Source organism: Somniosus microcephalus, chromosome 31, assembly GCF_052327205.1.
Source record: "Somniosus microcephalus isolate GS21.2 chromosome 31, FLI_Smic_1.0, whole genome shotgun sequence".
Classification (NCBI taxonomy): domain Eukaryota; kingdom Metazoa; phylum Chordata; class Chondrichthyes; order Squaliformes; family Somniosidae; genus Somniosus; species Somniosus microcephalus.
Window position 1 is genome coordinate 36169679 of NC_141017.1, and position 143259 is coordinate 36312937.

Consider the following 143259-nt stretch of genomic DNA (forward strand, 5'->3'; position numbering starts at 1 on the left):
TTCTGGGCTCACACAGTTCAAACTGGACAACTCACAAGTAGGAAAAAAGGCCGAAGGGTGACCTAATAGAGGTCTTTAAAATTATGAAAGGTTTTGATAGAGTGGATACAGAGAGAGTGTTTCCACTTGTGGGGAAGAGCAAAACTAGAGGCCATCAATATAAGATAGTCACCAAGAAATCCAAGCGGGAATTCAGAAGAAACTTCTTTACCCAGAGAGTGGTGAGAATGTGGAACTCGCTGCCACAGGGAGTGGTTGAGGCGAATAGTATAGATGCATTTAAGGGGAGGCTGGACAAACATCTGAGGGAGAAGGGAATAGAGGGTTACGCTGATAGAGTTAGATGAGGAAAGACGGGAGGAGGCGCGAGTGGAGCATAATCGCCGGCATGGACTGGGTGGGCCGAATGGCCTGTTTCTGTGCTGTATATCCTGTGTAATGAAATGCAAGAACAAATAGGAGTGTTGGAGGACCTAGGCTTGGAGAACCTCCTGTTAGTTGGTGTTGTCTAACTCACTTGTTCTTCATTCTCAAGTTGCATCACTGAACAGTTAAATAAAACAAGCGATGGTGTTACGCATCAGCTGATGACGATCTGGGACCAGCTAAGCTTCAAGCGGCGAAGACCCACGGTAAATCGGACTGCTGCCCTTCGATGTCAGGCACGCTGAAGGATATCGGAGTGCACTTGTGGTCTTTTCCTCCCCTCCTCTTAAGGTGAGGAGTCTTGCCAGGATACAGCACCACAGGCACCAACAACCTGCTGGTCATCCTTCACAGGTGAGCCCAATATTGGCAAGCTATTCCTCCGGGCGGGGGGGGGGGCAGGAGGAGAAGAGGTGCCACCTGATGGCCAGGTGCACTTTCCAGCAGGGTTCAAGGGCAGAACCTTAAAATTATGAGCTCGGCCGTTCAGGGGTGATGTCAGGCAGCACTTCAGTAAAGTCGTCTTACTCCAATTATATAGGGCCTTGGTGAGACCACGCCTGGAGTACTGTGTACAATTTTGGTCTCCTCACTTAAGGAAGGATATACTTGCCATAGAGGGAGTGCAACAAAGGTTCACGAGATTGATTCCTGGAATGGCAGGACTGTCGTATGAGAAGAGATTGAGTAAACTAGGCCTGTATTCTCTTGAATTCAGAAGAATGAGAGGGGATCTCATTGAAGTATACAAAATGATTACAGGGCTTGATAGGGTGGATGCTGGGAGAATGTTTCCCTTGGCTGGGGAGTCTAGAACCCGGGGCCACGGCCTCAGGATAAAGGGTCGGCCATTCAAGACTGAGATGAGAAGAAATTTCTTCACACAGGGTGGTGAATCTTTGGAATTCTCTACCCCAGAGGGCTGTGGAGGCTCAGTCATTGGGTATATTCAAAACAGAAGTCGATAGATTTCTGACTAGTAAGGGCATCAATGGATATGGCGATAGGGCCAGTGAATGGAGTTGAGGCAGAAGATCAGCCATGATCTCATTGAATAGTGGAGCAGGCTCGAAGGGCCGAATGGCCGACTGCTGCTCCTATTTCTTATGTTATGTTCACACAAAGGGTTAGTGGAAATCTGGAACTCTCTCCCCCCAAAAAGCTCCTGAGGCTGAAGGGGTGGGGTCAATTGAAAATGGCAAAACTGAGATTGATTGATTTTTGTTAGGGATATGGAACTAGGGCGGGTCGATGGGAGTTAAGATACGGATCAGCCACGATCTAAATGAATTGCGCAACAGGCTCGAGGGGCTGAATGGCCTCCTCCTGTTCCCAAGCAACGCTCCCGCTAAGCTGCGTGACCGCACGGCAGTCTGGCGGTCCCACACAGGCCACTCACCAGCTTTTAAATGGGAAAAACCGCGCATGCGCAGAAATGTGAATGAGCCGCGCGGCCCCCCCCCCCCCCCAAAAAAATTAGAGGGAACGTTACACAGATCCCTGAAGGCAGCAGGACAGGTAGACAAGGTGGTTAAAAAGGCATATGGGATACTTGCCTTCATTAGCCGAGGCATAGAATATAAGAGCAGGGAGGTTATGATGCAGCTGTACAAAACGCGAGTTAGGCCACAGCTGGAATACTGTGTGCAGTTCTGGTCGCCACACTATAGGAAGGATGTGATTGCAATGGAGAGAGTGCAGAGGAGATTCACCAGGATGTTACCTGGGCTGGAGCGTTTCAGCTATGAAGAGAGACTGGACAGGCTGGGGTGGTTTTCCTTAGAGCAGAGAAGGCTGAGGGGGGACCTGATTGAGGTGTACAAAATTATGAGGGGCATAAATAGGGTGGATAGAAAGGAACTTTTCCCCTTAGTAGACGGGTCAATAACCAGGGGGCATAGTTTCAAGGTAAGGGGCAGGAGGTTTAGAGGGGATTTGAGGAAAAACTTTTTCACCCAGAGGGTGGTTGGAATCTGGAACTCACTGCCTGAAAGGGTGGTAGAGGCAGGAACCCTCACAACATTCAAGAAGCATTTACATGAGCACTTGAAAGGCCATAGCATACAAGGCTACAGACCAAGTGCTGGAAAATGGGATTAGGACAGGGCTTGATGGGCGGCGTGGACACGATGGGCCGAAGGGCCTCTTTCTGTGCTGTATAACTCTATGACTAACATTGTTCCCAAGGGTTGCCCTTAGCACACAGACTGGAGATGAACGTTGTACCGTGTCAGGTGCAGTACACACTGAACATCCTGGTAGTTTCATGTGCGCTGACTTGTAACTGTGAAAGCAGGGAGCTTGAGTGAAAGAGTTACGATTACAATATTACTGTAGCGAGAGGGAAGTTATTCACACAGATTCAGCAGATGTTGACTAGAGCCTTCTCTGAAACAAGGAAGCCGTTTTCTTTTTGTTCCCGAGTGCTGACCAGCACTGGACACAATGATTCATCAGCACCCAACAATGAAGAGGATGCCCATTCAAAAAAGAGGCGCTGGTGCAGGCAAAGCCCGTGGATAAGGCCCCTGATAGCAGAGTGGGGAAATGCAACGCCTGCGGTGCTCGAAAGTCAGAGACCAGGAAAGTTTGCAGGTTTGATCTCAGGTCAGTGCACAGGTGGCCAATCTCAGCCAGTGCGGCATTAAGAGCTCTGCAATTGGCTACGGCCACTCTGGGGCTGGGGGGGGGGGGGGGGGGGGTCGGGGGAAAAGAGTCAAAGAAAGGAAGCTTGCATTTTTATACCGCCTTTCACGCCCTCAGGAAAGTGCTTTGTAGCCAAAGTACTTTTGAATGTAGCTGAAGGCACGGCCGCCAACGGTGAAGCGATGAAAATTGGCAAGAATTGGAGGAGCACAGAGATCGGAGGGTTGTGGGGCTGGAGAAAGTTGCAATGATAAGGAGGGGCAAGACCACAAGGATGAGAATTTATTTTTTTAAATATCAAGGCGTTGCTGAACCGGGAGCCAATGTAGGTCAGCGAGCACAGGGGTGATGGGAGAGTTAGGATACAGTGAGGAATATTCACCCCAATTGTCCAGGATGAGAAGATTTAAGCCTAGTTTCTTTATTAGAAAATATTTTTGCTCCCACTATTTTAGGTGGCAACCTGCTTTTACCAGAGCCAATCCTTTAGAGTTATTGAGTTCAGTGGTGAGCAGTACTTAATGTTATGTTTTCATTGACCCAGAGTATTTGTGTATTTGCCACTTCGTTTGCATATAAAAAAATAGGAGCAGGAGGTCGTCATACAGCCCCTCGAGCCTGCTCCGCCATTCAATATCATAAGATCCAGATCAGGGACAGAAGACAGAACACATCCTCCCTAATCAGGAGGGAAAGGAATAGCTGGAAGCCACAAGATAATTGGTGAATGAGGAAGGCCATTCGGCCCATCTTAATTCATTCATCCAGAAACACCCAACAATCCTCCTAACCCACCCTCCTTGCAGCATCGAATTGTTTCTCAGAGGAGTCCAGTTTTTAAGAGCTGTACTACTCCATCTGGCATCCATTCCAAGCATTGGACACTGAAGGAGAACCGCTCCGTATCAATCCATCAAGAAGGTCGTGGGTTCAAGTCCCACTCCACGAACTTGAGCACAAAGTCTAAGCTGACATTCCCAGTGTAGTACTGAGGGAGCGCCGCACTGTCGGAGGGGCAGTACTGAGGGAGCGCCGCACTGTCGGAGGGGCAGTGCTGAGGGAGCGCCGCACTGTCGGAGGGGCCGTCTTTAGGATGAGACGTTAAACCGAGGCCCTGTCTGCTCTCTCAGGTGGACGTAAAAGATCCCATGGCCACTATTTTGAAGAAGAGCAGGGGAGTTCTCCCCGGTGTCCTGGGGCCAATATTTATCCCTCAACCAACATCACTAAAACAGATTATCTGGTTATCACATTGCTGTTTGTGGGAGCTTGCTGTGCGCAAATTGGCTGCCGCATTTCCTACATTACAACAGTGACTACACTCCAAAAGTACTTCATTGGCTGTAAAGCGCTCTGGGACGTCCGGTTGTCCTGAAAGGCGCTATAGAAATGCGAGTCTCTCTTTCTTTAAAAAGGTTGTAGCAATTTCTTTTGTCTGCTATTTTAAGAGGTGTTAACCCATTTATTTTGGGTGGGTTAATGTCTGCACACAAGACCACCTGATACAATGGTATTAAGCACTCAAATATCATACAATATAACTTCCAGGCTAGTCTGTGACATCCAGTAAGTTTTACTTCACGAGAGAGAGAACAGAGCAGATTAAAGTACCAAGATATTTTTTTTAAGAATCAAAAAAGGAGTTAATCTTATTTGGTACCTTCACTAATATTCAGTAAAGTGTTAACATTGGGTGTATTAAATTCATACCGTGTTCACTCAAACTAGATCGAGTTACATTGCGTGTACTCTCCAGAGGCTTAAGCACACAATCCAGGCCGCACTGTCGGAGGGGCAGTGCTGAGGGAGCGCCGCACTGTCGGAGGGGCAGTGCTGAGGGAGCGCCGCACTGTCGGAGGGGCAGTGCTGAGGGAGCGCCGCACTGTCGGAGGAGCAGTGCTGAGGGAGCGCCGCACTGTCGGAGGGGCAGTGCTGAGGGAGCGCCGCACTGTCGGAGGGGCAGTGCTGAGGGAGCGCCGCACTGTCGGAGGGGCAGTGCTGAGGGAGCGCCGCACTGTCGGAGGGGCAGTGCTGAGGGAGCGCCGCACTGTCGGAGGGGCAGTGCTGAGGGAGCGCCGCACTGTCGGAGGGGCAGTGCTGAGGGAGCGCCGCACTGTCGGAGGGGCAGTGCTGAGGGAGCGCCGCACTGTCGGAGGTGCCGTTTTTTGGATGAGACGTTAAACCGAGGCCTCGTCTGCCCGCTGTAAAAGATCTCTTGGCACTATTTTGAAGAATAATGCGCGGCCATTCGGTCCAACTGGTCCCAGCCGGTGTTTCTGCTCCACACGAGCCTCCTCACACCCTATCAGCAGATCCTTCTATTCCTTTCTCCCTCATGTGTTTAAACCGAGCTTCCCCTTAAATGCATCTATACTATTCGCCTCACCACTCCCTGTGGTAGCGAGTTCCACATTCTCACCACTCTCTGGGTGAAGAAGTTTCTCCTGAATTCCCTATTCGGTTTATTAGTGACCGTCTTATATTTATGGCCATTGGTTTTGGAATCCCCCACAAGGTGAAACATCTTCTCCACACCTACCCTATCGAAATCATAATTTTAAAGACCTCGATCAGGTCACCCCTCAACCTTCTCTTTTCGAGAGTAAAGAGCCCCAGCCTGTTCAATCTCTCCTGATAGTTCTAACCTCCCAATTCCTGCACCATCCTTGTGAATCTTTTTTGTATTTTTGCCTCGAAATCCTTTTTAGAACAAACGGTGAAAAGTATCCAGATTCTGTCCTTCCAAACATGGGTCATGTCGAGATTACTTGAGTTGTATAACAATGAGGTGAAGAGCAACTTAGAGAACGAGCGTCCAAGCTTTTTGTTTTCATGGGTCGTATAGGCATGGACTATATAAATCCATTGTCCGATTTAGGATTGATCCGCCAATGAGGGAACACTAAAAACAGCTTCCCGTCCAAGTCTCCAACCAATATGTACATTCTGATGGCTTATTTTATTAGAGGGTAAATCCCCCCCCACTCACCCACCCGAGACTCCAAACACAGCAAATTAAGAACAAACCATTCCCATAAAATTACGGAGTCACAAATAGGTCCAGGCGGAATAGCCGGAGGTCATGATTTGCATATCGCTCCTGGTTCACGGTCGATCACACACGAAGCACGTTAGCTCAACAATGAAGCAAGTACAATATTTCACACAGCGCCAGGATACCAATAGTCGAAACCCGGTGCGGACAAGGAGGTTTCAGGGTGGGATTAAATCCTCCTTTTCTTTCTTACCTTCCTCTCCATATTGGTCGTAAACCTCCCGTTTCTTGGGGTCACTCAGTACATCGTAAGCCTCGGCAATTTCCTTGAACTTCTCCTCTGCGTCCGGAGATTTGTTCTTGTCGGGATGGTACTTCAGGGCGAGCTTTCTATACGCCTTCTTGATTTCATCATCTGCTGTTCCTTTATTAATGCCCAGGATTTTATAATAATCCTTCCCCATTTTAATCCTAAAGGCAGAAAGAGATCATTCAAAAATAGTTCAGCATTCAAAGCCCACTCTCAGGACCTCAGGAATATCCCGTCTCCCCCGCCCCGCCATTTGCTTCTCGGCTCTACCAAGGCAGCCAAACACAATGGGCTACAGTTCCGCCGAGCACCCACTTGCACCTGGTCATTTTCTTCACATGCAAGCCTAGAGAGTGGGTGTTGTTAGGTAGGCGTCAGCCGTGGCTCAGTGGGCAGCACGTCCATCTGAGTCAGAAGGTTGTGGGTTCAAGTCCCACTCCAGAAACTTAAACACATAATCCAGGCCGACACTCCCAGTGCAGTGCTGAGGGAGGGCTGCACTGTCGGAGGTGCCGTCTTTTGGATGAGACGTTACCGAGGCCCCGTCTGCTCTCTGTAAAAGATCCCATGGCACTATCTTGAAGAAGAGCAGGGGAGTTCTCCCCGGTGTCCTACCCAATATTTATCCCTCAACCAACATCACTAAAACAGATTATCTGGTCATTATCACATTGCTGTTTGCGGGAGCTTGCTGTGCGCAAATTGGCTGCCGCGTTTCCAGCATTACTGCAGTAACTACACTTCAAAAAGTATTTCATTGGCTGTGAAGCACTTTGGGACATCCTGAGGTTGTGAAAGGCGCTATAGAAATGCAAGTCTTTTTTATATTTCATCTAATGTGAGGATCTGCCATTTCAGCAAGGGACCAGAACAGGATCAGCGTCTCCCGGCCAATCCCCTCCTTCGGAGAAGGGGGTCACGCGATCGCAGTCAGAATGGGAGAAGCCGGACTGATCGTTCCCCTCCCTAGTCCCGGCGCTCTGAGGCTAACTGGAACACTCTTGCTGCTGTCCTGGCTCAGATCAGCTAACACAGCACAGATCAGGAATCAAACCTGGGACCTTCTGGTGCGAGTGGCTCAGTGCCACTCCAGGTGGAACCTTTACTCAGCAAACTATTGGGAAGGCCCATTCAGCCCAACTGGTCCGTGCCGGTGTTAATGCTCCACACCAGCCTCCTCCCACCCCTCTTCATCTCACCCCTATCAACATATCCTTCTATTCTTTCCTCCCTCATGTGTTTATCGAGCTTCCCCTTAAATGCATCTGTGTTATTCGCCTCAACCACTCCCTGTGGCAGCGAGTTCCACATTCTCACCACTCTCTGGGTAAAGAAGTTTCTTCTGAATTCCTCAGTGACTCTCTTATATTTATGACCCCTATTTGGTCTCCCCCCACAACATCTTCTCTACATCTACCTTATCAAATCCTTTCATAATCTTATAGACCTCGATCAGGTCACCCCTCGGCCTTCTCTTTTCTAGAGACAAGAGCCCCAGCCTGTTCAATCTCTCCTGATAGGTAGAACCTCCCGGTCCTGGCATCATCCTTGTAAATCATCTTTGCACCTTCTCCAGTTTCATTTTTGTTTCTACTACTGCAGTTTCTACCCCCCCCCCCCCCAACCGCCCCCTCCAGTTCTGGGTAGATTAAAAGCACCGGCATATAAAAACGATTCATCCAGTATACTCTTTTGCCTGACCACTACTCTTGTTCCTTTACACCATTCTAGAAATTCCTCTGACAGGCAACCACTTGAACATTGACGATAGCAAAAGCCTGCAGAATAACTGGTTCTGTCACATGTACGACCACTTACACTTTCATTTTACGCCCAGCACTGTACATGGATATAACTGACATTCAAACAGTGATAACTACACCGTGCATGTCTCGCCCCTCTTTTGCAAGCTCCCTGCAATATGGCTCTTAATTATGAGGCAGAGGATTAGCTCAATCATCTCACGGCTGTTTGTGGGTCTAGACTAGGGCAAAAGAACTCAACAGCAAGTCAAGTGGCGTGAGCAGGACGTTAAGATTTTTTCGTAAGATATGGATACTTGCCGATCTCCTGTGGCGCTGCACATGGGAACTCAAGACCAAGTGTGAGCTGAGCTTCGGGGGGGGGGGGGGGGGGGGGGGGCGGGGGTTAGGGAATATTTGGGCCACGGCGTGTGTGTTATTCAGGAAAACCTACGTCAACATTCAAGATTAGGTTGGCTAGGTGGATGAAGGAACAAAGGTTGAAGGGATATGGGAACAGGGTCATTAGGAGTTGTTTGTTCCCAGGGCAGGGTAAAGGCCAACATGGACTTGTTGGGCCGAATGGCCTGTTCCGGAGTGTTGGAAGAGCTAGGTGTCAGCACTCCCAGTATCTGCAACAGTTTTCTTGGGGTCTCGGTTTAACGTCTCGTCCAAAAGACGGCCCCTCCGACAGTGCGGCGCTCCCTCAGCACTGCCCCTCCGACAGTGCGGCGCTCCCTCAGTACTGCCCCTCCGACAGTGCGGCGCTCCCTCAGCACTGCCCCTCCGACAGTGCGGCGCTCCCTCAGTACTGCCCCTCCGACAGTGCGGCGCTCCCTCAGCACTGCACTGGGAGTGTCAGCCTAGATTTTTGTGCTCGAGTCTCTGGAGTGGGACTTGAACCCACAACCTTCTGACTCAGACGAGAGAGCTGCGCACTGAGCCAGGGTAAACTAATAGATTCGGCAACTATAGCACTTTCTCTTCCTCTGGGTTCGTGACAGCCTTCAGGGTGGGAGTGTGCCAATATTTGCAGGGAATATCCACATAGAACATTTGAAAACTATACCCAAATATACTATCTCTAACTGTACCAAGCAACAGATAACAGTCGCTGTGTCAGACTAAGTATAGGGATCTCTCAATTATCCACCAATTTTAATATTCCCCCCCCCCCCCAAAGCCAGGGGCAGTATTGCAGATAACCGAGATTATATTGTACGCGATCCCATCAGGTAGGTACAGTATTTAACAGTGTGCTGCATCTCACTCGCTGCAAAGTAGGGCAGTCCTGTCTGTGCTAACCCCATTATACACAACAGATAACAAGGCCATTGCTTACTTCACATTGCAAAGAGTCTCCCGTGAAAGGAAGAATAGTGCATGCATCACAGAAAGCGGGTTAAACTTTAGGCAGGAGGTTACACAATACCCTCCATACAAGAGCTAGCTGAAAGTTTGACTACATTTTAATGTTTGTGATCAACAAAATTTCAAACTAGCAGCCACCGATTGCTCACCACGCCAGTAACTAATTTATATAGGCCAGAAGAACGCAAGTTCTGGCCTCTTGTGCATCCCCCGGTTTCAATCGCTCTACCATTGACGGCCGTGCCTTCAGCTGTCTGGGCCCCCGAGCTCTGGAATTCCCTCCCTTAACCTCTCCGCCTCTCTCTCCTCCTTTAAGACGCTCCTTAAAACCGACCTCTTTGACCAAGTCTATGTGATTCGGTGTCAAATTTTGTTCGATAACACTCCTGTGAAGCACATTGGGATGTTAAAGGCGCTATAGGAATGCAAGTTATTGTTGTTGAAGCAGAAGAAATAAATATTTTCAGCCTTCGGATTACACACGAACAGGGATGAGAAAAGGGCCATTCAGCCCACCAACTTCCATTGCTCTAGTACCCAAACTCTCCCATTATAGTATCTACTTGTATTCCCAGCATCCCCAATACTTTTACCTCGACTGCCCAATTAGGCAAACTATTGAAGAAGGGTTCGACCCGAAACATCAACTCAAATTTCTCTCCACGGATGTTGCCTGACCTGCTGAGTTTTTCCAGCATTTTCTGTTGTTATTGCAGCCATTTAATCACTGACGAGTAAAAATTTTCTTCAAATTTACATTACCTGGTCGCTTCCCGGCTCCACTCCTGCCTCTCCAGCACTTGTTCCGAGACCCTCTGATCCAGTCCTGACCCGGCCATAGCATCGAGACCGCCGCTACCCTGTGTTACTGAGGATCATTGACACTTCCTGCCCTCCACAACCTCCCCTGCCCTACCACACGCTTCCAATCTGTTCCACTGCCCCCACCCCACTCTCTAGACTACAGACCTCGTGTTCCCCTCTTTCTGCAGAGCTCAGCCCTTCTATCCCTCCTTTCACACGAGTCAAGAGAGCCCCATGAAACATTAATGGCACAAATTGTACGGTTGGAGTCACGACACCTCCTTGCAGGTGGTGAATGCTCCAAATACAAACCTGCAATGGGAGTGGAGAGACTGGTTCACTGTACTTGGCAGGAAGCACTCTGCAACCTTCTGTTGCTGGTGTGATAGACCCAGTGAAAGTACAGACGAGGAGGGCAAAACACCACCTTGCATTTTCATAGCACATTTAACGTAGTAAAACGTCCAAAGGCCCTTCACAGGAGCGTTATCGAACAAACTTTGACACCGAGCCACAGAAAGAGATAACAGGACAGAGGACCAAAAGCTTAATCAAAGAAGTAGGTTTTAAGGAGCATCTTAAAGTGGGAGGGGGGGGGCGGAGGGGTTTAGGGAGGGAATTCCAGAGTTTAGGGCCTCGGTAGCTGAAGGCACGGCCGCCAATGGTGGAGTGATTATAATCAGGGATGCTCAAGAGGCCAGAATTGGAGGAGCGCAGATATCTCAGAGGATTGTAGGGCTGGAGGAGGTTAAAGAGATAGGGAGGTGGCGAGGGCCATGGAGGGATTTGAAAACAAGGATGACGATTTTAGAATTGAATAGTTGTCAGGCTGGGAGCCAGCAAAGGCGAGCAGGAAAAGGGGTGATATGGGTGAACGAGATTTGGAGCGAGTTGAGATATGGGGACATCAGAGTTTTGGGACGAGCACAATCTTATGTAGGGTGGAAGACAGGAGGTTGCATAGGAGAGCGTTGGAATGGTCAAGTCTGGAGGTAACAAAGGGATGGATGAGGGTTTCCGCAGCAGATGAGCAGAGGCAGTTTAACCTTCACCCCCACAAAATTGGCTTGGAAACTCAGTTGAGCCGCAACTGGCAACATTTAGATGGGAAAAATGTCCCCCCCAAGCACGTCTTCACATGAAAATGTGGAGGGATTTTTTTTTTGGCGGGGGGGGGGGGGTGTGTGGTGGGGAATACAAATAAATACTTTCATTTCGACGGCGCCTTTCACGACCACCGGACCTCCCAAAGCGCTTTACAGCCAATGAAGTCATTCTGAAGTGTGGTCACTGTTGTAATGCAGAAATCTCACAGCTGATTCAGTACCAGGTCCCTCCACTACCTGGGGGGATGGTGCCCAGATCCCACCCACCAAAGGGGTGGGAGATCTTTTAACCCAGCCCCAAAGACCTGGGAGCTCCTGCTAAAAAAAATGCAAAATATATATTTTTTTAAATACCTGTTCTCAGCAGATTTGTATGGGACTCACCTTTTGCTTATGGTCTGCTTCCTTGACCCCTCCCTCCCCATCCCTTATTTCCCTCTGCACCCTTTTCAAAACATAATATTAATAAAACACACACACATTATATATATAAATAAATATTGCCCTCCAAGTGTGCCTCACAGGGCCCTGTCACAATGGGGGAGCCAGTGAAACACACAGCAGCCCATCTCCACACTAACAGGCTGGGTGGACACACCTCGCCCCCCTTCAAGCCACACCAGGGGAAATGTATCCAAATGACACCTTCAGAAGGTGCAACCCCCCCAAAAAACAGATACAAGCGGATTGTATCGAATTGCCGGGGATCTCCCTCCCGGGGACACACTGTGTCCGCCTCACACCGCAAGCTCGTCAATGTATTCATTACCGGCCCACGATCGCTCTCTCCTCTCCTCTCCTCTCCTCTCCTCTTCTCTCTCTCTCTCCGGCTCTCCCGCAACACTTTCAACAAATTGCTCGAACTTTCAGGAACATTCCATCCCTCGTCACTTCCCTCCTCCCTCCAGGCCCCGCCCCCCAAGGGGCGCGGCTAAATGTGACAGCTCGTCGCCTAGCAACCCATTCAGCTGCCTCTGATCAAGCGAATGAAAGTCTCGCATTTCTATAGAATGAGAGTCTTAATAAATTTCTATAGAATGAAAGTCTTACATTTCTATAGAATGAAAGTCTCGCATTTCTATAGAATGAAAGTCTTAAATTTCTATAGAATGAAAGTCTTAATAAATTTCTATAGAATGAAAGTCTTGCATTTCTATAGAATGAAAGTCTTAAATTTATATAGAATGAAAGTCTCGCATTTCTATAGAATGAAAGTCTCGCATTTCTATAGAATGAAAGTCTTAAATTTCTATAGAATGAAAGTCTTAATAAATTTATATAGAATGAAAGTCTTGCATTTCTATAGAATGAAAGTCTTAAATTTATATAGAATGAAAGTCTCGCATTTCTATAGAATGAAAGTCTTACATTTCTATAGAATGAGAGTCTCGCATTTCTATAGAATGAAAGTCTTACATTTCTATAGAATGAAAGTCTCGCATTTCTATAGAATGAAAGTCTCGCATTTCTATAGAATGAAAGTCTTAAATTTCTATAGAATGAAAGTCTTGCATTTCTATAGAATGAAAGTCTCGCATTTCTATAGAATGAAAGTCTTACATTTCTATAGAATGAAAGTCTCGCATTGCTATAGAATGAAAGTCTCGCATTTCTATAGAATGAAAGTCTTAAATTTCTATAGAATGAAAGTCTTGCATTTCTATAGAATGAAAGTCTCGCATTTCTATAGAATGAAAGTCTCGCATTTCTATAGCGCCTTGCTTCACCTCAGGACGTTCCAAAGTGCTGTGCAGCCAATTGAGTACTTTTTTTGGAAGTGTCGTCACTGTTGTCTCTTCTTAGGCAGTCTCTCGGAACCGAGGATGACTTGCTTCCACATTAAAAATGAGTTCTCAGGTGACTGATGAGTCCAGTGCGGGACCTACAGTCTCTGTCACAGGTGGGGCAGACGGCGGGTGGGTGGGGTGCTTGGGGTGACGTGTGCTCCTTGGAGAAAGGAGAAACTGTTTCCAGTGGCAGGAGGGTCGGTAACCAGAGGACACAGATTGAAGGTCACTGGCGAAAGTACCAGAGGGGAGATGAGGAGTTTTTTTTTACGCAGCGAGTTGTTGTGATCTGGAACGCGCTGCCTGAAAGGGCGGTGGAAGCAGATTCAATAGTAACTTTCAAAAGGGAATTGGATAAATAATTGAAAAGGGAAAATTTGCAGGGCTCCGGGGAAAGAGCAGGGGGGCAGTGGGACTAATGGGAGAGCTCTTTCAAAGAGCCGGCACAGGCACGATGGGCCGAATGGCCTCCTCCTGTGCTGTACGATTCTATGGTTTCATTGAAGTGGCTTGGTCTAACTCAGCATTAAACATTCCAGAGCTGGGTTCATCTGGACAGGAAATACTGGAAATACACAGCTGGTCTGTCAGCCAGAGAAACAGAAACAGAACTTTCTGGAAATACAAAATGGCTCAGCATTTGAAAGGACATCCTTTTTGATTTGTGTCCCTTTCAAATCTGCTTCTCCACTCCCCCCCCTTCCCCCACACCCCACTTGCTGTGCATTTCTAGCAGCTTGTATTATTGTTGCAAAATTTCCATCAATCCCAGTTAATTTATTTTTAAATCTCTGACTAGTGGGTGTCCCGGGATCTTGCTCACAGGTAGTGTGGGCTCCGGAGAGCGTTCATGACATCGAGACATTATTGCAGTTTGCCGCCTGTTAATTAACAGGAAATCCAGATAATTGAACCGACTGGGGTTAATCTGCAGGCAGCTTAACTGCTTGTAAACTTCAGGCTCCAGATCAATGACTGGCTTTCTTTGTTTCAAAGACTTTCTTGCAGAGGTTGAGCGATTGGAATCTGAGGACGCGCAAGAGGCCAGCGTTGGAGGAGCGCAGAGATCTCGGAGGGTTGTAGGGGCTGAAGGAGGTGACAGAGATAGGGAGGGGTTGGGGGGCGTTGGCCAGTTAGCCCTCGGGCTCAGCCCTGTGACAATCTGGTCAGTAGCAGACACTGTGCCATCTGACTAGAAGCAACCAGTGATCCTCGCTCTTCTGGAAGATGTGCTTGTGTGTACCCGAGCCAAGAAAGAAAGAAAGGCTTGTATTTATGCAGCGCCTTTCACGACCACCAGTCGTCACAAAGCACTTTACAGCCAATGAAGTACCTTTTGAAGTGCAGTCACTGTTGTAATGTAGGAAACGCGTCAGCCAGTTTGCACACAGCAAGATCCCACAAACAGCACTGTGATAATGACCAGATTTTGTTATGTTGATTGAGGGATAACTGTTGGCCAGGGCACCGGGGAGAACTCCCCTGCTCTTCTTCGAAATAGTGACCGTGCGATCTTTTACGTCCACCTGAGAGAGCAGACGGGGCCTCAGTTTAATGTCTCATCCGAAAGACGGCAGCTCCGATAGTGCAGCGCTCCCTCAGTACTGCCTCTCCAACAGTGCGGCGCTCCCTCAGTATTGATCCTCCGACAGTGCGGTATTCCCTCAGTACTGCCCCTCCGACAGTGCGGCGCTCCCTCAGTACTGCCCCTCCGACAGTGCGGTACTCCCTCAGTACTGCCCCTCCGACAGTGCAGCGCTCCCTCAGTACTGCCCCTCCGACAGTGCGGTACTCCCTCAGTACTGCCCCTCCGACAGTGCGGTACTCCCTCAGTGCTGCCCCTCCGACAGTGCAGCGCTCCCTCAGTACTGCCCCTCCGACAGTGCGGCGCTCCCTCAGTATTGACCCTCAGACAGTGCGGCGCTCCCTCAGTACTGTCCCTCCGACAGTGCAGCGCTCCCTCAGTACTGCCCCTCCGACAGTGCAGCGCTCCCTCAGTACTGCCCCTCCGACAGTGCAGCGCTCCCTCAGTATTGACCCTCCGACAGTACGGCGCTCCCTCAGTACTGCCCCTCCGACAGTGCGGCGCTCCCTCAGTACTGCCCCTCCGACAGTGCAGCACTCCCTCAGTACTGCCCCTCTGACAGTGCGGCGCTCCCTCAGCTCTGCCCCTCTGACAGTGCAGCACTCCCTCAGTACCGCACTGGAGTATCAGCCTAGATTTTTATGCCCCAGTCTCTGGAGTGGGACTTGAACCCACAACCTTCTGACTCAGAGGCGAGAATGCTGCCCACTGAGCCATGGCTGACACCACGGGTACTTTTAGAGAGACTACATTTTATTCCTAGGAAGAATAAATCACTCGGGATTGGTTTTGGAATCAGAAGTTCGGTTGCATTGGGCATGTAAGGAATACGATGATATACAACTGGGCAGCAAAGGACTTATGCAGGAAACCTGTTATTCAAGAAAGGCTGCAGGATTCTGGTAAAGGTTTAGACTTGTTCTGGGCTGATTCAGAAGAAATCCACTGAGGCGACACTCTCAGAATCAATATACTTTCTCTTGCAGTATATTTGTCAATCTTAGAAAACGAATGTTCCCTCTGGGGATTGCTCCCCGTGTCCTGGGGTCAACAGTCAACCTTCAACCAACACCACCAAGACAGATTAACCGGTCATTTATCTCATTGCTGGTTGTGGGATCTTGCTGCACCAATCAGCTGTCGTGTTGGTCTACATTACAACAGTGGCTACACCTCCAAAGTGAGTCATTGGCTGTGAAGCACCTTGGGGTGTCCTGAATATTAATTTGAATTTTAATCCAAAATATTAAACAATTTTGTAAGTACTGTTTCTTCGCTTATCCGCTACAACCGTCAATCACTTCTGGACATAAGATCGTCCGAAGATATAGGACCTACCCCCGATTTTTCGAACTGGGATTCTGCTGCTACTACCATCTACCCTCCCACCTGCTTACCTGACTTCATTCCTGTGATCAGGAAGCGACGACGGCGCAAGCGGGGCAGACGAGCAGGTGCATTAGTGAAGCTGAGGCGACGTGAACACCACCCCCCCCCTTCCGAGTATTCTCCTGGCGAATGTGCAGTCACTGGACAATAAGCTGGACGAACTCAGGGGGAGGCTCACCTTCCAGCGAGACATTAAGAACTGCAACGTCTTGATTTTCACTGAGACTTGGCTTGATCCATCGATACCGGCTTCGGCCATTCAACCAGAGGGATTCAACATTCACCGGCTAGACCGAACAAAGGACTCAGGGAAGAATAGAGGGGGTGGAGTATGCTTTATGATCAACAATTCTTGGTGTTCTGACGTGGAACTACTTACATCTTCTTGTTCACCCGATCTTGAACACCTGATGATCAAATGCCGACCCTTCTACCTCCCGAGAGAGTTCTCACCCGTGATCATTACAGCGGTGTATATTCCACCACAGGCCAACGCAAATAGGGCACTAAACGAGCTGTATGGGACCATTAGCAGGCTTGAAACTTCCCATCCAGAGGCTGCATTCATCGTGGCTGGCGATTTCAACAAAGCCAATCTGAAGAAAGTACTGCCTAAGTACCATCAGCATATCACCTGCTCAACGCGAGCCAAGAACACACTAGATCACGTTTACACTCCATTCCGGGATGGATACAAGGCCCTCCCCCGCCCTCCCTTCGGCAAATCAGATCACGACTCCATCCTGCTGCTACCCACCTATAGGCAGAAACTGAAACAGGAAAAGCCTGTGATGAGATCTCTACAACGCTGGTCGGATCAATCAGACGTTATGTTACAAGACTGTTTTGATTCCACTGACTGGGATATGTTCCGGAATGCCTCGGACAATGACATCAACACATATACAGATTCAGTCATTAGTTTCATAAACAAGTGCATAGATGACGTTGTTCCGAGGATTGTTATACGAACATTTCTCAACCAGAAACCATGGGTAAATGGCGATATCCGTGCTATGCTAAAAACACGGTCCATCGCATTCAACTCTGGGGACATGGATGAGTACAAGAAATCAAAGTACGAGCTAAGAAAAACCATCAAAAATGCAAAAAAACAATACACGGATAAAGTGGAGTCACACTATCATAGCTCAGATTCGCGAAGGATGTGGAGTGGACTACAATCTATTACGGACTACAAAGGGAAACCCAGCTGTGTCATGCCCAGCAATGCCTCTCTCCCGGACGAGCTTAACACTTTTTACGCCCGGTTTGAGGCCAACAACAACTGGCCTGTTACAAGGGTGCCCGCGGCTCAGGACGACCGGGTCTTCTCAATCTCCGTGGCTGACGTGAGCAAGACTTTTAAGAGAGTGAACACCCACAAAGCACCCGGTCCAGATGGAATCCCTGGGCGTGTCCTTAGAGCATGTGCTGACCAGCTGGCAGCTGTGTTTACGGATATATTCAACCGTTCACTGTACCAGTCTGTAGTCCCCACCCACTTCAAGATGACATCGGTTATTCCAGTCCCCAAAAAAACAAAAGTAACCTGTTTAAACGACTACCGCCCCATAGCACTCACTTCTGTCATCATAAAGTGCTTTGAGAGGCTGGTCAAAACCCACATCAACTCCTTACTAACTGACACACTGGACCCACTCCAATTTGCTTACCGCCCAAAAAGATCTAGGGATGATGCCATCGCCACTGTACTGCACATTGCCTTATCACACCTGGATAAGAGGAACACCTATGTGAGAATGTTGTTCATTGATTATAGTTCAGCATTCAATACCATTATCCCCTCCAAGCTTGTCAACAAGCTCAGTGAGCTAGGACTTAACACCTCCCTGTGCAACTGGATCCTGGACTTCCTGACGGGAAGACCCCAGGTGGTGAAAATAGGCAGAAACACCTCCTCCACACTGATCCTGAACACGGGAGCTCCCCAGGATTGTGTGCTCAGCCCCCTTCTGTACTCCCTGTTTACTCACGATTGTGTGGCCACGCACAACTTCAACTCCATCATCAAGTTTGCTGATGACACTACCGTTGTAGGCCTGATCACAGATGGCGACGAGACAGGCTACAGGGAGGAGGTAAGAGCCCTAGGAGAATGGTGCAAGTACAACAACCTCTCCCTCAGCATCAGCAAAACAAAGGAGATGATCATGGACTACAGGAAGCAGCAGGGGGAGGGATACACCCCAATCTACATCGAAGGGGCTGAGGTGGAGAGGGTCAGCAGCTTCAAATTCCTGGGTGTATTCATTACGGAGGACTTAACGTGGTCCAATCACATCGACGTCGTAACGAAGAAGGCATGCCAACGCCTGTTCTTCCTCAGGAGACTGAAGAAATTTGGAATGGCCCCCCAGATTCTCACCAACTTCTACCGGTGCACCATCGAGAGTATCCTGTCTGGCTGCATCACTACCTGGTATGGCAACTGCACCGCCACAGACCGCAAGGCTCTACAGATGGTGGTGAAAGCTGCACAACATACTATAGGAATTAAACTACCTGCTGTGCAGGATATCTACCCCGAGAGGTGCCGGGGGAAGGCCCTGAGAATCATTAAAGACGCGAGCCACCCCAGCCACAACCTCTTCGCCCTGCTCCCGTCCGGTAAGAGATACCAAAGCATACGGTCTCGTACCAGCAGGTTTCGAAACAGCTTCTACCCCCAGGCCATAAAACTCATGAACGTATAATTTATTATTATTTATTACTGTTGTTTTATTTATTATTACTGTATTTCTATTAGTATTTTTATCATTGTTATGCCATATTTATTCCAATGTTGGGAGGACTCGTAAAAATCAACATTTCATTGTGCAGTACACACGTCTGCTGCATATATGACAAATAAAATTGAATTGAATTGAATTGAATTGAGGGAGTGAATGGCGCTATTAAGAACATAACAACATAAGAAATAGGAGCAGGAGTCAGCCCAACAGCCCCTTGAGCCTGCTCCGCCATTCAATAAGGTCATGGCTGATCTTCTACCTCATCTCCACTTTCCTGCACTATCCCCATATCCCTTGATTCCCTTAATATTCAAAAATCTATCGATCTCTGTCTTGAATACACTCAACGACTGAGCCTCCACAGCCCTCTGGGGTAGAGAATTCCAAAGATTCACCACCCTCTGAGTGAAGAAATTCCTCCTCATCTCAGTCCTAAATGGCCGACCCCTTATTCTGAGGCTGTGACCCCTGGTTCTAGACTCTCCAGCCAGGGGAAACATCCTCCCTGCATCTACCCTGTCAAGCCCTGTAAGAATTTTGTATGTTTCAATGAGATCACCTCTCATTCTTCTAAACTCTAGGGAATATAGGCCTAGTCTACTCAATCTCTCCTCATAGGACAATCCCCCCATCCCAGGAATCAGTCTGGTGAACCTTCGTGGCACTCCCTCTATGGCAAGTATATCCTTCCTTAGGTAAGGAGACCAAAACTGTACACAATACTCCAGGTGTGATCTCACCAGGGCCCTATATAATTGCAGTAAGATGTCTTTACTCTTATACTCAATGTAAGTCTTCCTTCTGTTGCTCTGCAGGCTAACCCCAAATAGAGAACTCACGCTTTGAAGTTTAAAGGATATATTCATTCAAACCGCTAGGAAAAGCAATAAGAATAAAACCGGACAGACAACCCGGCATCGACCTAGGCACCGGATTCGGACTCCCTCCCTAACAGCGCTGTGGGAGTACCTTCACCTCACGGACTGCAGCGGTTCAAGAAGGCGGCTCACCACCACCTTCTCGAGGGCAATTAGGGATGGGCAATAAATGCCGGCCTTGCCAGCGACGCCCACATCCCGAGAATGAATAAAAAAATAAGGAGTACTTTACATGACCCTAATAAAGTTGCCTCACAATACCAGAGTACAACTACAGTCTCCTGACTGGGACTAATCTGACTAGTCATAACTGACAATGTGATTAGAACAAGCCAGGACTGGCGCTACCAAAGTACACAGATATCGACATATTTCTCAGAATGTGGATCACACGGGAAAGACTAGACAATTTGAATGAAACTAAATTCGAACAGCCATGTACAAGAACAAGGTTTAATATTCCACGCACAGTTTTATTTTGTAACGTAACTAGCATTCTCAGATTGCCTGTCTCTGACTTGACACCAAAGCCGGGGAGGAAGAGTAAAGAACAAGGCACAGAAACAGGCCCAATTGGTCCATGTCGGTGTTTATGGTCCACACGAGCCTCCTCCCAGCCTACTTCGTCTCATCCTAGCTTTAGATCAATCTTTTAAGATTTTTTAAATTCCCTTTTCAGGACAGCAGTCGAATAAACCTCAAGGCTACTTGGTACGGTGTGTTTTGTTTCTATGTGGGTCAAGCGAGTACTCTCATGTTTGAACAGTGAGGCGAACACTCTGTTGGTGCCGGAAATAGCATTGGTGCCAACTCGATAAGGGAATGCCCAAGAGCCCAGGATTTGGGACAGGGTCAGGGGCACATCCGCGCGGGGCAAGGTCGGCTCCCGTGGAGTTTCTGGAGCTGTGTACGGATTCATCAAAAGTGCCAAATGGAAGTAGATGTGACAATTATGTATTTTAACAGAAAACTGACTGAAGTAAAATGTAGTCAGTTACCAGTGCAATTATATATTTATTTTATAAATCACTTCCCTTCTACTAATATAGGAAGCTGTTTAATAGCTGGTGTCAGGGAGCTAACACCCTCCACCTGCATTAATCACCGTCAGCACCTTTCTCCAGTGACCCAATGAAATGCCCCACATTTATTAAAGGGTAAACCTTCTGTGGCTCTGGGAGAGTTTGGTTTGCGAGAGTGCTGTGTTTCCCGGAAATGTTGTTAAAAATTTGATGCTGTCCCATTCGCTCAGTTGTTCAATATCCTGAACAGTGACTGAAAGCGATGAGACTTGATCCTTGTGTTCAAAACCCTCCGTGGCCTCGCGCCCCCCGCCCCCCTCACCTCTGTAACCTCCGCCAGCCCTACAAACCTCCGAGAACTCTGCGCTCCTCCAATTCTGGCCTCTTGAGCATCCCCGATTTCCTTCGCTCCACCATTGGCGGCCGTGCCTTCAGCCACCTGGGTCCTAAACTCTGAAATTCCCAATTCCCTCTCCGCCTCTCGACCTCTCGCTTACCTCTTTAACCAAGCTTTAGGTCATCTGTCCTAATATCTCTTTATGTGGCTCGATGTGAAACTATGTCTGATTACTTTCCCGTGGAGCGCCTTGGGACGTTTTACTACATTAAAGGCGCTACATAAATACAAGTTGTTGTTGACTTGGCAATGCTTGCTGCAGATATTTGCACATCTGGTCGGATGCCTGCTGTTCCGCCCCATCATGCCTTCTTTCGTGTAGCACTTCAACCATGAAATACTGGATTTGAGATATTTTAAAAATAAAAATTTTCCAAACACATCTCATCCTTACATAATATCAAAATCCCAAACCTAATTCCAGCTCTAACCTCACCTTCACCTAATATAAAAATCTTAGTCACAATCCCAACTCCAATCTCATCCTAATTCTCAAATATCAGTCTTAATCCTAAACCCAATCCCATTCCGCATCCAACAATCTAAAATCCCAATCCTAAACCCAATCCCATTCTGCATCCAACAATCTAAAATCCCAATCCTAAACCCAATCCCATTCCCCATCTAACAACCTAAAATCCCAATCCTAAACCCAATCCCATTCCGCATCCAACAATCTAAAATCACAATCCTAAACCCAATCCCATTCTCCATCTAACAATCTAAAATCCCAATCCTAACCCCAATCCCATTTCCATCCAACAATCTAAAATCCCAATCCTAACCCCAATCCCATTCCCCATCCAACAATCTAAAATCCCAATCCTAACCCCAATCCCATTCCCCATCCAACAATCTAAAATCCCAATCCTAACCCCAATCCCATTCTCCATCTAACAACCTAAAATCCCAATCCTAACCCCAATCCCATTCCCCATCTAACAATCTAAAATCCCAATCCTAACCCCAATCCCATTCCCCATCTAACAATCTAAAATCCCAATCCTAACCCAATCCCATTCCCCATCTAACAATCTAAAATCCCAATCCTAACCCCAATCCCATTCCCCATCCAACAATCTAAAATCCCAATCCTAACCCCAATCCCATTCCCCATCCAACAATCTAAAATCCCAATCCTAACCCCAATCCCATTCCCCATCCAACAATCTAAAATCCCAATCTAAGCCCAAACCCATTCCCCATCTAACAATCTAAAATCCCAATCCTAAACCTAATCCCATTCCCCATCCAACAATCTAAAATCCCAATCCTAACCCAATCCCATTCTCCAGACTCTGCTCTCTACACTAACTAGCTCTATTTGGGGGGGACGGGGCTGGGGCGCGTGCACTGTTCCCCGGGTAACGCGCGCGCATTTTCCGAATGGCTAGCCTCCGGGGCGCGTGCCCGCCGGCCTGCGCGGGGACGCGCCCTGTGTTGATATTTGAACAGGAGCCGGGCAGCAGGAGGCTGGAGCCAGGCAGCAGCAGGTTTGTACAATAAGGCAGAAAGATCAACTCTTAAAACATTATCTCCAACATTAAACAGGTGGGGTGCGTTTGCAGAAGTGCAAAATATTAATGTTTACTTTGTTTAAAAAAAAGTTATAGGCATCATAACATTTTTGTTACAAATGTAATGCTCTTTATTTAAGATTTTTTTTAATTTCTCGACACCAGAATAGAAAGACTCTTTTTTTAGTCAGTTATTCCCACTTGTCCTAAAGTTTCCTCAAGTCCTGATAACTTTTTTTAAAAGCAGAAATAAATGGCTTCTTGCTTCCTAGAAAGGAACCTGTACAAAGCAAATCGAAACTGCAAATTTAAATTTTTTTTAAATCACAGGGAATGTTGAAAATACACAGCAGCAACTGAAATGAGGTGACTATTTCTGGATGGGGTCTAAGTTCTGAAGAAGGTTCTGTCTCTGAAACATTCATTTGCATTTTCTCCTTTAGATTTGAATGGACCTGTTGTTTATTTGCAGTATTTGCTGTTCTTACTTTTTACATAACTTTAAAATTTCACAGAGCTCAGTTTTTTCCTAAAATTTATGCCGCTTTCTAAATTTTCTTTCTTTCCTTTAAATTCATTTGTATACTATTTCTCCAGTAATTTGAAGCTTTGTTTTTCTAATTAAATGGCCCCTTGTCTCTCGTGGAATTAAGAAGCCAGACATTGATATCCGACATTAAAACAGAAAAGGCTGGAAACACTCAGCAGGTCAGGCAGCATCTGTGGAGAGAGAAAGAGAGTTAACGTTTCAGGTCTGTTTCTCTCTCCACGGATGCTGCCTGACCTGCTGAGTATCTCCAGCATTTTCTGTTTTTATGTCAGATTTCCAGCCTCCGCAGTATTTTGCTTTTGTATTGTTGTCTGGCAACTGCTTCAAGCCAATTTATTGAAACAACTTTTGTTTTTAAGAATGACAACACCACTGTGAAAAGTTAACTTAATTTCAGTATCACAGGAATATAGGAATCGCTAGACGAGGACAGGGCAAGGTCCTTCTAGTTCACCTTCTCCCATTCCGTTAGTCGCCTGATCCAATGCTAATGGAGTTGTTGACCAATCACAGCGATCAATCTCGATCAATGAGTCAAAACAGACCCAGACACGAGGCGAGGAAAACCCCCAGCGGTGGAGAGCGTTGGGAACCATAGAAAGAAAGGAAAACTTGCATTTCTATAGCGCCTTTCACGACCACCGGACGTCTCAAAGCGCTTTACAGCCAATGAAGTACTTTTTGAAGTGTAGTCACTGTTGTAATGTGGGAAACGCAGCAGCCAATTTGCGCACAGCAAGCTCCCACAAACAGCAACGTGATAATGACAAGATCATCTGCTTTTAGTGATGTTGATTGAGGGATAAATATTGGCCCAGGACACCGGGGATAACTCCCCTGCTCTTCTTCGAAATAGTGCCATGGGATCTTTTATGTCCACCTGATAGAGCAGACAGGGTCTCAGTTTAACGTCTCATCCGAAAGACGGCACCTCCGACAGTGCGGCGCTCCCTCAGTACTGCCCCTCCGACAGTGCGGCGCTCCCTCCATACTGCCTCTCCGACAGTGCGACGCTCCCTCAGTACTGCCCCTCCGACAGTGCAGCACTCCCTCAGTACTGCCCCTCCGACAGTGCGGCGTTCCCTCAGTACTGCCCCTCCGACAGTGCGGCGTTCCCTCAGTACTGCCCCTCCGACAATGCGGCGTTCCCTCAGTACTCCCCTCCGACAGTGCGGCACTTCCTCAGTACTGCCCCTCCAACAGTGCAGCACTCCCTCAGTACTGCCTCTCTGACAGTGCAGCACTCCCTCAGTACTGCCCCTCCGACAGTACAGCACTCCCTCAGTACTGCCCCTCCGACAGTGCGGCACTCCCTCAGTACTGCCCCTCCGACAGTGCGGCGCTCCCTCAGTACTGCCCCTCCGACAGTGCAGCGCTCCCTCCGTACTGCCTCTCCGACAGTGCGACGCTCCCTCAGTACTGCCCCTCCAACAGTGCAGCACTCCCTCAGTACTGCCCCTCCGACAGTGCGGCGCTCCCTCAGTACTGCCCCTCCAACAGTGCAGCGCTCCCTCAGTACTGCCCCTCCAACAGTGCGGCACTCCCTCAGTACTGCCCCTCCAACAGTGTGGCGCTCCCTCAGTACTGCCCCTCCAACAGTGCAGCGCTCCTCAGTACTGCCCCTCTGACAGTGCGGCGCTGCCTCAGTACTGCCCCTCTGACAGTGCGGCCCTCCCTCAGTACTGCCCCTCTGACAGTGCGGCGCCCCCTCAGTACCGCCCCTCCGACAGTGCAGCGCTCCCTCAGCACTGCCCCTCCGACAGTGCGGCGCTCCCTCAGTACTGCCCCTCTGACAGTGCGGCGGAGCAGTACTGCCCCTCCGACAGTGCGGCGCTCCCTCAGTACTGCCCCTCCGACAGTGCAGCACTCCCTCAGTACTGCCCCTCCGACAGTGCAGCACTCCCTCAGTACTGCCCCTCCGACAGTGCAGCACTCCCTCAGTACTGCCCCTCCGACAATGCGGCGCCCCCTCAGTACTGCCCCTCCGACAGTGCGGCGCCCCCTCAGTACTGCCCCTCCGACAGTGCAGCGCTCCCTCAGCACTGCCCCTCCGACAGTGCGGCGCTCCCTCAGTACTGCCCCTCCGACAGTGCGGCGGAGCAGTACTGCCCCTCCGACAGTGCGGCGCTCCCTCAGTACTGCCCCTCCGACAGTGCAGCACTCCCTCAGTACTGCCCCTCCGACAGTGCAGCACTCCCTCAGTACTGCCCCTCCGACAATGCGGCGCCCCCTCAGTACTGCCCCTCCGACAGTGCGGCGCCCCCTCAGTACTGCCCCTCCGACAGTGCAGCGCTCCCTCAGCACTGCCCCTCCGACAGTGCGGCGCTCCCTCAGTACTGCCCCTCCGACAGTGCAGCACTCCCTCAGTACTGCCCCTCCGACAATGCGGCGTTCCCTCAGTACTGCCCCTCCGACAGTACAGCACTCCCTCAGTACTGCCCCTCCGACAGTGCGGCACTCCCTCAGTACTGCCCCTCCGACAGTGCGGCGCTCCCTCAGTACTGCCCCTCCGACAGTGCGGCGCTCCCTCCGTACTGCCTCTCCGACAGTGCGACGCTCCCTCAGTACTGCCCCTCCAACAGTGCAGCACTCCCTCAGTACTGCCCCTCCGACAGTGCGGCGCTCCCTCAGTACTGCCCCTCCAACAGTGCAGCGCTCCCTCAGTACTGCCCCTCCAACAGTGCGGCACTCCCTCAGTACTGCCCCTCCAACAGTGTGGCGCTCCCTCAGTACTGCCCCTCCAACAGTGCAGCGCTCCTCAGTACTGCCCCTCTGACAGTGCGGCGCTCCCTCAGTACTGCCCCTCTGACAGTGCGGCCCTCCCTCAGTACTGCCCCTCTGACAGTGCGGCGCCCCCTCAGTACCGCCCCTCCGACAGTGCAGCGCTCCCTCAGCACTGCCCCTCCAACAGTGCGGCGCTCCCTCAGTACTGCCCCTCCGACAGTGCAGCACTCCCTCAGTACTGCCCCTCCGACAATGCGGCGCTCCCTCAGTACTGCCCCTCCGACAGTGCGGCGCTCCCTCAGTACTGCCCCTCCGACAGTGCGGCGGAGCAGTACTGCCCCTCCGACAGTGCGGCGCTCCCTCAGTACTGCCCCTCCGACAGTGCAGCACTCCCTCAGTACTGCCCCTCCGACAGTGCAGCACTGCCTCAGTACTGCCCCTCCGACAGTGCAGCACTCCCTCAGTACTGCCCCTCCGACAATGCGGTGCTCCCTCAGTACTGCCCCTCCGACAGTGCGGCGCCCCCTCAGTACTGCCCCTCCGACAGTGCAGCGCTCCCTCAGTACTGCCCCTCCGACAATGCGGCGCTCCCTCAGTACTGCCCCTCCGACAGTGCGGCGCTCCCTCAGTACTGCCCCTCCGACAGTGTGGCGGAGCAGTACTGCCCCTCCGACAGTGCGGCGCTCCCTGAGTACTGCCCCTCCGACAGTGCGGCGCTCCCTCAGTATTGACCCTCCAACATTGCAGCACTCCCTCAGTACTGCCCCTCCGACAGTGCAGCACTCCCTCAGTACTGCCCCTCCGACAGTGTGGCGGAGCAGTACTGCCCCTCCGACAGTGCGGCGCTCCCTGAGTACTGCCCCTCCGACAGTGCGGCGCTCCCTCAGTATTGACCCTCCAACATTGCAGCACTCCCTCAGTACTGCCCCTCCGACAGTGCAGCACTCCCTCAGTACTGCCCCTCCGACAGTGCAGCACTCCCTCAGTACTGCCCCTCCGACAATGCGGCGCTCCCTCAGTACTGCCCCTCCGACAGTGCGGCGCTCCCTCAGTATTGACCCTCCAACATTGCAGCACTCCCTCAGTACTGCCCCTCCGACAGTGCGGCGCTCCCTCAGTACTGCCCCTCCGACAGTGCAGCACTCCCTCAGTACTGCCCCTCCGACAATGCGGCGCTCCCTCAGTACTGCCCCTCCGACAGTGCAGCACTCCCTCAGTATTGACCCTCCAACATTGCAGCACTCCCTCAGTACTGCCCCTCCGACAGTGCAGCACTCCCTCCATACTGCCTCTCCGACAGTGCGGTGCTCCCTCAGTACTGCACTGGAGCGTCAGCCTAGATTTTTGTGCTCAAGTCCCTGGAGTGGGGACTTGAACCTTCTGACTCAGAGGCATGCGTGCTACCCACTGAGCCACAGCTAATACTGTATAGGTCCAAAGTCACCTGTTCTCCGGAGCACGCTACACTTACCACACGTCATGTCTCAAATTACTCAGATACTGGATCCCAAATAGTTGGTTCCGCATCCCTTCAAGCCAGCTGCAGTGATTGGCTGACTGGGAAACCAGGCCTGGTGCATATTTCCAGGTGAAGCCTGATCAACACGGCCAGGTCTTGCACTCTGCACGTTGGAGCTGCCCATGTTCCTAGCAACAATGTCGTTCTGACCCCCCTCCCCTTACTATAAATTGACTTGGAATGTTCCACATTGGCTCGCTAACATGGAGTTATTGGGTGACGGTTTCAGAATTAAATCCCTGTCCATTAATTTATGCACACTCTGTGCTTGTTCCTTCATTCCTTTAGCTCTCACTTGGAAATTAACTGCACACTTATCGGGGCAGGGTTTAGTCGATGAGTATTTCCCCCCTGTGGTGTAGTACTAAGCCATACTGATCAGGAAGGTCCGTGCCCGAGTTCCAGTCTGTCTTGAGCTGGCCGTTGTCAGTTGGAGGGCTGCAATTGACTTCACTTCCCCAGCCTAAGGAAAGGAAAATTCAGCCAGGGTTCCCCGCTCCTGATTGCTATCGAGTGAGTGCATGCTGAAACGTGCATGAACAGAGGACGACATGTGTGAACCCAGCAGTGATGTCCCATGAATAGTTCATCGAATCTTACAGCACAGCAGGAGGCCATTCGGCCCATCGTGCCTGTGCCGGCTCTTTGAAAGAGCTCTCCAATTAGTCCCACTCCCCCTGCTCTTTCCCCAGAGCCCTGCAAATTTTTTCTTTTCAAGTATTTATCCAATTCCCTTTTGAAAGTTACTATTGAATCTGCTTCCGCCGCCCTTTCAGGCAGCGCGTTCCAGATCACAACAACTCGCTGCGTAAAAAAAAAAAAAAAATCTCCTCCTCTCCCCTCTGGTTCCTTTACCAATTGTCTTTTGACCCTATACTCAAATACCCCGCTGGCATTCACTCTCCAGGCTCAATTTAGAAATAGCAAGTTGGACCAAGTATCAGAGGACCGCAGGTACTGAGAAACCGTTCTCTCAGTATGAGGCTTTGTAAAAGTAAGGGGGAAATAAACCTGTGGGTGAGGGTGGGGGAGCTTAACCCTTATTATTAATAATAAAAACAGAAAATGCTGGAGAAACTCAGCAGGTCAGGCAGCATCTGTGAAGAGAGAAACAGAGTTAACGCTTCAGGTCGATGACCTTTCGTCAGAACTGGAAAAAAGCAGACCTGCTTTTTTCTCAGTTCTGACGAAGGGTCTTCGACCTGAAATGTTAACTCTGTTTCTCTCTCCACGGATGCTGCCTGACCTGCTGAGTTTCTCCAGCATTTTCTGTTTGACGTAATAAAACTCACTACGCACTTGCTTTGAGTATAAAGCAAGGCTTCAATCAACTTGTTTCAGAACATGGAGGTCTAGTTGTACTTCACTAGTTCCTTGTCTTACAAAATGTCCCTGGACAAGCTGGGCCCACGCCCGAGTATTTATACTCCTTGGACGGCGCCACCAGCTGGCCGTCCAGCGTTATTTCATGAATAGTTTCTTTATGAGGATGAGATTTATGACACTTATTATTTCAAATTTCCAGCATCCGCAGTACAGGAAACTCTTTATTATCCAGCACCAACGGGACCGGCGTGGTGCCGGTTTATCAAAAAGTCCGGATTACAGAGGTATAGTTAAAAGGTACGAGAGCTCCGTACACAGCAACAAATCCAGGCTTCCCTGTTGCTTAGCAACATGTGCAGGAACTCCAGCCACAGACCAAGCATCCCTGTTGCTTAGCAACAAGTGCACGAACCCCAGTTACACAGCCACAGCTCCAGGAACTGCCATTAATATGAAGTAAAACTTACCTGAACCTACTCCTGAATTTTGCCGGTTAACAGAGATTTCCGGTTATTTAGGTGCCGGTTAAAAGAGAGTTTCCTGTATTTTGCTTTTGTATTAACCCTTATTGTCAGGTTCTCCTCCCCTTGCTGAAGCCCTATAGCATTCGCTAGCTGATTGCCGAGCAGGATGTTCCCCAGTCCTACACTCTTTGTTTAGCTGCTAGGCGGTATGGTGAGGCTGCTTGATCGGCAAAACAATCCCAACTTGGCTAAGAGGTTGTTGGCGCAGGGAACCAGGCCATGTCAGCGGACAATTATTATTCAGCGTTTCTTCATTGCTTGCAGAAATGGAGGAAAATGTTATCAGTGGACACGATGTGGTGTCGTATAAAAGGAAGGATAAGCCCAAATGTGTCTGCTCAATGGAGGTGGTCAACACGGAGCCAAAGGGGGCCCACTGGACCGAGAGCGAGCTGCACCAGTTAATGGGGCAGCCCCCGCATGAGAAGCAGAGGAAGGAGAACCAGCTCTTCCTCCCTGCCTCGGCCTACTCCGGCTCTTCGACTGTCCAGGCATCGCAGGTCTCCGCTGTGCCGCCCCCGAGCAGCAGCATGTTCCCGCCGCTGCACCAGGGGAAGCTGGAGCAGTCACACGGGGCGGAGGATGAGCTGCCCCAGTACGATGTCACACTGATGGAAGAGAAGCTTCAACCAATAGAACAGCAGCTTCAATACCTGCTGAAGAAGGCGGAGGAGTTCCAGACACACCTGGTCTACAGGTATTTGCCCAGCTCACTTTTATCTTTGTTCTCTTCTCACAGAGGTAAAGTTTCATTCAATTTTGTTTTCTCCCTGGGTTTTTTTTTTGCCCAATTCCTCGTCCAGTGGACTTTCTGTTTCTGCAGCTGTCCATGACCATTGGATGTGTTCTGCCTCTCCCAAGAGGCGGGGGAGAGGAAGGAAGAAGCCTTTAGTCATGAAGCTCCAGTCATCATGGTGTGGGGCTGGCTTGATGGAGCAGCTGGTCTTTCCCTGCCCGTTAATTTTAATGTCGGTGACATGAATCTTGCCATTCATGTCAAAATGACTTATGAAATGATACTGGGTGGCCTGCTGGTGGTGCTGTCCAGGGACAGTATAAACACTTGGGCATGAGCCCAGCTTGCTCAGGACATTCTTTTACAGGAACTAATGAAGGACACACTGTTGTAAAACAGTTGATTAAAGCTTTGTTTAACGCTTAGATCAAGTGCCTAGTAGTTTTCTTATGTCAGTCGGTACACCTGTAGTTAGCTACTCGCGAGCACCAGGATCTGCCGAGGTACCAAATCTCCCCTGTTGGGAGATGCCACATTATCTGCCCATCTCCGCCCCGTCTCAACTCATCTGCTGCTGAAACCCTCATCCATGCCTTTGTTGCCTCTAGACTTGACTATTCCAACACACTCCTGGACGGCCTCCAATCTTCCACCCTCCATAAACTTGAACGCATTTAAAAGTTCTAAAAGTTACCTGATTTACAAAAATGTGTCACCTGATGGACCCTCTCTCTGTAACCACAAACGCTCTCTTTGGGTAATAGGAACACAGGAACAGGAGGAGGCCATTCGGCCCCTCAAGCCTGTTCCACCATTCAGTGAGCTCATGGCTGATCTGTGTCTTCACTCCATCCACCTGCCTTGGCTCCATATCCTTTTATACTTTTGGCTAGGTATCGACCTCAGATTTAAAATTATTAATTGAGATCTAACCTACTGCTTTTTGTGGGAGAGAGTTCCACACTTCTACCACCCTTTGTAGAAACCTAGAAACATAGAAGATAGGAGCAGGAGCAGGCCGTTCGGCCCCTTGAGCCTGCTCCGCCATTCAATGCGATCATGGCTGATCATCCAAACTCAGTACCCGGTCCCTGCCTTCTCCCCATATCCCTTGATCCCTTTAGCCTTAAGAAATATATCCAACTCCTTCTTGAATATATTTAATGAATTGGCCTCAACTGCCTTCTGTGGTAGAGAATTCCACAGGTTCACCACTCTCTGGGTGAAGAAATTCCTCCTCATCCTGTCCTAAATGGCTTACCCCTTATCCTTAGACTGTGACCCCTGGTTCTGGACTCCCCGACCATCGGGAACAGCCTTCCTGCATCTAGTCTGTCTAGCCTGTTAGAATTTTATAAGTTTCAATGAGATGAAGAAGTGTTTCCTAACTTCTCTCCTGAATGGCCTGGCTCTGATTTTAAGGTGATGCCCCCCTTGTCCGAGACGCCCCCACCAGCAGAAAAAGGTATCTCTCCATCTACCCTATCAATTCCTTTCAAAACCTAAAAACCTCAATTAAATCACCCCTTAACCTTCTATATTCCAGGGAACACAAGCCTAGTTTATGTAATCTCTCCTCAGAATCTAAGCCTTGGAGCCCTGGGAATGTTCTGGTGAATCTGCGCTGCCCTCCTTCCAAGGTCAAGATCACAACCTGTCGTCCCTTGCTTCCCCTAGCTGCGAATATTTTGTCCTGCAGACTCCGGCACAGGCACGATGGGCCGAATGGCCTCCTTCTGTGCAGTATCATTCTATCGCTCTTTCCTCCAACGTGTTTAAATCAAGACTCGTTGCCTGAGATGCATTCAAAACTCATTCTCCTCAGCCCCTTCTTTCTTCAGTCTTTCATCTCCCCCACACCCTCCGAGCTTTTAATGAACCAAAGTGGTGCCACGCTACCGCTAAGTCTGGTCTTTTCTCCTATCTTGTTGATGTCCCGCCCTTCAGCAAGATTTCTCAAATTAAAAAAAAAATTACTACATAGAATTTATAGCACAGAAACAGGCCATTCGACCCAATAAGGGTTGTTCTCCTTGGAGGTTGAGAGGAGATTTGATAGAGGTGTTCAAAATCATGAGGGGTCTGGACAGAGTAGATAGAGAGAAACTGTTCCCATTGGCGGAAGGGCCGAGGACCAGAGGACACAGATTCAAGGTGATTGGCAGAAGGTCCAAAGGTGACATGAGGAAAAACTTTTTTAAGCAGCGAGTGGTGAGGATCTGGAATGCACTGCCTGAATGGGTGGTGGAGGCAGACTCAATCGTGGCTTTCAAAAGGGAGTTGGATAAATACTTGAAGGAAAATAAATTTGCAGGGCTACGGGGAAAGGGTGGGGGAGTGCTAGCTGAAGTGCCCTTGCAGAGAGCTGGCACGGGCTTGACGGGCCAAATGGCCTCCTTCTGTGCTGTGCCCATTCCGTGATTCTAATAGGTCTGTGCCGGTGTTTATGCTCCACACGAGCTTCCTCCCACCTCGCTTCATCTCACCCTACCAACATATCCTTCTATTCCGTTCTCCCTCACGTGCTTATCCAGCTGCCCCTTATAGTTACAGCGGTTCTGGTGCAGCATTGCCTTTTGTGGAGAGTTCCCGGGGCAGAATGGCTGCTGGGTCTGCTGGCAGCAGTCAGTGCACTCCAGGGGTAATTGATTGTGTGAAGCAGCCTCAGATGTTTCGCCGCACTAACCGTGTTCCCGTTAAGCTGCGGGGCCACGCGGCGGTCTGGCGCTCCCGCACAGGCTGACTGCCGGCCTTACAATTGAAAGGCCATGCGTGCACGCAAGTTTGAGTGGGCCACGGGGCCCGTTAAAGGGACCGCGCACCCGAAAAAAAACTATGGGGTACACTGCGCACTAAGGTGCTATATAAATGCATGGGGCTTTTAGAAACATAGAAAAATAGGAGCAGGAGTCGGCCCTTCGGCTCTTCGAGCCTGCTCCACCATTCACTATGATCATGGCTGATCCTCTATCTCAGTACCATATTCCCGCTCTCTCCCCATACCCCTTGATGCCTTTTGTGTCTAGAAATCTATCTATCTCCTTCTTAAATATATTCAGTGACTTGACCTCCACAGCCTTCTGTGGTAGAGAATTCCACAGGTTCACCACCCTCTGAGTGAAGAAATTTCTCCTCATCTCAGTCCTAAATGTCCTACCCCGTATCCTGAGACTGTGACCCCTCGTTCTAGACACCCCCCAGCCAGGGGAAACATCCTCCCTGCATCCAGTCTGTCCAGTCCTGTCAGAATTTTATACGTTTCAATGAGATCCCCTCTCATTCTTCTAAACTCTAGTGAATACAGGCCTAGTCGACCCAATCTCTCCTCATACGACAGTCCTGCCATCCCAGGAATCAGTCTGGTGAACCTTCGCTGCACTCCCTCTATGGCAAGTATATCCTTTCTTAGGTAAGGAGACCAAAACTGCACACAGTACTCCAGGTGTGGTCTCACCAAGGCCCTGTATAACTGTAGTAAGACATCCTTGCTCCTGTACTCAAACCCTCTTGCAATGAAGGCCAACATACCATTTGCCTTCCTAACTGCTTGCTGTACCTGCGTGTTTGAGCTGAAAATGGTTTACCAGCCCCAAAGACATAAAATGTACGTTTATAAACAATGAGATGTTATACAGCATCGATGCCTTACACACCCATAGTATGTAAACAAGGGCGTGACTGCTGCCAGCGCAGTTGAAGTTGTTGCGCACGCACAATTTCGGTGTTTTTTCGGTCGTTCGCTAACTGAAAAAAAATCTTGTCACCGTTACAGAGAAAACACTTCTCGAGAGAAAGGAGGGGCAGGGGCAGGGGGGTGGGGGGGTGGCGAAAAGAGATCACGACAGCCGAACAGAGCCGCGTCAGGAACAGCAACAACAACTTGTATTTATATAGCGCCTCTAATGTAGTAAAACGTCCCAAGGTGCTGCACAGGAGTATTATAAGACATAAAATTGACTCCGAGCCACATAAGGAGATATTAGGGCAGGTGACCAAAAGCTTGGTCAAAGAGGTAGGTTTTAAGGAGCGTCTTAAAGGAGGAGAGTGAGGCGGAGCAGTTTAGGGAGGGAATTCCAGAGCTTAGGGCCCAGGCAACAGAAGGCACGGCCGCCAATGGTGGAGTGATTATAATCAGGGATGCTCAAGAGGGCAGAATTAGAGGAGTGCAGATATCTCGGGGGGGGGGGCGGGGTTGTGAGGCTGAAGGAGATTACAGAGATAGGGAGGGGCGAGGCCATGGGGGGAATTGAAAACAAGGATGAGAATTTTGAAATCGAGGCGCTGCTTAACCGGGAGCCAATGTAGGTCAGCGAGCAACAGGGGGTGATGGGTGAACGGGACTTGGTGCGAGTTAGGACACGGGCAGCCGAGTTTTGGATGACCTCAAGTTTTGGTAGGGTGGAATGTGGGAGGCTAGCCAGGAGTGTGTTGGAATAGTCAAGTCTGGAGGCAACAAAGGCATGGATGAGGGTTTCAGCAGCAGATGATCTGAGGCAGGGGGGGAGACGGGCGATGTTACGGAGCTGGAAGTAGGCGGTCTTTGTTATGCTGCGGATATGTGGTCGGAAACTCATTTCAGAGTCAAATATGACACCAAGGTTGCGAACAGTGTGGTTCAGCCTCAGACAGATGTTAGGGGGAGGGATGAGTCAGTGGCTAGAGAATGGAGTTTGTGGCAGGGACTGAAAACAGGAAATGAAAACCTGCACCAGCAAAACACAGTAAACGTCCATTTTTATTCATTTTCTTCTCCTTTCCCATCACCGCGCACCATACAAATAAATCCCCGCAACCCTCCCCCCGCGAGAATATCATCCAACCCGCAATATTATTATACATTATTAAACCAACCCATAGCTCCATAGATTCTGTAGATTTAGGCCTGCGATATGACCATATCATTGTTGTGTCAGTCATGGCTCAGTGGGCGGCACTCTCTAGGTGGGAGGGGCTAGGAGTGAGCCAGGTGTGACTGGTTGCCTAATTGCAGCTGGGTGTCGGAGGAAGTTTTGTAAAAAGTTGGTGGAGGGTTTTGGGGTGTTGTTTTCAGGTTTTAGGGCCTTTTTGGCCCACAAAAACAGCCAGATGGCTGCTGAGGGGTCCGGAGTGCCGGGCCCCTCAGAGGACAATATTCCCGAGAAGAATTTTATTAGGGAAGAAACTGTGGTGAGAAGGGGGGAAAAAAAGGCCCAAAGATTTGGGCCGGGACCTCAGGAGGTTTGGTAAAGAAAATACAGTGGTGGTGCAATGTGAAGATAAGAAGATTCGAGCCTGGGATATAATCCAGGCGGTTCATGAGGACTGTGGTGAGGGAAGCTGTTTTGCCTGCCGACCAAAACCAAATGTGGGATTTGAGGTGACGGTCAGTGGCTGTGAGGAGGTGGAAAAACTGCTGCTCAGTCTGAAAGTTGGGGAGAAATTTTTGGAGGTGACTCTGCTATATTCAGAGGAGGTGGTGGTTTCATTTTTGAACTTGCCTGTGTACATCGAGGAGGAAGTGCTGAGCAAAAAGTTGGAGTCGTGGGACATTAAAATCTGTTCCGAAATAAAGAGGAGGTACTATCCGGGAACACGGGTAGCAGACGGAACCCGGTATGTAAAGGTGCAGTTCCCAGAGGGGGTGAGGTCTTTGCCTTACAGTATGAAGTTCAAGACACTGGAAGGAGTACAGTACTTTCGTGTGCTGCACGATAACCAAGTAAAGGTGTGTTACTATTGTCTGGGACATGACCATCTCGTAAGAAACTGTCCTGATACGTATTGTTACAATTGCGGTGAGTCGGGACATATCGCGCGGAGCTGCAAGGCGGAGAGCTGTGGGGTGTGTCGTAAAGGCCCCGCCCGCTGTGAGTGTGTGGCAGAAGGGAGCGAAATGAGTGAAGAGGAGATGGGAGAAGGAGCCGGAGAGGAGTGTGGAACGGCCGGAGGTGCGGTGCAGTCGGAGGATACAGCCGGTAAAATGAAGGAAAAAGGAGCACAGGAAGAGGCAGAGGTTGGCGGAGCGGAGATCGAGATGGAGATGGCGGAAAACACGGCGAGTGCTATGGAGGGGAACAAAGACAGCAGCGGGCAGCATGGGTCGAGTGCAGACTCGAGCCTTAGTACAGTTCGGCTCCCCCTGGGGAGTCTGGTGTCTGCGGGGGGAGAGGAGGCAGGAGCGGGGTGTGTGGTGGAAGTGAGTGCTCCGAGGAGAGGCGGGGAGTCGGATATTTTGGTGAGCGGGAGGGGGCAGGGCGGGGAGAGGGTGCAAGAGGCAGGAGCCTTAAAGGGACAGCAGAATGGGATCGGCGAGATAGAGACGTCAGAAGGGAACAATTTAGGTGCGCCATTGTCCCATGGAGTGAGGGAACAAGGTGCAAGGGTCGGAGGTAGAGATGTGGTCGAAGGGGGCGGCACAGTGGGAGAAACTGCGATAGCAGGAAGACTCTCTATGGGAGATGAAGTAACTGACGGGGAGCAGGATTATGTATCTGACGGGGAGCAGGCACAGGGGGTTGCAGAAGAGCTTGAGTGTGAGGAATTAGCGGGGGACAGAGACATGGAAGTCGGGGATGGGGTGGCATCATGTGGAAATGGAAAGGTTAGTGAGGGGCAGAAGGAGGGAGAAAGGGCAGCTCCTGGGTCCAAACTTAAGGCAAGGAAGAGGCTGGAACAGCAGGGAGGGGTCAAACAGGAGGGGAAAGGAGCCGGAGGCTGCAGGAAAAAGCAACAGCTGCCCGAAAAGTTGAGAAGGAGCATGAGAGGAGGGAAGAGCCAGAGATTAAATGATGGGGAGATTATTGGGCATACTTCCCTTCTTTGGAGCCATGATTACATTGGTCTCGATCAATGTGAACGGACTGAGGGGTGAGAAGAAATTGCAGCAGTTGTTGCAGGGTTTTAAAGGCACGGACTTGTTGTGTCTGCAAGAAACCTTTTGGGATGAGGATATTCTAGAAAGAGTTCAGAAGGTTTGGAAGGGAGAGGTGTTTGCAAGTTGTGCAAACAATAACCGTAGAGGGGTGGCTGTTTTGGTGAGTCTGTCCATAGAAGAGAACGTTGCCTTGGTGGACAAGGACACTGAGGGGAGATTTTTATGGCTAAGGGTAAAATTGGAGGGATTTAATTGTGATCTTTTTAATATCTATGCACCGAACGACCATTGCAAGCGTCGCGAGTTTTTTCGGGGGTTATTCACTGAAGTGGCAGAGGTGGAAAATCCTTGTATAGTGGGGGATTTTAATGTATTTTTATCTTGGATGGACATTTCAGCCCAGATGACCTTTAAAGAGGATAACTCCAGAGGGATGATTATAAAAATGATGGCAAATTTAAATTTGAGAGACTTATGGAGGGACCGGAACCCCATAAAAAGGGAGTTCTCCAGAGCAGGTTGGGTGGGTGATGTTTTAAAACAGAGCCGAATAGATTTTGTGTTAATGCGGGAAGGGTTAAGTTCGGAGGTGATGGAGCTTTATTATAAAAAAGTATTTTTTAGTGATCACTCGGCTTTGGTTCTTAGAATTAGGAACAGCAGAGTTAAGATCGGTTCAGGGGTGTGGATTTTAAACAATCAATACCTGAAGGAAAGTGCTTATAAAGAAGGGATTATAAATATAATAAAGAATGCTCGGAAGGAACTTTTGTTCTTGAAAGAAAGAAGAGTTTGGTGGGACAATTTCAAATATGAGGTAAAAGTTTTTTCGGTACTTTATGGGAAAAAGAGGGCGGCAGCTAACTGGCGTCGAGAAGAGAATATAAACAAAAGGTTTACGGATGTCTGTAAAGCAGTTGACGGAGGGGATAAGGGAGCTGAGACTAAGTTCCGGGTGCTAAAGGAAGAGTGGGAATTATTGCAAGCTGAAAAATGCAAGGGGGCCATTCTCCTTGCAAAGGCTAGAGATGCATTGGAGGGCGAAAGAGGCACTAGATATTTTCTAGAGCAAGAGAAGCTGCGACAGAGATTATCGTTAATTGAGGAGTTGAAGGTTGGGGAGAAGATTATTCATGAAAGTGAGGAGATTTTGGAGGCGGCTAGCAGCTTTTATCAAGAGCTATATACAAAAGAAGACATTTCCAATTTGGAGATGGAGAAGGTTACTGCTTTTATTGAAAAGGGTTTAAAGGAGGATGAGAGAAGCATGTGTGATAAAGAAGTAGGATTAGCGGAAATAAAAATAGCAATAAGTGGAATGAAGGGGGGAAAAGCCCAGGGTCCGATGGACTAAGTGCAGAATTTTATATGGAATTTTTTGAGATTTTAAGTCCATTGCTCTTAGAAGTTTTTAAGGAAATTAAAATTGTGGGAAGCCTGGCCCCATCTATGAGGAGAGGTATCATAAACTTAGCTTATAAAAATAAAGGGGATAGACGGGATCTGAAGAATTGGAGGCCCATCACACTATTAAATGTGGATTATAAGATCAAATCAAATCAAATCAAATCAACTTTTATTGTCATTGTTAGTGCACAAGTGCAGTACAACGAAATGTAGGCTTGCGGCTCCCGAGAGTGTACAATTTGGATTAGGACACTTAAACATTTCAACATACATTTGTACATATACATTAGCATAAATATGACCATAATAAAGTGCATCGGCAGATGTGCAGGCTTTAGTGTTTATTTGTGGAGTTCAGTAGGATGACAGCCCTGGGAAAGAAGCTGTTCCTAAATCTGGTCGTACGGGTGCGAATGCATCTGTAGCGTCTTCCAGATGGTAGGAGGGCGAACAGACTGTGGCTGGGGTGGGTTATTCTTGGCGAGGGTTATGGCAAATCGTTTGAAGGAGGTGTTACCGGAGATAGTTTGGCCCTCTCAGTCCTATGGAGTCATAGGCCGGGACATCACAAACTCTGTGGTCTCAATCCGAGATGCGATAGAGCTCATGGAAGAGAGTGGGAGGGAGGCTTATGTATTAAAGATAGATCAAGAGAAAGCCTTTGATAGGGTCTCTCATGAGTTTTTATTGAAGGTTTTGGAAGCATTTGGTTTCAAGGAAAATTTCATTCAGTGGATAAGGATTTTTTATTCAAACATATTTAGCTGTGTTAAATGTAATGGTTTTTTATCCAAGTATTTTCCGATACAGAGATCAGTGAGACAGGGTTGTCCCCTGTCCCCACTGCTGTACACATTGGTAGCAGAACCATTAGGTTACATGATGCGAAAGAAACAAGGTGTAGTTGGGATTGTGGTACCCAGTTCTGGGCTGGTGTCGGTGATACACCAATATGCAGATGACACAACCTTAACATTGAGAAATGGGAAGTCAGTGAGGAAAGCTATGGAGATAGTGGAGGAATATTGTAGAGCTTCAGGTGCCAGAGTGAATTATAGTAAGTCCCAATGCCTGGTTGCAGGGAGGGGTAGGGGGGAATGGTTGGGGGAATGTCCCTTTAAGGTGGTGGAGGTTTTGGAAGTTCTGGGGGTGCATATGGGGTGCAAAAAAGACAGGGAAGAAGTGGATCAATTAAATTGGGAACCGAAGGTTATGAAAATTAAAAAGATTTTGGGAAGATGGGAAAGAAGGTGGTTGAAAGTGCAAGGAAGAGCGACAGTGGTGTCTGCTCTCCTGCTATCTAAGCTATGGTACTTATTGACGGTGAAGGATATTCCTGAGTGGGCAGAAAAGTCCATCCGAGAGGCTTGTGTGAGGTTTTTATGGGAAGGGAAACCAGCCTTGGTGGCTTACAATACCATCATTGGACGGAGAAATCAGGGAGGACTCAACTTCCCAGATATTGATTTGAAGAAAAAGGCCTAGAAATTCACTTGGGCGCGGGCAGCTCGCTCGCGCCCAAAAGTTAGCGCTGGGCGGGGAGGCATTAGCGCACGCCGTATATTCGTCTTCTGCGCCCCAATTCGGAAGCGGGCGCTATACCAGGGTGTGCCCGCCTCCGTTTGGGGCGCTGCAACTGAATATCGGCGCGCTAGTTGCCGCAGCGCCACCCGATGCGGTGCGGCAGGCTGCGGTACTGCAGGCCTCCTCCTTCTCTTAAGGGGGAGGTGCCTGCAACGGCCGGAGCCCCGATCGCGAGTGCCGGCAAAAGAGCCCGGCACAATGGAGAAGTGCCGGGCTCCACGGAAACCAGCCGGCAATGCCGCGGGGGGGGGTGGAGGAGGCCGGGGAAGGAGGTGCGAGCAGGCGGCCGCCGAAAAAGCGGCCGGCCGCACCTTCAGCTTTAAAGCGCCCCACTATGGCAGCAGGACGGCCCCGTTTTCTGTTCGCTGTTTGCGCCCGCTTCGGAGGAGGCGGGCGCAAATAAATATGGGGATCGGCGCGGTTTCGGGGCGTTACGGGCCACCGCGCACACCAATGACGTCATCGGTCCCGGCGCAGCGCTAACGGCTACCGCCGCCAATACCGCTGCACTCAATTTCCGCGCTACCACCCCGCCGGCGCAAAAGACCTCTTTAGGCGCTGGGCGCAAGGCCCACTGAATTTCTAGGCCAAAATCCTTTAGAATCAAATGGGTGAAGAGATTTCTTCAGAAGTCAAATTCAAGTTTTTGGAAGAGTTGTTTTGAGCATTTTTTTAAACGAAGTGGGATAGGAGGGCAGGGGATATTGTATATGGAATACAATAATATGTTTTTGAAATTGATTAAGCTTCTCCCTAGGTTTTATAAGGGGGTTGTAGAGACTTGGGCTCAATTTTTAGAAAGTGTGCAGTTTATGCCCAAGGGGGCTGAGGAATTTTTAGAACAGCCCTTATTTTTGAACAGGTGGGTCAACATCGAAGGAGAGGTTTTATTTAATCAAGCTTTTATAAAAGCTGGGATTATATCGGTGAAAGATGTATTATACGAGGTGATTCCAGGTTGGTTGCCGGAAGCGATAGTGAGGGACATGTTGTGGGAGGAGGATCAGGAGGTAGAAGGAAAAGCAATAGGAATCATGTATGAGAAGATTGTGAGGGCAATGCCACAGGATTGGATGGAAGAAATAAATGTGGAAATCTCCAAAGGAAGTAAAATGCGTCCTGATTTTCCAAGCTTTGTACTGGAGAAATGGGGAGAGTTAGTCCAATTTGACATCTGTAATACTCGAGATTTCTATGAGGTATTCAGAGAATGGAGATTCAAGACACCTGCTGGTCAGGAGATTTGGCAGAGTATATACCCACAGCTGGACTTCAACAGGATTTGGAAGGGAGTGTGGGCGAATTTTAAATGCCCAGAATGGATTGAACTGGATTTCAAATTGGCTCATAACCGGATTTTTACCATGACGGTCTTGTGCAAGATTGGACGAGTGGAGGCGGCAACTTGCCCAATGTGTGGGACACAGGATGAGTCTCTGTCCCATTTACTGGTGTTATGTCCACAGTTAAATGACTTTAAGTACTATGTTCGACAGTTGTGTGAAGCTTTTTTGCTGGGTGGGGACCGAACAGCGAGAATGGGAATCCCGTGGGACTCAATTTTGAGATGGGGATTGCAGGAAAGTCTGCCCGAGTCTAGCGGAGCGGCAATTAATTTAATGTTCAGTTTGGCTAGATTCGTGATTGTGCAAAGAAGGAATGCTCTGTTTTTTAAGGGGAGGAGAATCAATCTAAAAGAGTATTTTAAATATAAGCTAAAAGACCATTATAAGGCTCTGTGGATGTTTTATTCAGAAAGGAATTTAAGGATAGTATTTTACAACCAATTTTTAAAGTACAATCGATTAGTATATGTTACAGGTGATAAATTAAACTTCAGGTTTTGATGTTAAAATGTGGTGGCAGAATGGCTGTGCAGGGCGGTGGAATTGATTTGTATCATACAATGTAATGATCACGATGTTGTAAATGTTCTTAATGTTCAATAAAGTATAATAAAAAAATAAAAAATAAAAAGTTGGTAGCACTCTCACCTCTGAGTCAGAAGGTTGTGGGTTCAAGTCCCACTTCAGAGACTTGAGCACAAAAATCTAGGCTGACACTCCAGTGCAGTGCTGAGGGAGTGCCGCACTGTCGGAGGGGCGGTACTGAGGGAGCGCCGCACTGTCGGAGGGGCAGTACTGAGGGAGTGCTGCACTGTCGGAGGGGCGGTACTGAGGGAGCGCCGCACTGTCGGAGGGGCAGTACTGAGGGAGTGCCGCACTGTCGGAGGGGCAGTACTGAGGGAGTGCCGCACTGTCGGAGGGGCAGTACTGAGGGAGTGCTGCACTGTCGGAGGGGCAGTACTGAGGGAGTGCTGCACTGTCGGAGGGGCAGTACTGAGGGAGTGCTGCACTGTCGGAGGGGCAGTACTGAGGGAGTGCTGCACTGTCGGAGGGGCAGTACTGAGGGAGTGCTGCACTGTCGGAGGGGCAGTACTGAGGGAGTGCCGCACTGTCGCAGGGGCAGTACTGAGGGAGTGCTGCACTGTCGGAGGGGCAGTACTGAGGGAGTGCTGCACTGTCGGAGGGGCAGTACTGAGGGAGTGCCGCACTGTCGCAGGGGCAGTACTGAGGGAGTGCTGCACTGTCGGAGGGGCAGTACTGAGGGAGTGCTGCACTGTCGGAGGGGCAGTACTGAGGGAGTGCTGCACTGTCGCAGGGGCAGTACTGAGGGAGTGCTGCACTGTCGCAGGGGCAGTACTGAGGGAGTGCTGCACTGTCGCAGGGGCAGTACTGAGGGAGTGCCGCACTGTCGCAGGGGCAGTACTGAGGGAGAGCTGCATTGTTGGAGGGGCAGTACTGAGGGAACGCCGCACTGTCGGAGGAGCAGTACTGAGGGAGCGCTGCACTGTCGGAGGGGCAGTACTGAGGGAGAGCTGCACTGTCGGAGGGGCAGTACTGAGTGAGCGCCGCACTGTCGGAGGGGCAGTACTGAGGGAGCACCGCACTGTCGGAGGGGCAGTACTGAGGGAGTGCTGCACTGTCGGAGGTGCCGTCTTTCAGATGAGACGTTAAACCGAGGCCCCGTCTGCTCTCTCAGGTGGACGTAAAAGATCCCATGGCCAAATCTAGTGGGAGGATAGAGGATTGGGAAAACTTTAAAAGACAGCAAAAAATAACAAAAAGATTGATTAAGAAAGGGAAGATAGATTATGAAAGTAAATTAGCAAGAAATATAAAAACAGATAGTAAGAGTTTTTATAGTTATATAAAAAGAAAAAGGGTGGCTAAAGTAAATGTTGGTCCCTTAGAGGATGAGACTGGGAAATTAATGGTGAGAAATATGGAGATGGCAAAAACACTGAATGAATATTTTGTATCAGTCTTTACAGTAGAGGACACTAAGAATATCCCAACACTGGACAAACAGGGGGCTATAGGGGGGGAGGAGCTAAACACGATCAAAATCACTAAGGAAGTGGTACTCGGTAAAATAATGGGACTCAAGGCGGATAAATCACCTGGACCTGATGGCTTACATCCTAGGGTCTTGAGGGAAGTGGCGGTAGGGATTGTGGATGCATTAGTAATAATTTTCCAAAACTCCCTGGACTCGGCAAAGGTCCCGGCAGACTGGAAAACTGCTAATGTAACACCCTTATTTAAAAAGGGCAGTAGACAGAAGGCTGGAAACTATAGACAGGTTAGCCTAACATCTGTGGTAGGTATAATTTTGGAGTCCATTATTAAGGAGACAGTAACAGGACATTTGGATAATCATAATTTAATAGGACAAAGTCAGCATGGTTTTATGAAGGGGAAGTCATGTTTGACAAATTTGCTGGAGTTCTTTGAGGAAGTAACATATAGGGTGGATAAAGGGGAACCAGTGGACGTAGTGTATTTAGACTTCCAAAAGGCATTTGACAAGGTGCCACACAAAAGATTATTGCTTAAGATAAAAAATCACGGGATTGGGGGTAATATTCTGGCATGGATAGAGGATTGGCTATCTAACAGAAGGCAGAGAGTTGGGATAAATGGTTCATTCTCAGACTGGCAATCAGTAACTAGTGGTGTTCCGCAGGGGTCAGTGCTGGGTCCCCAACTCTTTACAATCCATATTAACGATTTGGAGGAGGGGACCGAGTGTAACATATCAAAGTTTGCAGATGATACTAAGATGGGAGGGAAAGTAGTGAGTGAGGAGGACATAAAAAACCTGCAACGGGACATAGACAGGCTAAGTAAGTGGGCAGAGATTTGGCAGATGGAATACAATACTGGAAAGTGTGAGGTTATGCACTTTGGCAGGAAAAATCGTAGAGCAAGTTATTATCTTAATGGCAAGAAACTGGAAAGTACTGAAGTACAAAGGGATCTGGGGGTCCTGGTGCACGAAACTCAAAAGGTTAGTATGCAGGTGCAGCAAATGATTAAGAAGGCCAATGGAATGTTGGCTTTCATTGCTAGGGGGATAGAATATAAAAATAGGGAGGTATTGCTTCAGTTGTGCAAGGTATTGGTGAGACCGCACCTGGAATACTGCATACAGTTTTGGTGTCCATACTTAAGAAAAGACATACTTGCTCTCGAGTCAGTACAAAGAAGGTTCACTCGGTTAATCCCGGGGATGAGGGGATGGACATATGAGGAGAGGTTGAGTAGATTGGGACTCTACTCATTGGAGTTCAGAAGAATGAGAGGCGATCTTATTGAAACATATAAGATTGTGAAGGGGTTGGATCGGGTGGATGCGGGGAGGATGTTCCCGATGATGGGTGAAACTAGAACTAGGGGGCATAGTCTTAGAATAAGGGGCTGCTCTTTCAAAACTGAGATGAGGAGGAACTACTTCACTCAGAGGGTGGTAGGTCCATGGAATATGCTGCCCCAAAAAGCTGTAGAAGCTACATCATTACATAAATTTAAAACAGAAATAGACAGTTTCCTAGAAGTAAAGGGAATTAAGGGTTACGGGGAGCGGGCAGGAATTTGGACATGAGTCTACGTTCGGATCGGACATGGCCCTGTGGGTAGTGGAGCGGGCCCAGGGGCCATGTAGCCTGATCCTGCTCCTATTTCGTGTGTCTAATTCTGTTAGATTCAGGAGATGGTTCTGTGATAGTAGATTGGCGGTTAGGATCAGATCAGCCATGATCTTATTGAATGGCGGAGCAGGCTCGAGGGGCCGATTGGCCTACTCCTGCTCCTACTTCTTATGTTTTTATATTCTTATTTGGAAGAAGAGCAGGGGAGTTCTCCCTCGTGTCCCGGGGCCAATATTTATCCCACAACCAACATCACTAAAACAGATTATCTGGTCATTATCACATTGCTGTTTGTGGGAGCTTGCTGTGCGCAAATTGGCTGCCGCGTTTCCCACATTACAACAGTGACCACACTTAAAAAAGTACTTCATTGGCTGTAAAGCGCGTTGGGCGTCCTGAGGTCGTGAAAGGGGCTATAGAAATGCAAATCTTTCTTTTTATACATTCAGGCTTAAACCACCACAGATTTACGCACGGAACTCCTCTGCGCAGCTTCCGCTCATTGGCAGCAGTCACTCTGTTTAAACAGTATGAAGCTGTGAAATCCCTTCCCTTCTTCCCACAGTCCACGAGCTTTTGAAGTCCAAACTTGGTGGCATGCAGCCAGTGCTTCATCTGCCTCCTCGCTATCTGTCCTCGAACCTGGCCGTGTCCTGAACAATGGGTTTTGGATCCTCACTAAAGCTTCATATAAAAAAATCTCAGATCTAATAATCCTTTATGAAGCTGTTGCTTCTTAAGTTGAAAGCCCCAGCTGGTTCAATAATAAATGAGTGCCTAATGTTTAGTGCTGAATTAACCATCAGAATCAGTAGCTCCTACCTGGTGTTAATCACTAGTGATCTTAGTTCGTGACACCGGTGCCTGATTTACGTTCCAGTAGTTTCAGTAACTAGTGTCACTAAGGTTAGTAGATAATGTGACGGGCAAGTTTAACGGCGGGTTTAACGGCGCTCGCCGTTATCAATGAGCGAACCATCCCGCAACTTGTGGCGAGGGAGAGTCACCCCGGTGAGTGGCGAATCGCCACGAGTCGCTGGACGATTTGCGCCGCTCCGCCGTCAGCCTCGCGGAAACGGCAGCTCGCCCTCAACCTCCCCGCGAGTTTCAGGAAATTGCTGCCGTCGCGCATTAATTACCCGTTAAACTCGCCGCAGAAAGTTAGGGCTGGAATCTAACAGCCTAAGTACCTTTGTAATGAGGAGATATATGTTCCTGCAATGCCACTCAAATGCTCCTGCCCAGAAAGGGAACAATTTAAACTGTGGAGTCTCATTCCAACAGGTAGTAAATTGTTGTTAGAGATTTTAAAAATATTTTCTTGCTTTTCCTTTATGTCTCTTTCTCTCTCTCGCTCTTAATCCGATCTTTATTTCCCTCTCTTTATTTCTCTTTCTGTAGCTGATTTGACTCTAATTCACCCGACTTCCTTCTCCGTCGGCCCTCTGTTTCTTTCTCAATCCTTAAATCTCACTGGTTAAGGAGATAGACTGTTGCCCTGTTGTGGAGTATTTTAAACCAACACTCGACACAAGGTTTTAGATCGTTATTCGAATGGTCTTTATTACACCAGTGGGGAGACAATCTCTACTACCGCACCAGGAGACTTCTCCAAATTGATACAGTAAGCGTTACATATTTATGCATTCAAAAGTCGTGGTAGCCTCGTGCACAATCCCGTTACATTGTTTTAATTGGCCTAAGGCCCGTGTGCACAGTTGCTGATTGGCTAATTCCCTATCTCGCGTCACACAACCTTTCGCCTCTACTTATTGTCACATGATCTTTATGATCTCACCTGTTATAATTTTGTAACCTTTCGTAAAACCACATGTCTGCATTTCTGTCTCGCTGTGCCCCGTGTGGTTTTACTTATCTCTAGGTTCCATAGCTTGTGGTTAATCATAGATGGTGCTTCTGAGCTAATTTCATCTAATCTTGCAAAAGCACCGAGACCTTGTGGTCAGCTTGTCTGAGCTGTCTCCGCCGGTCTCTGTCTCAACCGTTGTTAGTGTGCAAGCTGCATTGTTAACCCCTTAATTCCTGAAGGGCGCCAATGTCCCACTTCAGGCCCGTCGTTCACTGAGGTCCCAGATGCCCCAGTGCCCTCGCCGCACCATTATCAGCTCGCGCTCTGGGCAAGAGACAGGGCAAAAGAATTTGGGAGCTGAAGGGTGAGGGTAAAAGCCTAAGCTAACGATGGGATGCCCCGAGATGTCCTGCTCCAGCAACATTCGGAGCCATTATTGTAACGGGCTGAACAACATCTTTGGTGTCTGACTCCTGATGGTCTTGGGTCTGCTCCCTCCCTGCAGCAGGGACCGAATCCACAATGAGGAGTTTGCCAGGGCCGTGCCGATCTTTGTGAAAACCTGCCAGCCGTACTTTGCCTACCTGGAGTCCACAGCCCGCAGCATCCATTCCGACAGGAAGCCTCTTCCCGAGTATATCCAGAAACGGGTAATGCTTTTAGGAGTAAGATTGTAAATCGCTTTAACAAAGGATGCAGAGCTGGTCCTGCCCACTCTGTATTCAGGAAAGTTTTAACAGGGCAATGTAATCCAGGCCAACACTCCCAGTGCCAGTACTGAGGGAGCGCCGCACTGTCGGAGGGGCTGTACTGAGGGAGCGCCGCACTGTCAGAGGGGCAGTACTGAGGGAGCGCCGCACTGTCGGAGGGGCAGTACTGAGGGAGCGCCGCACTGTCGGAGGGGCAGTACTGAGGGAGCGCCACACTGTCGGAGGGGCAGTACTGAGGGAGCGCCACACTGTCGGAGGGGCAGTACTGAGGGAGCGCTGCACTGTCGGAGGGGCAGTACTGAGGGAGCGCGACACTGTCAGAGGGGCAGTACTGAGGGAGCGCTGCACTGTCGGAGGGGCAGTACTGAGGGAGCGCGACACTGTCAGAGGGGCAGTACTGAGGAAGCGCCGCACTGTCGGAGGGGCAGTACTGAGGGAGCGCCGCACTGTCGGAGGGGCAGTACTGAGGGAGCGCCGCACTGTCGGAGGGGCAGTACTGAGGGAGCGCTGCACTGTCGGAGGGGCAGTACTGAGGGAGCGCTGCACTGTCGGAGGGGCAGTACTGAGGGAGCGCTGCACTGTCGGTGAGGCAGTACTGAGGGAGCGCTGCACTGTCGGAGGGGCAGTACTGAGGGAGTGCTGCACTGTCGGAGGGGCAGTACTGAGGGAGCGCCGCACTGTCGGAGGGGCAGTACTGATGGAGCACCACACTGTCGGAGGGGCAGTACTGATGGAGCACCACACTGTCGGAGGGGCAGTACTGAGGGAGCGCCGCACTGTCGGAGGGGCAGTACTGATGGAGCACCACACTGTCGGAGGGGCAGTACTGAGGGAGTGACGCACTGTTGGAGGGGCAGTACTGATGGAGCACCACACTGTCGGAGGGGCAGTACTGAGGGAGCGCCGCACTGCCGGAGGGGCAGTACTGAGGGAGCGACGCACTGTTGGAGGGGCAGTACTGAGGGAGCGCCGCACTGTTGGAGGGGCAGTACTGAGGGAGCGACGCACTGTTGGAGGGGCAGTACTGAGGGAGCGACGCACTGTCGGAGGGGCAGTACTGAGGGAGCACCGCACTGTTGGAGGGGCAGTACTGAGGGAGCGCCGCACTGTCGGAGGGGCAGTACTGAGGGAGCGCCACACTGTCGGAGGGGCAGTACTGAGGGAGCGCTGCACTGTCGGAGGGGCAGTACTGAGGGAGCGCCGCACTGTCGGAGGGGCAGTACTGAGGGAGCGCTGCACTGTCGGAGCGGCAGTACTGAGGGAGCGCCACACTGTCGGAGGGGCAGTACTGAGGGAGCGCTGCACTGTCGGAGGGGCAGTACTGAGGGAGCGCCTCACTGTCGGAGGGGCAGTACTGAGGGAGCGCTGCACTGTCGGAGGGGCAGTACTGAGGGAGCGCTGCACTGTCGGAGGGGCAGTACTGAGGGAGCGACGCACTGTTGGAGGGGCAGTACTGAGGGAGCGCTGCACTGTCGGAGGGGCAGTACTGAGGGAGCGCCGCACTGTCGGAGGGGCAGTACTGAGGGAGCGCCGCACTGTTGGAGGGGCAGTACTGAGGGAGCGACGCACTGTTGGAGGGGCAGTACTGAGGGAGCGACGCACTGTCGGAGGGGCAGTACTGAGGGAGCGACGCACTGTCGGAGGGGCAGTACTGAGGGAGCGACGCACTGTTGGAGGGGCAGTACTGAGGGAGCGCTGCACTGTCGGAGGGGCAGTACTGAGGGAGCGCCGCACTGTTGGAGGGGCAGTACTGAGGGAGCGCCGCACTGTCGGAGGTGCAGTACTGAGGGAGCGCCGCACTGTCGGAGGGGCAGTACTGAGGGAGCGCCGCACTGTCAGAGGGGCAGTACTGAGGGAGCACTGCACTGTCGGAGGGGCAGTACTGAGGGAGCGCCACACTGTCGGAGGGGCAGTACTGAGGGAGCGCCGCACTGTTGGAGGGGCAGTACTGAGGGAGCGCCGCACTGTCGGAGGGGCAGTACTGAGGGAGCGCCGCACTGTCAGAGAGGCAGTACTGAGGGAGCACCGCACTGTCGGAGGGGCAGTACTGAGGGAGCGCCGCACTGTCGGAGGGGCCGTCTCTCGGATGAAACGTTAAACCAAGGCCCCGTCTGTTCTCTCGGCACTGTTGCAATGAAGAGCAGGGGGAGTTCTCCCCAGTGTCCTGGGGCCAATATTTATCCCTCAACCAACATCACTCAGAAACAGATTATTTGGTCATTATATCTCATTGCTGTTTGTGGGATCTTGCTGTGCGCGAATTGGCTGCCACTGTTTCCTACATTACTAGTGACAGTGACGACACTTCAAAAGTACTTCATTGACTGTAAAAAGTGCTTTGGGACGTCCTGAGGTTGTGAAAGGTGCTGTAGAAATGCAAGTTGTCTCTTATGCTCGCCCCAGTCTGCTCGCTGGGACAGCATAAAGTGCTACAATTGTGCCTGAAAATTAACAGGGTCTTCATTACTATACAGTGGCCCCTGCCGGCAGTGTGTTTGCATGTGCTGAGTCGGGTGAGGACAGCAACAACAACTTGTGCCATGAATCTTACCATTCATGAAGAGATGACTCATGAAGTAACACTGGGCGGCCAGCTGGTGGCGCCGTCCAAGGAGTATAAATACTCGGGCGTGGGCCCAGCTTGCTCAGGATGTTTTTGTAACCAGGAACTAGTGATGTAACTAGAATCTCATGGTTGTGAAACAGTTGATTAAAACCTTGTTTTATACTCCAACCAAGTGCTCAGTAGTCTTTTTACATCAACTTGTATTTATATAGCGCCTTTAATGTAGTAAAACGTCCCAAGGCGCTGCACAGGAGAGTAATCAGAAAAAATTTGACACCGAGCCACATAAGGAGATATTAGGACAGGTGAGAGGTAGGTTTTAAGGAATGTCTCAAAAGAGGAGATGGAGGTAGAGAAGCGGAGAGGTTCAGGGAGGGAATTCCAGAGCTTAGGCCCCAGGCAGCTGAAGGCACGGCCGCCAATGGTGGAGCGATGGAAATCGGAGATGCTCAAGAGGCCAGAATTAGAGGAGCGCAGAGATCTCGGTGGGGTTGTGGGGCTGGAGGAGGTTACAGAGATAGGGAGGGGGCGAGGCCACAGAGGGATTCGAAAACAAGGATGAGAATTTTAAAATAACCATATTTTAGAAAACAAAGTTCAGGTGTAAAATTTAAATCGCTATTGAGAAGTTTAAAATTCGGCACCTGCACCAGGGGCGGACTGGACGAGTGAGAAACCGGGAGATTTCCTGGAAGCCCCCGTGAATGGTTCCATAGCGCTGTGCTATTAGCTTCTCCATTTTTCTGTGAGACCTGTCCAGGGGAAGCCAGTCCTTTCCTGACCTGTACCCTATTATTTGGTCAATATTTTTGCCCATCAAGCCTTGGACCTTTGACACAGGCAGTGACCTTTGACACAGGCAGTGACACCAGGCAAATGCAAACCCCTGTGAAGTTTTGTTTCTGTTGCTGGTTTAACTCTGTATTTGCGCTGTCTTCTGCCCTCCCTGTGTCTATCGTTGCCCTTGCCTTGCACTGCAGCACGTTACTTGCTATCTCTGTGTCCACCTGTTACTTATTGTGTTTTCCCAGCTTTTGCAGTTCTCCCAGCAGCTGGCTTCGAGTCTGGAACAGCTGGTTCTAATGTACGCGTCCTTTGGTTTCATCTCGCTGGAGGAGACGGACCCCTGCAGGTAATGGGGACCCCAAGCCCCCCTCGCCCTCACTGTCCGAGGGAAAATGAAATCGCAATGCAAGAAAACATCTGACTGGATAAAATCAGCTATCTCAAACACCCAATTAACTCAAGTAGAACAGACTGTCTGGACTGGTACTGATCTGGTCTGGTTCTGATCCGGTCTGGTTCTGATCTGGTCTGGTTCTGATCTGACCTGGTTCTGATCTGATTGAGTTCTGATCTGGTCTGGTTCTGATCTGGTCTGGTTCTGATCTGGTCCGGTTCTGATCTGGTCTGGTTCTGATCTGGTCTGGTTCTGATCTGGTCTGGTTCTGATCTGATTGAGTTCTGATCTGGTCTGGTTCTGATCTGGTCCAGTTCTGATCTGGTCTGGTTCTGATCTGATTGAGTTCTGATCTGGTCTGGTTCTGATCTGGTCTGGTTCTGATCTGATTCGGTTCTGATCTGGCCTGGTTCTGATCTGGTCTGGTTCTGATCTGATTCGGTTCTGATCTGGCCTGGTTCTGATCTGGTCTGGTTCTGATCTGATTCGGTTCTGATCTGGCCTGGTTCTGATCTGGTCTGGTTCTGATCTGTCCTGGTTCTGATCTGATTCGGTTCTGATCTGGCCTGGTTCTGATCTGGCCTGGTTCTGATCTGGTCCGGTTCTGATCTGGTCTGGTTCTGATCTGGTCTGGTTCTGATCTGGTCTGGTTCTGATCTGATTCGGTTCTGATCTGGTCCGGTTCTGATCTGGCCTGGTTCTGATCTGGCCTGGTTCTGATCTGGTCTGGTTCTGATCTGGTCTGGTTCTGATCTGATTCGGTTCTGATCTGGCCTGGTTCTGATCTGATTCGGTTCTGATCTGGCCTGGTTCTGATCTGGCCTGGTTCTGATCTGGCCTGGTTCTGATCTGATTCGGTTCTGATCTGGCCTGGTTCTGATCTGGCCTGGTTCTGATCTGGTCTGGTTCTGATCTGGTCCGGTTCTGATCTGGCCTGGTTCTGATCTGGCCTGGTTCTGATCTGGTCCGGTTCTGATCTGGTCCGGTTCTGATCTGGCCTGGTTCTGATCTGGTCCGGTTCTGATCTGATTCGGTTCTGATCTGGTCCGGTTCTGATCTGGTCCGGTTCTGATCTGGTCTGGTTCTGATCTGATTCGGTTCTGATCTGATTCGGTTCTGATCTGGCCTGGTTCTGATCTGATTCGGTTCTGATCTGGCCTGGTTCTGATCTGGCCTGGTTCTGATCTGATTCGGTTCTGATCTGGCCTGGTTCTGATCTGGCCTGGTTCTGATCTGGTCCGGTTCTGATCTGGCCCGGTTCTGATCTGGCCTGGTTCTGATCTGGTCCGGTTCTGATCTGGTCTGGTTCTGATCTGGCCTGGTTCTGATCTGGTCTGGTTCTGATCTGATTCGGTTCTGATCTGGCCTGGTTCTGATCTGGCCTGGTTCTGATCTGATTCGGTTCTGATCTGGCCTGGTTCTGATCTGGCCTGGTTCTGATCTGATTCGGTTCTGATCTGGCCTGGTTCTGATCTGGCCTGGTTCTGATCTGATTCGGTTCTGATCTGGCCTGGTTCTGATCTGGCCTGGTTCTGATCTGGTCTGGTTCTGATCTGGTCCGGTTCTGATCTGATTCGGTTCTGATCTGGTCCGGTTCTGATCTGGTCCGGTTCTGATCTGGTCTGGTTCTGATCTGATTCGGTTCTGATCTGATTCGGTTCTGATCTGGCCTGGTTCTGATCTGATTCAGTTCTGATCTGGCCTGGTTCTGATCTGGCCTGGTTCTGATCTGATTCGGTTCTGATCTGGCCTGGTTCTGATCTGGCCTGGTTCTGATCTGGTCTGGTTCTGATCTGGTCCGGTTCTGATCTGGCCTGGTTCTGATCTGGCCTGGTTCTGATCTGATTCGGTTCTGATCTGGCCTGGTTCTGATCTGGCCTGGTTCTGATCTGGCCTGGTTCTGATCTGATTCGGTTCTGATCTGGCCTGGTTCTGATCTGGCCTGGTTCTGATCTGATTCGGTTCTGATCTGGCCTGGTTCTGATCTGGCCTGGTTCTGATCTGGTCTGGTTCTGATCTGGTCCGGTTCTGATCTGGCCCGGTTCTGATCTGGTCCGGTTCTGATCTGGTCTGGTTCTGATCTGGCCTGGTTCTGATCTGGTCCGGTTCTGATCTGATTCGGTTCTGATCTGGCCTGGGTCTGATCTGGTCCGGTACTGAGCCACACAGACCAGGACAGGTGGTGGGAGCACTCTATTTGGCCTCAGCACCTCCTAAGCTTGCAAGGGGAAAATGATCCAAACTCTTGCGGAAGAAATGTCTGATGAGGACACGATCAGGTTTGGGTGCGAGGCCACCCTCTGGTCAAATAGCCGGTTGTCTCGGCTCAAAGATGAAGAAAGGCCATTTGGACTGGGCATCGCGGGAGCAGCCAGTGCCTGTGGAATCACCCCCAGCGTAAATCAGTGCCTTCGAGAGAAGGGGACCCTTGGCGGGTCAGAGCGAGCGCACTAATTACATTATATAATCAGCTGTTTGGTGTGTTTGTAGGTCTCTCTCTCCCTGTGCCACTGAGAGCGACAAGACAGAGGAAAGGTAACTGGGGAGAGGCTAAGAGGAATGCCACATAAAACAGAAAGAAAGGCAAATACTACCTTTGAGAGATAGAACCATAAAATCTTACAGCACAGAAGGAGGCCATTCGGCCCGTCGTGCCTGTGCCGGCTCTTTGAAAGAGCTCTCCAATTAATCCCACTGCCCCGCTCTTTCCTCATAGCCCTACAAATGTTTCCTGTTTTAAGTATTTATCCAATTCCCTTTTGAAAGTTACTCTTGAATCTGCTTCCAGCGCATTCCAGATCTCAACAACTCGCTGCGTAAAAAAAATTCTCCTCATCTCCCCCCTCTGGTACTTTTGCAAATCACCTTAAATCTGCGTCCTCTGGTTACCGACCCTCCTGCCACTGGAAACAATTTCTCCCCGTCTACTCTATCAAAACCTTTCATGATATTCAAGACCTCTATCAAATCTCCCCTTAATCGTCTCTGCTCTAAGGAGAACAACCCCAGCTTCTCCAGTCTCTCCACATTGGAAGCCCCTCATCCCTGGAACCATTCTGGTCAATCTCCTCTGCACCCTCTCCAAGGCCTTGAGATCCTTCCTACAGTGTGTGGTAAACCACGTTCACTATCGTTAGCACTGTTCACCACTGTTCGTTATAACTGTATCACTGACCACTATTGTATCACGGTACGAGGTCGCCTCTTGCCACACTGCTATACCTGGGATGACCACTGCCGACTCCGCCTTGGCTCCACCCACCAGGCCAGGTATAAAGGTGAGCGACTGGCTGGTATTCCTCCTGCTTGGATCGGATCACCCACGAGAGTGGGCTGTTATTTAGTCAATAAAAACCTTTAGTCACCTTCGTAACTCTTCGCCTTTTATTGGAGGAATTGATAGGTATATCAATTTTATTGACTAAATTTAATGATGTCCGACAACGAGTCACAACCGGCGGAGGAGCCACCAGCGCAGCTCCCAGGAGCACAGCCACACCAGCCAGCTTGGCTGCGAGCCCTCAGACCGCCGTACCTGGACCTGAACCCACGAGCAGCAAACTCAGCCGCAGACTTTAAACACTGGCTGGTCTGCTTCGAATCATACCTGAGAGAATCCAGCGTCCCTCAGGCATCCAAACTAAGTGTCCTGCAGGCACAACTGAGCCCGAGAGTATACACTCTCATCGAGGACATGACTACCTACGAGACCGCCATCAACCTGCTGAAACAGAAGTACCGGACCCCGGTAAACTACATGTACGCTAGGCACCTCCTAAGATCACGGCCGCAACAGCCAGGAGAATCAGTAGCCGAATTCTCACAGGCGCTATATGCACTCGCCAGGAACTGTGACTTTAAATCGGTGTCGGCAGCCGAAAATACTGAAGATAATATCCGCGACGCATTCCTGAAAGGCCTACGGTCCGAGTACTCACGGCAAAGACTGCTGGAAGCTAAAGACCTCAGCATGGAAAAAGCTGAAGCCCTCGCTATCTCCCTGGAAGTGGCCCACCAAGATCAGGAAGCATTCACCAGGTACTGCTCGCGACCCTGGGACTCGGGCCCGACCCCTACCACAGCACCCTTCCCAGCGCCGCCCCCGGGACCTACCTCTGCGTCGGCGTCCCGGACCCGACCGGCCCCGCCACCCCCGGCACCGGCCCCGACATCGGGCATCCGCGATCGGGCCGCCGGCTGTTTTTTTTGTGGCCAGGAGAAGCACCCGAGGTCGCGCTGCCCAGCCAAGAACTCCATATGTAGAACCTGCCTGAAGAAAGGCCACTTCTCCAAGGCCTGCAGGAGCGGATCCTCAGAGGCCAGCAGTGCCGCATGCGAACTATGGGGGCGGCCATCTTCGTTTAGGGCAACTGAGGCCAGCATCCCCACACATGAGTCATGGGGGCGGCCATCTTTGTTTAGGGCAACTGAGGCCAGCATCCCCACACATGAGTCATGGGGGCGGCCATCTTTGATTAAGGCAACCGACCCCAATAGTGCCTCATGGGGCCCTACCTCGTGGGAGACGCCATTTTACTCACCACGCCCGACCGCCTCGCCCGCAGATGACAACGACTCGCTCAGCTACACACTAGCTTCCGTCACCCTGGACCAAGCCCGCCCGCACCATCTGTCCAAGTCAATGATGGACATCAAAGTGAACGGCCACGCCACGACCTGCCTGTTCGACAGCGGAAGCACGGAGAGCTTCATCCACCCAGACACGGTGAGCCACTACTCCCTCTCTGTCCTACCAACGCGCAGCCGAATCTCGATGGCATCGAGGTCCCACGCCACGGACATCAGCGGCTACTGTGTCGTGACCCTGTCGGTTAAGGGCACGGAGTATAAAAACTTTAAACTCCTCGTCCTCCCCCATCTCTGCGCTGCCGTCCTACTAGGGCTGGACTTCCAATCCCACCTCCAAAGCGTAACCCTAGCATACGGTGGACCCCTCCCCCCACTCACAGTCAACAACCAGCAAACGTTAAACCGCCCACCGCGTAACACCTGCAGCCTCTCCACCCTCAAGGTCCCGCCACCCTCTCTGTTTGCTAACCTTACCCCTGACTGCAAACCCGTCGCTACCAAAAGCAGGCGGTATAGCGCCGGGGACAGAGCCTTCATTAGCTCTGAGGTGCGGCGCCTCCTGAAAGAGGGCATTATCGAGGGGAGCAGCAGCCCCTGGCGTGCCCAGGTCGTAGTCGTAAAGACCGGCGATAAAAACCGCCTGGTCATCGACTACAGCCAGACCATAAACAGATATACCCAGCTGGACGCATACCCCCTCCCCCGCATATCTGACATGGTCAATCAGATTGCACAGTATAAAGTATTCTCGACCATCGACCTGAAGTCGGCCTACCACCAACTCCCTATCCACCCTGAGGACCGCCAGTATACCGCCTTCGAGGCGAATGGGCGCCTATACCACTTCCTTAGGGTCCCCTTCGGTGTCACTAATGGGGTCTCGGTCTTCCAAAGGGAGATGGACCAGATGGTTGACCAGAACGAACTGCAGGCTACATTCCCCTACCTAGATAACGTCACTATCTGCGGCCGCGACCAGCAGGAACATGACGCGAATCTGGAGAAATTCCTCCGTACGGCCCAACGGCTGAACCTCACCTACAATAAGGAGAAATGCGTGTTTAACACCACGCGCCTTGCCATCCTCGGCTGCGTAGTGGAGAACGGAATCATCGGCCCCGACCCAGAAAGAATGCGCCCCCTCATGGAGCTACCCCTCCCCCACTGCCCTAAAGCACTTAGGAGAACCCTGGGGCTTTTCGCCTACTATGCCCAATGGGTACCCAATTACGCGGACAAAGCCAGACCCCTCCTGAAAGCCACTTCCTTCCCCCTCACGGAGGAGGCGTGCGCGGCCTTCTCCCTCATTAAGGGAGACATAGCCAAGGCCACGATGCACGCAGTGGACGAGTCCATCCCCTTTCAGGTGGAGAGCGACGCCTCCGACTTCGCCTTAGCCGCCACCCTAAACCAGGAGGGGAGGCCAGTGGCCTTCTTCTCAAGGACCCTACAGGGCCCCGAGATCCGACATTCGTCGGTCGAGAAAGAGGCCCAGGCGATCGTGGAGGCAGTACGGCGCTGGAGGCACTACCTGGCAGGCAAACGATTTACCCTCCTCACCGACCAGCGTTCGGTGGCTTTCATGTTTAATAACAAGCTGAAGGGCAAAATCAAGAATGACAAGATTTTGAGATGGAGAATCGAGCTCTCCACCTACGATTATGAGATCTTGTACCGGCCAGGCAAGCTGAACGAATCCCCTGATGCCCTTTCACGAATGACATGCGCCAGCGCGCATATCGATAGGCTTCAGACCCTCCACGACCAGCTCTGCCACCCCGGAGTCACCAGACTCTACCATTTCATTAAGGCCCGCAACCTGACCTACTCCATCGAGGAGGTCAGGACCATGACCAGGAACTGCCAGACCTGTGCGGAGTGCAAACCGCACTTCTATAGGCCGGACCGAGCAAGCCTGATCAAGGCCACCCGCCCCTTCGAGCGCCTGAGCATCGACTTTAAGGGGCCCCTCCCGTCCTCTGACCGTAATGTGTACTTCCTCAACATCGTTGATGAGTACTCCCGCTTCCCCTTTGCCTTCCCCTGCCCCGACATGACCAGTAGCACGGTCATTAAGTGCCTGAATGCCCTCTTCGCCTTGTTCGGGTTCCCGAACTATATACACAGCGACCGGGGCTCCTCCTTCATGAGCGAGGAACTCCGGCAATTCCTCCTAGAGAGAGGTATTGCAGCAAGCAGGACCACCAGCTACAACCCCAGAGGTAACGGTCAGGTGGAAAGAGAGAACGCGACGGTATGGAAGGCCGTCCTCTTAGCCTTAAAGTCTAAGGGCCTCCCAACCTCCCGCTGGCAAGAAGTCCTCCCGACAGCGCTGCACTCCATCCGGTCATTACTTTGCACGGCCACTAACACCACCCCCCATGAACGAATGTTCGTTTTCCCCAGGAAGTCGACTACGGGAACCACTCTACCAACCTGGCTGACCGCCCCGGGGCCGGTCTGGCTGCGGAAACACGTGAGGACCCATAAAACGGACCCCCTGGTCGAGAGGGTGAACCTCCTGCACGCCAACCCCCAGTACGCCTACGTGGCGTACCCAGACGGGCGGGAGGACACTGTCTCCCTACGAGACCTCGCACCCTCAGCCGATCCGGAAACACCGCCACCACCCCCCCCAACCTCAGTCCAGGTAGACGGCATGCCGGAACCCCACGAGCCCTCGCCGACCACGCAAACACCAGCATCAACACCGGATAAGGCACCAGCACCGGATAAGGCAACACCACCGCTGCGGCGATCGGAGAGGCTTACGAAGCCTCCGGACAGACTGACCTACCAGAATTGGTAGTACACTTCACCCCGCCGGACTTAATTCTAAACAAGGGGTGAATGTGGTAAACCACGTTCACTATCGTTAGCACTGTTCACCACTGTTCGTTATAACTGTATCACTGACCACTATTGTATCACGGTACGAGGTCGCCTCTTGCCACACTGCTATACCTGGGATGACCACTGCCGACTCCGCCTTGGCTCCACCCACCAGGCCAGGTATAAAGGTGAGCGACTGGCTGGTATTCCTCCTGCTTGGATCGGATCACCCACGAGAGTGGGCTGTTATTTAGTCAATAAAAACCTTTAGTCACCTTCGTAACTCTTCGCCTTTTATTGGAGGAATTGATAGGTATATCACAGTGCGGTGCCCAGAATTGGACACAATACTGTGAAGAGAAACCTTTGTCAATATGGAATGGGTGGAGACGATAAGCAATGTACTTTTTTTTGGAGGGGAGGAGAGATGTTTAAATAAATCAGAGGATTCTAATCATTCTCCCCCCGCCTCACCCACCGTGTTTCTCCTTTACTTAATTCTGTCGTTCCAGTATCTGCTACTTCTACAGAGGAGAGTTCCGCCTCGGGCACTGGTTTCGAGTTTCCATCTTCCGCTACTGTATGCCCGTACCTTACACAGCGGCAAAGGAGCCAACCCTGCTATTCAAGAAAATCCGCTGGAACGTGGATATCAGTGAAGGAACTTCCTTCGGGGATGCAGTGGAACCATGTACAGAATAGTAAGTATGGCTATACAGGGTAAAAGGCAGCCCATAGTATCCCAACCACCGGCCTCTGTGCTGTAAGAGTCTATGGGTTAGAAATTCGGCTCCTTTGCGCCTGCTGTTAGCGCCTCCAGAGGGCGCTAACGGGTTATTGCCCAGGGGGAAGGGCAATAAAAGCGCCTCCCGTGAAATTCGGCGGGGCGTTGCTGAGGCGCTACCTGATAGCACCGCGCCCCCTACGGTAGCGCCCCGGGCCGCTGCACCACCGGCGATGACATCGCCGTGTGCGTCGACACCTTAGCGCCCCAGCAAGGCTGCCACAGGTGGTGTCAGCGCCAGCCTCGTGGGTCGCGAGCCCAGCCGCCCTCCGCTCGCGGGCCGGTAGTTAAAGGGGAGGTGCGGCCGCGGCACCAAGCCGCCCTGGTGGCCTAGTGTGAGCCATCGGCGGCCCTGCAGGGTGGGCAGCGGCCCCTCCCCCTTTAACTGAAGGGGAGGGGCGTTGGAACGCGGCAGCGCTCCGCGGAGCCTCGGCTAAGCGCTGCCGATCGCGCCCCGACATCGCCTCGGTTACAGCCCCACCAGGAAGTGGTGCGCCCGACATCACTCTGCTCGAGTGCCGGGCTGATCGCGCGGGATCGCGGCTGCCTTGGTGGTTCCAGGTCGGTACTTTTTCTATTGCAGAGCCTGCAGTGATGGGCCTTCCCTTTAAGGGACGGACGGAGCCTTTGACCGCGGCGGCGATGCTCGGCCCAGTGGGCAGCACTGCTGAAGTCTCCGCCCCACCTGCTCCACCTCCTTCTTGGAGCGCAAAACTGATTTTTTTTAAAGTTTAGAAACGTTAGCCCTTGCACTAATTTTCCAAACTTTTAAAATTTAGTGCCCCAAACGGGGCTATAACGAATTTCTCCCCCTATGATTCTAGTGGGTTGCACCCTGAGGAAACAAAGTGAGGGATTTGACAGAAAGACTTGTATTTCTACAGCGCCTCGTAATGTCCCACAGTGCTTCACAGCCAATGAAGTACTTTTTTTGAAGTGTAGTCACTGTTGTAATGTGGGAAACGCAGCAGCCAATTTACACACAGCAAGCTCCCACAGACAGCAATGCGATAATGACCCAGATGGTTTAGTGATGTTGATTGAGGGATAAATATTGGCCCAGGACACCGGGGAGAACTCCCCTGCTCTTCTTCGAAATAGTGCCACGGGATATTTTACGACCACCTGAGAGAGCAGACGGGGCCTCGGTTTCACGTCTCATCCGAAAGACGGCACCTCCGACAGTGCAGCGCTCCCTCAGTACCGCCCCTCCGACAGTGCAGCGCTCCCTCAGTACCGCCCCTCCGACAGTGCGGCGCTCCCTCAGTACTGCCCCTCCGACAGTGCGGCGCTCCCTCAGTACTGCCCCTCCGACAGTGCGGCGCTCCCTCAGTACTGCCCCTCCGACAGTGCGGCGCTCCCTCAGTACTGCCCCTCCGACAGTGCAGCGCTCCCTTAGTACTGCCCCTCCGACAGTGCGGCGCTCCCTCAGTACTGCCCCTCCGACAGTGCAGCGCTCCCTCAGTACCGCCCCTCCGACAGTGCGGCGCTCCCTCAGTACTGCCCCTCCCACAGTGCAGCGCTCCCTCAGTACTGCCCCTCCGACAGTGCGGTGCTCCCTCAGTACTGCCCCTCCGACAGTGCGACGCTCGCTCAGTACTGCCCCTCCGACAGTGCGGTGCTCCCTCAGTACTGCCCCTCCGACAGTGCGACGCTCGCTCAGTACTGCCCCTCCGACAGTGCGGCGCTCCCTCAGTACTGCCCCTCCGACAGTGCGGCGCTCCCTCAGTACTGCCCCTCCGACAGTGCGGCGCTCCCTCAGTACTGCCCCTCCGACAGTGCGGCGCTCCCTCAGTACTGCCCCTCCGACAGTGCGGCGCTCCCTCAGTACTGCCCCTCCGACAGTGCGGCGCTCCCTCAGTACTGCCCCTCCGACAGTGCGACGCTCGCTCAGTACTGCCCCTCCGACAGTGCGGCGCTCCCTCAGTACTGCCCCTCCGACAGTGCGACGCTCGCTCAGTACTGCCCCTCCGACAGTGCGGTGCTCCCTCAGTACTGCCCTGGAGTGTCAGCCTGGGTTTTGTGCTCAAGTCTCGGGAGTGGGACTTGAACCCACAACCTTCTGACTCAGAGGCTGAAAGCGCTGCCCACTGTGCCACGGCTGACACTTAATGTTAGATGAATGTTGTGGAGTTTAACTTGTGTTACATGGGAGGAAGGGGGTGGTGGAGGGAGGGTGAAGAGAGAGAGACGCTTTTTGCAGCAGATCAGGCAGATGTGGGGCAGAATCCAAGACTGAGTAGATTGTACATGGTCTGTGGAAATAGGATAATAGGCGAGTGACAGTCATTTACCAATCGTATAACTTCCAGCTTACTGCACCATATTGAGGCCTCCAAATTTATGTAATTTGACAAGGTCCTCCTAACCCCAAGATGAGTTCCCATCTTCTTGTCTCCCACAGGTTGCATTATTCTGTATAATACTGAACATAAAAATATAGCGGGCCAGGCAGCATCCGTGGAAAGAGAAACAGAGTTAACGTTTCAGGTCTGTGACCCTCGGTGTTTCTCTCTCCACGGATGCTGCCTGGCCTGCTGAGTGTTTCCAGCATTTTCTGTTGTTATTTCAGATTTCCAGCATCCGCAGTATTTTGACATTGGCCCAGTAATTCCGGGCACAACGCGTGAGTATGGACGGGGTACTCACACGTGTGCCCGGAGGAATTGCCGGTTTTCAGCATGCACAGCGCATGCGCTGAAAACCGGCATTTCCTGTCCTCTGACCCAAGGGGTTAAGAGGCAGAACGCGCGCGACTGCACAGGCAGCGCGTGCGCAGTGAAATTCCTTTTTTTTTCCAGAGTTGCGCGCGTGCAAAGGCCTCCGGTCTTTATTCGTGGAAAAAGCAGACGTAAGTATTTAGTTTTTCAGGTAAGTGGGCTTTTAGTACAATGTAGAAATTTTTTTTCCACAGGTTTGTTATTTTTAAAGAATTTACAGTAAGGTAAGTTTAGTTTTAGATCCTATTTTTAAAAAATTATTTTTTACAAAAAATTGATTAATTGTTTAAAACATTTTTAAAAAACTTATTTATAGTTATTATAATCAGTGGGATGTTTTTAAAAATTTTATTTAAAGTTAAAGTAGTGTTTTGGCAGCCCATACTTTTCATGAGTTTGACAGCTCTTACTGTCAAACTCATGAATGAGTTTCCCCTCCCCTGATTGGCTGCACAGTGCTCACCTGATCCCAGCCGGCACATCGCACTAACTACGCCGCTGGATCAGGTAAGCACAGCGCGCCGACAGCTGAACCGGGCCAGTGACAGGAAATGCAAGCAGGCCCGAGCTTCAGATGTCGGCGCGCAGGGTGAGTGCACATCGGGGGCTTGCACGCGCGGCAAGCACCCGATCCTAATTTCAGGGCCATTATAAAAATATAGCCATTTGATAGAATCACAGAAGCACAGAAACAGGCCATTCGGCCCAACTGGTCCGTGACGGTGTTTCTGCTCCACACCAGCCTCCTCCCACCCTATTTCATCTCAATCTATCAGCATATCCTTCGATTCCTTTCTCCCTCATGTGTTTATCCAGCTTCCCCTTAAATGCATCCATACTATTCGCCTCAACCACTCCCTGTGGTAGCGAGTTCCACATTCTCACCACTCTCTGGGTAAAGAAGTTTCTCCTGAATTCCCTATTGGCTATTTTAGTGACTATCTTATGTTTATGGCCTCTAGTTTTGGACTCTCCCAAAAATAGATGATATCTGGGTGTGTGTTACAAGGCAGTGGCACAGTTGAGCCAGTAGATGATGTGTCATCAAGAAACCTAACCTCAAGTAACACCCAGGATAACATATATTAGGTCACAGGTCAGCCATGACCTCATTGAATGGTGGAACAGGCTCGAGGGGCAAAATGGTCAACTCCTGTTCCTATGTTCCAGTTAGAGCCATGAATGCATAGCTATTGTATCTTTTAATGTATAGAATCATATGGTTTACCCGTTCTACGGGTTGCTGGTTGAGTTAGGTCACTGGGAGCTGTATTGTCTATGTCGGTTGCATTTTCTGTATGGGTTCCTCTGTCCTTCAGACTTGCTCCTTTACGGTCCTGTTCTATTATTTGCTGCAGTTACTTCCTGTGCTACAAGGAGGCGAGTCAAGTGATGGACAACAGCCAACCGGGCTCGAAGAATACAACTGCCACTGCCAAGAGCAGGCGGCTGTGGTCCATTGGTCGCTGGATTCAGGTAGAACCGGCGCCAGGAGAGCCAGATATCCTTTGCTGGTAACTGCCCCAGATATTGAGCTTTAGATTACATAGAATTACATAGCAGGTACAGCACGGAAACAGGCCGGCAGTTATACTCCACACGAACCTCCTCCCGCCCCTATCAGCGTATCCTTCTGTGCCTTTCTCCCTCATGCAATTATCTTCCCCTAAATGCACCTGTCTTGAGCTTGCACTTTTCAGCAGCACAGCCCTGGCTCGCGATCAGGAGCAGGAATCCCGGCCTGTTTACCTCTCCCTTGCGGAGGGCAGTTGTAGCATTCCTGGCGCTAACCTAACGGCACTGGCTCCAAACTGGCAGCCTTAGCCGGGGGCTTCTGGTCTGTATGTACGTACGTATGTAAACACTCCTGCGAAGCGCCTTGTGACGCTTTACCACATTAAAAGGCGCTATATAAATGCAGGGTGTTGTAGTGCTGCAACGTTGGGGCGGGAGAGATTGGCTCCAAACTCTAGTGAGCAAAGCTACAGCAGAGTAGAGCTATAACCATAAGTAGATGTTTGTTGGAGTGTGCTGTGATTGTAATAATAATCATAAATCAGGCTGAGGAGTTAAGAGGAGCAATATAGACAAGATATTTATAACCGCCATGTGTCGTATCCAATCCCATTCATCAGACTTGCCCTAGGGCTTCCTAAAGAAAAGTACTTTAATGTACATCAATGTTTCTCAGGCTAAAATAAATCAGTTCCCAGAGTGCTAGTACAAGGCACTTGGGTTATGCTGCTATACCAGTGGAAATGTGATTGTATCCTGTGGTGTAATGGATTTTTATTGGGTAAGGAAATGCTGTTCGACAAGCACAGGAGCTGGAGACACTCCAACACAAACCCTTGCTGCTGCCTGGCTTATCACCAGCAGCCCAGACATCAGCTGTGTGCACCTTTCCATCACTGAAATCTTAAATTAACTTCGACACACATTTTTACTCAGCATGAGGGGCACTAGTGAAGATCAGCAGAGTATCCATAGATAGAGAGCGGCACACAAGTGGGGGGTTGGGCAAGGGTGGGGGAAAGAGAGGGATATTGACATATAGCAGTTGAACAAACTTTGTTTTAGAATCACGTTGTGGTGATAAAAAAAGACTTGCATTTCTACAGCGCCTTTCACGACCTCAGGCCATCCCAAAGCGCTTTACAGCCAATGAATTACTTTTTGAAGTGCAGTCACTGTTGTAATGTGGGAAACGCCAATTTGCGCACAGCAAGCTCCCACAAGCAGCAATATAATAATGACCCAGATAATCTGTTTTTAATGATGTTGATTGAGGGATAAATATTGGCCAAGACACCGGGGAGAACTCCCCTGCTCTTCTTCGAAATAGTGCCATGGAATCTTTTACGTCCACCCGAGAGAGCCGACGGGGCCTGGGTTTAACGTCTCATCCGAAAGACGGCACCTCTGACAGTGCGGCACTCCCTCAGTACTGGCCCTCCGACAGTGCAGCGCTCCCTCAGTACTGCCCCTCCGACAGTCCCTCAGCACTGACCCTCCGACAGTGCGGCGCTCCCTCAGTACTGCCCCTCCGACAGTGCGGCGCTCCCTCAGTACTGTCCCTCCGACAGTGCGGCGCTCCCTCAGTACTGCCCCTCCGACAGTGCGGCGCTCCCTCAGTACTGCCCCTCCGACAGTGCGGCGCTCCCTCAGTACTGCCCCTCCGACACTGCGGCGCTCCCTCAGTACTGCCCCGACAGTGCGGCGCTCCCCCAGTACTGCCCCTCCGACAGTGCGGCGCTCCCTCAGTACTGCCCCTCCGACAGTGCGGCGCTCCCTCAGTACTGCCCCTCCGACAGTGCGGCGCTCCCTCAGTACTGCCCCTCCGACAGTGCGGCGCTCCCTCAGTACTGCCCCTCCGACAGTGCGGCGCTCCCTCAGTACCGCACTGGGAGTGTCAGCCTGGACTTTTGTGCTCAAGTCTCTGGAGTGGGACTTGAACCCACAACCTTCTGACTCCGAGAGTGCTGCCCACTGAGCCACAGCTAACATGTGTACCATACTGGCACAGAGTATATTAGCACAGGACGTCTATCCAGCCACAGCTTTCCCTTCTCTTCTTTCCTCCCAAAAATCAAGCCTACCTGGGTATTTAATGTAACAGTTGCATTACAGAACTGGATTGTTTTTTTAAGGCTGCTGGTTGGAATGAGGGAGGGAGTGAGAAGGAACAATTCATAACAGCAACACTAGAGTAACATCATGCAAGAATTGTTCAAAACTGCAATGGCAACTTAAATTACTAACCGCACACTGGGAGCTGAAGGGGCTGCTCCTCAACCTCCGGCTCCACTTCAGTCCCCAAACCCCCGATCTTTGGCCGTCAGGTGCGGAGGGATGCGGGGGAGGTGGTGGGGGATGCAAGTCAGAGGACTTCCTGGTGGGTGTGGCCTTGGGCTTTGGCCAAGGTGGACATCCACAGGTCCAGGTAGGATGCGGACCATTGTTTGAGGGCGGGGGGGGGTGGGTGGTCGCTCTGGCTGCCTGTCTCTTCCGCGGTTCTTGTGTTTTCCCGGGTGGTCCTGGAGAAGGAGCACGCGCTGTCCACCAGTACGTTCGCAACCCTTCGCGACTGGTGGGCACCACAGGGACTGGATACGGAAAAAGGGACTGGATACGGAAAAAGATATTTAAGTTATAAGTTTCCTTTGTTCCTGTTGTATGTTTATTAGTTGCATCCTTCTAAAAAGGGGGGCATTTTGTTTGGTTTTTTAGTTTGATGACAATGAGGAAACCTAGTGTCTCTATCATTTTAATTAACAGCACACTAGTGCTGCAACTGAGGGGAGAACTTGTTTATAATACAGCACCTCCGAAACCCACGACCTCTTCCACCTAGAAGGACAAGGGCAGCAGGCGCATGGGAACACCACCACCTCCAAGTTCCCCTCCCAGTCACACACCATCCTGACTTGGAAATATATCGACCGTTCCTTAGTCGTCGCTGGGTCAAAATCCTGGAACTCCCTCCCTAACAGCACTGTGGGAGCACCTTCACCACACGGACTGCAGCGGTTCAAGGCGGCGGCTTACCACCACCTTCTCAAGGGCAATTAGGGACGCCCATAGCCCAGGAACAAATTTTTTTTTTTTTTTTATATAAATGCTTGTGTTCTCTGCTGTCAGGATAAGTTGTTGCTGCATGGGATTAGTATTTCCCTACAGAACCCACACGTTCTCTCAATCACCCATTTTTATGGTTTTAGGTTTTTATACAAGCAACCCCGGGGTGATTACGAGCTCCTGATCACCATTGGCTTTGAGGAACCGACGCAGATTGCCGCCACGGACCTCTTGGTGGACATTCTAATGAGCCAGAGATCTGCCGACCTCTCTGGGTCCAGCTTCCCCCCATTGAAAGAGTGCTCTTACCTGCCGGTCCAGAATCATCCCGACCTGCCCGCGTCTACCCGTCAGCTAGACTTTGTGCAGAGGGAGGCCTTTGCAACTTGATCCATTCTCACAGCAGAGGTTACAGTCCAAATATGTCCACAGCCATTGACTCTCCTCCCTCCAGGCCAAGGAAAGAAAGAGAATGTGGGGGCACCCTAATACCAACTCCAAGGCCAGAGTAAAGTTAAGTTTATGCACTTTGTCACAAGGTCAAGTTTCAAAAAAATTAAATTGTTTGTTATGACCAATTTGTAGTGTAGTGAAATTAATGATATGCTGCATGCAAAGTGGGGGTGTGGGGGGGGGGCAGAAAGACACACATTTTTAAAATGCATAGCCCGTGCTGGGCCGGGGGCAGAGTGGTTTTTGCTGAGGCTGCTGGCTGACCACAGTGGTTTCTGTGCATTGTAGTAAACACTTTGCATCTAATCAGAGTTTTTGAAATACTGCTATGTTATCCCCAGGTTGCAGAAGAGCGCAGGTATCCCCAGGTTGCAGACGAGCGCAGGTAGAGAGTGGGGTCGGAAACCTGTGCAACCATAACACTGCTCATGGCAGATATCTGTTTCGTTGAGGCTTTGATATTTGGAAAAACTTAGTGGATAAAGGATTTGACTGCAGCCAGCCACACCTAGCCATGAGGCAGTTTACCCCTGTATCCCATCCCATAGTATTAAAAGGTAACTGTTATATGGCATAGGGCTAATGAATTTGTACAAAAATTAGCACAGTTTTAAAACAAATAGGTATAAACATTGTCCAGTAGCTGTATTAGATTGGGGTACAAGAGCACAGTCCGACTCACTCTGCCCCCGATGTAAATAATTTGACTCAACCCTTTGACAAAAATCATTTATTTTTAACCTTCACAAAGTCATGCAAGGGAAGCCCCATATCATTTGCAAAGATGTATAGAGACAGACATTGGAGACAGTTCAAAGGCTATTTGTAAAAGATCTAGGAGGAAGTCAGCTACTAGGAAAAAATGTAAAGCATTTCCTCTCACTATTCTTCACCCTTCTTGCAACAAGCTCACTTCAGGTAGGACTCACTTTCTGGGCTTCACAGGTTAAAGCCTAAAGTCAACAGAGTTATTGGTCAATGTACTTCATCCATCGACCTTTGTCTCAACTTAAGATGTGCAGTCTGGACTTTGAAAACAGCTGCTTCCATGCAAATAGAAACACAAAACATTTTCCACAGTAGTGGAAAAAGGTAGCTTGGTTGGAAGGACATTGTTACACTCGAGAGCGACAGCATGCTGCAAGAATGGCAATAGGAACTAGGCTTTCACTTCTACCAACCTATTCTCTGAGAAACCAGACTAACACAATCTAGGCTTCTTGCCCCTTTTAGGGAGCTGTTAGATGAGGCCCTTCTACATTCGAGGCCCCATAACATACAATTTAATTCATTCTTGGCATTAGAGGCAACACTTGGTTGGAGGGGGTGGGTGGGGAAAAAAAAACTTCAGGAAGTTGTGTCCAGGTTTTTTTTTGGGGGGGGGGGGGGGGGGGTAAACTAAGTACTCTTGAAGTTTGATCTCAACTATCGTTGCCACCTAATGCAGGCAAATGTTAGGTTAGGTTATACAAAAAAGGCAGATGCGCTGGGGGGACTCAACTGGTTCTCTATCCCATCACCCCCCCCAATGCAAAATTGTTAACCTGTTATTTAAACATGCAATACCCAAGCTCTCCTCACTGTTTGGAAGGAGATGCACAAAAGTCACCAGCAGAGTCATGTTACCAACTCGGGCAACTCGAGAATCTTCCATTTGGCTTTCACCATCCGAGCACAATGCAATGATTTCCCCCACAGCAACATTTGGTTTATTAATCCCACAGCAAGTTAAGGGGGTCAAATACTTGGCAATTTGATACTTGAAACTAGAACATAAAAAGATTTAAGTTTATAGAATGAAGAACCACAATCACAATTGTAACCACTTCACCCCACAAGTAAAAAAAAAACCAAAATATTTGTGGCCAAGACAATGTTCTAGTAAAGACCAAACCATTCTGTGGCAGAGACAATTACTGATCAGAGATGTCATGATAAACCAAAAAAGAGAATCACATGATAACATTGTTCAAGATGTCTTGGGTCATGCAGTTCTCATCTTCAGTTCAACCTGGGGTTGAAGAGTCCCATAGTCCAGAATAAGGTGGAGGGGTTTTAAAATTAGAGCCAAACCATTCAGGGGTGATGTCAGAAAGCTCCTCTTCACACAAGGGCTATTAGAAATCTGGAACCCTCACCAAGCGGTTTGTTGAGGCTGGGAAGGTCAGTTGAAAATTAAACAGATTTCTGTTAGACAAGGTTAATTAAGGGATTATAGAACCAAGGCAGGTAAAATGAAGTAAAGATACAGAGCAACCGTGATCTAATTGACAGAACGGCCTCCTCCTGTTCTTACCCATGTTCCAACTGCCAATGCAGCGGAGTCACGTCATCCAGCACTTCTTCCAGCCCCAGTTGAAGGCAGAACTCGGGAGGCAAGAAAAAGTGTAGCATTGGACTGCAGGAATTAGTGTGCAGTATTGGTTTGTGTGGCTATCACTAATGTTTTTGTATTATGTTTGATGCTCAACTGTGTTAAAGTTATTTGCTGGACTCCCCACTGCCTGATGGCAAGATTGTGACCATCATACACTGAAACACACCACAAGCAAAGTTTGAGTTCTTTATAAATCAGCCAAGCCATGCACTAGCAGCTTTCTTTAAAAATAAGGTATTCATACATAGCTAATGGATTAGCTGTGATGTATGAAAGTCTATGAAACTGAATTTGATTCCAAAACATTTGGAAAAAAACCATTAAGAGTCTTAGAATCACTCATGCAAACATTAATTCAGTAATATCTTGATAAACTGGCTTAAGTTAAAAAAGGTGTCAAATTCTTCGATGAACCAATGTCTGCTTGACAACCAGGGCAGACAACAGATCAAGCTGATGTATCCCAGCAGTTTCAGTTCTCAAACAGGCAATAGGGCTCGTTAAATATTTTTTAAAAAGTCAAGTTTGTGAAATTGGCAATATACTTGGCCAAAAATAAAAGCAGCCAGATTGAAATAAGTTTAAAAACTCAACTAACCAGCTCCATTTCTTATGTAAACAAATCCATCTCCAAAAATCAAGGTAGTGAGTTACATCGTCTGATGTCCTGTACAGCAAGATCCAAATTTCTGTAAAGCTTTTCTACATCAAATACTGTGACTTTCAAAATATCCCATAAGAATGTATGTAAACATCTGCCAGAAAAATTAAAAACTAAACCTGCTTCAGTCTTCATGCAACATTAGAAATCAGCTCCGTGCAGCAATACTTCAGTCAAGAACAGTCAGTGTGCCATCATCTTCAGACAGCTACAGTCATGTAGCAGTGCAGGCAGTATACACTAGTCCAGTAGAGTGCCCCATGAAATTCTTCTGCGATTACCCAATTCAATGCACAATGGTCAAGAATGAACACCAGCGGTTAGTTAGTTAGTGGGAATTCTAGGATTTTGAACCTCAACTCTAGTAAATGGCCTCACACTTCTGGAAAGCACACTTTCAATACTGCACACTTGACATTGGACACTAGTTTGGACTCCTTGATCTAACAGTAAATCAAGATTTGTGGAAAGCCAGGATATGCAAGCCAAGAGTGTGGACACTCTGTAAAAGCATCAATTGGCAAATTATTCATTCACACTCAGTATGTGGACATCACTAGCAAAAAACAGCATTTATTGCCCATCCTTAGTTACCGATACTAATGTGGCAGTGACCTTCTTGAATTCAAAGTTAACTGAAGGATGTTGGATTGGGTGCTACACTGCCTCATAACAGCGGAGAAAACTTAGTTAATCTGCTGATTCATGGCTACAGGTGCACGAGGACAGTTTTGAAGAACGTACAGCACATCCAACATGGAGTTGGTGAAAGATTTGTGGAGCAACAGATTATATTGGAAGTGCCTACATACCGTTAGAGCCAAAAGTCCAGGAGTGTCCAATTTTTATTTTGGAGTAACAGTATTGGATCTGTCTTTTTTTAAGCAAACTTTACAAGTGTACTACCATTTAATAGTGTTCGGACATCTGGTGGTCATTGCATCCACAAATTGGGGGTTCTGAACAAGTTGGCATCCAATTCGGAGTTACCTGTACAAAATATGGTGCATCCAACACCTCAACTCTTAAGATTTAAATTTGAAATAGCTGCCAGTGGCAGGTGAAGGGACATGCCACAGCAGTTATTGTCTTGTTGATCCTAGCAACTGTAGACTAAAATCAAGGATTGATAATTTGAACAGTCTGGCAAAAAAGGACTTTCCTGCAGTACTCATTTACTTGCAAATATGAGGCTGTTTAAAAGGTTGATTTACAAAATATCGTTCTCTACATACTTTTATAGCTCAGTACAAAAAGGACACTTGGAATTTACTTCATCCACACTGGCATCTCCTTTGGGGAAAAAAATACTGCTAACTTCTGTGCCAAGTTATTTTGGAGATGCACACTCAACACACCTTCCCAATGTACCTCCAGACAAACAGCCTTCATTTGTGAAAACCTTATTAGGCTAAATCATGGAGATTTATAGGCAGGTCCAAGTAAAGGTCATGGCTTCTAAAACATTCCAATGTAAAACGATTACAGCACCGACCTACTCAAACTTTGAAGTTTGCACTTGTAGCCAAAGCAGATACAATTCCACCTTTTCTTCAAATAACTAGACATCTCTGCTCCCTTTTAAACTTCTGTCGAGCTTTCAACCATAACAGAGCTCCATTTAGAATAGGCAGATGCATTTATATTCAAGTACGCTGGCAAGCTAGGTACACTGCCAAAAGCCAAGACAACTCTTAAATAGCTAGATGATCCTAAATATTAAAGACCAATTATGTACATGTTCTTGGATCTCTCTCATTGGTAGACTTAGTCCTTGTTCAAAATCGCCTGTCAGAGGTTCCGTTTAAAAAAAATTGTATACTTTTAACCGGCATTTAGAAGCATCCAAATGATTGTGGCCTGAATCTTGGGTTGGGTGTCAAACAGCCCACCCGAACTAGGACATTGGAGAAGTAGTTACTGGAGGGCAACTTTCAATGAAAAACCCATATGTTTGTAGGCAACCTCTGGCCAGTTTTAAAATTTAAAACTAAGGGGCAGATATTGTGTAGAACATTTCAAATTCAGGAAATATATGAAGTTATTGGCAGATTTAGTATCCAGATACTAAAGTTTGACAGCTCGTTAAGCTACTTGAATGCATTTAATACAAACTGATCAATCAGACTTTAAAAAATGCAGTATTGAAATGCAACAAATTGCATCAAGGCCAGCTCCCATCCTAATAATGAAGCAGATTTGCCATTATCTAGTCATCTTGGACCTGGAAGTTAGAAGTTATGACAACACATTGGGGAGGAATAGAAAGTATCCTCTTCACAGCTCAGTCTTTGAAGGCTCATCATTGACCAGTGATTTGGATAGCATGACCATCTTAGTAAAAGTTTGCAAGTCTGTGCATAAACCACCACAAAATGGTGTGGCATCACATCTTGAGGACTTCAATATTAAATTTGGCCATCGGATCTCAAACTGGTGCCGTTTCAGGCAAGAGTGCACAAGCCAGGAAATGTTTAGTTAATGATGCGTCTCTAACTCCACTACTGTCCATTCCCCTTGTGAGGAGGAGATATCTTCAGGAGAGAAGCTGGTTACAGAGGTGATACTGGCTGTGGAGTCATCTAATGGAGATATAAGATCTGTCCATTTGCTCAACTCTGCTTTGTCAACCATTACCTTGCTTTGTAATTTGACCCCGTCTCCAGAAAGAAGCAACGTCTGGTTGATCAACTGCTGCACAACTTCCACCGGCTCGATCTGCAGGGTCAAGACCTTCTCGTTGGGATCTTCAATGAGTTCAAGACATCGCCAATCTGGTTTCTGAAGTTCCTCCTCTTTTTCAAAGTCATCTTCCAGCCTAGTCTCCTCACCAGTCTCTGCCGTTTCTACTTCATAGATTGTCGAAAGGATAGGAGGTAGCAGTGGCGTCATCCATGGCACACAAGCATGTGTCTGTAGTGTTTTATCGCCCTCACTCAAGATGCCTGCAACAGTTGACAGCACTTGAAGATTTTGAAAAAAAGTTCAAGAAGCAAAACCCCCTTTTGCATGCAAATCTACAACTAATATTGATGGAACAGTTCGGAGTAAAACGTGAACACTAGATTGAGCACAAGCACGTTTCTAACAAACTAGATGATTTACATATGCTGCACAACACTTGTCTATTGGAGATACATTAGGATCAATTTATATGCACTATAGAGCAGACCCAAACTACACAGGCACAAAAGGGAAAGATATTTAGCTACAGGTCACATTTCATCCAATATTTTAAAATTTCAGGCCATTTCATGCGATAGCAAGTTGGCAGACAAACTACAAACAGTAATTAGAGTGTGTCCATACTGCATCTTCACGGGTCAGTTAACAGCGTACCGTGAAGGCTTGCAGGCCACAAAGATTCAATGGTCTCTAATTTGCATACATTCTAGTTCCGATGCATGCAGCAATAAGACAGGAGTGTGAAAAATAGCCCCAGGCAGACAACATTGAACAGGGCAAGCTACAAACACAAGTGAAACCAGAACAGAGTTGCCTGGGCTGGATGGCCAGAGGTTTGGACACTCCTGCACGTTCACCTGTCGTCATTTTGGCCAACCGCCAGTGGCATTGTTCACTGGCAGCTTCCAATCTGGAGCCGGTGTGCGATGTTTAGCAGTTAAATGTCACGGCTCCAAATGAGCTGCTGAGATCAGTGATTTATTGGTTAAAAAAACACTACTTCAGGCACCCGGTCAATACAATGTGATGTGACATTTGGTGTGTAACAGACATGCTAGACAGACAGATCTCTCCCAGATGAAATGCTATAACATACGAGGCCAGACCACTACCACACATGACAAGAGTCATTGGCAGACATAACGGCAAGAGTGTGTATTCCATTTGACCACTTCTATCATTTAGTTTACACTCCAGTGCACTTGACTTCCTAGAGACACAGGCTACTGCCACACACCAGCTGCAGAGACTGGCTCTTCAAGCTCTCAGTACAGCTCTACAGCTGGCCAATAATTGGAGAGAGTTACCAGGCATTTGCTTCACAAAGTGGTACCTCTCCTCATGCTGTGGAAGGGAAGGAAGAAAGCACTTTGCTGTTGCATGGCACAGTTGCAAACTGGGAGCTCAAGTGCAACCCTCACGCTGCCACTTCCCAGTACCCCATAAGCTCTACTACTGGTTATACCGAGCATTTGAGAAGAGGAATGACCCAATGAAGGTCTTTAAAATTACGGGTAGATGTGGAGAAGATGTTTTCATGTGGCCGGGGGGGGGGGGGGGGGGGGGGGAAAAGAAAGGGGAAGTCCAAAAGTAGGGGTCATAATTTTTTTTTAAAAAGGTAGTCAGTCACTGAGGGAATTCAAGAGAAACTTCTTTACCCCAAGTAAAAAGAATGTGGAACACTACCACAAGGAGGAGTAGTCAAGGCAAATAGCAGAGATGCTTTTAAGTGGAAGCTGGATAAACACGAGGGAAGGAATAGAAGGTTATGCTGCTAGAGAGAGAGATGAAGTAGGGTGGGAGGAGGCACATGGAGCAACACCAGCTTAGACCAGTTGGGCTCCATGGCCAGTTTCTGTGCTGTAAATTCTATGTCATTTTATGTAAAAAAAAAACATCTCCTGTCCCATGTTAAAAATTGGACTAGGTACTGGAGATGAACATTTTTGTACCTTTTGGGGGAGATTGCGGGAAGAGTTCTCAAAACAGCTACCAAGCCGATTATAAAAACCCCCAACAATTGTACGGAGGATTTGTGTGTTTGCAACATCTGCTGCCTCTGACAAAACTGGCTCGCTCTTTGTATTAAAAAAAAAATACATCTGCTGCCCCAGTTTCAAAGGAGAGAATCATTTTAGAATGCATCATCCCTAGATGTCTTAGGGCAACATGTTAGATCAGCACTGCAGGGAAGAATAGTAGCTAATCTGTTGCATGCAACACATTTAACATTACTGTTCCTGGACACCAATCCCATGTACACTCATGGCCAGCTGTACCAGATCAACTCACGGCATGCAATTTAAAAAAGGGGACATCAGGATGAAATGCCCCAAATCCTGTCCAGTATGGTCTATTTATAAAGATGATGAACATACCAATGAACAGCAGCTGCTGCTGCAGTTGCTTACCAGAGGAGGTCAATGCAGCTATATTTTCAGAATAGTCTCTCCTTCCCAGAAAAATTTGTAGAAAAGGGGATAACTGGCTCAAATGCCTGGTCCACCCCCCTTGGAAAAGCTGCATTTACCCGTACTACATTCACAACAATAAAAAAAAAAGGGCCAGGTCTTTGATTCTTCAGTTCAAAAGCCAATTTATTACCCAAGTGACAGTTCAGATCTGCAGCTAGCATTCCACATTTAGAAAAACATTCTAACCAGTATTTCAGCAACAAGTTTCACTTCCGCATGTACATCAGGGTTGACTTGGGGGGGGGGGGGGGGGGGGGGGAGGGGGAAAAAAAGGGGCTCAAGAAAGGCACTAAACCACACCCACCCACCACCATGCAGTGATCTGAAGAAAAACCCTGCATGAAAATGGCCAGTTCCAAAATGTTATACATAACTTTATTAGTCAATGTTAAACAAAAAAAGAGGGAAGGTTTACACATATTCTAGTGGTTCTCTGCAAGTTCATTACTAAGAATCCAGTGGCACAAATACAAAAAAAAATTCATCGAATTAGGGTAAAAGTAAAGAATTCACAGACATGTGATCCAAGTCATCAGTGTGGAATATTTTTGCTACACACAGTCAAAGTCTCAAGCTTATGTATCCAGTACTAATATCTATTGCACTTACAGGCTTCAACCTTAAGACTTGCTGGCGTTTCTCTTAAAAATTAGCATTAACCAAGCTCTATACATTACCTGTCAACACGCTATCATTCTTTTCACAAACAGAGTAGTACTGCTGCTGCACGTGACCTCCATTTGCATCAGTGACAGGATCGCTCAACATCTGGAGATCATTAGTCAAGTCCCCACCGAGGCAGTCTCTAGCATAATCCGCAACAGGCCGCTCCACATTGCGAGACTTCTGTTGATCGGCAGACTCACGGGAGTCGTCTTCTGCCAGGTCATGCTCACGGTGTGCCAGGAAAGCCACTTCGGGGACAACTTCTTTCGAGCGCTCATTTTGAGGAGGAGGGCAGTGGTCCCCAACAGAAAGGCTCACTTCAGGTCCACAGGACTGATGGCCGATCGCGGCAGAAAAGTTCTCAATCTGGTTGCGAGTAGGATCTTCCAGTGAAGATGCAGCACCCGACAGCAAGCAGTTCGGAGGAGCAAGGGAGTCAGAAGTAGTGCCGTCAAGTTGGCCAAATCCGAGGGAACGAGGGGTCTCGGCAGTTGCAAGTTCTTCCCTCTCGTCCACAGCATGCAGAGTCAAGGGTTTGAAGTGGGGAGAACATAAAGCAAGGGGCTGCGCTTCAGATTTTGGTTCAGTTGTGGCTTTGTCCTCGAACACTGGGTTGTCAATCCCTTCCAGTCCACATTGGATAGGCTCTCCAGTCATCACACTTTCAAGGTCAGCCTCAGAGTGATCTTCATCCTCTGAAGACATAATGGGCTCGGTTGGAGGATCACCGTGTAGGTCATCTGCCGCGAGCGTCTCCGGTTCTTCGTCGCCCCTTTCCAAGTGAATCCCTAAATCCTGATCCAGGAGATCATCCAGTGGGCTCAGTTCATCAGTCTGAGGAACACAAAGATCTGCAGGTTCTAGTTTCTCATCAGACTTGGATTCTACTCCTGAGCTGCTGTCATAGTCCTTCAATTCTTCAGGAGTGCTAGTGGTGCTGCTGCTTTTCCCGGCCAAATCAGGACCACTAAGTGTACTCGACTTGGACACACCCTGGTCTTCGTGCGAATCTTCAGGTGAAATTCCAAGTTTCTCCCCAGAGGGCCAGTTTCCATTTTCAACAGGACATTCTGGCTTGCAAGATACCCGCACAGTTTCCACCAGTAGGTTTTGAGGCTTGAAGACAAGATCTTGGTCATCTTGACTTTGAAGTGTTTCTGGGCAAAGCTCATCAGGAGGAGATTCTTCAGTATCTGCCTCTTCAGAATACTCATACATGGTTAGCTTAACTTTCTCAACATTAGATACATGACTGTTTGTCTCTGAAGAACTCTCATCTTCGAAACAACCTCCCAAAGTAGGCCCTCTGGGATCTACCAGATCCTCCAACGTTGGTACAAGGACAACATTGTCCTCTTTGATTGCAGATACATATTCTACAGGTGGACCATCCATGGCAGGATTCAGAGACCCAAAATCCAGATTTGACTCATTCTCTTTAGAGCTTGGCAAAGTAGATTCCTGAAGTAGATGTTGGCTCTGTAAGCCTTTTGTTTCCAGATTGTCACGGTTAAAGTCCATCGTTCCATTAATACCAGCAACTTGGTCGTCCATATTAATTGGTTCAGGTTCGATTTGGTTTAAATCCACGGCGTTGATGGCTTTTGCAGAATCCTGCTCATTGCCATCAAGAGCTCTTGTATTTTCTATTTTCACCTCAACTTCTTCACTGTCGTTTGAACCCAAGCAAACATCCAACTTCTGGCCATAATTCAGCACCCCTTCATTTTCTTCATCTAATTGGCCAGATGGTTCAACAGACCCTTCATTCACCAGTGCTTTGAGTTCTCCCATGCTGGCATTTGCTTCAACCCCTCTATTCTCCACCTTCTCCAATGAGGCAGAGTCCTTCATTTCATCAACGTTGCCAAGGCACAGGACAGTCTGCACTCCCTGTGGCGACAGCAAGCTTGTGATAGTCAGGTAACTCTGGGGATTCACAGCCACAGCAGCAGAGACATCTTCATTGGACAATGCTGTATTCGAAGCCGTAGTTTCCTCTTTCGCTACTACGGTCTGTGCTGCGGCAGACTTCACCGGCTCAGCTTTAAGCCGAATCTGCTCTACAGCGTCAGCTTTCCCAATGTCATTTCCTGAAAGAGATTTCCTGGAAGAAGTAGATGACCTTCTACTTGGCAGGGGTGGCTTCTCAGCAGTTCCTTTAGAAGGTTTCGGCGATTGCTGGAGAACAGTGCCCATCGAAGCCTTGGAAGTGGAGGTGCCTGGCTGCACCCTCACTTTGAATTTGACAGGCGCTTTGGGCATTTGAGGCTTCAGCTTTGCATCCAGATTCTTCTGCTCTGCAGAACTAGCTGCTGAAGGTTTCACCAGCTTTGGTTTGGTGGACCTTGCAGTATTGGTGGCCTTACTCACATCGGAACCTGAATACTTCTTTGGCTGTGAAGAACTTGGAGTCAAGTCTGGAAGAGATGGAGACAACAAAACAAACCGATTAACACTTCATCTAGTTTAGGCAATTTATCCAGAACATAGTGAGTGCCTGCCTTTAAAACATTGTATAGCTAATAAAAAAAAGAACATGAATTTACACATTGCTAGTGTGAAGGCATCATTCCTAAATGACTTGCTGCAGGGACTTCAGTCCCCACCAGTTGTAGGAACAGGAGGCCATTCAGTCCCTTGAGCCTATTCCACCATTCAATTAGATCATGGCTGATCTGTATCAGAACAGGTTCAGAATACCAGTCCCAGAATATTCCAAATACTTTGGCCACTAAAATCTACCCCCTTGGTTCTATAACCCTTAGTATCCTTGCCCAACATAAATCTAGTTTTGAAATTTTCAATTGACCTCCAGCCTCAGATTGAGAGAGTGTTCCAGATTTCCACTGCCCTTTGTGCAAAGTGCTTCCTGATATCACCCCTGAACAGCCTAGCTCCAATTTTAAGGTTATGCCCCTCCCCCCTTGTTCTAGACTCCCCCACCAGAACTTTCCATCAACTCCTTTAATCATCTTAAACCCCTCAATTAGATCACCCCTTAATCTTCTATACTCAAGGAAATACATAAGAAATAGTAGCAGGAGTTGGCCATTCAGCCCCGAGAGCCTGCTCCACCATTCAATAAGATCATGGCTGATCTACCTCAACTCCACCTTCCCACACTATTTCCCATACCCCTGGATTCCCTTAATATCCAAAAATCTATCGATCTCTGTCTTGAATACACTCAATGACTGAGCATCCACGGCCCTCTGGGGTAGAGAATGCCAAAGATTCACAACCCTGAGTGAGGAAATTTCAGTCCTAAATGGCCGACCCCTTATTCTGAGACCGTGACCCCCTAGTTCTGGACTAGCCATCCCAGGGAGGGGGGGGGGGGGGCACCATCCTCCCAGCATCTACCCAGCCAAGCCCTGTAAAAAATTAAAAAATAAAAAATTTAAATGTCAGTGAGATCACCTCATTCTTCTAAACTCTAGGGAATATAGGCCTCGTCTACTGTCTCCTCATAGGACAATCCCTTCATCCCAGGAACCATAGTAAACCTCAGTTGCACAAGCCTAGTCTATGCAACCAGTCCTCAATTTAACACTTATAGCCCAGGTATCATTTGGGTAAATTTGTGCTGCACACCCCCCTCCCCTAGTCTGTTCATGTATTGTGTACAATTGAAATCTAGATTTCAAGTTTGTAGAAACTTAGTACATCGCAACAGGTTCCGAATACCAGTCCCAGGATATTCCGAATGCTTTGGCCACTAAAATGCTATACACCGAGTTGTGCCTGTTGGATTTCAAGATGGCAGAAAAACCTAGTGTCTTATCCACCTTAACCTTGGTTTCCACCACTTCCACCAGGTGTTACGCGGCTGAAGCCATGAGGGAAGCTTACAACTTTTGACTGTCTTCCCAGAAAAGGGCTCGTACCCAAGCATCACGTCTACACGAGAGCCAACAGGGCTGAGGTAGGAGTCTCCCCCAACCTCCAAAAGTCAAGTTGAACAACCGGTGCCCAGGCATCTACCAATGGCATGTGAACTTGCCCTGACGTTGAACCCTTCACTGGAGAGAAGTACTTGGTCTTTAGGCAGCTTGGCAAAGATTTCAACTTCAGAACCTGCAATATAGACCTTAAAGTAACAGTGGATCACCGCCACCACAGCTAAAGTCTCAAAAACAATCTGTAGACCACCTTTATAAGTCTGCTTTCCCCCACCTTTCTTGCTGGAGGCGGCAGAGAGTTTTTCGGGTTGGGCTCCTGTAGACAGGACCCCAGGTTTGGCAGGTCGAGCTGGAGCTGGTCGTTCACTGGTAGCTCGAGGCGCTGGTGCCTTCCTCACTGCACCCTGTGCTGATCTGCTCGAAGCAAGAGCGGTATCTGGTCTTTTATATAAAAAAAAAAAAAAAAATTTTAATGGTCATCGATGGGAGTTACCACAGACATTCCCACATGCCCCTTTCAATGGTCTGCTTTGCAGAGGGAACCAGGCTGCATAAACACATTCTGCCTGTACGGAGCAAAAACTGCCCAAACATTACAGGACAAAAATTAACACGAATTACTAGAGTGAAAGGCAGCACTTAAACTGTAGCTCTAGTAGAACACTATGGCCATTAATGGCTAGGCCGACAAGAGTGAAAACTACTCGCATTGCTAATTTCAGTAGATATTGCAGTTTTATCTAAAATTCAACAGAAAGAAAAAAAAACACTTGTCTAACAGATTCTCACAGCACAGGAGGCCACCGATCAGCCCATTGTGTCTGTTCCAGCTCACTGAAAGAGCTCTCCAATTAATCCCACTCCCCTGCTCTTGCCCGTAGCCCTGCAAATTTCCCAGTTAAATATATATCCAATTCTCTTTTGAAAGGGACTGTTCAACCTGCTTTCAGGCAGTGCATTCCAGATCACAGCAACTAAGGCTACAACATACTACTTGACAATGTATGGTGTATAAATGCTCATCTGGAAAAAGCATATGAAATTGATGAAAGGTAAAAGCCTTAAAATATTTAAAAATCAGGGCTGCAATGCAGCCTGCCAGCATTAGACTTGCACCCCAAGAGCAAGTGTAGCCATGGAAATCACCATCAATAAATGGAGGCTGAACAATTGTAAAATGCTCAAGTGGTACCCAGGAGGAGATTTAACCCACTCCAGAAACTTGCACAAAAAATCCAGGCGGACATTCCAGGGCAGTACTGAGGGAGCGCCGCACTGTCAGAGGGGCAGTACTGAGGGAGCGCCGCACTGTCGGAGGGGCCATCTTTCAGCCAAGACGTTAAACCAAGGTCTGCCCTCCCAGGCGGATGCAAATGATCCTATGGCACTAAAAGTAGGGGAGTTCTCCCAGTAACCTAGCCAATATTTAATCCCTCAACTAACGACACTGAAAAATAGATTATCCGGGTCATCACATTGCTGTTTGTGGGAGCTTGATGTGTGCAAATTGGCTGCTGTGTTTCCCACATTACAACAGTGACCACACTTCAAAAAGTACTTCATTGGCTGTGAAGCACTTTGGGGCGTCCAGTGGTCTTGAAAGGCGCTATAGAAATGCAAGTCTTTTTCCTCATGGGTAAATCTTGCTTGGGAGGTAGAGTGACAGACAATACACTAATTGGCTAAATTACCTAGTCTGCTCATAACCTGCGACCCCAATAATGCTGCAACTACCCTGGAAGGACGAGTCATTGTTGAACAGAATTGTAGAAACCAGTGAAGGAATGTCACCAACTGGCTAACCCGAAAGGCATCCATTGCCACTTCATGCTAGATCGTGTCTGCGAGAGAATGTAGGGGCCCTACCCTTAAGATTCCAGAATCTGCCGAGCCTGAACGCCAGGAGTTTGAGGTCCTACGGATGTTTGCCCTATTGGGAGTGGAGTGATGGCCTCTGGTTGCCTTTGTAATGTCATTTCCCCCCCAACTCAAACCACACCACAAAGCCCGGAGCATCCCCAAGTTTCCCATTCTCCAATAGTACACACACCAGAGCCAGGCCTGGCCAACTGGACCTCTGCCCAGTATACAGACAGCTTTAAACTGCTGAGCAGAAGAGTTCCCTGCTGATATTTCACACTGGGCCCTGCAGATGGTGCCATTTCCCTTCTCTGCTCATAAGTAACTTCTAAGAGAGAGAGAGAGAGAGAGAGAGAGAGAGAGGCCATTTGGCCCCTCAAGCCTGTTCCACCATTCAATGCAATCATGGCTGATCATCCAAATCATGTCCCTGCTTTCCCATAGCCTTAAGAAATATATCTAACTCCTTCTTGAATATATTTAATGAATTGGCCTCAACTGCCTTGTGTGGTAGAGAATTCCACAGGTTCACCACTCTCTGGGTGAAGAAATTCCTCATCTGTCCTAAATGGCTTACCCCTTACTAGTCCTGTTAGAATTTTATAAGTTTCAATGAGATCCCAGAGAGAGAGAGAGAGAGAGAGAGAGAGATGCAGTACCCAGAGGCTACAGTAGTTTCACATCTGATCCTCAGACTATCCTGGAATATAAACAGTATAACACGATGGAGGCGTTTCAACCCCCTCATCCACTCCAAATTCAGGCCACCAACCCTCCAAGAATTAAAGGTTAATCTCCTGGACGCGGCTGTGAGCAAACTGGGAGAAAAATCATCAGGAGATACTGGAAGTGGTGAAGCGGCTGTTTGACTGCGAGGGGCAGCAGGAGCCATGTGATGATACCGCCCGGGAAGCCAGCCAACCAGAGTTGACAAACCTCCCCCCAATACTCAAACCTCCCGGGGTATTTACTCCAACTCTAAACAAGCCTCTCCGAGTGTTCCCTGCAGCTGCAATGATGGGCGGTCTTGGTAGCGCAGGCCATACCCAGCTCTTTCGATCCCTGTTCACCTCAAAAAGCAACCCAGCCGCAGCACCTGCCAGTCAAAGAATCCCACCAGCATGACTCCGCCCCAACATCAGGTCAGGAGGTCAGCGGAGAGATGCCTGGCTCATGATGCAGTAGCTGGTTTCTCAAGGCTGCTTCTTTACAGAGTGATACAGCACAGAAGGTGGCCACCATTTGGCCCATCGTGCCTGTGCTAGCTCTTTGTAGGAGCTATCCACTTAATCCCATTCCCCTGCTCTTGCCCCATAACCCCAAATTCTTTTCCCCCTTTCAAGTATTTATCCGATTCGCTTTTGAAAGTTATTATTGAATCTGTTTCCACCGCCCTCGGGCAGTACATTCAAAATCAAACTTCTCCCTCAATACCACCGAGGCTGAAACAGGCAGTTACTCATTCCTCCCCAATATTTCTATTTACCTGGATTGATTTACTATTCCCCCTCCCCCAGCACTACTTTCCAACCCTGGTGATGCCATGTATTGGGGAGTTTAGTCTCATTAGATAAAGTAACATTGGGGGAAAAATACAAGTTGTTACAGGGAGGCTAGATTACATTGTACACGCCGGGGGGGGGGGGGGGGGGGGGGGGAAGGGAGGGAAAGAGGTCGACACCATTGCACAGGACACCAGCTCAAGTGTTACACCTCCACCGCAATATACATCGGAGTAAATCAAGAGTTGGATGCAGAGGGTCCCCTGTATACAACAAGCTTTGGGTGGGGGAGAGTTTTAAGTTTGGATCCAACAGGATATCTAAAACCAGTACTCCCATTTCAAAAAAGGGTACTTAAAAATGCCAGAAAGGCACTGAGAAAGCATTTCCCACAACCCTGAAGGGTTAACCTCCCCCTCAAAATGGTTGGCAGTTGGACGATTTGAAATACATAGGTATTCCATTATTATATTCAGACAGTTGTAGCAAATCTTCCTGCGGGATGTAGTTCCAAACAAGACAAGTTTGCAGAGTTACTGTAAAACATTTACATTGATGGACGAGCTCCAGAAGCAAGACTCCCAAGCCAAGCCACTACCCCGGTGGGAGGACCACTCGCCCCATCTTACTGTCTGCACGCCACCGACAGCCCCCCCTCCCCAGCACAGAGTGGCTCAGTGCGTCCCTCGAGCCCCCTCTCTCTCTCCCCTTCTCCCTAAAAAAAAAACCCAGGGGACCAGAGTCAGGCAGAATGCTCACCTCGTTTATTAGAGTGCGCAGTCAGCAGCAAGAATGCGAGATTGATCACAAACAGCACATCAATTTAGAACGAATCTCAGCAGTCTACACAGAGGCAGAATTTATGGGCAGCTGTACTGCCATCAAGACGGTTCATGTGAAATGCAGTCCTAATTGCTCAGTTGACAAGGAGGGGGGCAGGGGGAAACCAGACAAGCAAGGAAGATGGTGCAATGAACATTATGCATACTGAGCTGGTCATTAGTTATTCAGTACAGGGCAGCAAGCAACATGGGACAATTCCAAGTGAGTTACGTGTTTAGACTCCCATCACCAGGTCACCAGGTTGTCAGACAGCCTCCTCTTCCGCCCCCCCCCCCCCGTTGGAAGAAGAAATGCTTAGTCATTTCAAAAATCAAAGTACGCAAGTCTCAGGCTATAAACGTAGGGTACAGCAGACCACAAATCCTACATGGGTTTAAGATCCTGGTTTGAATAAGGGGGGCCTGTCCCTCTTTACAGCCATCAGCCTGCTTATTAATACAACAGAAAGCACAGGAGTCGATTGGAATATTCCCACCCAAACATTTAACTTTCTGAAGAGGCAGATCTGTCCATTTATAGCATTCTTTAAGCACTACAGGAAACTCTCAATTTACCAGCACCTAAATAACTGGAAGTCTGTTAACCGGCAAAATTCAGGAGTAGGTTCAGGTAAGTTTTACTTCATATTAGTGGCAGTTCCTGGATCTGTGGCTGTGTAACTGGGGTTCCTGCACTTGTTGCTAAGCAACAGGGACGCAGTCTGTGGCCGGGGTTCCTGCACCTGTTGCTAAGCAACAGGGAAGCCTGGATTTGTTACTGTGTACGGAGCTCTCGTACCTTTTACTATACCTCTCTAATCCGAACTTTGATAAACTGGCCTCTCCAGTTGGTGCCGGATAAAAAATAAAAAATAAAGTTTCCTGTACTTAACTTTGGCCTGCAACACAAAATAAAGTATGCATGCTCAATAAAAGGGCCACTCACCCATCAACACCAGATAGCTGGGCAGTGGATCAATTCCCATTGTCTTTGGCAAGCTCAATTATTGGGCTGGACAGACAGCACAACACTGGAATGCTGAGCCTCAGACAATAAAAGATTAATAAAATTCCTGTATCCAACTCGGGACAAGTTAGGTTACTTTGCAGCTGTAGAAAAATACCCATTAAAAAAAAAACTACAGAATTCCTGGAGATTCCTCCAAGACACAGCTGTGAGCAACCCGAGAGAAAAAAAATAAATTGGGCCAATAAAATAATTGGGTGCTCATTTCAATTTTTACACCACCTCATTTTAGTTCTAAAAATATTGGACAAGATGGCAAAAGGCTGTTTGGGTGATTCTTGTCTGTCAATCAGGTAATGAACAGTCTGTTAACTTTCCAATTGGCCATGGGAAGGTGGGACACCGCGAGAATGGACGTGGTGGGCGACCAATGGCGGGTGTGTGGGGTGGTCATGTGATGACACCTCCAGGAAGATGTCCAACCAGGGTAAGGTACGGTTAAGGTCCGATTGGATTCGGGAGGTCTACAATAGCTCAATATTACAAGTCACCACAATAAAGAACATTGCTTAAAAAAAGAGCCACCTTAGAGCAGATCCCAAACTTACCACTTTTGCTGCATCTTTGCTTAAAGAGGCAAGTAACCAATGAACTGAACACGTCCAGCATTGTACCCCTAACCCATCGGAGCTAATTCTTCTCCCATTAATTGATCGAGTATCACTGGGAGCTACCCTCATCTGGTTCACCATAGGTGGAGGGGCAGGAACTGCTCCGTTGGCACATTCGGGACTAATCAAGTTTCCTCAAGATGTAATGCCGATTTGTTCAGCATTTCATGGATCCAACAATCAGCATTCAGAAGCAAGTGGTGTCAAGAGTGGAAAAAGGATAATACACTAGTTGGGCAAGGGCATCAAGGTACATGGAGCGAAGACAGGTAGATAGAGTTACAGATCAGCAATGATGTAACTCAGAACAAGCTCAGGTTCTTGGCCAAGATTGGTTTCTCCCCAGCGAACTCACCACCACAAACTGAAGCTAGTAATGTATCCAAGGCACATCTGGGTAGTCCTTACCTGCTCGATTTGCTCTGCGAGGGCTTCTCTTGTGGTCTTGCAGCAGGCAACTTAGCCGTTGCGACAGCAGCTGGTTTCTTGGAAGCTGTGGAGACAATTAAAATGAGAGAGTCAGTTATTTGGAAACCACTATCCATGGTTAAAGCCAAGCCCATTTCAGTTAGACAAGATTTTTTTTTTTTTTTTTTTTTTTTTTTTTTTTTTAATTCTCATGAAAGCACCAGATGTCAAATTTTCAAGTGTTCAAGTTAGACAATTGCTCGTGCCAAGAACTATTCCAAAAATGGGCAAGAATTTTAAATACAGCCAAGAGTTACTGTCTGAAAGTCAAGTTTCATAATTTCTTTAGCTCTTTTGTACATTTATTTACACCAGAAAGTCTCAAAGTTGCACTCATTAGTGTAGTGTCGGAGGATCAATAATACTCAGACTGCAGGAGAACAGGTATTTACTGAAGAGTGTAATTCAAGACTGAAATACAGAAGCCTGCTATGGCTTTATATACAGGGGTGGTCACTGCCGGTACTGCAGTATAGAATCAGTTCTTCTCTTAAAAGGCACATACACAACAATTAGGATTTTAAGTGTTCCAACAAGACCAAGACTAAATGTTAACAGAAAAAAAAGCAGCTAGATTCAACAGCTGGGTCTTCAGACCATTCTAAAGCCTGAATTCAGACATTAAAAGGGTGTGTTATTTGGGGACAGATTAGTCAAGTGTTGTCATGAACAAATGGAGGAATAATTTCAACACAATTTAAGCCCAGTCATGCATTTACAAAAGTATAGGGCCAATATTCACAAACCAGAGTCCCTTTAAAATTAATGCATATAAAAAACAGCAAGCAGCACAAAGATTAAAACAGAACATTGTTCAGGTGGGAATGGACAAGGCAGAGATTCTCTGAGCAACTATCATGAATCTTAATAGAAAAAGACATGGATTTTTAAAGATTTATGTAGCGTGTAAAAATTTCTTTGCATCTTTCACTTGACAACTGAGAAATAAAATGTTTCAAGATATGGTTATTTGATTGGAGACCAGAAAATTCAGACTTGGGTGTGGTGAAAGCCTAGCATTGTGCGCTGCACCATCCTTGCATACACAAATAGGAGAGCAATGATTCAATTTGTGGGCTTTTACACTGTGGGTTGCATGTTTGTGTAATGCAATTAACGGTGGATTGAATCGACAGCTCAGACAGTGCTCCAATACAAAGTTGGAAAGGTCACGAATGGGCACTAACCAAACAGCTCGCCGTAAATGTCAGTGAATCACATGCCCACATTTCAAATATGAAGGAGACACACACCAGGAATCCAGTTTAATAGAAATTCAGGTAGCATCCTGGAGGACAAATAGCGATGAATCATATGAAGGTTGGCGGAGCTTGCGTCAGTGATGTTTGAAGGGTAGCAGCTCCAATGCACTGATTTATGGCGCTATAAAATGGTGGAGATGCACTGGGGAATAGGAAAGGTCAACATTTTACAGATAGAGGTAGAGTCAGTGCATCTGAACACCAGGTACTCCAACTGGATCTTCTCACCCCCAGTCATGTCCAGTGCCAAGCAGATGTGGTTAACGGGTAAATTGCTGAATTTGCTTAATGTGGATTAAGCACAGGCAAAAAGTGTATTCAGCAACACCAGCTGGTGAAGACTTTCTGGCGAGTGTTGTGGTCAGCAAGCTTTAGCATTACCAGTAAAGGGAATGAGTCTCTCTCGTTCACCTAGTGGCAGGAAGATCGAAGGAAAGGAAAAGCCACGGTACCCAGTCCCCTTCACAATGCAGCTTGTCCACTGCTTTCCTTCATTTACAGAGACAGACAGACTCATGGTCATTTTTACTGATACAAGTGAAATTACCTTGTGGTGTTCAAGGATTCCAGAACCCCAGATTGAACAGCATAAAATACCAAAAGCCAACTCGGACTCTAGGACCCATACAAATAGAAAAAGCACTCCTTCAAAGTGCTGCTGTCTATCCCCACCCCTGTAGTGTGGTTTTCTAGTGTTGGGTGGTTGAGTACAGCCCTCCGATTCTAGAGTTTACCCCACCCCCAACCTCAGCTCTTTGCAACATTTTCTCCTCTACACTGCCTTCACCTACAGAATGGTGGAACATTTTGGGAGAAAACCCTTAACCGTTGGCAGCCAAGTGTGCTAGAGCCAACATGAACACTTCACACCCATGAATCCACCCCATCAGACCAACGCTGGAGGGGATGAGTGGCACATTACTTCATAACAAGGTAGAGGGCTGAACACACTGCTCCAGATTAACACTGTTCCATATTAAAGTCAGACAGCTAGAGTTGTAACTGGATACAAACTGTTGGGTTGCCAACCCTCCTGGATTGCCCTGGAGTCAAGGATTGCGAAACTAAGCTCCAAGACACTGCAGCGAGCAACACCCAGGAGATAAATCATTGGAGCATTTAAAAAAGGTATAAAAAAAGTAAATCAACACTTTTCCATACTAGTTATAAAAATTAGATGTGGGGGTGGGGTGGGAAGGAAAAGGCTATTTGACCAAATCATCCAATCAGCTAAGAGTCTGTTCACTTTGATTGGCTGTGGGGATCAGTGAGGACAGAGGTGTTGGGTGACCAATGGCAGGAGGTGGTAGGAAGTCATGTGATGAAGCCTCCAGGAATAGGTCCAGAGTTGGCAATCAAAGAAAAGTCATCCAAAACTTCATTACAAAATGTGTATAAGAAATAGGAGCAGGAATAGGCCACTTGGCCCCTCAAGCCTGCTCCACCATTCACTAAGATCATGGCTGATCTTGGGCTCAGCCACTTCCCTGCCCACTCCCCATAACCCTTCACTCCCTTATCTTGCAAAAATTTGTCTATCTCCACCTTAAATGTATTTAATGACCCAGCCTCCACAGCTATCTGGGGCAGAGAATTCCACAGATTTATGACCCTCAGGAAATTCCTCCTCATCAGTTCTAAAAGGGCGACCCTTTATTCTGAAACTATGCCCTCGAGTTCTAGATTCCTCCACGAGGGGAACATCCTCTGCATCTACCCTGTCGAGCCCCCTCAGTATCTTATATGTTTCAATAAGATCACCTCTCATTCTTCTAAACTCCAATGAGTATAGGCCCAACCTGCTCAACCTTTCTTCACAAGTCAACCCCCTCATCTCAGGAATTAACCTAGGTGAATCGTCTCTGAACAGTCCCATTTGTTTGGAGCAATAAAAGTTAGGGCAAAGATTGAATCACCTGCCCTCTAATGTAGAGTGGGGAGGAAGCCAGGTGTAGAGCTACCAATTATTATTTTTAGAAAGCCCACCTTGCAATGATTCAACAACATGCTGATCTCGCCATACCATGAGTCATAGTCACAGCAAGTGCAGTCAGCTCTCGCTAATCCAATTGTGCTCCAGTCTCTGCTGTCCATGTCCATCACAAAGCAGTCTGGAGCCCAATTGCAAATCCCCTGCACGAAAGCCAAACTAAAAATTGACTCTTCATTTTGTAAGTGAAATTTAAAAAGTAATTAGGTCTTCAATGTTACTCATCCATTTCACATAACTCCAGCATACTGAAGATATTCTGCAGTGATGTCTTTTGTGCCAATCGATAGACACACTTGAAATCAAATCACAACTTCATATTTTGACATACTACAGTATAGAATTTCCCACACAAGAATATTCTCCTTTAACAAAACCAGTTCCTTTAGTGGAAAGCTCAGTGCACTATAGACCATTCCTCACCAGGGAGCAGAGGTGGGGGAGACATCCTCTAAATGTCAGAGAATGAATGAATGAATAAATAATTGAAATGTCTACCAACCCATCAGGCTAAGTGAACGGAATGGGCCAAACAGTCCACATCTCCTGCAGGGCAAACCATGGCCCACAAGGTGACTGCAGTTACAAGCTTCAGGTTCTGCCAATAGCACATCGAGTGTGTGTGGGGGGGGGGGGAAAAGAGATGCCCGCATCTGACATTTGAGATTTTAAAATGGGATGATTAGAGGCATCAGAAAAATCGAGGAGTTACCTTCCTCTTTACACCTGCCACCATCTCAGAGGAAAGGAGAGACCTTAGCCACAACGCAAGTGTTACACTTCATTTACCACATTTTCGCCTCTTTCTCTCTTCCCCTTTATTCCCCCCACCCCACAATATTCCTTTAACCAGCAAGCCATCTTGGAGAAGTTAATGGAGCAGATTCGCAACATGGAGATGCCAGTTAACTCACTTAAACCTGCATCATTCCAGATTGCATGCTGCTGGGCTCAATCAACTCTGTTCCCAATGTTAATCTGGTTTAAACCAAGTTTGTGTAGGCAGTAATAGTCACAGACCACTACCGCCCCAGATTTGATCATTACCCTCTCACAGGCCAAACTAACAGCCAGCTACAATTCTAGCCTCAAGGCCTCAACCTGAATCAGCAGTGTGGACCCTGGGTTTGAAGGCGATGGACAAACTCTAGACTGTCCAAAAGACTGCACAAGTTTACATGGGAATGTCAAGGTGAATCAAGCCCTCATCCACATAACCAACCGACTGAAAGTCTACACTCAGATGATTAATAACCATTTGAGGAAAGAGACTCAAGGGAATGCAAGCCAAACTATATAAAAACTCAGGGGGGGGGGGGGGGGGGGGGGGAAAGGGAGAAGAGGGAAGATAGACAAGAGGGCAAGTACACAGTTTAATGCTGGTCTTCAAAGAAATAGCAGAAACTTTGATACAAAACTTGTTGGTTGGATAATGTCCCATTAAGTAGTGAGTAAAACCAGTAGTTAGGTTAGAATGCAGTTCGGCTAAGAGATCAGATAGTTTGACACCTAGGAGAGCTGGATCAGGGATGGGAAGTGGCCGATTGAGCGCGTCTGCCTTGGCTCAGTGGGCAGCACTCTCGCCTTGGCAGTCAGAAGGTTGTGGGTCCAAGTCCCGAGGGACTGCTGCACTGTTGGAGGTGCTGCTAATTGAGACCCATCTGTGGGAGCTTGCTGTGCACAAATTGGCTACCATGTTTCCTACATTACAACAGTGGCTACACTTCAACAAAAAGAAAAAGTACTTCATCGGCTGTAAAGTGCTTGGAGAAGTCAGGAGGTTGCGAAAGGCGCTATATAAATGCAAGTTCTTTATAAATGTAACTTGCCTGATGTTCTCCTCCCCCACAGGAGATGTTTGGCAAACGTAGGTCCAGGATTTATAAACTTCCAGTGGCACAACTCACCATTTTGTAAAGGACATTTCACACAAATAGTTTGCAATTTTGGGCAGTGCTCCCAGCATTGCTGCAAGTCATTCCATTGGCTGCAGCTGTCAGTCGGTTTGATGGCCTCACGATGTGGAGCCGTATGTTAACGCTACCCGACCACATGCTGTGCCATCAGCTGTTCAGAGACAGCCGCCTGCCATGAAATTGAAAGTGGTGCCTCTGCTTAAATAAACCAAGAACTTAGCAACCAAAATTTTATACAGCGTGACCCTGGCACATGTAGTTTATACAAATTGCCATAGAAAGTGAATATAAGCAAAGGATTAACCCAACTTCAGAAAGCTACTGCGTTAACCAAATCGGGGTTACAATAGCAATTGTACAGCCTTGATGGAATATGCCGCTTGAGGACAGCTTTATTTCACAAAGAAAATTAAAGAAACCATTTAAACCCTCATTCAGGAGGGGGAAGTTTCACTTGGATATTACACAACTCTTATCCGGCACCTAACCAGAAATCTCAGTTAACCGGCAAAATTCAGGAGTAGGTTCAGGTAAGTTTTACTTCATATTAATGGCAGTTCCTGGATCTGTGGCTGTGTAACTGGGGTTCCTGCACTTGTTGCTAAGCAACAGGGACGCTTGGTCTGTGGCCAGAGTTCCTGCACATGTTGCTAAGCAACAGGGAAGCCTGGATTTGTTGCTGTGTACGGAGCTCTCGTACCTTTTAACTATACCTCTGTAATCCGGACTTTGATAAACCGGCACCACACTGGTGCCGGATAAAAAAGAGTTTCCTGGTATCCATAACAGGAACAAGAAGCAGACTCGTGCAGGGCACTGATCAGGGATGACTGGAAAAATTGTTGAAGCTCGTATTCCAACTAAAGTCTGCAATGGAATTGGCAAATTAGCTACAGGGCTGAGTTAGCAGAGGGATATGTACTAGTTAGGGAGCAACATTCCTATCCAAGTGAGCCCCCATCTGGAGAAGATGATGGGTGGTGCAATGATGCCACCAACATAGGATGGGGTGTTACTACCTGAAACCTATGCTATTTAGGAAATCGGTGCAGGAGACCGCAGGGTGGGACAGTGGCAGAGTGAGGCCCCGGCCAGTTTACCATCACCCAGAGGAATGTCCTGCCTGATCCTGGTGGGAGTCAGTACCAGGCCATCTGGAGTGGGATTTCAGCTGTCAGGAGGCACTGAACCATGGGAACAGTCCTCGGCACCAAAGGCAATCGTGTTCAGGGAGGAGGCGGAGGCGAAGAGAAGGGAGAAGGCCCAAGTCTTCCTCATGGGGCCCAGATGAGCACTTTCCTTCCAGCCTGCTTCTGCTCACCCCCCAGTTTAAAAAAAAAAAAAAAAAAAAAAAAAATTGCATTGGGGCTCCCATTTGCACGTCATAGGATTCTGGCTTCTGCAGGTCCTCGTCTGGCTTGGAAACACTGTGAATTCCCCCCAAGACCACGTGTTAAATTGGCTGTGGACAGGACAGAGGAGCAGACCCAGAGGAAAGGACACTGCCTTGATTTAACCCATGCTCATGCCCCATTGTCATGGGGCAGAGTTAAAAATCAAGCCCTAGATCTCAGGAAGTTGGGCTAATTGAAGGGGTGTTGGTCACTTTCAAGATTGAAGTGGATACAAGACAAATCATTCACAAATCAGCAAAGCTAGGGCGTGGAAGGAATAAGCATGCTACACAGTTGGAGGAAAATATATAACCACAGGTGGCTTTACTCCAGCTCCTTGAACATCTTTCCTCAGCCTGCTCCACCTTCACTGCCAAGTGTGACCATCTTGGTACCAAGCTCGAGCCTGTCCAACTGCCTCTGCTGCTTCTCTCCCTACACAAATACTGTAGTAAATATATTTCTACAGAACAGATTGATAGATATTGTAGGAAGGTGGGGAGGAGATCAACAAAGGACACCTTGAGCCAATTAGTCTTCTGTTCCTAGATGCAGTGTGTGTGTTCAATAGCACTTAGAAATGGCTTGTAGCTAACCCCCTAACACTCAGGAAAGCTGCTCAGAATAATCTAGAGACAAATTCAACATTTCTACAACTCAAGCCAATTAGAAGACATTTACAGTTGACAGAATGAAGCCTTTCCTATTTTGTAAAACCCCTTCAGTGGACTTTCCAAAGAACAGGACTAAACCAGGTGAAATATTGCCAGAGAGAACAAATGCACTGTAGTCCCGTCTTTCGCCCACGGGACCTGGCTTTGAATTCAACTGCAGATGGGTGACGGCCTGAACAGACGCCTCAACACCCTCACCGAAATGAGTACGGACAGTTCCAAAAGATCAGAATCCACAGCATTTTACCTTCAATTGCCAAGGCTTCAGGTTCAACAACTAGAGAATGTGGTTGCATTGTGCCAGTCCAGGATAGCGACCAAGCTACATGGGCCATTCCAACAAAAAAAAAAAAACAAAAAAAAAAAAAAAAACCACTGCTCGAGATAACCCAGAGTACAAGAATACGGCTACTTTGGAAAGCAGGATATAACTCCAGTCTATTGGGTGACTTGAAAGTAATTGCACCTTGGGCTCCTGTAATGCAACATGTTGAGGGAATTTTTTGAACCAATGGATATTTAACAGTGTGCAAACAACATTTTATTAAATTCATCTCAGCTAGATAAATGGAAACATGTAGACTGTGCACCAACATTTCAGGTCAACATTCAGAGGGTGCCCTCTGCTGGAGATGGACTTGAGGGAAATCTGAGTCAGTGCAACGCAAGTGGAACTTGGTTTCCTCCCCTTCATTAGCATACAAAACCCACCCCCACAAAACAGTCGAGCGCAAGAGACGAACCTGCGGAGTGGGGCCGGGGCAGAGCTGGATTTCTCACTTTGGGAACAGTCCTGCTGGTGGGCAGCACCTTGGCAACTCGAGCCAGGGCCTTGGGCGATCCTCCGCTTTTCTCCGCTTTTGGGGATTGGTTTCCACTCACACCACATGCCCCATTCACACTTTCCTTCATGGCCTTGGTAGCTGATTTCTTCTCCATTATTTTGGCATGCGAAGACATGCCAGGTCTTGGCATAGTTTTGGACAAAAAGGCTTTTTGGTCTTGCTCGTTACTCTTCTTGCTGGCATTGGTGGCGCTGCTTTGCTGCGTGGCTGCTGGTCGATTGGGTATTGGTTGTCTACCTGCGGTCCCCACCTTCACTTGGCTTCCAGTGGTGGTTTTCACGCTCTGTTTAACCTGGAGTGCCCCATCATTCCGTTGCTTGCTCGCATCAGGCCCTTTAACGGCTGCTGCCCCGTCCTCTTTCACGGCTTCGTTGGAAGCATCCGCCCCCGCTGGCATCTCGTCAAACCCCTCAGAATTCATGGTGGATCGCAGGCGAGGGCAGAAGCAATGCTGCGATCAGACTGGCTTATCAGGACCAGAAACAGACGCTGTTTAAAGGGGGAAAAAAGGAAAAATGTTAATTCAAGAGCAATACACCAAGCCCCTCGGGGCAAAAATAACTAATGAAACCTCAAAAGCTACCATTGCAATTTCCTTTAACTAGATTAAATTCTGACTGAGGGTTACTGTAACCAGTGAAAAAGCTTTCAAGGCAGAATAGCCGAGATACATCAATCTGATCAGAATTAGGAAACTGCATTAAGAAACTGATATACCTATCAATTCATCCAATGAAAAGCGACGAGTTAAGTAACTATAGGTTTTTATTGGCTAAATAACAGAGCCCACCCTCGTGGGTGATCGGATCCAACAAGGAGGAATACCAGCCAGTCGACCACCTTTATACCTGGGCAGGTAGGTGGAGCCATGGGCGGAGTCAGCAGTGGTCAGCCCAGGTATAACAGCGTGACAAGAGGCGACCTCATGTAGTGATATCACTGTTACAACGATATAACAGTGGAAAACAGTGTAACGATAGTGAACGATAAAAGTGGTTTACCACAGAAACCCAACAGTCAGCTTGCTTAAAATGGTTACACAGCAATTCAGCTGCATGGATTCATGTTGCTTGGTTGAAACAGTCAAGACTGGCCAAAAGAAAACAGATTTTACACTGTACATAGCAGATTCATTGGTACATTTGGCGCACAGTCACTTGGGAGTCTGAACATGCATCACAGGCCAGGTTTCCTGGGTTACACCGAGCATCGCCAACTCTGATTGGACGATTCCTGGAGGTTACATCACCATGACCTCCTGCCCCTGGTCACCCACCATGTCCATCCTCACGGTACCCCACCTTGCTGCACCAGCTGGATGATTCTTGACCCTCAACCACCCCCCACCGGCCACACCTCCAATAATTCTGTAACTAGCGTTCAAAGAAAAAAACCTTAATGTTTTTTCTCCCGGGTTGCTTGCAGTCGTGGCCGAGATTAATCTTCCAATTCCTGAAGACTTGGGTCAATCATGAGGTCAGTGTCACAATTGTAGCCAACGACCAAAGCTCATGTTCTTCCAGTCAGTAAAAGGGGCCACTCAGCTATTTTTCCTACCGATAGATGATCGGAACGACACAGCTCAAGGGGGGGAAAATCATACAGCACAGAAAGGAGCCTATTCGGCCCATCGAGTCTGTACTAGCTCTCGAACAATGCAGTTAGTCTCACTCTCCTGCTCTACAATTCCTTTCCCTCCAAGTATTTATCCAATTCCCTTTTGACAGCGACTATCCACCACCCCATCAGGCAGTGCATTCCAAATCCTAACCACTCGCTGCGTAAAAGAGTTTTTCCCCCTCATGTTGCCTCTGGTTCTTCTGCCAATCACCTGAAATCTGTGCCTTCTGGTTACAGACGCTTCAGCCACAGGAAACAGTTTCTCTTCTAAACTCTCAAGCCAAATCTTCTCGCAGGAGAACAATCCCAGCTTCTTTCAGTCTCTCCTCATTCCTGGAACCATGGCCCTGGCTGGAAGGGCAGTGTATGTTTTAAGGGGCCCCCCCGAGATCCCACCCTATAACCTGGCAGAAGGGAGACAATGACATCAGCTCAACCCAACACACACACACTCCTTCCAGGCAGGGCCATACCAGCAAAAACCAAAGCATCAAAATATTAATAGAGAACCAGACAAACAGATCACACAAGATATATCCAGTTCTGATCAGGGGCTGCTGCAGGGATACTTCTGAGCAGGTAGGCGTCCACGATAAAGCCAGGTGGGAAGGGAGCCGCTTCTTGCACAGCTGGTGCAACCCAGGGACACAGAACACAAGAAATAGGAGCAGGAGCTTCGGCCCCTCGAGTCTGCTCCGCCATTCAAGTCATGGCTGGTCGGATTTTGGCCTCAACTCCACTTTCCTTGCCCGCTCCCCATAACGCTCAAAAATCTGTCTATCTCCGCCTTCAATATATTCAATGACTCCGCCTCCACAGCTCTCTGGGGCAGGGAATTCCAGATTCACCACCCTCTGAAGAAATTCCTCCTCATCTCCGTCTTAAACGGGCAACCTCTTATTCAGAGACTACACCCCCTCGTTCTAGATTCCCCCACGAGGGGAAACATCCTCAGCATCGACCCTGGCCAACCCCCTCAGAATCTTGTATGTTTCAGAGGGTGGAAGATGCAGTGAAGCAGCTGCTCAACTCACTGAAGGCCAGTAATTCACAGCAGAGTTCACTCGGGGGAGGGGGAGGAAGAGGGGGAGGGGAGGGTACAAGTTGTAAATCTGCTGCCAGTTAGATAGCAAAATAGATTGGGTGTACATTGGAGAATTTACACGTTGCTAAAAAAATTAAAAATTTGATTTTAAGTTAAATTCCAACCAACCTTCAATACCACAAACATTACAAATTCTGCTCTCAGGGGGACACCTGCCACCATTTCATTACTGCTGCCCATCGAAACAGCTTTAGGAACTCTGCACCTGACTCGCATACCAACTCCCGCCAACAGATGCTGCCTGCCCACCAACATATTCTACTTGTGCATTAGAGCGAGAGGAGAATCAGTCACAAAACAGGCGCCAAGTGCTGCTGTCTGCAGTTTTTCCTGTTTTCACAAAAAAAAGGTCTTCCATTTGCCCTCGGGTGTAGAGACAGCCGCCACCTTGCGCTCAATCCCCTGCTGGCTCTCCGATCGTCTGAACAAAGGCGGTTCTGGATATTGGCACACTAATACAACACTTGTATTAGGACCTTTAAACACTTTACATAGAGGACAGGAAGGGGGGGGGGGGGGGGTGGGTAAGGGGAAAATGAGAAAATAAAAATTGGAGCACGTGTTAAGCCATGATACAGGAGTAAGGGGAGATGACCAAGAATTTGGGTCTAAAGGATAGACAGGAGGAGGTTGGTGTGGGGGAAAAAAATAAGAGGCTTAAGGAGGGATTTCCAACAAGTGTAGGGTGAAGGTAGCTGAGAATGCTTCCAAAATTTGTGGGTGGAAGATTAAGGAAACGCACAAGAATCAGAGTCAGGAGGACTGGGAAGGGAAGGGATGCAAAGCCGGAGGAGGATGCAGAGATACCTTGGGAGTTATTGCAACCATTGAGCAAGGAGCTATTGCACTCTGCTCTGCCCCAAACCAGGCTCAAATTCAAAGTTCATTTTGGTAAGTGAACAAAGCCCACTGGTACTGTGCCCACTAATCTGGGGCGATGCCCTTGGTAGGTTTACATCTGCAGTTCCCCCCCTCAGTTTGCAAGATCCCAGAGTGGCCCCCAGCAGAGGCCCACTTTAAATGACAGCGACACAATGAGATCGGCTGCTGAACAACTACAGGGAATGTCTTCCTGCAATAGGGTAAAAACCTTCAGGGGGAAAAAGCGCTTTCAAATCAGAAGGGAGGTTTGCATGCTATTCCTTAACACACACCGCCGCCCCCCCCCCCCCCCCCCCGGGTCTACAGCTAAATAAAGATGTATTTGGCTGGAGGTGCAAATTTCTTTGATGCTCTTATTCCATGGTCACTACTGTAGATAGATTTACCACCTTTTGCAGCAAGATGTAAATGTACTTCAACATGCTTCTTACGCAAGAAGTGTCTTCATTCGTAACCAAGCTATCAACACTTCCCTCTAGTGTTCTACAGCTCAAAATGCTGTCTCCAGATACAGGAAACTCTCGTTTGAACGGCATCTAAATATCCGGAATTCTCTATTAACTGGAAAAATTCTCATGCCGAAAACAACCTCAATAACCGGCAATGTTATCAAGTCCAAGTCTCCCATGGTGGCAGTTCTCCAAATTGCCACTACCCCGTAACAGGAGTCTGATTCTCCCGCGCTGCCGGTAGTCTCTTCTGATCTGCCATTTTACAGGGGTACTGTGTGTCTCCCACACTGCTGGTAGTCATTGCATTGCATTACCCTCAACTGGCAGTGCTGTACTTAAATCAAGCATCTTCCACCATCCATTTAACAACATTCTGTAGGCGAGTACCCAATTACTGTATACTGCACATTTCTTGATTTTTTAATGTGTTAAAAATAGTCTTGGTAGATAACCCTCTCCGTCATCCAGAATTTTTGATCAACCGGCAACACGCCAGTCCCATCGGTGCCGGATACCAAAGAGTTTCCTGTACCAAGTTGGGAAGGAAGTCTATAGGTTGCCACCCTCGCCAGTCACAATGTTTAGACCATTAATCGAAGCAAGGCAGTAACACTTTTGCCCCGTGTGCAGTAGCCATGATTCCTTCTCTGGTCAACAGCTGAATGGGACTTGGCGAGAGTTAGGCTACGGGCAGCAGAGTTTTGGATGAGCTCAAGTTTAGGAGGTTGGAAGACGGGAGGCCAGCCCGAGAGCATTGGAACAATCGAGTCTGGAAGTAAAGGCATGGATGAGGGTTTCAGCAGCAGATGGGCTGAGGCCGGGCGTTATTATGGAGGTGGAAGTGGGCAGGCATGGTAGCTCAGCTCAGCGTCAAATAGGACACCAAGGTTGAGAACAGTCTGGTTCAGCCTCAGTGGCCAGAGAACAGAGTTTGTGGCAGGGGCCGAAGACAGTGGCTTCGGTCTTCCCAATATTTAATGGGAGGAAACTGCAGCTCATGCAATACTGCATCTCTCCCCATCTAGTTTCTAGGATTGCTTTGCCAACACACCCTCCAACTTACACCAGAGTTGGAGATGGTTAGGCTAGGGATAGATTCCCAGTTCTTTAAAACAAAATACCTTTTTTGAAACAATGATAATTACACTTTTGGAGATCAGATTAATTGAAACAAACCCCAGTTCGACAGTACCAAACAAACTCTTATATGCTGATCGAGTTAGATGAAGAGGTGTGGGTGGAGGCTCATGTGGAGCACAAATACCAGTTGGGCTGAATGGAATGTACAGCAACAGACCATCACATCCCATTGACAGATTCACAAAAACACCCCCAAAAACCCACATACAAAATAGCTGCCCTGGGTGGCACAGAGAAGGACGGCGATGGAATGCGCGTCAAAGTCAATCCAAGTTAAAGCCCAGTGGATTTATCATCCACACATCACTTCAGCTGCAGATAAAAGAGTTTGAAGCTGAAAAACCTTTGGGTCTCATTGATCGAGAAGAGGAAAGCTAAAGATTTGTTCAGCAAGAGTGGTCAGGCCTGGCAAGGGAACAGGTGCAAGAACAGACAAACAAAATACCAGACTTCTGAAGCCAAGCACATGGACCCCAGTCACTCAATCCCACAGACCCAGGATCAAGGACTAAACTCTAGGATGGGGAAAGAGTGTTGCGCGTTTTATATTCTGATGCAGCGATACAGGAACCCCACCCCCACTACACTGCACCTCACAACCTGCTGTTACCACACTAACTGCCCATCTGTTTCCATCCATTTTTCATTATTGGCCATAAAGATCAGGGCCAAGGTCAATTTAAAATCAAACAGCCACCTGTTACGTGCAAGAAAATACTAAAAACACGAGAGCCATTACCGCAGAGCTCAGACTCCGAATGGCGTTCTCCTGAACCACCACAATGTTGTCAATCTGTTGCTGCAACTGAAGCAGGAATTCACTGGCACTAATGCCCTAAAGCCCAATAGTTTGGTTCAAATCGCACACAAACAATATGCTTTAATGTGCAAATATTCCAAGTCAAATAGATTCCAGCACAAACAGACCTATAATCACCAGTACTTCACCCTAGCATTACACAGCCCAAAGCTGTCTGGACAACTTTTGGTTGGAAGGGAAATCCTAGCTGTACAACTGGGTGTTGTGACAGTTTGAGGGGACATAGTAGATATCTCATACACCAACCACGGTGTCTCAAGCATTCTAGTGACATTACAACAACTGCACATTAATTGCATAAACAGTACTACCACACAACACATTTCCACCAACATATTTAGAGGCAAATTCCCCACCCATGCAATAAAAAAAGCATAGAAACATAGAAGATAGGAGCAGGAGTCGGCCATTCGACCCCTCGAGCCTGTTCCGCCATTTAATGAGATCATGGCTGATCATCCAAATTCAGTACCCTGTCCCTGCTTTCTCCCCATACCCCTTGATCCCTTTAGCCTTAAGAAATATATCTAACTCCTTCTTGAATATATTTAATAAATTGGCCTCCACTGCCTTCTGTGGTAGAGAATTCCACAGGTTCACCACTCTCTGGGTGAAGAAATTCCTCCTCATCTCTGTCCTAAATGGCCTACCCCTTATCCTTAGACTGTGACCCCTGGTTCTGGACTCCCCCGCCATCGGGAACAGCCTTCCTGCATCTAGTCCGGTTAGAATTTTAATGCATGGCACACATTCAAAGCAGGCAAGACACTCGCACTGAAACACATCACTTCTGTTGTGTCCTTTGCTTGAGGGAAGAAAAAAGGTGAATAAATCCTCTGCAAAAAAAAAAAATCCCTGAATCTAACATAGCTCAGGAGCTCGGTGTGTCAAACCTGGTCAAGTCAGTGTGTTGAGGGGAGAAACGGTCATGTGGATTGTTAGTCCCAGGGGAAGGGGGGGTGTGGACAGGAGGAACAAGAGAAATTGTGCGTAAGCCCTTATGTTGGTGAGGAGAAATTCTACAATGTGCTATTGTGTTGGCAAGCGGTCAAATCAAGCCAGAAGCTGATCCCTCTTGGCATTTTGCCAGGTGGCAGTGGTCCAGATCACAGCTCAGTTATCCCAATCTGCCTTTTTGAACAAGCCTATTGAAGACAGACAAGCCACTGGCAAAATGGGGTCACACACAGATGGACACTGAACCGAATCCAGATAAGACGAGTGGTAACTCTGCCATTATACCACTTCAAGTCTAAACTAGACCCCTTGGCAACTAGAAATACCAAAACGAAAAGGGGTTTTAAATTGCAGAGTCTGGAATGACATGCAAGTGCATCGAGTGACTTGCACCCGATCAGACCTCAAAACATCCCAAAGTGCGTCAGTGAAATACTTTAAGGTGCAGTGACTTATGTAGGTAAAGTGTGTCGAGCTATTTTGCACACAGCAATGTCCCACATTTGTAGGCAGGACCTTGTCCAGAACCCAGAACTCTTACCTTCAAAACACCATGGTCTATGAATATAAACAAAGTATTTGGGAATGTATTGAGGCAGAAGGCAATTGGTTTATCAAGCCTGTCTGTCACATTATCCTCAGGCAAGATCTCTTTTTTAATTTGAAAGTCACAAATCCCTGCTGACATCAGGAAGCTAGGAAGAAGCCATTCAGCCCCTGGAGCTGTTGCACCATTCAATTAGATCACGGCTGAGCTGTGTCTTAACCCCATCTACCCGCTGCGGTTCCGTAACCCTTAATACCCTTACCCAACAACAATTTATCGATCTCAGTTTTGAAATTTTCAAATTGACCCCCAGCCTCAGCTTTGAGGGGGTTTGACTGCCACAACCCTTTGTGTGAAGTGCTTCCTGACATCACCCCTGAATGACCTAGCTCTAATTGTAAGACTATGTCCCCTTTGTTCTGGACTCCCACCAGTTTATCTGCCTGATCAAGTCCTTTAATCATCTTAAGCAACTCAATTAGATCACCTTTTAATCTTCCAAAGGAAATTTAAGCCTAGTCTGTGTAATCTGTCCTCAATTTAACCCTTTTAGCCCCAGTATTCTGGTGAATCTGCACTGTTCCCCCTCCAAGGCTGATATATCCTCACTGAGGTGCGGGGCCCAGAATTCAACTCAGTACTCCAGATGTAGTCTAACCAGAGCTTTATACAACTGTAGCCCAACTTCCACCTCTTTGTATTACAGTCCTTACCACATTATTTTTTTTTAATTTTTTTTTTAATTTTTTTTAAGGGATTTCAAAAATAGAGGGATCTGTTGGCTCACCAGCACTGGGAAATTTGCTACATGTGAGAATCAACCTTTTGCTGAAGTTATCCGAATGGTCTGTTTACGTCCCCCTATCCAGTATCGAGACCCCTGGGCTTTTGGTGGTATCGGTAATGGTCAGGACGACAGAATTGTTCTCCTGAGAGTTCTAGGGAACTTGTGGGCTCCCTCAACCAGTCGGTCAACATCGCTCCTTGTAACAGGAAGGTCACAATACAAGGGCAGAAATGGGAATGTCCGCTGCCGACACCATTCGCAACTCCTCAGATAATGAAGCAGTCCATGCCCACATACAACAAGGCCTGGACGACGACGTTCAGGCTTGGGCTGTGTGGTACGAATGTTACTTGCCACTTAAGTGCCAGGCAATGACTATCTTCAACAAGCAAGAGTCTAATCCGCTGCCCCTTGACATTCAACAGCATTACCATTGCTGAATCCCCCACCATCAACTTCCTGCGGGTCACCATTGACCAAAAACTTAACTGGACCAGCCACATAAATACTGTGGCAACAAGAGCAGGTCACAGGCTGGGTATTCTGTGGCAAGTGTCTCACCTCCTGACTCCCCAAAGCCTTCCCACCATCTACAAGGCACAAGTCAGGAGTGTGCTAGAATACGCTCCACTTGCCTGGATGAGTGCAGCTCCAACACTCAAGAAGCTCGACACCATCCAGGACAAAGCAGCCCGTTTGATTGGCACCCCATCCACCACCTTAAACATTCACTCCCTCCACCACCGGCGCACCGTGGCTGCAGTGTGTACCATCTACAAGATGCACTGCAGCAACTCGCCAAGGCTTCTTCGGCAGCACCTCCCAAACCCGCGACCTCTTCCACCTAGAAGGACAAGGGCAGCAGGCGCATGGGAACACCACCACCTCCAAGTTCCCCTCCAAGTCACACACCATCCTAACTTGGAAATATATCGGCCATTCCTTCATCGTTGCTGGATCAAAATCCTGGAACTCCCTCCCTAACAGCACTGTGGGAGCACCTTCACCGCACGGACTGCAGCGGTTCAAGGCGGCGGCTCACCACCACCTTCGAGGGCAACTAGGGATGGGCAATAAATGCTGGCCTTGCCAGCGACGCCCACATCCCATAAATGAATTTTTTTTAAATGGAGCAAGTGTGTTGCAATGTCAGGATCGGTGCTCAAATGGGGTTGGAACTCAACCTTCCTACTCAGATACAAGTGTTACCAAGTCAGCTAAATGGAACATGCAAGAGTAAAGCTCTAATGCATCAACTCAACTCAGCAGCCCAACTGCACTTTTAGAGTTTTTTTTTATTTTTTTTAAAGCAACCATTATTTCAAGCAAATTTTCTGCAATTTATAGCAATTAGCATCTTTACTTCAATGGCTTTCACAGCCGAGGGTAGTTAGAGGGATCCTCCCAGGGCCACTGCAAATGCTACAATACAAGCACAGTTGGGTAAAAACCGAGATGGAATCTTTGAGGTCAGGACTTCCTAGATGGAGATCATGGGCAAATAATCGACGCTTTCTGGTAGAAGACAATGCTGCACAAATATCCTCTCAAACCAGTGTTCCAATTAAAGTCAAAATTGGAATAGAAAACAGAAAATGCTGGAAACACTCAGCAGGTCAGGCAGCATCTGTGAAGAGAGAAACAGAGTTAACGTTTCAGGTCGGTGACCTTTTCATCAGAACTAGAAAATGTTGGGAGAAGTAGAGGCAGGGGTTGGGGGGGGGGGGGGGCGGGGCACGCGAGGGGAGGAAAGAACAAAAAGGTCCGAGATAGAGTGGGTGGAGGAGGACAGCCACGAGTGATTAAATGAACTGAACCATTACCAGCACTTGCTGTGCAAAACAAAATGGGAGCATTGGTTAGGATTTAATTAGGAGTCCATGAAGAGCCAAATTGAAAGAGGAGGTGCTGCTCAGAGCTTCACTGGCAGTGTAGGAGGCAGAGGACGAGAAGTCAGTGGGATTGGGATGTAGAATTAAAATGACAAGCGACCGGAAGCTCAGGGTCATGCTTGCAGACTGAACGGAGGCGTTCCGCAAAGCAATCGCCCAATCTGGTGGGTTTTTTTTAATATAAATTTGGCTGGAGTTGTCTCTTAGGATTAGAAACATAGAAGATAGGAGCAGGAGTAGGTCATTCAGCCCCTCGAGCCTGCTCCGCCATTCAATGAGATCATGGCTGATCAACCAAACTCAGTACCCTGTCCCTGCCTTCTCCCCATATCCCTTGATCCCTTTAGCCTTAAGAAATATATCTAACTCCTTCTTGAATATATTTAATGAATTGGCCTCAACTGCCTTCTGTGGTAGAGAATTCCACAGGTTCACCACTCTCTGGGTGAAGAAATTCCTCCTCATCTCTGTCCTAAATGGCTTACCCCTTATCCTTAGACTGTGACCCCTGGTTCTGGACTCCCCGACCATCGGGAACATCCTTCCTGCATCTAGTCTGTCTAGTCCTGTTAGAATTTTATAAGTTTCGATGAGATCCCCTCTCATTCTTCTAAACTCCAGCGAGTACAAGTCCAATCGACTCAATCTCTCCTCGTACGTCATTCCTGCCATCCCAGGTATCAGCCTGGTGAATCTTCGCTGCACTCCTTCCATGGTTAAGAACATCCTTCCTCAGATAAGGTGACCAAAACTGCACACAATACTCGAGGTGTGGTCTCACCAAGGCCCGGTACAACTGCAGCGAGACATCCTTGTTCCTGTGCTCCAAATAAATCCAATTGTGAATTCAGGAGAAGCTTCTTTTACCCAGAGAGTGATTTAGCATGTGGAATTTACCACAAGGAGGGGTTGAGGCAAATAGCAGAGATGTATTCATCAAGCTTCCCCTTGAATACGAGGGAGAAAGGAATAGAAGGCAATGTTGACAGGGTGAGATAGAGAGGAGTGGGAGGAGGCTCGTGTGGAGCACAAACACCGGCACGGACCAGCTTCTTGCAATACAGAGTAGATTGATTTCAGTCCCAAGGCATTTTAAATATTCATCACTGCAAGACCGCCCTGGACAGGAGTTGAAAACACCCCTCACTCAGCCTGTAGAGTTTTATCATCTGAATTATGGCCAGTTAACCTTTGACAACCAGAAACATTTAATCTACATTGCCTGCAATGAGCATTATTGTCAAGCCAAGAACAATTCTGCCCCTATACTCTCCCACAGCAGTGCCAATATTTTAAAAAAATCAGTGCAATTTGAAGTAGCAATCAGCCAGCATCAACACTCATTGCAACAACAACCTGCATTTAAAAAGAGCCCATTAGCATAGCAAAATGTCCCAAGGCACGACACAAATAATCAGACGAGATTTGACACCGTGCCACACCAGTCATTAGGGCAGGTGACCAAAAGCTTGGTCAAAGAGGCAGGTGGTGAGCGAGCCAGAGCGATTTAGGGAGGGAATTCTCAAGCTTAGGGCACAGGCCACCAATGGTGGAGCGATCAAAGTCAGGCAAAGCACTGGTGGTAGCAAACAGAAAGGCGATCCTCTTAATTCACACAAGTAGTGCGACGGCAGTTCCACGACTCCCATGCGGAGATACGGCAGATTATTTTCTGGTACTCATCACCATGTACGTTTGCAGTATAATTAGGCTTCAGGCTCTGGAGCAGTTCATGTTTCTATTCATAAAATGGAACAGACTGCAACTGATTAGGAAACAGAACACAGGCAAAAATTACTTGGGACAACTAATTGAGATGATTCATACTAATTTGAGAACTTTAGTCTCAAGACAGGGGAACACTCAACTATATTGCTGCAGAAATCACAATGGGGTCAAACTGCAAACAAAAATGTAATATAAATTCAGAGAGCTATGGGGCCCCTCCATTAACTGTAGTTAATTAAACCCATAAAAAAACCAGGTCACTACAAACCAGCTCTAGTTATCGCACTTTCTCCCCCTCCCAGCTCCTATCACATGCACCAACACCTGAACACATGGCCTACCCACCAACTTCTATATTTAAATATTAACCTGTTCATTTCCCTGCCCTTTCAACACCATCAACATGCAGTTAGTTTGGCTCTCTCAAGATGACCACTTCTCCACGTGGACTGGCAGAGGGAGTCACCTCGGCCTCAGTTCCCGGCCCTTGCTTCAGGACGGAACAATGGCCCGGCACCAATGCCAAGATGTTGAAATCTTTTTTTTTACATCAACATTTTGTACAAATTTAAAGCACTGATCATTGTAGAATGAACTACAGGATATTTTATGGACACAAGTGACAATTACTACTTACAAGGAACTAGTGCTGCCAACTCTGGTTGGCTGTATTCCGAGATGGGTCATCACATGACCTCCTGCCTCCAAGCTCCATTGGTCACCCAACATGTCCATCTTGCGGCCAATTGGAAAGCAAATAGGCTCATTGCCCGATTGGATGACATTTTATTGTCAAACAGCCTCTCTCCCTCATCCCATGCCCAATACTGTTAAGTAAGCAAGGTAAGAAGAAAATTAACAATTTTTTAATGCCCTAATTTTTCCTCCTGGGTTGCTCCCAGCAGTGTCCTGGAGAATAGTCTTTTAATTCCTGGAGATTCCAGAGCAATCCTGGAGGGTTGGCAGGAGCTGCATAAAAGGAACTCCTCCAGAATTTCTTGCCCTGGATTTGAAGGAGTCGACCCTGGCTGGGATTTGGTTCAGGGAAGTGCCGCCTCACCCTCGTGGTCAGGCCCAACAGAAGGTGGCTGGCAGTGGGGGGGGGGGGGGGGGGTAAAAAAGAGGCCAAGCCCCATCTGAATCTTTCAAGATGACAATTTGACATCTCCGATCTCATTAGTTTCTACGTTAGGTCGCGAGAGAGGTCGAGAGAGCATTTCCCCCCTGGTCGCTGTTCCCCATTGGGTTGGCATTGAGGAGGAAAGATATTTCATACTGGGGGGGTGGGGGAACAATCTCTCACTTAAGTGGCCATTAACGCTGTAGCTTTCCTGCTGCCAAGCTCAGATCCTATGGGAACAAAAAGCAAAATACTGCAGATGCTCGAACTTTGAATCAACAGAAACTGCTGCAAACATCAAGCAGCATTGGTTCTCTGCCCCCACAGCTCAGTCCTTGAGCTCCCTCCAGTTCTGGAGAGGTCATCCACCTGTGTTTCTCTCCACAGATGCTGCCTGACCTACTGAGCATTTAACAGTTTCTGTTTTTAGTTCAGATCCTATGGGTTTGGTTCCGAGCTGTGACCCTGTTGACATCTGCAACCAGCAACGAGAGAGAGAGAGAGAGAGAGCGAGCAGTGACAGGAACATTCCAGAATTCTTCCTCCTCTTTCACCCAAATTCGGAAATGGTCCAAAATCAGGACTATCACTCATTGATGGGATCAAATTAAAGGCAAACTTTAAAACCACAGCAATCTCAGTGCATCGGGGGGGGGGGGGGAGGAGCCTTGGCCCACTCGCAGTTATTAGGCTGCTCACAGGGCATTAATCAGGAGACCAACATTATTCAGATGTCACATTCAGTATGCTTCAGATAAGTGTGCAATTATGTTGCGTCCTACAGAATTTTAATGAAACACACTCATTTTAGGGACAAGGCAGGACTAGAAGTGTTCACAGTACCGATTGGCTTGTTCCACCTCCTGCCGGCTCATTAAAATCACCAGCTCGCCACGACAGAATGGCTCGTCACCTGCTGAACGATAGCTGCGTAGTCTCATTGGCCAAAGAGCTATTTGCCCAAACCCATCCCCGTGCGTTTAGAATGCAAACTGAAGGGAAAGGTGGGAACCCTCAGGTTTGGGCAGTTAACCCTTTGCTCAGAAATAAAAGCAATGAATTGAAAGTTTGAGTCTAAAAGCAGTCTCTCTCTCTAGCCATCCCAAAAGGTTTGAACACCGGAAAACCATGTCTAAATATACTTTGTGCTTTCCCTTGGATCTTGTTTTGTGGAGGTGTGGGTCTGGAAGGGAATTATAAACAGCGACCCCCATTGAACAGAGCAGTTAACATAGAAACATAGAAGATAGGAGCAGGCCATTCGGCCCCTCGAGCCTGCTCCGCCATTCAATGCGCTCATGGCTGATCATCCAAACTCGAGTACCCTGTCCCTGCCTTCTCCCCATATCCCTTGATCCCTCTAGCCTTAAGAAATATATCTAACTCCTTCTTGAATATATTTAATGAATTGGCCTCAACTGCCTTCTGTGGTAGAGAATTCCACAGGTTCACCACTCTCTGGGTGAAGAAATTCCTCCTCATCTCTGTCCTAAATGGCTTACCCCTTATCCTTAGACTGTGACCCCTGGTTCTGGACTCGCCCGCCATCGGGAACATCCTTCCTGCATCCTATTAAAGATTAGGAGATTAAATGACAGCCCAGGCTCCTTTAGAACATCCACTGCACTCAATTATTAATATTCGAATGAGACCAAAGCTCAAATTACATCTAAAATTCAATTCCTTGCCTCCCTCAATCACACCACCCAACGTGACGTCACAACAGGTTAGACACCTAGTTTTTCAAATGCTGCTGAACCCTATATAGCTAGATTCATCGAGAAGCCTTCTCAAGAGATCAATGACTGGCTCAATACATCTGCATTTGACACCGCACTCAATGCACCACAACCCCATAGGCAGGAAGCTGTTGGCTTTATTTTTTTTTAAATCAGGGACGCAGCGAGATGCAGCTCATCTCCAGCCCTGCTGATGCATCAAAAGCAACACTTCACATGAATGCAGGACCTTCCACCCCTCACTGCTGCCTCCTCCTCAGTTGCACTGGATTCGTGAAGGTCAGATCCTAGTGCTGGTCAATTTTCTGTTGCTGGATTAGAGGGAGCGATCACCATCTGTTCAACTTCAATCGGGCTGGGGCTAGGAATCCTGAAGCCAAGAGGGGCAGAACACGGCCTACTCCCATTCTAAATCAACTACTAGAAGATGCAAGTGAGGTTACAGGCAACACTACAAACTTCACTCAACGTGGATTTAAATAGCACCTTTTAACATAGTAAGATGTCCCAAGGCGTCACAGGAGCGTTAGACAAAAATTTGACACCGAGCCACCAAAGGCAATATTACAAGTGACTAAACGTTTGGTCAAAAACCCAAGTTTTAAGGAGCGACGGCAGTAGAGAAGCAGAGAGGGAATTGCAGAGTTTAGGGCCCAGGCAGCTGAAGGCACAGCCGCCAATGGTGGAGCGATTAAAATCAGGGGATGCTCAAGAGACCAGGATCGGAGGAAGCGCAGGTCTGAGGGTTGTAGGGCTGGAGGAGGTTACAGAGATTTGGGGGGGTGGGGGGGGGGGGGGGGGGGGGGTGGTGGTGAGGCCATGGAGGATTTGGAAACCAGGATGAGAATTTCAAAGCGAGGTGTTGCCAGACTTTGAGAAAGTTAATATAACTTAACAGAAAAGTCCCAGTGTGCTGGGTCTCCTTTGTTTGGGGGGAGGGAGGAAGAGTTGAAAATGGAAAGTGAATCAGAAGGCTCTTCACTGTCACAGACTGCACAGGGCAAAAATCAGAACAAGGCAGCATCGCAACAATGCAAAGGATCTCAGCTGGTAGAGTTACTAAATAAGCTCGATATTAATTAGATTTCCTAACAAATCAATATTTCAATGCAGCAAAAATAGCCAGCATTTATTGAGTGGACAGTCAGCCAATGGAGCTGTTCCACCATTTGGTTAACCATGGCAGATCTCAATTTAAGGGTTAACATTTCCACTGTGCCATATCAGATATTCTAAAATAACACTCTCCCAGGCAGTGAGACACACACACAGGCAGCAAGTGTGCAATAAAGAGCCCACTGAGGAATGACGCATCGGAATTTTTAGCTCAATTCCTTGCCCCGTCACCATATCCCTTACTTTCCAAATATTTAATCTCCCTTTCAAACACCTCAGTCTCTTCATTAATCCTTCAAGTGCAAAGAATGTTCCTGGATTTGCTTGCGACTCCCTCAGTTCTATTGCAAAGATTATGCCCGCTTGCTCTGGATTTCCTCCCCATTAGATGGAAGTGTCAATCCCCAATCTATCCTGTTAACCCTCAGTAAACACCTCAGGAAGACATCGTATCCAGAAAACAACCAGTCTCACCACCAAGTCCTGTATCCCAGGTAACTTTCAGAATATTTTCAGGCATTTACAAACTCCGGCAAGGGGGGGGGGGGGGGGGGGGGGGGAAAGGAAAAGAGGATACAACACCAACCATGGAAGTTCCAAAGTCACCCTCTAGATTAAAGTCACCAGCCTTAACTAGGGTAATTAAATTGGTGATCTTAGCTTCAGCATCACGAGGGACTCTCACCTGCATCCAATGTATAGAGCAGCAATTCTTTTAATTAGAAGGGTTGCATCAATCACTAACCATGCACTTTGATGGGCTGACATCATTTAACTCTATAGTAAGATCACAAATAGTTGACAGCATAGGTCACACATTGTCCCACTGGTGCAGGAGTGCGCCTCAATTCCACATACACTGGATACCTGAACTCAGAACTGAGACAAGACTGTTCCCACCAGAGCACTACTGCACTCCAGGGAGGGACTAAATAGATTCAGCACAGCCAACCAGTTCAAGGAGAAGCAAAAATGCAATTAGTGGAGTCAGGGGAAAAAAATCACTATCCTTCCTACACTTTGAAAGGAAAAACAAAAATCTATATTTCATCAGCAGTAAGATTTACTTATCAGCTGCCACAATAAAAGGGACAATTGACCAGGGCACTTGCAAAGTTTGTATCTGGTACTAAACAGAGCAGAGTGGATACACGGCAGCATGTTCAGGTAGTGTTAGCAACCCTCCCAGATAGCCCTGGAGCCTCCAGGAACTGAAGACCAATCTCCTGGACAGTGGCGAGCAACACCCAGGAAAAAACAAAATCATAATAGGCAATAAAAAAAGTTCTCACCACCCCCATCCCACAAATCCAACTTCTTTGAATGCATTTATGATAATTGGAGAGAAGGAGAAGGCAGCTGTTTAACTGTGTGGGGCAGAGAGAGAGAAGTCAAGTGATAAAACCGCCAGGGACTACAGCCAACCAGAGTTGGTAACCCTACTAGCATCCCTGACCAAACATCCTCCCCTCGCATCAAGCTCAGCGTCACAACAAGCAGCCACCACTTTGTCCCTGGTTCAAGAGCAGACACTGCCTTCGCTGGTTTTAAACTTGCTTGGAGAGGCTGTGCAGTTAAGGGTCACATTCATGTCTGAGAGATTTGCTTTGGCAGGATTGCAACATTTACCAGACATTTCTCCCCTTCTCTTCTCCCCACAGACAAGTGTCTCCAAAGCAAAAGAAACACACCCAAGTATTCAATAGTAAACTCACACCATAAACTCCAAACTCTCCTCCCCTTTTCAGCCCCAGCATCACAGATGGTTTGCACGGTTCATCCCTTAACCAGCAGCCAGACACTGAAGTACAGGCTCCTAAAAGCTTCTATTCAGCCGACAGATAATTCACCAATTACATAAACGCAGCTCCCCAATTATTAGACATCGAATGTCACAGACCAGACACAACCACTTCAGTTGGGAGGCACCCTCCAGGTTTTTAACTATTCCAGTCCCAGAAAATATTCATTATTCACTGAATCAATTCAGTTGCTTACAAAAAGTGTCAAGCAAAATTCAATAGCACGTCATTTAACCACAACCGGATCCAGTAACTGCAGTAGCTGCGTACCAGGTTACAGAATTGAAAGGCACACATTGGGTTCGGTCTTGCCTTCACCAAAGGGGTTTAATTTAAAAGCAATTGAATCAAAAGTCACAATGAAATAATGGGGGAAAATTAAGGGACAATTCCCCAAACCCCTGTAGAATTAAGAGTTTCCAAATGAAGTCTGGCTTAATTATAAAAAACAGCTCCAGGAGAGTGAGAGAGAGAGCGCACGCAACAACTGCTTAACTCAACACCCAACATCTAGCCTGAAGCCAAGGGCTTTAAAAACAAAATGCAAACAACTTAAAAAAAAATATAAACACAAAAGGCTCCATTTCAGAACCACTTAACAGGACAACCCCAGCACACTCAAAAACAGCCAGACCCACACAAGGATGGCCCAAAGCTGGGTGGCAATAGGTGGATTACAAACCCTTTATATTATTAGCAAATGGTGGAAGAAATTCTTACAGCAGAGAGAATAGTTACAAGATGGGTGTGTGTGTACAATACAAGAGCATTTTTAGCCTCCTCCCTCCAAAAAGTCATGTACCAAAAGGTACTGCAGTGTAATGAGGCTTTTTTTTAAATATAAAGATAAACACACACAAACCACTTGGAGTGTGTTTACTGCATTGACACAAAACACCAATTTCTGGGGTGCACTAAAAGCTAGAATTAAAATCACATCTTACAGTTCAGTACACTTCACAAGTGGGCTCCTTTCAGAACCTTTCCCACACAGCAGGATTACACACCCTGCCAGTCCCTTACAAGGGTAAAAGCAGCTAAACAGGAACAAACTTACCTGCCCCTCTCTGTCTACTTCACAAAAGCTAGGCAACCTCAAAATACACCAGCAAAAGGGGAGGAGACACAATGAAAAACACACACAGCAGAGCACCTAACACACTTGCTGCTGCTGGTTATGTGTGTGCAGCACTGAACAAATCAGCAGCCTCGCAAAACCGACTGCTACCAAAGCCAATCGGATTGCACCTCAAATCTTAACCAATGAGGTCATCTTTTGATATGGACAATACTCTGGATTAGAGTGGCCAATGGGATAGGATCCGAAGAGCCCATGAATGCCTTCTCCTCCCCCCACTTCAACCTAAACGATATGCTCGGCCCATCTGCTGTTTCCCACCGCTTCAGTTTCAGTCATTTAGAAGCAGCTGTTCTATACATCACCCCCTCCAGCTCTCTGTCGAAGCTGCCTTGCTCTTCTGTGGCCTGGCTGCCAGACTTAACTCATCCGTGGCCCAGCAGGTAGCACTCGCGCTTCTGAGACAGACGGTTGTGGCACGCCCGGGACTTGAGCACAAAATCCAGGCTGACACTCCCAGTGCAGTACTGAGGGAGCACCGCACTGTCGGAGGGGCAGTACTGAGGGAGCGCCGCACTGTCGGAGGGGCAGTACTGAGGGAGCGCCGCACTGTCGGAGGGGCAGTACTGAGGGAGCGCCGCACTGTCGGAGGGGCAGTACTGAGGGAGCGCCGCACTGTCGGAGGGGCAGTACTGAGGGAGCGCCGCACTGTCGGAGGGGCAGTACTGAGGGAGCGCCGCACTGTCGGAGGGGCAGTACTGAGGGAGCGCCGCACTGTCGGAGGGGCAGTACTGAGGGAGCGCCGCACTGTCGGAGGGGCAGTACTGAGGGAGCGCCGCACTGTCGGAGGGGCAGTACTGAGGGAGCGCCGCACTGTCGGAGGGGCAGTACTGAGGGAGCGCCGCACTGTCGGAGGGACAGTACTGAGGGAGCGCCGCACTGTCGGAGGGGCAGTACTGAGGGAGCGCCGCACTGTCGGAGGGGCACTACTGAGGGAGCGCCGCACTGTCGGAGGGGCAGTACTGAGGGAGCGCCGCACTGTCGGAGGGGCAGTACTGAGGGAGCGCCGCACTGTCGGAGGGGCAGTACTGAGGGAGCGCCGCACTGTCGGAGGGGCAGTACTGAGGGAGCGCCGCACTGTCGGAGGGGCAGTACTGAGGGAGCGCCGCACTGTCGGAGGGGCAGTACTGAGGGAGCGCCGCACTGTCGGAGGGGCAGTACTGAGGGAGCGCCGCACTGTCGGAGGGGCAGTACTGAGGGAGCGCCGCACTGTCGGAGGGGCAGTACTGAGGGAGCGCCGCACTGTCGGAGGGGCAGTACTGAGGGAGCGCCGCACTGTCGGAGGGGCAGTACTGAGGGAGCGCCGCACTGTCGGAGGGGCAGTACTGAGGGAGCGCCGCACTGTCGGAGGGGCAGTACTGAGGGAGCGCCGCACTGTCGGAGGGGCAGTACTGAGGGAGCGCCGCACTGTCGGAGGGGCAGTACTGAGGGAGCGCCGCACTGTCGGAGGGGCAGTACTGAGGGAGCGCTGCACTGTCGGAGGGGCAGTACTGAGGGAGCGCTGCACTGTCGGAGGGGCAGTACTGAGGGAGCGCCGCACTGTCGGAGGGGCAGTACTGAGGGAGTGCCGCACTGTCGGAGGGGCAGTACTGAGGGAGCGCCGCACTGTCGGAGGGGCACTACTGAGGGAGCGCTGCACTGTCGGAGGGGCAGTACTGAGTCATAGATTCATAGAGTCATAGAGTTATACAGCGCAGAAAGAGGCCCTTCAGCCCATCACGTCCACGCCGGCCATCAAGCCCTGTCTAATCTAATCCCATTTTCCAGCATTTGGTCCGTAGCCTTGTATGCTATGGCATTTCAAGTGCTCATCCAAATGCTTCTTGAATGTTGTGAGGGTTCCTGCCTCTACCACCCTTTCAGGCAGTGAGTTCCAGATTCCAACCACCCTCTGGGTGAAAAAGTTTTTCCTCAAATCCCCTCTAAACCTCCTGCCCCTTACCTTGAAACTATGCCCCCTTGTTATTGACCCCTCTACTAAGGGGAAAAGTTCCTTTCTATCCACCCTATCTATGCCCCTCATAATTTTGTACACCTCAATCAGGTCCCCCCTCAGCCTTCTCTGCTCCAAGGAAAACAACCCCAGCCTGTCCAGTCTCTCTTCATAGCTGAAGCGCTCCAGCCCAGGTAACATCCTGGTGAATCTCCTCTGCACCCTCTCCAATGCAATCACATCCTTCCTATAGTGTGGCGACCAGAACTGCACACAGTACTCCAGCTGTGGCCTTACCAGCATTTTGTACAGCTCCATCATAACCTCCCTGCTCTTATATTCTATGCCTCGGCTAATGAAGACAAGTATCCCATATGCCTTTTTAACCACCTTATCCACCTGTTCTGCCTTCAGGGATCTATGTACATGCACACCAAGGTCCCTCTGATCCTCTGTCTTTCCTAGGGTCTTACCATTCATTGTGTATTCCCTTGCCTTGTTAGTCCGTCCAAAATGCATCACCTCACACTTTTCAGGGTTAAATTCCACTGCGCTGCACTGTCGGAGGGGCGTTACTGAGGGAGTGCCACACTGTCGGAGGGGCAGTGCTGAGGGAGCGCCGCACTGTCGGAGGGGCACTACTGAGGGAGCGCTGCACTGTCGAAAAGGCCGTACTGAGAGAGCGCCGCACTGTCGGAGGGGCGGTACTGAGGGAGCGCCGCACTGTCGGAGTGGCAGTACTGAGGGAGCGCTGCACTGTCGGAGGGGCAGTACTGAGGGAGTGCTGCACTGTTGGAGGGGCAGTACTGAGGGAGCGCTGCACTGTCGGGGGGCGGTACTGAGGGAGCGCCGCACTTTCGGAGGGGCGGTACCGAGGGAGTGCTGCACTGTCGGAGGGGCAGTACTGAGGGAGTGCTGCACTGTCGGAGGGGCAGTACTGAGGGAGTGCTGCACTGTCAGAGGGACAGCCTTTTGAATGAGACGTTAAACAGAGGCTCCGTCTGTGCTTTCGGGCGGATGTAAAAGATCCCATGGCGCTATTTTGAAAAGGAGCAGTGGAGTTCTACCCTGTGACCTGGCCAATGTTTACCCCTAAACTAACACCTGAAAAAAATAGATTATCTGGTCATTATCGCACTGCTGTTTGTGGGAGCTTGCTGTGCGCAAATTGGCTGACACATTTCCTACAACAGTGACGACACTTCATTAGTTGTAGAGTGCTTTGGGACATCCTGAGGTCGTGAAACGCATTATATATTATATATATATGTCTTTTCTTTTGTTTAAAAGGGCTAGACTTTTAACTCTTTGAGCTCAGATGCCACCTGTTAAAGGGCCAGATTCTTTATGTGTTTAGCTCTGACCACATTCATTAACACTCTGTGTTACAGTACAGCTCTGTCCCTTTGTTGGAGGCGTTGCTGTTTTGTATGTGAGTTGGTTGGCGTTCCTATACCGCCACCTCAAACACCTGTTTTCCATATTCCACCCGAGGCATAACGAAATAATTTGCATTTCTCTGGCGCCTTTCACCACCTCAGGCCTCCTCCTGTTCCTATGGTAACAGGCTCGAGGGGCTGAATGGCCTCCTCCTGTTCCTATGGTAACAGGCTCGAGGGGCTGAATGGCCTCCTCCTGTTCCTATGGTAACAGGCTCGAGGGGCTGAACGGCCTCCTCCTGTTCCTATGGTAACAGGCTCGAGGGGCTGAACGGCCTCCTCCTGTTCCTATGGTAACAGGCTCGAGGGGCTGAACGGCCTCCTCCTGTTCCTATGGTAACAGGCTCGAAGGGCTGAACGGCCTCCTCCTGTTCCTATGGTAACAGGCTCGAGGGGCTGAGTGGCCTCCTCCTGTTCCTATTTTTCAGTCAGTGAGCCACTCCCTTCACGATAAGTAACTGCTAGTCCATCAGCAACCACGGCCTTGTAGAGCTCGTAATCAGACACGCGGGTCCCCCCCCCCCCCCGGAGAGGACTGAAACACATGACCTGTTAACTGTGCCTCCACTCTGGGATTTCTCCTCTTGTTTTGCTAGCTCGTGGCCCCGAGAGGAGATTGTTTACAGGGGATTGTTCCCTGATTATAAGATCCTGCAATCGTATTTGTTTCCAAAGTTATTCATTTCTGAGTATCACCGATCAGATAATTGCCCAGTGTAAATGCAAATTGTTGTTGATGATTATTCCCCCTGCCTCGGCAGCTTAGGGTGATTATAACAACAACAACCTGTATTTATATAGCACCTTTAATGTAGTAAAATATCCCAAGGCGCTTCACAGGAGCGATTATCAGACAAAATTTGACACCGAGCCACATAAGGCGATACGAGGACAGGTGACCAAAAGCTCAGTCAAAGAGGCCGGTTTTAAGGAGCGTCTTAAAGGAGGAGAGAGAGGCGGAGAGGTTTAGGGAGGGAATTCCAGAGCTTAGGGCCCAGGCAGCTGAAGGAGGAGAGAGAGATACAGCCCAACCACTTCCCCTGCCGAGCTCAGAGCCGGTGCTTCCGAGGCTGCTGTTACCTTGCCCCCCAGACCTGAGCCAGTCTTGCCGAGTTCCCGAGGCACAGGTTTATGGAGCAGCCGGCACCACAACAACCCCGCCCCCCCACCAGAGGGACCGGTGGGATCAGCGCTGGTCCCACGCGGTGTGAAAGCAGCGCGAGTCTCCGCGGCTCATTTACATATCGCCCAAAGGCACTGATTCAATCTCATGGTTCAGGAGCCAGACACAAAGCATCTGAGCTTTGCTCATGACATCACCTGAATATCCACAGCTACATTCCAGCCTGGGAATCCACTCACAGCCCACATTAACCCTGCACATCCCACAGTCAGTGTGTGTTCCACAGTATCCATTAACCCCTACATGGCCCACAATCGCCACTAACACCATATAATCTTCATTAACCCTTCCCTGTTTAGCAAGTCCCTCCATTAACACTGCACATCTTACAGTCTCCCATAACCAGTGTGTGTTCCACAGTATCCATTAACCCCTACATGGCCCACAATCTCCACTAACACCGTATAATCTTCATTAACCCTTCCCTGTTTAGCAAGTCCCTCCATTAACACTGCACATCTTACAGTCTCCCATAACCAGTGTGTGTTCCACAGTATCCATTAACCCCTACATGGCCCACAATCTCCACTAACACTGTATAATCTTCATTAACCCTTCCCTGTTTAGCAAGTCCCTCCATTAACACTGCACATCTCACAGTCTCCATTAACCCCCGGTGCATCCCACAATCTCAACCAGCCCCCGCATAATCATATCCCTCAACCATCATCATGAAAACAGATTGTCTAGTCATTATCATGTTGCTCTTTGTGGGAGCTTTCTATGCACAAATTGGCTGCCGCGTTTCCTACATTACAACAGAGACTCCACTTTCAAAACGTACTTCATTGGCTGTAAAGCAAGTCGAGGAGTTCTGAGGCGGTGAAAGGCACTTTATCAATGCAAGTATTTCTTTCAGTATCTCACGAATTCCATTCACACCCTGGATATGCATTGACTCATCTAATGATAGGAAGCTCATTCTTCGGAATTGTCTCTTTCTCTCTCCCTGGGCACTCGGATCCAGAGGACAAGAATGACACTGTCGGCCGTGGCTCAGTGGGCAGCACCCTCGCCTCTGAGTCAGAAGGTTGTGGGTTCAAGTCCCACTCCAGAAACTTGAACACAAAAATCTAGGCTGACACTCCCAGTGCAGTGCTGAGGGAGCGCCGAACTGTTGGAGGGTCAGTACTGAGGGAGCGCCGAACTGTTGGAGGGTCAGTACTGAGGGAGTGCCGCACTGTCGGAGGGACAGTACTGAGGGAGCGCCGCACTGTTGGAGGGTCAGTACTGAGGGAGCACTGCACTGTCGGAGGGACAGTGCTGAGGGAGCGCTGCGCTGTCGGAGGGACAGTACTGAGGGAGTGCCGCACTGTCGGAGTGGCAGTACTGAGGGAGCGCCGCACTGTCGGAGGGGCAGTACTGAGGGAGTGCCACACTGTCGGAGGGGCAGTACTGAGGGAGCGCCGCAGTCAGAGGGGCAGTACTGAGGGAGTGCCGCACTGTCGGAGTGGCAGTACTGAGGGAGCGCCGCACTGTCGGAGGGGCAGTACTGAGGGAGCGCCGCACTGTCGGAGGGGCAGTACTGAGGGAGCGCCGCACTGTCGGAGGGGCGGTACTGAGGGAGTGCCGCACTGTCGGAGGGGCAGTACTGAGGGAGTGCTGCACTGTCGGAGGGGCAGTACTGAGGGACACCGCACTGTCGGAGGGGCAGTACTGAGGGAGTGCCGCACTGTTGGAGTGGCAGTACTGAGGGAGCGTCGCACTGTCGGAGGGACAGTACTGAGGGAGCGCCGCACTGTTGGAGGGGCAGTACTGAGGGAGCGCCGCACTGTCGGAGGGGCAGTACTGAGGGAGCACAGCACTGTCGGAGGGGCAGTACTGAGGGAGTGCTGCACTGTCGGAGGGGCAGTACTGAGGGAGCGCTGCACTGTCGGAGGGGCAGTACTGAGGGACACCGCACTGTCGGAGGGGCAGTACTGAGGGAGTGCCGCACTGTTGGAGTGGCAGTACTGAGGGAGCGTCGCACTGTCGGAGGGACAGTACTGAGGGAGCGCCGCACTGTCAGAGGGGCAGTACTGAGGGAGCACCGCACTGTCGGAGGTGCAGTACTGAGGGAGCGCCGCACTGTCGGAGGGGCAGTACTGAGGGAGTGCCGCACTGTTGGGGTGGCAGTACTGAGGGAGCGCCGCACTGTCGGAGGGGCAGTACTGAGGGAGCGCCGCACTGTCGGAGGGGCAGTACTGAGGGAGCGCCGCACTGTCAGAGGGGCAGTACTGAGGGAGCACCGCACTGTCGGAGGTGCAGTACTGAGGGAGCGCCGCACTGTCGGCGGGGCAGTCCTGAGGGAGTGCTGCACTGTCGGAGGGGCAGTACTGAGGGAATGCCGCACTGTCGGAGGGGGAGTGCTGCACTGTCGGAGGTGCCGTCTTTTGGGTGAGACTTTAAACCAAGACCCTGTCTGCTCTCTCAGGTGGGCGTAAGAGCTCCCATGGCACTATTCTGAAGGATAACAGGGGCGTTCTCCCGGTGTCCTGGCCAACATTTATCCCTCAATCAACATCACCAACAAAAACGATGATCTGGTCATTATCACATTGCTGTGTGTGGGAGCTTGCTGTGCACAAATTGGCTGCCGTGTTTCCCACATTACAACAGTGACTACACTTCAAAAAGTACTTCATTGGCTGTAAAGTGCTTTGAGACGTCCGGTGGTGGTGAAAGGCGCTATAGAAATGCAAGTCTTTCTTTTCAGGCCCCGGTGGTGCAGGCCTCAGTCAGTGACATGTACCTGTCTGATTCCAGCCCCCCCTCTGCAGGAGCCGACACCTCTGCCCCCTCACGAGCTGTCCCACCACCGCTGGAGTACACCAACACAGCACAAATCAAGAGGCACGTGGTCTCCGCGGGCTGCCCATTTGTGTACACAGAACACAGAAGCCACCGAGTATCGATTAAAATTTCTTTGCCTTGTTCTCTAAATTAAATTGTATTTTTGGAGATAGCGTTGCAGAAATCCAATCATAGCATTTGGGGGTCAGAGGGCCACTTAGCTCCAGGCAGTTCGTTCTTTATTACTAAACTCAATCAGCCTCCACTCAGATGAAGCAGTCAGTGGGGAGCATGGGAAGCTGGGCCTGGGACTGAACACAGAGAGAGGGGGCAAGAAAACTTACATTTCTGCAGCACTTTTCACAACCTCAGGACGTCCCAAAGCGCTTTACAGCCAATGAAGTACTGTTGCTGTTGTAATGTAGGAAACGCGGCAGCCAATTTGTGCACAGCAAGGTCCCGCAAACAGCAATGTGATAATGACCCAGATTATCTGTTTTAGTGATAAATATTTGGCTAGAACACCAGGGAGGACTCCCCATGCTCTTCTTTGAAATAGTGATCTTTTATGTTCACCTGAGAGGGCAGACAGTTTAACGCCTCATCTGAAAGACGGCACCTCTGACAGTGCAGCACTCCCTCAGTACCACACTGGGAGTGTCAGCCCAGATTGTTGTGCCTCAGGACTGGGACTCAAACCCACAACCTTCTGACTCAGAGATGATCGTGCTGCCCACTGAGCCACAGCTGACATTTAAGTCAACTATCGGGCAAATATAAGAGACTGAAGCTTGGAAAAGATTGTGAGTGATGTGGCCATATGAAGACTTAACGTCCTTGTCTCAAATTGGACTTTTTGAGCCAACAACAACAGCTTGTATTTATATAGCGCCTTTAACGTAGTAAAACGTTCCCAAGGCGCTGCACAGGAGCGTTTATCAGAGAAAATTTGACACCAAGCCACATAAGGAGATATTAGGAGAGGCGACCAAAAGCTTGGTCAAAGAGGTAGGTTTTAAGGAGCGTCTTAAAGGAGGAGGGAGAGGTAGCAAGACGGAGAGGTTTAGGGAGGGAATTCCAGAGCTTGGGACCCAGGCAGCTGAAGGCACGGCCACCAATGGTGGAGCGATTAAAATCAGGGATGCTCAAGAGGGCAGAATTAGGGGAGCGCAGATATCGCGGAGGGTTGTGGGGCTGGAGGAGATTACAGAGACAGGGAGGGGGGTGATTTGAAAACAAGGATGAGAATTTTGAAATCGAGGCGCTGCTTAACCGGGACTTAAGGAGCATCTTAAAGGAGGAGAGAGAGGTAGAGAGGCGGAGAGGTTTAGGGAGGGAATTCCAGAGCTTAGGGCCCAGGCGTTAACCAAAGGCGTTAATCCATGAGGAATTTAGCACGTTAAGGGTTTGTGCAATGATGCTCAGGCCTCTAAGCACAATGTTGCATTTTTCATGAGAAAATATGACATAAGCCCATAAATTTTCTTTTGTTCCAAATGAAAGCTGAAACATTCTAAGGGAATTATAACGAAAACTATAACCGGTTTCCCGCACATGGGGCTGCTAGCCCGAGGACAACAAGGATTCATTAAAATGCAAAATGCATCCCCGCTGGGTTTGCGTTTGAAACGAGTGATTTCAACTAGCTTTCCAGGATGAGAGAAGAAAGGACGAGGGGGTAGAGGGTGGGAGATGTGCACACAAACAGCAGGGGATGGAACTTGAGACAGACAAAAATTCTCACAAATATGCCCTGAATTCAGAAATCTGAATGACAACCAAAAACTCCCATACCTACTGGGGGAGGAGAGAAGCTGTGTAGCACTGGCGGCACACTATGTTACAGCTTGCCATGAACAGAGGGACAACCAGTAAACTAAGAAAAGAGTATATATAAATAATGCAAATGTATATTTATACACTCAGGGATATACCTGTTTATACACTGTATGAATAGAACTGCGTTTATGTGTTCAACCATAAATGTATTTTGATGCTTTGGCAACATAAGATGTACCTTATCATGCCAATAAAGCGATTTGAATTGAATTGAATTGAAATTGAATAAAGGCCGGGGGGGGAGGGGCGGGGGACGGGGGGCAGTGACAATGGCTTGTGAGCGAGCAATTGTCTCAGTCCAGTGGTTCACAAACACAACGTAAGCCCTCATCAAATAACCACCATTGGAATTAGAGCAGGAAGGGGGGAGGAGTAGGGGTGGGTGGGGGCAGTAGTCTGTAGATTTGGGTAAAACGCCCCTGCATTGAAATGGTGGCCGTGAGATATTTTACGTCCACCTGAGAGGACAAACGGGACCCCAGTTTAATGACTCATACTCCGACAGTGCGGCACTCCCTCAGCACTGCCCCTCCGACAGTGCGGCACTCCCTCAGCACTGCCCCTCCGACAGTGCAGCGCTCCCTCAGTACCGCCACTCAGACAGTGCGGTGCTCCCTCAGTACTGCCCCTCCGACAGTGCAGCGCTCCCTCAGTACTGCCCCTCCGACAGTGCAGCGCTCCCTCAGCACTGCCCCTCCGACAGTGCGGCGCTCCCTCAGTACTGCCCCTCCGACAGTGCGGCACTCCCTCAGTACAGCACTGGGAGTGTTGGCCTGGATTGAATGTTCAAGTGGTGTCTCAGTAAATGCAGCACTCTTTTTAATGGGATTTTTTAATCTCATAATCGCTCCTGTGAAGCACCTTGGGACATTTTTTACGTTAAAGGCACTATATAAATACAAGTTGTTGTTGTTGTGTGGTGTTCTCTGCAAGTTGAACAGATGCTGAGTGTTTCCATTTCAGTAAATTATTCAACTCCTGAGTACTGCTATCTCATCTTCGTGTAACTGTGAAGTGGGCTTAGTCATTTTTTTTGAAGCAGTGAAATGATTTATTTATTGGCAGCACCTTCCACCCTCTGAAAACTGCAGCTCATCCAAAACCCTGCTGCCCCGTGTCCTAACTCACACCCAGTCCCGTTCACCCATCACCCCCTGTGCTCACTGCCCTGTGTCCTAACTCACACCCAGTCCCGTTCACCCATCACCCCCTGTGCTCACTGCCCGTGTCCTAACTCACACCCAGTCCCGTTCACCCATCGCCCCCTGTGCTCACTGCCCCGTGTCCTAACTCACACCCAGTCCCGTTCACCCATCACCCCCTGTGCTCGCTGCCCGTGTCCTAACTCGCACCGAGTCCCGTTCACCCATCAGCCCCTGTGCTCACTGCCCCGTGTCCTAACTCACACCCAGTCCCGTTCACCCATCACCCCCTGTGCTCACTGCCCCGTGTCCTAACTCGCACCCAGTCCCGTTCACCCATCACCCCCTGTGCTCACTGCCCCGTGTCCTAACTCGCACCCAGTCCCGTTCACCCATCACCCCCTGTGCTCACTGCCCCGTGTCCTAACTCACACCCAGTCCCGTTCACCCATCACCCCCTGTGCTCACTGCCCCGTGTCCTAACTCACACCCAGTCCCGTTCACCCATCACCCCCTGTGCTCACTGCCCCGTGTCCCAACTCGCACCCAGTCCCGTTCACCCATCACCCCCTGTGCTCACTGCCCCATATCCTAACTCACACCCAGTCCCGTTCACCCATCACCCCCTGTGCTCACTGGCCCGTGTCCTAACTCACACCCAGTCCCGTTCACCCATCACCCTCTGTGTTCGCTGCCCCGTGTCCTAACTCACACCCAGTCCCGTTCACCCATCACCCCATGTGCTCGCTGCCCCGTGTCCTAACTCACACCCAGTCCCGTTCACCCATCACCCCCTGTGCTCACTGGCCCGTATCCTAACTCACACCCAGTCCCGTTCACCCATCACCCCCTGTGCTCACTGCCCCGTGTCCTAACTCACACCCAGTCCCGTTCACCCATCGCCCCCTGTGCTCACTGCCCCGTGTCCTAACTCGCACCAAGTCCCGTTCACCCATCACCCCCTGTGCTCACTGCCCCGTGTCCTAACTTGCACCAAGTCCCGTTCACCCATCACCCCCTGTGCTCACTGCCCCGCGTCCTAACTCGCACCCAGTCCCATTCACCCATCACCCCCTGTGCTCACTGCCCCGTGTCCTAACTCACACCGAGCCCCGTTCGCCCGTCACCCCCTGTGCTCACTGCCCCGTGTCCTAACTTGCACCAAGTCCTGTTCACCCATCACCCCCTGTGCTCACTGCCCGTGTCCTAACTCGCACCAAGTCCTGTTCACCCATCACCCCCTGTGCTCACTGCCCCGTGTCCTAACTCACACCCAGTCCCGTTCACCCATCACCCCCTGTGCTCACTGCCCTGTGTCCTAACTCACACCGAGCCCCGTTCGCCCGTCACCCCCAGTGCTCGCTGACCTACATTGGCTCCCGGTCCGGCAACACCTCGATTTAAAAATTCTCATCCTTGTGTTCAAATCCCTCCATGGCCTCGCCCCCTCCCTATCTCTGTAACCTCCTCCAGCCCCACAACCCTCCGAGATTTCTGCGCTCCTCCAATTCTAGCCTCTTGAGCATTCCCCGATTTCCATCGCTCCACCATTGGCGGCCGTGCCTTCAGCTGCCTCGGCCCTAAGCTCTGGAATTCCCTCCCTAAACCTCTCCGCCTCTCTCTCCTCCTTTAAGACGCTCCTTAAAACCTGCCTCCTTGACCAAGCTTTTTGTCACCTGTCCTATTATCTCTTTATGTGACTCGGTGTCAAATTGTCTCTGATACTCGCTCCTGTGAAGAGCCTTGGGATGTTTTATTATGTTAAAGACGCTATATAAATGCAGGTTGTTGTATGTTCCAGATTTTAACCAGCAGCTACCTTTATCTAAAAATCCGGCTTCTCTCCCAAAGGCTCAGTCAGTAAAAGGCCTGCCCGATGGAATACTCAGACATTTAGGCCATGAATGTTGCAGGGTCAGTCTATGCTTGGCGCTCTGTTAAATGATCCCAGCCAGAGCTGGAGGCACCGGTGTTACACCTGGCTTCAGTGTCCCGTAGGAAACTAGGAAACTCCTGCTGTCAGGAGGGCTGATGTGTTATGTAAAGGTCCGGTAGCATAGTGGTTAAAAAAACATAGAAGATAGGAGCAGGAGTCGGCCATTCGGCCCCTCGAGCCTGCTCGGCCATTCAATGAGATCATGGCTGATCATCCAAATTCAGTCCCCTGTCCCTGCTTTCTCCCCATATCCCTTGATCCCTTTAGCCTTAAGAAATATATCCAACTCCTTCTTGAATATATTTAATGAATTGGTCTCTACTGCCTTCTGTGGCAGAGAATTCCACAGGTTCACCACTCTCTGGGTGGAGAAATTCCTCCTCATCTCTGTCCTAAATGGCTTACCCCTTATCCTTAGACTGTGTCCCCTGGTTCTGGACTCCCCCGCCACCGGGAACATCCTTCCTGCATCTAGTCTGTCTAGTCCTGTTAGAGTTTTATAAGTTTCAATGAGATCCCCTCTCATTCTTCTAAACTCCAGCAAATATAAGCCCAATCGACCCAATCTCTCCTCATACGTCATTCCTGCCATCCCAGGTATCAGTCTGGTGAATCTTCGCTGCACTCCCTCCATGGCAAGAACATCCTTCCTCAGATAAGGCGACCAAAACTGCACACAATACTCAAGGTGTGGTCTCACCAAGGCCCTGTGCAGCGGTAGCAAGACATCCATAAATGCTGGCCTTGCCAACGACGCCCACATCCAGTTAATTAATTAAAGAAAAAAAGAAGGGTCATCAAATGCGGCCATATGGGTTGAACTGAAGAAGTAAAAAAAGGGTCAATCACGCTGCTGGGGGTGGAGTACAGACCCCCAAATAGTCACAGGAGATAGAAGAGCAATAAGTAGGCACATTTTCCGAGGATTGCAACAACAATAGGGCAGTAATAGTAAGGTATAGAGGGTGCAGAATTCTTAAAATGCATTCAGGAGAACTTTTTTTAGCCAATACTGGGATTGGGCTGGATAGCTCTATTTTGGCCGGTACAGACACGATGGGCTGAATGGCCTCCTCCTGTGCCGTGAATTTCTATGGTTCTGTGATTCCTTCATCGCCACCCCTGCCGGAACTGTGCCTCAGCCAGAATCGGGAAAGGAGGGAAAAATAGCGTCGCATAAACCATTTGCTGTTTGTTTGCAAGCTCGTGGCTAAATTCACAGGATGGCGCAAAATGGTGACATACGATGAACTGCGGCCGTCTGTCACCATCACACGTGCTGCCAGCAACAACATTGATTCTACAGTAAGGCCCACTTCAGAGACTTGAGCACATAATCTAGGCTGACATTCCCACTACAGTACTGAGGGAGCGCCGCACTGTCGGAGGGGCAGTACAGAGGTAGCGCCGCACTGTCGGAGGGGCAGTACTGAGGGAGCGCCGCACTGTCGGAGGGGCAGTCCTGAGGGAGCGCCGCACTGTCGGAGAGGCAGTACTGAGGGAGCGCCGCACTGTCGGAGGGGCAGTACTGAGGGAGCGCCGCACTGTCGGAGGGGCAGTCCTGAGGGAGCGCCGCACTGTCGGAGGGGCAGTACTGAGGGAGCGCCGCACTGTCGGAGGGGCAGTACTGAGGGAGTGCTGCACTGTCGGAGGGGCAGTACTGAGGGAGCGCCGCACTGTCGGAGGGGCAATACTGAGGGAGCGCTGCACTGTCGGAGGGACAGTACTGAGGGAGCGCCGCACTGTCGGAGAGGCAATACTGAGGGAGTGCTGCACTGTCAGAGGGGCAGTACTGAGGGAGCGCCGCACTGTCGGAGGGGCAGTACTGTGGGAGCACTGCACTGTCGGAGGGGCAGTACTGAGGGGGCGCCGCACTGTCGGAGGGGCTGTACTGAGGGGGCGCCGCACTGTCGGAGGGGCAGTACTGTGGGAGCACTGCACTGCCGGAGGGGCTGTACTGAGGGGGCGCCGCACTGTGGGATGGGCAGTACTGTGGGAGCACTGCACTGTCGGAGGGGCAGTACTGTGGGAGCGCTGCACTGTCGGAGGGGCCGTCTTTCGGATGAGACCTGTCTGTCTGTTCAACTGGACATAAATGATCCTATGGCATTATTTTGAAGAAGAGCAGGGGAGTTATCTCCGGTGTTTCGGACAATATTTATCCCTCAAACAGCTAAAACAGGTACGTTTTTCAAATCATTCTCGGGATGTGAGCGTCGCTGGCAAGGCCAGCATTTATTGCCCATCCCTAATTGCCCTTGAGAAGGTGGTGGTGAGCCGCCTTCTTGAACTGCTGCAGTCCGTGTGGTGAAGGTGCTCCCACAGTGCTGTTAGGGAGGGAGTTCCAGGATTTTGACCCAGCGACGATGAAGTAACGGCCGATATATTTCCAAGTCAGGATGGTGTGTGACTAGAAGGGGAACTTGGAGGTGGTGGTGTTCCCATGCGCCTGCTGCCCTTGTCCTTCTAGGTGGTAAAGGTCGCGGGTTTGGGAGGTGCTGCCGAAGAAGCCTTGGCGAGGTGCATAATATATTTTGTATGGACATGCACATATTTTTCTATATACAGTCGTAGAATAGCTCACAATGCCTCCCTGTCACACATCAGACATCACACACTGGGCTCATTCTAACTCTAGTCCATGGTGTGTAACGAGCAATATGAGAATTGAGTACCAGTTATAAACCTCGCTCGACTTTCCCTTCCATTGCCTTCCGGCACACACCTCTCATAGGATCATAGAATGATACAGCACAGAAGGAGGCCATTCGGCCCATCGTGCCTCTGCCGGCTCTTTGAAAGAGCTCTCCAATTAGTCCCACTCCCCCCTGCTCCTTCCCCACAGCCCTGTGAATTTTTCCCCTTCAAGTATTTCTCCAATTCCCCTTTTGAAAGTTACTATTGAATCTGCTTCCACCGCCCTTTCAGGCAGCGCGTTCTACAACAACAACTTGTATTTATATAGCGCCTGTAACGTTGTAAAACGTCCCAAGGTGCTTCACAGGAGTATTTTAAAACAAAAAATTTGACACCGAGCCACATAAGGATAAATTAGGGCAGGTGGCCAAAAACTTGGTCACAGAGGTAGGTTTTAAGGAGCGTCTTAAAGGGGGAGAGAGAGGTAACGAGGCGGAGAGGTTTAGGGAGGGAATTCCAGAGCTCAGGGCCCAGGCAACAGAAGGCACGGCCACCAATGGTGGAGCGATTATAATCAGGGATGCTCAAGAGGGCAGAGTTAGAGGAACGCAGATATCTCGGGGGGGTTGTGGGGCTGGAGGAGATTACAGAGATCGGGAGGGGCGAGGCCATGGAGGAATTTGAAAACAAGGGTGAGAATTTTGAAATCGAGGTGCTGCTTAACCGGGAGCCAATGTAGGTCAGCGAGCACAGGGGGTGATGGGTGAACAGGACTTGGTGCGAGTTAGGACATGGGGCAGTGAGCACAGGGGGTGATGAGTGAACAGGACTTGGTGCGAGTTAGGACACAGGGCAGTGAGCACAGGGGGTGATGGGTGAACGGGACTTGGTGTGAGTTAGGACACGGGCAGTGAGCACAGGGGGTGATGGGTGAACAGGACTTGGTGCGAGTTAGGACATGGGGCAGTGAGCACAGGGGTGATGGGCGAACGGGACTGGGTGTGAGTTAGGACACGGGGCAGTGAGCACAGGGGGTGATGGGTGAACAGGACGTGGTGCGAGTTAGGACATGGGGCAGTGAGCACAGGGGTGATGGGCGAACGGGACTGGGTGTGAGTTAGGACACGGGGCAGTGAGCACAGAGGGTGATGGGTGAACGGGACTGGGTGCGAGTTAGGACACGGGGCAGTGAGCACAGGGGGCGATGGGTGAACGGGACTCGGTGCGAGTTAGGACACGGGGCAGTGAGCACGGGGTGATGGGTGAACGGGACTCGGTGCGAGTTAGGACACGGGGCAGTGAGCACAGGGGGTGATGGGGAACGGGACTGGGTGTGAGTTAGGACACGGGGCAGTGAGCACAGGGGGTGATGAGTGAACGGGACTGGGTGTGAGTTAGGACACGGGGCAGTGAGCACAGGGGGTGATGGGTGAATGGGACTGGGTGTGAGTTAGGACACGGGACAGTGAGCACAGGGGGTGATGGGTGAACGGGACTGGGTGTGAGTTAGGACACGGGGCAGTGAGCACAGGGGGTGATGGGTGAACGGGACTGGGTGAGAGTTAGGGCATGGGGCAGTGAGCACAGGGGGTGATGGGTGAACGGGACTCGGTGCGAGTTAGGACACGGGGCAGTGAGCACAGGGGGTGATGGGTGAACGGGACTGGGTGCGAGTTAGGACACGGGGCAGTGAGCACAGGGGGTGATGGGTGAACGGGACTGGGTGTGAGTTAGGACACGGGGCAGTGAGCACAGGGGGTGATGGGCGAACGGGACTGGGTGCGAGTTAGGACACGGGGCAGTGAGCACAGGGGGCGATGGGTGAACGGGACTGGGTGTGAGTTAGGACACGGGGCAGTGAGCACAGTGGGTGATGGGTGAACGGGACTGGGTGTGAGTTAGGACACGGGGCAGTGAGCACAGGGGGTGATGGGTGAACGGGACTCGGTGCGAGTTAGGATATGGGGCAGTGAGCACAGAAGTGATGGGTGAACGGGACTGGGTGTGAGTTAGGACACAGGGCAGTGAGCACAGGGGGTGATGGGTGAACGGGACTGGGTGTGAGTTAGGACACGGGGCAGTGAGCACAGGAGTGATGGGTGAACGGGACTGGGTGTGAGTTAGGACACGGGGCAGTGAGCACAGGGGGTGATGGGTGAACGGGACTGGGTGTGAGTTAGGACACGGGGCAGTGAGCACAGGGGGTGATGGGTGAACGGGACTGGGTGTGAGTTAGGACACGAGGCAGTGAGCACAGGGGGCGATGGGTGAACGGGACTGGGTGTGAGTTAGGACACGGGGCAGTGAGCACAGGGGGTGATGGGTGAACGGGACTGGGTGTGAGTTAGGACACGGGGCAGTGAGCACAGGGGGTGATGGGTGAACGGGACTCGGTGCGAGTTAGGACACGGGGCAGTGAGCACAGGGGGTGATGGGTGAACGGGACTGGGTGTGAGTTAGGACACGGGGCAGTGAGCACAGGGGGTGATGGGTGAACGGGACTGGGTGTGAGTTAGGACACGAGGCAGTGAGCACAGGGGGCGATGGGTGAACGGGACTGGGTGTGAGTTAGGACACGGGGCAGTGAGCACAGGGGGTGATGGGTGAACGGGACTGGGTGTGAGTTAGGACACGGGGCAGTGAGCACAGGGGGTGATGGGTGAACGGGACTGGGTGTGAGTTAGGACACGGGGCAGTGAGCACAGGGGGTGATGGGTGAACGGGACTGGGTGTGAGTTAGGACACGGGGCAGTGAGCACAGGGGGTGATGGGTGAACGGGACTGGGTGTGAGTTAGGACACGGGGCAGTGAGCACAGGGGGTGATGGGTGAACAGGACTGGGTGTGAGTTAGGACACGGGGCAGTGAGCACAGGGGGTGATGGGTGAACAGGACTGGGTGTGAGTTAGGACACGGGGCAGTGAGCACAGGGGGTGATGGGCGAACGGGACTGGGTGTGAGTTAGGACACGGGGCAGATCATAACTCGCTGAGTAAAATAAATTCTCATCTTCTCCTCTGGTTCTTTTTCCAATGATCTTAATTCTGTGTCCTCTGGTTACCGACCCTCCCTATTTACTCTATCAAAACCTCTCTCAAACCTTCCCATAACCTTCTCTGCTCTAAGGAGAGCAACTCTCTGCTATAACACACCAGCGCGCAGCGGAGTAGGAGTGGCAATAGTGACGGGAAAGCTTGCGCAAGTTGTATCGTATTTGCTTCCCTGCTGGGCTAAAGCGTGAAGCACAAAAAACCATATGGAGAGGGGAGAACGACGGAAAATTCTGCCTGTCTTCAGTTGAGGAAGCATCCTTTCCCAGGGGAGCGCCTCTGGGCGTCACTGTGAGAATTTGCCCTTTGTCGAGGAGACGTAATCATGATGACAGATGGGTAGATAATTAACAAAATAAAGTTTGAGGCCTTCACAGGGGCCCTCGCTGGGCCTACACTGGGGTAACGAGCAGCTTCCAGTAGATTGCAGCAGACCTGCGGGGGGTGGGGGTGGGGGGACTGGCTCAGGCCCCGTGCCATTAAACACTGTCACCCTTTTGTGTCTGCTATTGGGGAGGGTTAAGTCCACTCAATTGGGCCCCGGTTCCTGCTGGGCCCCATTGTCATGGCAACAGCGGCTTCTGCCCAATGCGTCGCCGAGAATTCTGGTCAGGTGGCCTGCTAACTGAGATGGAGGGGGCGAAGGGCGCTCGCCATGAATTACACGGGAGAAAGAGGATCATTAAATCTGAGCGAAGCATTCCTGGATCCTCAGTCTGTGTTGATGCTGTCTACTCTTCCCCTTTTGTTTGTTCTCGAGTTTTTTCCCCCTCCTGCAGGAGCTGGGACAGAGTTCCAAGGCCGCCTACCCGCCCCCTCCGGTATTGCTGTACCTGTGCGAGCCTAGACAGTGACTGGTTGCAGGCTATTCCTCCCTGGGGAGCCTCACAGACAAGCCCGAGCCTGTGCTTCCAGCCAAAGCCAAGGAGCCCGCGTTTCAGCAGAGGTCACTCGACTGGGGTCCCGACTGATTTTCCCCTTCCTTGTTCAGGGATGCTGTGAACAATTCTAGTGCGCCACCTCAAGTGATGTGAATAAAAAAGAAAAGACTTGCATTTCTATAGCGCCTTTCACAACCTCAGGACATCCCAAAGTGCTTCACAGCCAATGAAGTACTTTTTTTGAAGTGTAGTCACTGTTGTAATGTGGGAAACGCGGCAGCCAATTTGCGCACATCAAGCTCCCACAAACAGCAATGTGATAATGACCAGATCATCTGTTTCAGTGATGTTGGTTGAGGGATAAATATTGGCCCCAGGACACCGGGGAGAACTCCCCCCTGCTCTTCTTCGAAATAGTGCCGAGGGATCTTGTTCGTCCAGCTGAGAGAGCATGGGGCCTCGATTTAACGTCTCATCCGAAAGGCGGCACCTCCAACAGTACGGCGCTCCCTCAGTACCGCCCCTCTGACAGTGTGGCGCTCCCTCAGCACTGCCCCTCCGACAGTGCGGCGCTCCCTCAGTACTGCCCCTCCGACAGTGCGGCGCTCCCTCAGTACTGCCCCTCCGACAGTGCGGCGCTCCCTCAGTACTGCCCCTCCGACAGTGCGGCGCTCCCTCAGTACTGCCCCTCCGACAGTGCGGCGCTCCCTCAGTACTGCCCCTCCGACAGTGCGGCGCTCCCTCAGTACTGCCCCTCCGACAGTGCGGCGCTCCCTCAGTACTGCCCCTCCGACAGTGCGGCGCTCCCTCAGTACTGCCCCTCCGACAGTGCGGCGCTCCCTCAGTACTGCCCCTCCGACAGTGCGGCGCTCCCTCAGTACTGCCCCTCCGACAGTGCGGCGCTCCCTCAGTACTGCCCCTCCGACAGTGCGGCGCTCCCTCAGTACTGCCCCTCCGACAGTGCGGCGCTCCCTCAGTACTGCCCCTCCGACAGTGCGGCGCTCCCTCAGTACTGCCCCTCCGACAGTGCGGCGCTCCCTCAGTACTGCCCCTCCGACAGTGCTGCGCTCCCTCAGTACTGCCCCTCCGACAGTGCGGCGCTCCCTCAGTACTGCCCCTCCGACAGTGCGGCGCTCCCTCAGTACTGACCCTCCGACAGTGCGGCGCTCCCTCAGTACTGCCCCTCCGACAGTGCGGCGCTCCCTCAGTACTGACCCTCCGACAGTGCGGCGCTCCCTCAGTACTGCCCCTCCGACAGTGCGGCGCTCCCTCAGTACTGCCCCTCCGACAGTGCGGCGCTCCCTCAGTACTGCCCCTCCGACAGTGCGGCGCTCCCTCAGTACTGCCCCTCCGACAGTGCGGCGCTCCCTCAGTACTGCCCCTCCGACAGTGCGGCGCTCCCTCAGTACTGCCCCTCCGACAGTGCCGTGCTCCCTCAGTACTGGCACTGGAGAGACAGCCTGGATTTGGTGCTCCAGTCTGTGGGGTGGGGCTTGCACCCACAACCTTCTGACTCAGAGTGAGAGAGTGCGACCCACTGGGCCACGGTTGACAAAAGGTACAAGGTGTTACCATCCACTGGGACTAGGGGTTGGGTTTCTTTCTTTCTTTCTTTCATGTTTGGCTTGATCAGGGCCCTGGGTTTCTGTCGCCTCCTGAAGCCGACAGCAGAATTATAGCCGGCGTGTCGCAGCTCGCACCCCGGTTTAGAATCTCTCCGGCGTGGCGTCGGGCTGAACTCCGATAAACAGTGAGCTGGAGCTTCGCCTCTTGGACCCCCCTACCCCCACCCCCCCACCACACACAGGGCGAATTCTGGACCTTTTTCAACCAAGGCGTTTCACGGGGGCTCTGAGCCTGTCGTCAGCATGAATCCCCCCAGAGGGAAGAGTGGAAATGTCAGCGAGTGGGAATCCTCCAAAATGCGGGTTATAGAAGCAGAATTGGCAAAATGGTGGGAGTGTTTTACAATCTGTCCGGTCCACTGTGGAGATTTAGCAAGAGTCAGCGCCGTCGGGAGAGCAAATTGGGCAGAGAAAACTAATTTTAAAAAGGCAGAGACGGCTCCAATGGATCAATAGTCTCATTGCTGGGCCCTTTGACCTTTAACCATCACCTCGGGAGTTGTTTGATGAGCTAATATAGGCTGTTTACTTTAATGGGACAGCCCTCCAACAGTGATCTGCGGGAAAAGCACTTTCAGGCAGCTTGAGGAGGTACCAGAACCGAAGATCTTTGTGTTGGTGATTTAACGAGAAAATCTTTATACAACATTCCACCGCCGACTATTGCACCGGAGAGGTTAACCCCCTATCATAAACAGGTTCATGTCTGCTTTTAAATAGCATTCTTCCTCTAATATCACCTGCTGTGCGCAAATTGGCTGCCGCGTTTCCCACATTACAACAGTGACTACACTCCAAAAAGTACTTCATTGGCTGTAAAGCGCTTTGAGGCATCCGGTGGTCCCGAAAGGCGCTGTAGAAATGAAAGTCTTTCTTTACAGTACTGAGGGAGCGCCGCACTGTCAGAGGGGCAGTACTGAGGGAGCGCCGCACTGTCGGAGGGGCAGTACTGAGGGAGCGCCGCACTGTTGGAGGGGCAGTACTGAGGGAGCGCCGCACTGTCGGAGGGGCAGTACTGAGGGAGTGCCGCACTGTGGGAGGGGCAGTACTGAGGGAGTGCCGCACTGACGGAGGGGCAGTACTGAGGGAGCGCTGTACTGTCAGAGGGGCAGTACTGAGGGAGCGCCGCACTGTCGGAGGGGCAGTACTGAGGGAGCGCTGTACTGTCAGAGGGGCAGTACTGAGGGAGCGCCGCACTGTCGGAGGGGCAGTACTGAGGGAGCGCCGCACTGTCGGAGGGGCAGTACTGAGGGAGCGCCGCACTGTCGGTGGGGCAGTACTGAGGGAGCGCTGCACTGTCGGAGGGGCAGTACTGCGGGAGTGCCGCACTGTCGGAGGGGCAGTACTGAGGGAGCGCCGCACTGTCGGAGGGTCAGTACTGAGGGAGCGCCGCACTGTCAGAGGGGCAGTACTGAGGGAGTGCCGCACTGTCGGAGGGGCAGTACTGAGGGAGCGCCGCACTGTCGGAGGGGCAGTACTGAGGGAGTGCCGCACTGTCGGAGAAGCAGTACTGAGGGAGTGCCGCACTGCCGGAGGGGCAGTACTGAGGGAGCGCCGCACTGTCGGAGGGGCAGTACTGAGGGAGCACCGCACTGTCAGAGGGGCAGTACTGAGGGAGTGCCGCACTGTCGGAGGGGCAGTACTGAGGGAGCGCCGCACTGTCGGAGGGGCAGTACTGAGGGAGTGCCGCACTGTCGGAGAAGCAGTACTGAGGGAGTGCCGCACTGTCGGAGTTCCGCCTTTCAGATGAGACGTTAAACCGTGCCCTCTCAGGGGAATGTAAAACATTCCACGGCAGTATTTCAATGAAGAGCAGTGCAGTTCTCCCCGGTGTCCTGGACAATATTTATATAGTGCCTTTAACGTAGTAAAACGTCCCAGGGCGTTTCACAGGAGCGATTATCAAACAGAATTTGACACCGAGCCAAATAAAGAGGTATTAGGACAGGTGACCAAAGTTCAAAGTTTGATCAAAGTTTTAAGGAACTCCTTAATTGAGGAGAGATGTAGAGAGCCAGCGAGGTTCAGGGAGGGAATTCCAGAGCTTAGGGCCGCGGCAGCTGAAGGCACGGCCGCCAATGGTGGAGCGATGAAAATCAGGGATGCTCAAGAGGCCAGAATTGGAGGAGGGCAGAGATCTCGGGGGGTTGTGGGGCTGGAGGAGGTTTCAGCCAACATCACTAAAACAGGTTATCGGGTCATATCACATTGCTGTTTGTGGGAGCTTGCTGTGCGTAAATTGGCTGCCGCCTTTCCCACATTACAACAGTGACTACACTCCAAAAAATGTACTTCATTGGGCGTAAAGCGCGTTGGGACGTCCTGAGGGCCTGAAAGGTGCTTTATAAACGGGAGTCTTCCTTTCTTTACTGCTCCTTGATACAGTGCAGCATTGCAGTACCACGGTCTAAAGCAGCCTTTCTCTTTAAATCCCACCACGTAATCGCTCTGTGTGCGTGTGTTAAGCCTTGTTTCTTCCACAGGCGTCTCCATCTGAGGCCTTGAGCCACATCCCCCGCTCCCAGGCGACCAGACCAGCGAACAGTGTTTTTAATCTTCACCAACACCCACTCCAAAGCTTTGCTACATTTTCCGGGGCGATTGTTTTACACAAATAAATCTCCTCGGCCTCAGATTCTCTCCGCGCACAATGCGGAATCCTTAATTGCCTTGTGACAGGACCATTGAATGCTCACACAATCACGCTGTCACTGTTTCCATGGATGCCAAGGCCTTCTGCAGCTGAACAGAATAAAAGAAGTTGGGGGGTTGGTGGGTGGGGAACCAAACTCATTTCAGAGGCTTCCTCATTAACCCTGTCCTGTCGAAGTGGCCTAAAGAAGCCAACAATTGGCAGGCGACCCCTGGTACCTCGAGCCTCCCAGCAGCCTTTGAATCTCCCAGCAGCCTCGAATCTCCCAGCAGCCCTTGAATTTCCCAGCAGCCCTCGAGCCTCCCAGCAGCCCTTGGATTTCCCAGCAGCCCTCGAATCTCCCAGCAGCCTTCGAATCTCCCAGCAGCTTCGAATCTCCCAGCAGCCCTCGAATCTCCCAGCAGCCCTCGAATCTCCCAGCAGCACTCGAACCTCCCAGCAGCCTCGAATCTCCCAGCAGCCCTTGAATTTCCCAGCAGCCCTCGAATCTCCCAGCAGCCTTTGAATTTCCCAGCAGCCCTCGAATCTCCCAGCAGCACTCGAACCTCCCAGCAGCCTCGAATCTCCCAGCAGCCCTTGAATTTCCCAGCAGCCCTTGAGCCTCCCAGCAGCCTTTGAATTTCCCAGCAGCCCTCGAATCTCCCAGCAGCCCTCGAATCTCCCAGCAGCCTTGAATTTCCCAGCAGCCTTTGAATTTCCCAGCAGCTGGGTTTTTGTCATTGAAACTTGGGAGTAGTGTGGAATAGTCCATTTGTACGAGTGTAGCCTTTGAAACCACAATGTCTTACAGTAATATGAATGTTGGGATGTCTTTTGTTTTCCATTGATATAAATGACCTGGACATGGGCACAAGAGAAATGATAAGGCCTTTATCTCAAGGGCGCTGGAATACAAAGGGGTGGAAGTTATGTTACAGTCAGTGTCCTAGAGGTAGGTTTTAAGAGGTCTTAACGTTCGGAGTGCAGGTGTGAAAGGCCATAAAAGGCAGATGGAATTCTGGATTTTATATATAAAACCATTGAATATAAAAACAAAGAAGTAATAAGTAGAAGTAGATGAGATTTCTTTCAATGAAATAGATTTCTTTTGGAAAGTAACACTTTGTGCTCCAGTATCTGAGTAATTGGAGACGTGAGGTGTGGTGGGTGCAGCGAGCTCGGGAGGAACGGGTGAGTTTGGGCCTCTGGTTCCCAAAGCTCTCCCCCACTGGGGGTTTTCCTCGCCTCGTGTCTGGGTCTGTTGTGGACTCATTGATCAAGATTGAGCGCTGTGATTGGTCAACAACTCCATCAGCATTGGATCATGCGACTCGCATAGAAGGTGGGCTAGACGGACCTCAGTCCGGTTTCATCCAGGAATTCCTATGTTCCTAGGGCTAGATTTTCAGTATAGGCAGTTTTGGGGCGCTAACCTTAGCGCCCGCCCGAAGTTAGCGCCCGCCCCAAAGTAGCGCCCCGTTGCCGGGAATTCAGTGGCTTCGCCCTAAGAGGTTGGTGGAGCGCTAAAAGAGGCGTTCCACTACTCTCTTTAGGCGCTAAGCCGGCGGTCCAGAGGGATAGCGCCCAGGCGGGGCGCAGCACGGGTGCGGTCATTTTTGCACTGACAGCAGACCCCATGGTGCCGACCAGCTCTTAAAGGGGGAAGGGACGAATTGGTCTGCTGCCACGCCCTGCACACTGCAGCCTTGCAAAGAGGCCTCAACACTACTGCTCAGCCCCAGGGAGTCATGGCAACGCCAGAGAAGGCCCGTCAGCGTGCCCTGCGCTTCTCAGAGGGTGATCTGGACATAATGGTCACAGCTCTGGAGGTGAGGCGCAAGATCTTGTTTCCAGAGAGTGGGAGGAATCCAACCCACCACGACTACACCAAAGCCTGGAAGCAGATCGCCCAGAGGGTGACGTTCACCGGCGAGGCCCCCAGGACCCACACACAATGCCGTAAGAAATACAACGATCTGACCAGGATTGTGAGGGTGAGTAGCCTTTCCAGTCTCCTCCTCATTCTTGCATGTACACCTGACATGATGGGCAAAGGGACCTGAAAGTCCTTTTGGCCAGCCCTCAGCCAGCAGCATTGGGACAGTCATGAGCATCAAATGGCCATTCGGCACTCTACACTTTGGCCCAGCTATTCCACCATGGGAGGCAGTGGACAGTACATCAGGGCTTCACTCTGTCCAAGCTATTCCACCATGGGAGGCAGTGCACACTACATCAGGGCTTCACTGCGCACTTACAGCCCGTCCTTTCTCTTGCAGGCTAAAGTAGCGTTTAATCGCCAGGCCCGTGCCAGGGGTGGCCGCGCCAAGCTGCAGAAGCTCACTCGGCTGGAGGAGCGCGTGTGTGTGCTCATGGGAGCCCGTGTGATTGTCCCCACAGCGTGCGGTGTATCCGACCCTCCACTGCCCGGCAATGGTAAGGACCTCGCCTTTTGGCCCTCTCGCGTCGCACTGGCCCATCCGAGCTACCTCCTTTGCCACTGTCCCACCAATGCGCTGAATCCCACCAGTCCTAACTCCCTCGCTGACGCCGTCTCCTCACTCTGAAGCTACTCTTGTGCATTCCTGCTTTCAGCTGGTGACGACCAGGACCCTGAGGCTGCCAGTGACAGCACCTCCAACCAGGAGGAGGAGGAGGAGCAAGCCGGACCTTCGGGGGAACAGTCACGTCCCGCAGGAGAGGAGGAAATGCTCGACACCTCCTCACTGGACGAGTGCCTGGAGGAACTGTCGCAGGGCAATGCAGCTTCTGGGACCAGTGGCGTCCAGCCACCCAGCAGCCGTGCGCGTGGCCCGCGGCCTTCCCCCCAAAGGGGGGAAGGATCAGAGGGGAGTGCTGCTGCTCGGCACACTCGCCGTCACCAACGCGGCAAGGGTCCCCTAGTTCGGCCCCCTCCTCCCCAGCGGGAGAGTCGCGACTCCAGTCCGGACACCTTCACTTCGGAGGAGGTGCGGAAGCTCGATCAGATGGCCGACGACTCGGACCGGCGCCACACGGAGCTCATGAGCGTGGTGGGGCGCATGCCTGAGGCCATCGAATCGCTGGCGACCAGTGTGCGCGAGTTCGGGGCAGCAACTGCCGCGACTGGCCGCATGCTAACTGATGCCGTCAAGACCCTGGCGGATGTGATGCGCGCGCACACCAGGACCACAGGGCCACTCACTGCTGCCACACGCGCTGTCTCAGGCAGGCATCGCCAGGGCAGGCGCCGCGCTGGACCATCCCAGCAAGCCGGCCGTCGGCTGATTGCTGCGGATCCTGCAGTGCGGGCCCGGCCGAGTGCCACCGCGCCACAGCACCAGCCAGCGCATCCCAGACGCCAGCTGGCCCACATTGCGCCATCCGTCGCCGCCATTCCCCCTCTGGGGCATCAAGGGCAAGCGGCTGCAGCTGATGGTGGCCAGGCTCAGGTGCGCCACTCAGGAGACGGCCCCTCGAGGCCCAAACGCCGTGTAGGCCGCCCCCCAGCGGCATCTGGCGGAAGGGCATCTGAGCCTCAGGCGCCTTCCCCCAGCCTCGCAGCAGCCACTGGGCAGAGCTTGCGAAGGAGCAGCAGGCAGGGCAGGGGAGGCAAAATGCTGGCCAAGGTCTCGCCCTCGCGGGCCACTCAGTAGAGGGTGTGGCCAGCTTTCCTTTAATATGGCGGTGGCCATCTTTATTTTGCCCATGGTTGTGCTTTTGGAGGGCTTTTTTTTTGCGTTAGGCCGACGTTGAGGCCCGGTTTCAATAAAGGTGGAGTGGCTCCTCCCCAGTTTGTGGGAGTGAGTCGTTTGTTGGGCTTTTTGTGGGGCCCGTTTATTGTTTTTGGGGATTCATGTGGGAAGGGCTTTTCATTTTTGTGTAATAAAAAATTATCTTTATTCATGCAGTCTCCATGGTTGTTCTTCTTAGTGTTTGTTGGCTTCGCCGGCTGAGGGCTTGCGGAGCGGCTGCATTCATCTTCCCTCATGGCCCCTGGCCATTCCCTGACAGGGGGCTTAGAAGTACCGTGTAATAAGGTGGCGTCGTGCGGCCCTTGGCCCTGGTCGCTCCCTCCTGGGAACGTACTCCTGCTCCTCCTCCTCCTCCTCCTCCTCCTCCTCATGCTCCTCCTGCTCCTCCTCCTGAGGTGCTGGTCCAACGTCAGGTGGCAGTGCCTGAGTCCTGCGGATAGCCAGGTTGTGTAGCATGCAGCAAACCACCACAAATTGGGAGACCCGGTCCGGCGAATACTGGAGAGCTCCTCCGGAGCGATCAAGGCAGCGGAACCGCTGCTTGAGGACCCCAATAGTTAGCTCGATGATGTTGCGGGTGGTTTGATGGCTCTCGTTGTAGGCCTCTTCAGCAGCGGTCCTGGGCGCGCGGAGCGGGGTCATGAGCCAGGTGCACAAAGGATAGCCTTTGTCCCCGAGTAGCCATCCTCTTGGGGGAGGCTGTGCCTGGAACATGTCATGCACAGTACTCTGCCGCAGGATAAAGGCATCGTGGCTGCTGCCTGGGAAGCTGGCATTGACTGCCATGATGCGCTGCTTGTGGTCACAGACCAGCTGCACATTCAGAGAATGGTAGCCCTTCCTGTTGCGATACTGCTCGCCATGCTCCAGAGGGGCCCGCAAAGCCACATGCGTACAGTCAATGGCGCCCTGCACCAAGGGGAATTCCCCGAGTCTGGAAAATCCCAATGCGCGCTGATGCTGGCTCTCCAGGGCCATGGGGAAGGAGATGAATTGGCTTCTCCTTCTGAACAGTGCTTCGGTCACCTGGCGGATGCAGTGATGCGCGCCGTACTGGGAGATGTTTGCTATGTCCCCAGCAGCGTATTGGAAGGAGCCGGTGGCATAGAAGTTCAATGCCACCGTCACCTTCACTTCCACCGACAGAGACGTCCTGCACCTGAGCTTTGGCCGCAGATCTCGGCGAAGCAGGTGGCAGATCTCTGCAATCACCCCCTTTCGGAATCGGAGCCTTTTAACACATCGCGCGGCACTCATGTTTAGGTAGGAGCGCTGCTGGCGGTATAGCCTGACTGGGTAAGGCCTACGTGGCCGACGCCTGTAGCCCCCTCTGCCTCTAGCCAGGGCTGCCCCTCTCACAATGCGTCTGCGAGCCCTACGGACATGGAGCTGCAGCTCCGCGTTGGCACCCCATGCAACCCCCATCAAATCCTGGCAAACACTCTAATTTCCAAATGGCCACTTGCAGCGCTGTTGCCTGAGTCCAAAAATACCTGGCTCTTGCTGCTTGAAACCAGTTAGCTATCCTCCTTGTTGTGTCTCCAGAAATGCGTTGCACAAGACTGTTTTCTGAAAAAAGGATGGCCTTTATACTGGAGAGGACGTTCCCTTTAATTAGCGCCCCCCGGGGCCCGCGCTGGTTGTGTTGCGTTCCTTTTTCCAAACGCTCCGGCCGCCCGCCGCACAATGGGGCGGTCCGACTGAAGTTTGCAATCGGGGCGGCCAAAGGGCGTTGCACGAGGATGTGACGTCATTTTCTGCGCGCGCATCCGGGCGGGCGCTAAACTTTGCGCCGGCGCTAACGGGCAACTTAATTTGGGGCGGGGCGCAAACTGCGCTGCGCCCGGGCGCTACACGCATAGCGCCCGGAAATCACTTCTCTTAAGGCGCTAACTGCTGGCGCAAGCAACTGAAAATCTAGCCCCTAGTTTGTACAAGACACTGGTTAGGCTGCCGTAGGGTATTGTGTGCAGTTTTGAACACCCCATTAAAGGAAGGATATTAGAGTCACGGAAAGGGTAGAGTGAACGATACCATTAATCAGAGGTTATTATTATGAAGAATGGTTTAAAAATTGGCGCTTTTTTAAGTTCAGGTGGGATCCAATAGAGATTTTCAAAATTAAAAAAAAGATTTTGTGAGGTTAAACAGTGTAAGACTGTTGGTGAATCAGTAAAGAGGGGCTGAATCAATAATCGCAGGGTTATCACTAAAAGAGTGAAGGGGAAAATTAGAGGTTTAACAGAGAATTACCAGAATATGTTTTACCACAAGTGGCAACAGAGGGAAGTGAGGGCATGGAAATGGACTGAGAGGAGATATCTCCAGTTAGAGAGCTAGCCTGGGCACGATGGGTCAAATGGCCTCCTTCTGCACTGCCAATTCTGTTGGATCATGAGTGCAAGGCTCCCTCTTCAGAACGAGTTCAGTGGGCAAAATCCCTCTTTAAAAGACCGTCCCAATTGCTAATTTCCCTCATTAGGAAGGGTTCTTTGCACAAGACTGCCTTGTCTCTGTGCTCCTCCAATTCTGGCCTCTTGCGCATCCCTGATTTCCTTCGCTCCAACATTGCCTGGGCCCTAAGCTCTGGAATTCCCTCCCCGAACCTCTCTGCCTCTCTCTCTCCTCCTTTAAGACGCTCCTTAAAGGGATCAAGGGATATGGGGAGAAAGCAGGGACAGGGTACTGAATTTGGATGATCAGCCATGATCTCATTGAATGGCGGAGCGGGCTCGAGGGGCCGAATGGCCTACTCCTGTTCCTATCTTCTATGTTTCTATGTTTCTAAAGCGCCTTGGGACATTTTACTACAGTAACGGCACTAGATAAATGCAAGGAGTTGTTGTTTTTGGTGTTAGAAGAGCGCCTGTAGACCAGATACTTTTTTAAAAAGGGATATTATGGTTGCAAGTCTTGCTCTTTAGAAGTGGCTGTGTAGGCGATGGTCCCTCTTGGGAGTGTGAGTTCGCACTAGCTGAAGGCTTAACAGGAACGAGCTGCAGCAGACAGTACACGTGTGCTATTATGGGGTGTGAATGTGTTCTTTACTCCATCGGGATTCCATGTCAGCGCCACACTGTCATGGCAGCAGTGATCAGGAGGTGAAAATGAAAGCAAGGTTGCCGCAGAGCTATTTATATTCGTAATAACAACAGAAAATGCTGGAAAAATTCAGCAGGCCAGGCAGCATCCGTGGAGAGAGAAACAGAGTTAACGTTTCAGGTCGATGACCCTTCATCAGAACTGGAAAAAGCTGGAGATGGAACAGGTATTAAGCAGGTGCAGAGACAGGGGGGGGGGTGGG

At 49.9% G+C, this 143259-nt stretch overlaps 3 protein-coding genes across 7 annotated transcripts in view; 1 reads left to right on the plus strand and 2 right to left on the minus strand.

Annotated features, from left to right (window-relative positions):
• LOC147097740 (dnaJ homolog subfamily B member 1-like) overlaps positions 1–12317 on the minus strand; it is an 18139-nt gene extending 5822 nt beyond the window's left edge. The window contains exons 1-2 of the mRNA XM_085971792.1: positions 12170–12317; positions 6321–6538 (exon numbers count right to left, since the gene is read on the minus strand). Of these exons, the coding sequence (XP_085827918.1) occupies positions 6321–6531 (211 nt within the window). The 5' untranslated portion in view covers positions 6532–6538; positions 12170–12317. The remainder of the gene's footprint in view (positions 1–6320; positions 6539–12169) is intronic.
• Positions 12318–22679: 10362 nt separating this feature from the next.
• Positions 22680–68568, plus strand: c31h19orf67 (chromosome 31 C19orf67 homolog). 2 transcript variants are annotated; one of them, XM_085971797.1, is made up of 7 exons: positions 22680–22765; positions 29639–30071; positions 47263–47407; positions 51065–51165; positions 59148–59336; positions 63498–63653; positions 66861–68568. In XM_085971797.1, the coding sequence occupies exons 2-7, from the start codon at positions 29641–29643 to the stop codon at positions 67105–67107; spliced, it is 1269 nt and encodes a 422-aa protein (XP_085827923.1). In that variant the 5' UTR covers positions 22680–22765; positions 29639–29640; the 3' UTR covers positions 67108–68568. The 2 variants fall into 2 exon arrangements, with proteins under 2 accessions (XP_085827923.1, XP_085827924.1); XM_085971798.1 differs by lacking the exons at positions 47263–47407; positions 51065–51165.
• On the minus strand, positions 67886–113268 carry LOC147097742 (uncharacterized). 4 transcript variants are annotated; one of them, XM_085971795.1, is made up of 7 exons: positions 113073–113267; positions 94207–94797; positions 86168–86252; positions 80213–80379; positions 76045–78453; positions 72846–73153; positions 67886–69325 (listed from the first exon to the last, which is right to left on the minus strand). In XM_085971795.1, the coding sequence occupies exons 2-7, from the start codon at positions 94727–94729 to the stop codon at positions 69305–69307; spliced, it is 3513 nt and encodes a 1170-aa protein (XP_085827921.1). In that variant the 5' UTR covers positions 94730–94797; positions 113073–113267; the 3' UTR covers positions 67886–69304. The 4 variants fall into 4 exon arrangements, with proteins under 4 accessions (XP_085827921.1, XP_085827919.1, XP_085827922.1 ...); XM_085971793.1 differs by having other exon boundaries at positions 67886–73153; positions 113073–113268; XM_085971796.1 differs by lacking the exon at positions 72846–73153 and having other exon boundaries at positions 113073–113266.
• Between the last annotated feature and the right edge of the window lie 29991 nt (positions 113269–143259).

Coding starts and splice junctions, on each gene's coding strand:
- c31h19orf67 (XM_085971797.1), top strand. CDS start 29,641: ATGGAGGAAAATGTTATCAGTGGACACGATGTGGTGTCGTATAAAAGG. Junction 51,166..59,147: donor GAGGAGACGGACCCCTGCAG/GTAATGGGGACC, acceptor CTGTCGTTCCAG/TATCTGCTACTTCTACAGAG. Junction 59,337..63,497: donor GTGGAACCATGTACAGAATA/GTAAGTATGGCT, acceptor TATTTGCTGCAG/TTACTTCCTGTGCTACAAGG.
- LOC147097742 (XM_085971793.1), bottom strand. CDS start 94,729: ATGAATTCTGAGGGGTTTGACGAGATGCCAGCGGGGGCGGATGCTTCC. Junction 86,253..94,206: donor GCCCCGGCCCCACTCCGCAG/GTTCGTCTCTTG, acceptor TTGTCTCCACAG/CTTCCAAGAAACCAGCTGCT. Junction 78,454..80,212: donor TGCCGCCTCCAGCAAGAAAG/GTGGGGGAAAGC, acceptor CATCTCTTCCAG/ACTTGACTCCAAGTTCTTCA.